Below are 106,110 nucleotides of genomic sequence, written 5' to 3' on the forward strand. Positions count from 1 at the left end.
AGTAGTGGCTGCTGACACCTCAGGCAGTCCACAGTCCCAAATCTGCAAAACAAAGATGATAATTATTGTGGTATGCAACAGACAAATACTTAAGGCCATTGAGATTTTCTCTCTCTGAATATGAAATCTGATTTCTACAATACCTCGTTCAATTTTGGAGGGGCTGAAGCTCAGAATCTGAGCCTATTTTATTTGTTTCCATTTTGGTGATTTCACTGTCATCTCAAACTTAGCCTGAAGCCTGGAGATCTGTAATAAAAATCCAGATTGGTATGTAATATTATAAATCACATTGATCTGTAATTGCCTTCTATTTTTCTACTTGAAAACAGAAAGAAAACTTTATTTGTACCTGTATTGTTGGTTACAACTTGTTTCAAAGAGCCTGGTTACTTCTGTCTGTCTTTCTGTTAGAAGCTTATCATTAAAAATGATGACGAAACATAACAGGCTCAGGATCAGAATTCAAGAGCAGCCGCACAGGTTACTGATGATTTAAATCAGAAAAACAGGGGAATTTTGTAGAAAATAGATGCAGAATTTCAGCAAGAAAAAGAAGCAACTCTGACATAGGTTTGCAATGATAGCTAAAAATAACAACATTTTTGTGGTCAAATGCATGTTTAGTTAATTAGATCATCTGATTCACGGAATATTAGTTTGAATAAATACAGGGCTCCAGGGCGCTCCGGAGCTCATTCCCTTTTGTCCTCAGGGAAGTACCCACATGGTGTAATCCCAGAGAAGACAGCAGCTTTGCCTGGGTCCCCGGGGCATAGAGCTCATCCCTTGGCACGCATGAGTGCACGAAGTCCCTTACTGGCTACCATCCTGAGAATCTGCTAATTCAATTTCTCAGCGTCTTCCAACTTGTTCTCTCTGATCTTCTAAGTCCTGAGAGTTCAGGCAGTTAATGTGTTCTCTGCTAGAGGTGATTATTATATTAATCAGTCATGCTCCAAAGCTTTATATGGAATAGACTGAAGCATTCAACAGCAAAAAATTACAATGCCACCTCCTAGAATTATGTCAAAGTGACCCCACAAATAAAATCTTTGCTGAAGTTGCTCACCACAGAAAAAGTGATTCTCCCTCTGGCCACAGGGAGCCACACAGCCACCATTATGAGCACAGTGAAGAAAGCAAGGGAGAGGGCAATATCTGTAGCCTCTGAATTCAGTGCCAGGAATTACAGGGGCTGCTCTCTCCTTGAGGTGACTTTATGAGTTGCACCTGGGCTCCCCTTAGCTGTTTTCTCACCAGCTCCTGCTGAGAGTCTTGCATTTTTAGCCAGGCATATAGAATGCATATGTAGCAAACTACTTGTACCTACTTGCACACAGAGTGATTAGTGCAGACTGTCATCATAATTTCTGAGTGCCTTTTTGACTGCATTTTTAAGGTCACTTTGCAAGATGGAGGAGGACCATTAATCTGTGAAGCCTTAAGCAACAATAGCAGTTGCTTGACCCCAGAGAATAATCCAGGTTTTGTGTAATCACCCCAAGTATTGAACAAGTATTGTTCACTCTTGAACATTTAATTCACTCAGTACAGTACACCAGTAGCATCAAGAAGGCCTAATCATACATCTAAGAATATTCTGTTATTAACATAAAAGTCTGGAAGCAGTCAGCTTCGTAGTGCTTTCTGGGCAAGACCATCACATTAAACTCATTCAGCACTATTAGCTTCTCTCTCAAGACCTCTAACTGGCTCTTAGAAACAGAACTTGCACTGCACTTTCCCATTTTCTCCTTCAATGTGTTTTCACCAAATCTCTGTTTGGTAAGCCAGGGGATACAAGAAGATCTCATGTATTACATCTTCAAGTGAGGGAAGAAAAAACTTAAATGAAACAGCAACTTTGGTAGAGAGGCATCCAGGGAAAAACTGATTCAGGTCCAGCAAGGGATCAGTTTCCCTTGTTTTCTCTTCAGCATATGCTTATCTTTTCTGTTCACTAGACATAATATGTACACCAGAAAAGTAGAAACAAACCTCTTTGGGGATTTTAATTCTAGCTAGGCATCTAAATAGATGGTCTTTCTTTTACTGGGATACTTAACACTCATAGTCATGCAATCTCATTTATCAGTGTCTAAACACATGTCTAGATTTTGCCTAACAGTTTAAATATTGAGATAGTTTGGACTAGAAGGTCTGCTGCATTGATTCTCACTGTGCTGGATTACAGAAGGAGTGGTGATAGCACCATGGACCTGCCTGGTGTCACATCACAAGTTAATTGTTGATCTAGAAATTGAGCCTACTAATGCTAAATTTCAGTCTGTTGTCCCATCTACTGCTTCTCTCAAATCAAAGTATAGCTGCTTGAAGGTGCAGATTTGGTCTGTATAACTTATGTCTCAGTGCAAACATAGCCTCAACTCCAAACATCCCCAGCTTTGTCTGAAAGCTGATACTTCCTAAATAAAAATCTCCCTCTGTTTCTCTGTTTTATATATGTAGTGGAGATAAAGTGTATAGAGCAAGGACTATTCCTCAGAGGTCTTTAAAGACACTCTTTGACCAAATGATATTTGTCATTTCCTTTGCCACTCTGCAAGGCTCCTCAGAGGGCTGAACTATTAATTTCTGCTGTGGAAGCAAAGCCACCATTTCACTTCCCTCAAGCTAAACAGCGTATGATGGACAATTCAGGATTAATTTGACAGTAATGGAGATGACAACTATTACTGTGAGGTATTTCTGCTATGAGCACTCTCATCCCATCCTCATTTCACTCCCCCACTCACAGGTTTTGGTGTTACAAGGAATCTCTGAACAGCAGACAACCCCATACACAATGCATACGCATATACACTGCTGCCTAGGCAGGGCAGCAACTTTGGACTTGACGGCCTCCGTGGATACAAGAGCCCTAAAACCCCACAGAACTGCAGCTGTAGCTTGGAGATAGAAAACAGTCAGCACAGGGCTACAAAGTGCCTAACACGCAAAGTGAATTCCACAGGAAGTGGCAATTCCTTCTAAGCAGGAGATGGGCATAGAATTATAGACTAATTTTGGTTGGAAGGGATTTTTGGAGATCATGTGGTCCAATACCTTGCTCAAATCACAGGGCATCTAAAGCTGCTTCCATCAGAAAACAGGAAAAGTTTTCATTTTCCTTCTGGCTCTTTTTCCACTAATAATGCCCGTTTTACAAACTGGCAGTGAAAGGATGCGTTCTTTATACATAGCTAGGAAAAACAGTACAGGTTAAACTTAAAATATGCACAATTCCTTTCTTTCTAACACTGGTATCAATGCAGAATGAACAGCATTGAGGCCAATATAGTCATAAAACCAGACAGTACTGGCTAAAATCTCTAGACAGTATAAAAGAAGCGGATCCTCTCCCTATCTACAGTGATTTGATGTATTAATACACACACAATAATTTAGGTCTTGTAACCCTGAGAATGAGGGCAAAGTCCTGAAATAATGAACAGCCTAGGGTGAAGAAAACACATCTGCAGTCTCTTTATACCCCACTCAAAACAGCCTCACTTCCCTTTGTCTTCTCTTCCTCTTTCTAAAATGAAAGGTTGTGATTTCAACCTACCTTGCGTGATCTTGGCTCCCACCATGCCAGATACCCCTACCCAGCAGAGACTCTGCTGTATTCCACCCACTGTCCTGCTCCCCCTCCCTCCTACACCCACACCCACCGACCCCACAAACCCTAGCACGGAGCTGCCCTAGGCTCACTGACAGTTTCTCAGACATGGTGTCTCCTCAGTCCCAACCTGCTGTAAGTAATAACTTTGCGACCTTCCTGTGGAGAGCCAAGCTGGTGTTGGAGCTGGCCACTGAGGAAACCCAGACTTGTCAAAAATGCCACCATGTGTGAGGACAGGCATTATAAGCAAGAGAGAGGCAGGTAAGAGGGTTGGGGAGAACAGAGCTCAGCCCAGTCTACTCCTAACTCATTGCCCTGATAGTCTCCCATTAGCTCAGAAAACATTCATATTAATATTTTTACAAACAACATGGACAGGTTCCTATCCAGCTGATGAAAGAAATTTCCTTAACTTTTAATATCTTAACAGCTGAATTTGTAAAATCAGAACTTAATGCTGTACTAAGGTATTAACACAAAGTCTCAGCTCTATTCAGGTCAATAGGTGCCTCATTTCCAACTTCACTCTGAACAGCTTACGTTAGAAACTAGCCCTATATCACAGTGGCTATAATAAAAAGACATCACCTATAAAATTTAGTTTAAATATGATACTTGAAAAGCTTCAGGAAATGATGATTTCAGGGGTCTTCTGTAAAGGTGACTTCTACAAGGATAACAGGATCCCCTGCTTGATCTAACAAGCAACATAATTGCTACTTCCACATACCAATTTTTTCAGTACACTACAACCAGAATGCAGTCATTTAGCTCCAGTTTTGAGTAAGTCCTTCCTTTAAACAAGGACGGTAGGAATGTCAGTTATCCACATGCTGCTGTTAAAAATGGTGAGGCGTGTTTTTACTGAAAACCTCCCTTTCGGTTTTCCTGTGTGGCCACGGGCAAGTCAGGCACAGCAGTTGTGTGTCACTTCTGTTTCTCAAGAATGAAATGAGCTCTGCTACCAACTTCACAGTAGACAGGTAGTGATCAAGATTTTGATATTTTGATGGGTTGCAGCATAGAAGAGCAAGTTGCTTTCATTATTAATATTCTCATACATTTATCTTGCAGTAGTTTATTGCACAAGCAAAGAAATATTTTTCAAAGAAATGTAGAAGATAAATCCTCTCAAGCTGTTCTATGAGCAATAAAGCCAACGAATGCTGGATTCCTACAGATCTGAGTTCTTTGTCTCCTAAACTCTGCTGCACGTTCCCCTGAAATGCCCCACTGGGCATAGACAGCACATGCTGCAGTAACTGCACGGCCATCCACAGGCTGGCCAGCTGATCGGGTTATATATAAAGTGCCTGTATTCTGCCTACTTTTTTCTCATGTGTGTCATTAAGTTGGGGAGTCTGCCTTCCATGTAGCTATCAATTTTTCAGTAAAAAACCCTCTTAGGATCACATTTGAGACTCCTACATGAATTAAATGCAGCTGAGTATGGCCAATAGGCCTGAAAGCTGTGGGGCAGGGTAACGACAGTTGAATCAACCACAAAAATCGCCTCTCCTTAGGAAACTGGAGATGTTTCTCCCATCTCTAATCTGTTGGATGGAAATGCAACATCAGGACTCCCAGACAACATTCTGGTTTATGGAAATAAAATGCAATACAATGCTCTAAAGGCATTTTCATGTTTTAAAGATAATTTCCCTATGTTGTCATGAGAGGGCTGAATCCTTTTTCATGTCCTAGATAGGTACTTAATAATCTCATATCTTAATATAATAAATCTAGATTAAAAAACCTTTTAGTTGTGGGATAATCCAACATTCCTGTAGCATATTTTATTGCAAATTGCTAATATGAGGGAGTGGGTGGAGAACATAATTTTGTTTATATCTTTCATAATGAAAAGTGTCACATATGGATAAACTATATTTTTAGAATACCTTGAAAATATAAAGTATTGACCCTAACTTTAGAGGTGTCCTTTGTCACAATTGAATCTAGCTTTTTGGTCTTAAGATCAGTATTCCATTTAAGCCACAGGCTGACAAAAAAGGTGTAGGTAAAAGTACAAGCAGCAGTCTGTTCTTTGGCATGGCTAACTGCAGACAGTCCAAATAGTTATTTTAATACATCTTACTCTTTAGGAGAATTACAGTGTAGTGCATTTGTGCCTACAATGTTAGCATTGACAGGAAGGTCATAAGTTAAGTTCAGAGTTTTTTCTGAGTATGCTTTTTACCTAAGCTAACAGGGAGACCCAGGAAGGCCTACAGCTTTATGTGTGCCCAAAGGGAGTAGTGTTACTGGGAAAGTGCAGTAATGATGTTAGTTACCTCAATTAATGCCAGTCAGTGTACCAGTGTTTTTTATGGAGGTTGTGATAGGTTAGTGTGTCCAGTTGGATGTCACCAATGACTCACCTCAGAAACAAAGGAGCAAGGATACATTTTAAATGGATGTTAGACTTATCATGAACTTTTGAGGGTATAAACCACTATAATTTCTTATTTCTCTTACATTAATGTGTCTATTAGAAATTGCTTTTCAATTACTTCCTTATGTGTACAGCTTGGACATACCCTGCAGCACACTTCCTGGAAGATTCATGCTTCCTTTGCTGCTACATATTGTGTCAAAAAAAATCTAAAAATGGATTCTTAACTTCCTATAGATCACTGCAACTACACAGATATGACTCAGGCAAGATTGTAGGAAGAAACAGTATCTTTTATTATTCAGTCTAGTAAAATACATTTCTTTTCCCAATAGGTCTTTCTTAATGTCTTTAATGGAAAAAACATACCATATAGTTATTATATAACCCCTAATTAATGAGAACTGGCTCTGAATTCTTCTGCTTAAGATGTTCTGGCCTGCACTGCTTTAAACCAACAGCTTTAATTCAGTAACTCTCAATTCATTTGCTCTGTGCTTCTCCGTGGTACAGAACACTGAATTCTGCACAGTGCCTGTGAAATCAATTAATCAATCAATCAATCAATCAATCAATCAATCCATCCTGCCACCTTTGGGCTCACACAGAGAGCTTAGTCAGCTCTGTGAAAGGTTTTATTTTAAAAATGAAAAATTCAGACAAAGATTGCTGCTTTAGCTGTCTGATTCAATTACTTGTAAAAAATAGCAATGTCCTCTAATATTCATTGATTGAATTGTACTGGTGTATTGAAGTGATAATTGAAGTAAAATAACGTGTAAATTTGAGTGAAAATAACGTATCAGTGTCTAGAAGATCTGAGGACATAGTTTGTGGTTGCATGGCACATGCAACAAGGAGAGAGGAAGACTAGAAAAATACCACAAGGTGCAGGATCCCAGTTTAAACCTCACTAGAAATGGGAGCTGTTAGTCCTGTGTTTCTGAGGTGAAAGTCCTATTTGTCACATCCACCAGGAAACACTGACCTGCTACCTAGCCTCTGTAGTTCCACTTTAGACAGAATCACAGAAGCTGGTGTTTGTCTGATCCCTCCACATGATAATTCAGCATATTGTCCTGGCAAAAAAGAGCTACTTTTGGTTTGTGTGGGACATAAGGTTTTTGCCAGTGTTACTCAGTGCAGAACACAAAAGCACAGGGAGGCCAAGTCAGTTAGTAGGCCAAAGGGGCATGGCTTCCCAGTCTCTTCCAATGCCAGTCTAGTGGACTGACCACAAGGCTTCATGTGTGCTTTAAAATATTGAAATGGCCTCCAACATTGCAGTGTTGAAATCAATAGCATTCTGATGAATTGGGCTCTACATTTTCTTCTCCTTCCACATTTTTAATCTCTTTGCTGGTATGCTGAATGTGTTTTGAGATTTCAGACAAATTTGGAACATTTTTAATTTTAATTAGTAGACATCAGAGGACATGACTCCTTTTATAACCACCAGAAGGGTTGAATAATTGAGGTCTCAGTAGTCAAGGTCAAAATGTGTTGCTTAATGTACATCTTACAGTTATCTAATACTGACTTTATAACACCACCGATGTTAAACTACAAAAATCTTCAGAACCCAAAGATCTGTTTTTTCTCTATGAACAACTGAAACAATATATGCCTTTTAAATTGAAAATTATTAATGACATAGTGGCATAACACTGCATGTAGCAGCAGTGCATCTGCTCATGTTTATATCTGTTCACATGAGCAATAATACTTAGGATAAAGCTGCTTCTGTGTTTAATACAGGATCTGCTATGTCATGTGAGGTTCAGTGTCTGCAACACAAGCACAATTACGTAATGATGCTTCACCTACCGTGTCTGTGCATTAGTCAACAAGGATGAGGCGCATTCGCTTGTAGGGATCAGTGTTCCTGTTAACACACTGCATCAGAGATAGGAACAGACACCCCCATGAAAATGGGTCCAAGGAGCAGGTGACCTGGTTTTCTTAAGAAATTGTTCTCATTCTCCCTAAAAGTAAGAACAAGTTCATCTCTGTTTGGTTATGCTAATCTGTTTTCAAAGCTTGATACAAGTTGTCAGAGCAGGCTATTCTACCATTAATATAACTCTTAACTCAGGGTGTTACTTCTGCAGTAATAGTAGGGGAGAAAAGAGAGAAATTAGTCTACAAGCAGAGCTGCAGAGCAGCACCAGTTCAAGGTACTGCTTACACCACCACCACGAGTGCATTTGGAAACTTATGAGGAACAGTGGAAGCCATGTCTCAGTGCAAAGTAAGTGGGCTTGCACATACTTGAGCCGGTTTAACTAAACCACTGTAAGCTTCGACATAAATATTTCTACAGAGCTGCTTCCTATATCTTACATTCAAATTAACTGCTTCAGTCAAGTAATTATTTTTCTTCAGTGTTCTGGAAAGAAAGAAGCTAGAAGTAAGGTGCATATATCAGAAAAGCATAAAAGGCAGGAAGCGACACATTGTAATACAAATAGTATGGGTCCCTGGGCAAGGAACAGTGCAAGAGGACAGGGTAGAGCATTTAATTGTTGCTGAAGGGGCAACCAACCCCCATGAAGGTGAATAGTGAGTACTTATCCCACAACCTCATCTTCAGTGGGTGGTTTGGTGTTTTGTTTTGTTTTGTTTTTTTTTTTTTTTTTTCTTTCCTCAAACCTTTATCTCCTCCTCTAGCTCTGTGTTTTGTAACCTCACAGATCAGTGCAGTGAGATCTGACAAGCATTATTAGTCAGCCCTCTGCTGCCTGAGTTCTTGGCCTGATGTGTTAATGCAAATTGAGATCGGGGCCCATTCAAATCAATATGCCATGCTCTGAATGAAACACCTGACTGCAAACCTCCCATCTACAACTTTTTAATGTAGTGGTCACCACTAGCAGTGAAACTGCAAGGTGCAGTAGTAAGCTCTTCATCTGCCACAGATAAATCTGATAAGGACCAGGAATTAAGCCCTCAGTGCCCTGGGGAACCTGGGGGAGCCAGCGCTGCAGATAGCAGAGGCCCTGCTATGAACAGGCACCTTCAGAGGCTGCTTTTCACTGACCGCACACATCACTAGAGACTGACTGCAGATTGTGTTTTAAACGTTACCCAGTGATGTAGACTTGTCTTGGTTTGAGAGATTGTGTTTGAGCAGTATGCTTCCACAGGGCATCTCACCCAAATTAGGCAATCAAATTAGGCAAAAGGTGTCCCAGCCTCAGGCATTTACTTTGAAATTCATTCCCTCTCTGACACATCTTTTGTTGAGAAAGAGCATTACACAATACAAACCAGGAATTAAACCTCAACACATTTGCTAGCCCTAACATTTGTTCTATAAATAACTAATGCTAGTCCTAGATTCCTAATGACTTAAAATAAAAACATAAAAATTAATATTTTATAGTTTTATAAAGCTGGAAGAAAAGACTTTCCAGTACAGCGCAAAAACATAATGCATCCCTCACATCATGTCTACTCTTCACTTTAAGCAGCCGTAAATGCTACTCTTCTTAATTTTGCCACACATACACTTACTGCCTTTTCTTTCCACTTTTATGCAAATGTTAAAGCAGACTACAATCTCTAAATATTTTTTTTCTTGTGGGTATTTGACATGGCTGAATAGAAGTACCTTCCTACCTCCTTACTTTGTGTTTTATGGTGCAGTCCTGAGATAAGTAAGTGAACTTTCTTCTCATGTGAGGCTTAAGTGTGAGCCATTACTTAGCTAAAAATCCAGAGAGAACGTTGTCAGCAGAGTTCTTCCCCAGCTCTGGGATGACACATGGGCAGGGAGAAAGTAAGGCTAATGAGAGCAGCTTCTCGCTGGCTGCTTAGCCAAAACGTTGATTATAAAATCTCTCAGTCACTGTTTGAGCACAAGCTCAAGGTCCCACTGCTACTGGTCTGAGCAATTCCTGTTTGGGCCAGAACAGCAAGCGGTACAGATGCTAAACCAATGTCACACAAGCCTGGGACTTCCTAGTAAATCTGGTTGATAGTCAGTTTAGCAAATACCTATCTAATATCTACCACTGATCGGGTAAATATAACAAAATTAGTAACCTGCTACATCACCAGAGAAAACTAGTAACAGTAACCAGTTTGAAAGATCTTTGAAAATGACAAACATGTCCAGTCCAAAAATCTCAGCAGAGATGTAATAATCCTCTGATTTATACATATCTTTTTGGAGGGGATGAAGGACTAACATTTCAGTACTGGAAACTTACACCGATGATGCAAGTTGGAGGAAAGATACTCAGTGTCCTGAAGGACTGAGGTAGCAGAGCCTCCGCAGAACCACAGCAGGCAAGGTAATACTGTCATTCTGCACTGTTCAGGTCATAAGGTATTGAGCAATCCAGGCGCAGCTGGTGGCTACGAGCTGTTCTTTCAGAAATGTTCTCCAGCATTCAAATGAAAATTAGAAACAGCAGAAATAGAAATTCTCTCTAGCTGCAGCAGATAAAATCCTTCCAGAAGTTACATTTGGGAAATGTTTAGCAGAGACATCATCTTAAAGGAACTGTGGACTTTCCCAAAAGTCAAGACTCTCCTACAGGCTGGACTGTGCAATTATGTTTGTGGCAACCCTATGTTTGGAGTACAAAGAACAGGCAGTGGCCAGCAAGCAGCCCACAGCCTTGTGCACAGCCAAAACCATAATTTTATCCTTCATGATAAAATTCAGTTTCTCCAAGTGCTCTTAAGCTTCTTGTTTTGAACCTAAAACAGGATCCTGGGCATGAAATATCAATCTAAATGCTAAATCACCCATTTTTTTAGTATTATGGGGATTCACTTGACTGAGGAAAGAGCAGCATAATTCAAATCAGACCCAGTTTAGGTTTTGCTGACATGAATGCCACATTCTGCTATAGGAAAAATCCTGGTCTATGTCTTATCTGAAAAGGTACTATCTACAAAAGATTAAATTATCAACATTATAAATGCCTATAGGATACCAGGATTCACCTTACTTTCCTAGCTAAGATTAATCACCAGAAAATATTTTGTCCACACCAATGCTTGTACTGCAAATTATTCAACCAGCTCATGTATCACAATGGGGGTGCACTTCATTATCTTTTCAACCCCCTGGAAAAATGTACTGGAATACCAGCATGCACCAGTTTTTTGAATGACATGCCCAAAGAGATGGTGCCCTCTTGAGATCCAGTCATCCTAAAAACACACATAACTTTGGTCATGTAGGGATAAAAGCAAATTAAGTGTGAAAAAGGAAAAATTTTGTAAAGACAGGAGAAATAGTCACACTTTTCTGAACCTAGCCCTGAAGACACTCAAGGCAGGTATTAAGCTGAGAAACTGCTGGTGCTGGACTTACCCCCTTAACCCATCGTATATTTTCCAGGGTAGGCTGCATTTGCAGAGAAACCCCAGGTGGCAGAAGCAAGCTAGCTTTCTATCCAAATCCTTTTCTGAATGAGATTTAACGATCCTTTAAAAGCTACGAGTTCCCTTTTCTGTCTCTCAAGATGTACAAAGTTGTTTTGACTTGCCCACTGATACGTTTTTGTCCTCCTCCAACTTTTCAGAAATGCAAATGTCTTCCTGGTAAAAAGGAGAGACCATCTTTGATGTTTGATTTAATTACTCACAATTAGGGCACAAGGCAGCAGCAAAGAGAGTAAGCAAACCTCAGTGTGGAGCCTTTCCATACAGAGAACATGTATTTTGCATAAGCCAACTCCTACTCCTTATGGAAGCACCTATCCAAGACTCCTGCATGCACCTTATTGCTTGCTCATTAATTTAGTCTTAAGTAACATTATAGCAATGGGTCTGGAATAACTGAAACCCAACTTCATCTTTGGCATGTATTGACAGTGATTTAAGAACATAAGGCCCCATTTCAAAGAAATGTGGGGTTTTTTTGTTTTTTTTTTTTTCTGTTTTAAAAATTGAAATACCACGGTCTTTCTAGGAAGAAAGTCTCTACTAGCTTGCATCCTGATTCTGGAAGGTATGGGTGATAAATAAGGCTTTTTGGATTCAAAACATTTAATCCCTTCAAAAAAGTACAATGCTTTAAAATTAAATAATTTTAAATTGTTTTTATAAAGAAACATAATTAAAAGTCAGTGCAAGCCCAAGTACAATAGGGTATATTACGAAGAGCCAGAAATGGATGCTCAGTTGTAGCTTATTCAGTTGTCGAGTTTAGGCACAGGAGCCTTATTGCTCAAGTTTGTTCTAGTTTACTTTCAGGCTGTAGCCCATGAGGCTGTGATGTGGTGCCGCTGTGGGGCATTCTCTGATCAAGTGCCAGGTACAGAATGATGCCACTGACCGATTTACAAATTGGGAATCTCTTACTCCTTACAACTATCAACCATTTTTAAAGAATCCCCGTACCAATTATTAGGCCTTGCATAGAGGACACAGCCAGCATAAAGATGAACCAAAAACCAAATTGTATTTGATACAAAAGGGTCAGTACATGGGTGAGCGCTGGGGGTACAAACAAGTCAGATTATACATAACTGACATCAATCCCACTGACCTCAACAACGACACCACACCACCAACAAGGGGTGGAATAAATGGTGAAATGCAGTCTCCCATAGAAGGGATGGGAGACAACCGAGTCAACAAGCCAAATACATAAGACCAAGGAAGCCACATCCTGAATCTCTACACAGCCCGCATTTACAAAAGCCAGACCTGACTGGAGCCCAGTCCCAGGAAGGTGGGAGGTCCTTCCCCAACAGGAACCTCTGCAAAGTGCATCCACCTCAGACAGACACTGCCCCTTCCTGCAAGGGGTCCCAGCTTTTATCCCTAAGTGGGACACCTGACCCTTGTTTACTTAATGCCGACACCTGGGGCTCATTTACCTCATGGCTCTCCCTGCCAGGCCGGCCGCACCCTGGAGGGAAGCCTAAAGGCAAACTCACCCCCCCTTTGTGAAGGGCTGTGGGAATCACCCATATGTCAACCTTAATTTGGGGCTTGGGGTTGAAACCCCAGCATTTCAATCCCTGATGAAGTTAAAACATTAAACTTATATCCTTTTTGTCAGATTATGACATAGAGGAAGATGGATCAGTTGAAGAGCTGCAGTCTTCTACAGCTCTTTCTTTGTTGTTACTTCTTTTGTCTTTTAACAGTTTTAGTCTTCTTAACCTTCAATAGCAGATGATGCAGCAATTAGAAGTATAATTGACTGTTGTCAAAATGTATTTTCTTTCTCTCCTGACTTGCAAACATCAAGGTATTAAAAACCCCCCAAACATCATACTAGATTTCCTAGGTGGGTGCCACACTTGTACATTACCTTGTCATTGTAACACATACTTTTAATATCAAGTGAGGTTATTGCCATAACCTGGAGACTTCCACACAGTGCTGCAAAGTGAAGAACTTCTTGTTCCTGCAGTTTTGTTCACTTAGCTATGGCTCTGGCCTATCTTTCTATGCAGTTTATTTCTGACTCATCTTCTGAGCTTACAAAATACAGGATAAAAATAGATTATTGTTCTATCTAAATTCCTATAATCCTTGTGCTCATTAAAAATAAAGTCATGTAACTTAGTTCTTAGTCAGGATTGCACTAATTAGTGCAACTGGCACTTCTAACCTTGTGATATCTACCCTTAATACACTCAGGTTTGCTGTGCTGCCTGCATTACCATACACAGCATATATAATACCTCCTTACACAGCATATATAATACCTCCTTACGCAGTGTATGTAATACCTCCTTACACAACAAAGTGCTGGAGAGATATGTGCAAACCAGAATATAAAGGTCAGGAGCTTTTTGCATAGCAGTATGTATTTTTTCTGCTTTCTCATGCTTTGGCTTAACTGAGTATTTGGATTATTTTCATATAATAAATTAAGGGCCACAAATAAAAATGTAAAACCAGCTTTTCATAGATTCTTTAGGGAAACAGAGCTGTTCCCCAAAGAGCTCCTGACCAGTGGCTCTGGTTCAAGGTAGCAGCATGTTGGTTTCTATAAACAACTGCTTAGGTCTCAAAGATTTCAGGGAGATACCAGCAGAAGCTTATTAAACGTAACTGAGTATTTTTTGGTATTTTTTTTTAAAGACAGACAGACTAGGATGAAGGAAGTAAATTCCATTGGCTCACTTCACAGACCAGCTCTATTTTTTTAGTCTTCTTCACTATGCAATAAATTGTGTGTATTTTTGTGCAGATTTTTTTGCTGTAGCTGCTAACATATTTACTGTTTGATTTATATATGTTTCACCGGAGTCAGGAAATCACTAATGGTAAATCCATTAATAAATCTAATCCTCTCACTGTCAAGCTGTATTTAAAGAAATATTTAAATAAATGATACTGATAGGAAAATCAGTTCTCCGGATGTTATAATAAAAAGCGGAAGGAACTTAACTATGCAGGTGATGGATCTACCAGAATGAGAACAGCAATTTAAATAGTTCAGAGAAATCCTCAGTCATGGCAGACTGACAGAGGTATATAAACCCAAGAAAAGTAGAGAAAAAAAAGCTACATGAAGGATTTTTTTTCTTTAAATCCCTCATAACACAAGAGGGAAGGAAAAACCAATGCAAACCTGGAACATTTATAACGAATGAAGCTTTTTCTGAAACAAAGTGGACTTCTGAAAGAGCTTATAAATGGCCTGCAGGATTCATTAACCTCCCCAGGCTCAAAAATGTATCAGGACAACAAAACAAAACCGACAGTGAGGTGGCAAACTAAAAGGAAAACAAAATAAGGGTATAAATTTCAGTGGGCCAGGACATAAGCCAGCTTCTAATGGAAGGGTTAGGAAGAAAATTCCTATATATAGCAAGGTTATTCGATGCTTGTCCACTCCAGGGATCCTTACAATTTTCCCTGAGGCATTTGTCCTGGCTATTCTGGGTGTGAGGATAATGGCCGAGATATATCTGGGGCCTGACTCTGTGCAGTTCCTATTATCTGTGTTTACATAATAAAGGAAGGCATTTTAATAGTCACTCCGAATTATTGGGTAGTCTGAAAAATTAGTATTGTATTTGCTGCAATTTCTTGCAGAATTAGGTCTTTGTAAGCCTGAAGCAGAAAACAGAAACATTGTGCTGAAAAAAAAGAAGAATTGGCCATCTAGCTACTAATAAAATTAGAAGTTTCATAGACTTTCAGGCCCCAAACCATCACAACAATTATCTAGTCTGTTTACCGGCATAACGTAGGTCACAGCCTCCCACTGTAATTAGGCTAAACAGTACTTACTTCTATTTCAGCTCTGTAATAAAATACTTAAGACAACAGTTTTGATTTCAAGACCTGAAGGATGGAGAACCAGACACATACCCAAGTTGGGGCTTTCTCCCCTTCCTCATTCTGAATTTGGCTACATTCTGCACTGAACTGCTCCATTGTAAATATTTTCTTCCAGACTGGGGTCCATGACTGGCAGCACCTGCCAAGTACTCGTACATAAAAGAATTGTATTTTCCTTACTCTTGGATAAACTAAGCCAACTAGACTTTATTCTCTCACTTAGCTAAGTTTTTCCAGATTACCTCTGCCACTTTAATTAGCTCTGTCTGGGGTGTTTTAGGGGTTGGGTCGGTATAGCATCATTTTGTGTGTCTTGGGGTGAGGGAAGGTTTATTCAATGATTAATGCTAAAAATCAATCTTGATCTAGATCCTTCTCCCAGCACAACTGAGACTTGTGTAAGAGGCACACAATAGCTGGTGTTACAGGCAACTGTTGGAGACAGTCCTTCCATGCACGTTCTTCTGTCCGCCTAGAAAATACTTAGTTGTCTGCAAAACATACTACTGCTCTGAATGTCAGGTATCAGCTACAGCAGAAACATAAACCACACACCACACCTTATGAGCAGTACCATGGGGCAACGGCTGGAGTAACAAAACCCCTCAGCTACAACTTTAAGTGACAACGGAATCAATGTGCAGTATTGGAATAAACAGAAGTGGGAGAAAAATTATTTGCCAGAAATTAATCCAGCATTGGTTAACTGACATTGTTTCAATAAATATTACTACAGGCTTGTGGGCAATTAACAGAGCTTAGTTTTAAGACTCTGCTAGTCTCTTAAAACAATATTTATATTTTCATCATCAGTTTTGACTAAGAGACTTTCTGGAAAAACAGCCTCATCCTAATTATAGCATACGAGGTTCAGTTCTGAAGGCTCTTAAAATTCTGCTTGTCAAGTGTAGGCCCCGTAAGTCACTGGCTGTGGCATAACAGAGCAGAGCATTGCATGCAAAATGTGCCACTACTTTTACCAGCTCCCAGGCAGTATTGAGTCAAAGCAGCGGCGAAGAAAAGCCCCCAAGCTATCAATTCTGTTCTACAGATTTTAAGTTTGCCATTTTCAATGCAGGAAAATTACCATCTCATCCAGTGGAGGGAGTTTTCTTTCTTTTTCAGAAGGATGCACAACATGTAGTGCACTTAAAGATTCCGGTGCAAAAGGACACCCCTATCTACTAGGTCTAGGTTCCTCCCCTTCAAATACTTGCTGATGGGGAAGACCTGATGTGTCAGCCTAAGAGAAACACAGAGATAAGGGCACACAAGAACAAAAGCATCTTCAGGGTTTTCAAGCGTGGAGAGAGAAGGAAACCCAGCAGCTTCACCTTGGGGAACGCAGGGGTAAGCTGGGGGTTTCCCAGTGCTGCTGTACCTGCCACCTGCTCCTCAGGAAGGGAGATGTGTGCAAGGAAAAGGAACAGGCTTGCTAAGCCAGGCTTGCTGGCGGCAGGTGGGGCGTGATGGAAGTTAATCAGCACAAGTGTTTAACTGCATCTGAATCAGAAGTTTCAGTTTCCAACTTCTTGCGTGATGGAGTCTGCTGCTTCTCCCAGGGAGGAGAGCCAAGGCATGAAGGGGAATGATTCTTCCCTAAAAACCAACGAAGATTGTGTGGCAAGGGAAAGAAAGAAGTTCCAGGGTGTAGCAAGCAGATGAGTTAGCCACAGCTCAGAGCTGAGAGTGTGCAGTTCCACCAAAGACAAGACAGCCAGAAGGAGGAGTGAGCAGCCAGCCACCCCTCAGAGGTGAGGAAAACCCTGCTAAGGCACTGGGCAGCATTTATTTCAACCCAGTCACACCTAGCCTAGAAACAAGGACACTGTGGGGAAAGACTGGTTTAGAAACTTTTCTCTTCCATCTTGCCTAGCCATTTGGAGTCAATATTCAATGTACGGTCTCACTAATGCTGAAAACAGAAATCCTACTGCCCTCTGCTCCTACTTGGCATATCTGCTCAAAGGATCAAATCTGTCCTTTATTTGTAAGTATTTATTTACAGTGGGAACTCCTATACAGCCAGCAGTTGCCAGTCTCTCTTTTCAATGCCAGTGTATTCTGGGATAATTTCTTTTTGTGATAAACATCTGTTCCTTGTGGCTAGATGACCTTCCTTTTGCTTACTGTCAAACACACTCTTTACTAAGTGATTTGGACTGCTCAATGCCTTGTCCTCATAAATAAAAAATTGGTAGAATAAAATAATTTGTATTTTATTTCACAGCATTTATGAAAATATTGTACATTGTTGAACAGATCTGCAGAATTATGCTAGTTAACTGTAAATGGGAAATTTTATCTTCAAAAGCAACTTAGTATAAATCGACCTTGTGTAGTTTTTCTCCTTCAGATCCTCAAGTGAGATTACAAAACCTCAACAATATTTTGTCATACAATAATCAGCCAATCTCATCGAGTTTAGTCTTGTAGTTTTGTTTAGCAAACCCACTGTTGCTTTTTTTCAAAGCCACAGACAGGCCTTACTAAGGTTAGCTATTTACTTATTGCACAGGCCTAGAGTTTGATCTTATTTATCACTGTCGCAATGTCCACCTTCTTTGAACTTTCCCAATTTTCAAGGTAAACTTAAAAACCTGTACATCACAACCCAGTGTGCTCCTTGCCACCTTTAATGCTCAAAGATCATCTATCCATTCTTGTCAGCCTTTAATACCTGTGCAATAATTGACAACAAATCCTACAATTATTCAGCTCTACTAGATGCTAGCACTAGCTGCTCTGATTTTCCTGATGCATCACTTCTCTGACCTCACAGAGAAGTCTTAAACCAACTGTGTAACGGTACAAAAGCAGACTGACATTAGAAAGAACAACTGACCGAAGAGACCTCTTCTTTATTCCGCAGAGAGCCTAAGGACCTAAAATGTAAGTACTAATGGATTTTAGCTATATAATACTACCAAAAAAGCTTTTTTTTTTTTTTTTCAGGAGGAAATACTGTGATCTCAACAGTAAAGGAAAGGTAACTACAGTACGTAACACATCTGAGCATCTCAGGCACCTGATTTTGCCCACCCTTCAGACACCCTGTCCGTTGTGAGCCCCCTTCTTACAGCTCTGCCCATTACTCTGCAACTTCTTGTAAAGGAAGCTGCCCATTTCCAATCACCCAGAAAGGTACTTCCTCTGTATGCCCCATGGGCTAAGCGTGCTATTTTACAGTATATTTGAAGCTCATGGCAGCTCTCAGAGAGGCGGGGGAGAAGGAGGGAGAGAAACACCTGGAACTGGGACCTAACTGCAGCAACATCCATGTGCCCTGAACTAACCTGCAGCAAGCCTTTTGGTACATTTCACAGGGTGCATTTTTCTCTTCAATCAAGAAGAGATGTTTCTTTGTAAACCGGAGTGAGCACACATGACATTCATGCACCTTTTTTATTTGCTGCCTCAGATGAAATTAGTGTTATTTAAAAATGCAGAGCATCCTTTCAGAAAACCCGTGATAGTTACCAGAAGAGGAGAAATACAAGATAGAGTCCTGAGAGATAAAAATTTATTTATATCTGATCAGCATGTCATGATATGGTCACAACTCATACAGCTGACATTCTCATAGCCAAAAGAGGGATGTTTTTTCTTTTAAAAATACATTTTTCTTTCCAGCAGGAAGGATTTTTTAAAACAAACATTTCATACTAGGCAAGAATTAAAAACAATGGCTTTTTCAATATGACAACACAGCTGGTAAGCACTGGATCCCCCACCAGTGTCTCAATATTCAGATTTCAAGTTTTCCCTCCCACTTTCTCCCTCCCCCTCCCCGTTCCCCCCACCCCTCACAGAAGAACACTGCACAGGAAAAACAAGACAAAACCCAGAAGGGAAACAAAGAGGTAGATGCAACTACAACCATGGCGCTGTTTTGGAAATTGTGCAAGATGTCTTACTATGCTCCACGGAATTCCTTTTTTCACTGTTTGATGTTGCAGTATTACGCACCAGCAGTTGATGGGAAAGGCGTCACAGAGCTGAGCGCTACCGTTAGCAAGAGATGCCAGGGCCACAGAATGAACGGTGCTGCTCCACTCGGTATTGCTTTGCCTAGCTGAAGTTGCTTGAAAACAGACCACTCTGTTAAAAAATAAATGTATCTCCAAAATGATTACAGCCTTGCTCACAAAAAGGTTGGATTCACATCTTTCTAGGACGGTGGCGATCCAGCGTCGATGGGGGACCAGGTTCTGCTCTTGGTGTGCCCTCAACTCTCAGAAATGTGAAGGGGACTCATTGCTATGCAGTGGCCTGCGGAGAAACTCTGCAGCCTGAGCGCCAGCAGAGTTTCCAGCGAGTGCAGGAGTGAGGGAGGGCTGCAGAAGCTGCTTTCCTCTCTCCTCCCTACTGCTCCACTCCTCCCCTTACCACTTCTGGCATAGAAGCGTTTGTCTCTGTGCCCTTCCTGGCACAGAGCGTCCACAGAACGCTCTAATCAACAACCTTACCTACCACAAATTATACTGCAGCTGTATAGCGAACCAAAGTGTTACTTTGTTATTTGCTGTGGTTTTGGTCAGCACAACAGAGAGTGTGTATCTGTTAGATATAAGCACAATAAATACAACCAAACAAATTCATCTATTAAGGATCAGAAGCACATGAAATAATCTTGGAAAAAAATCAACTTTATTTTTGCCACACAAAAAAAAAAAAGGGAAAAGACACCTAAATAATCTCTGTAGAGAAGTGCTGCTTCTGGTATCTGTCTACATTTCTGAAAGACATCTTGGCTGCTGGAAATATTTGATAAAAAAATCCAATTAAATAAATTCAGTAAAATAATTCCAAACATGAACAGACCCTTGCAAAATCATCAAGAGTCTCTACAGGTTTCTGCATCCATTTTATCACACAAAACAAAAATGCAGGTAACACAGGAGGGAAGGAGAAATTGGAGGTGAAAATAATGGGTATTAAGAAAACTAATTTTTATCATACAAAATGAACACCAATGTAGAGTAATTTTAAGGAAATAACTCACTTTAATAGGACAGCTCTTCAGTGAATAATTACTTCATTATCCAATGATAAAATAAAAAGGGTTAACTTTAAAATGCATAGAATCCTTTTAAAGACTTCTTTTGCATCACAGCCAGGTAGTCTACAGTTTTTACAGTGAAAAAATAAAGCTGCTGAGAAGTGTTCATAATGTATGCAGACATTTTAAACCACAGTACGGTTTCAATTTTGCTCTTCCAATTGTTCTATTTTTAAAAAAAGTGTAAAAACTATCAAATATGCAATTTTGCAAAATAACCCTTTATTTCATATGGCTCCATTATTTCCAAACAATACAGTACCCCAGATGTATAATTATTTTGCGTGATTGTATTAAATCACCACAAAATCTCCAGCTGACTATCAAGAGAATGCATCCAACCCTGGTCTCATGATTTGGAAATCCCAGTTTTAAGTACCTTTGGTCCCAAAAATTTTATGTCAAGGCAAAGCGGAGCAGTTGAATCCTGTCACACACAGTGATCGGTATCTGTATTATCTTCTACAAACAGGTGAAAAAAGTTAACAGCACTTTATGGCAGTGTCAGACAAAAAAAAAAAGTTACATCATTTGCAAAACAAGTGAATAATGAACAGTACCCACAGTGATCATTGTAGTTGTACTGCAATTAGACGCATCTTATTTTTGATGCTGGGGATGGAGGAGGGAGAATGAAGCTTTTAATTTTCCAGTGAAATCTTGCTTTTCAAAATTTGGTGAGAGCAAGTTAAAAAAAAAATCCCTCCTGCAAGGGACATCATAGTTGCAATCCTTGGCAGAACCGTACGCAGAGTCCAAGAGACCCCGTAAGGAAGGGGCCCTCACCAGCAGGCACTGAAGGAAATGCTGCTCATTGCGAACTGGCCGATACGCTTCATGTCATGACACTCGAAGAGCAGTAACGCCAAGCCATTGGGACTTACAGCGTTTCAATTGTAACAACTTTTTAATGAACAATTAAACATAGAAACATACAGATGTTTTGTGTGCAACCCTGGCAGAGAACCATCTTTATTTGCAGAACACTCCAATCACTGTGTTCTCACTTCTATGCGCAACAGCTTTGAGTGACGTGTTTTTTCTGTGAATTTTTCATTCTTTATCACTTTATACATTCTGCCATTATACTTCTCCTAATATAAATTCAAAGTGATAGCAATAAACCATTTTGTGATTAACATGATTCCATTAACATCCTTTTCTATCAAACGCATTTTGAACTCTTCAGAAGAGGAAGCCCACGGATGGCGCAGCAACATGCCAACTAGGTCTGTAACGCTGCCCAACTGCCAGAAGGTAGAATCCAACCACAACCGACAGGAACTGACGTGTTACACACTAGCCTGCTAAGCTCCAGTCTTGACCAGCATGGTATTTTTAGCTCAGAATTTCCTATCTATTGTATCCATTTTATGTTCTTCACTTAATAGAAAAACTTGTCTAATTTATTCTTTCACGAAGCAGCATCCAAGTTCATGCTGGCAGGGTACTTCAGAGTTTCCTAACAACGGTTTCATTCCACTGTCATCTACAGCAACTCAGCCGTAAGATGACACACCGTCAGGCTCTCTTCACATTTTCCAGTGCAGGCAGAAAAGAAGCCTAAGACCTAATACTATTTACTCACCTGACCGAAACAACAATCAGTGCTTGAAAACAAATGTCTCGCAATAGTAAGAACTACAGAGGAACAAACTGAAAATGAACAGGACCAGATAAATCAAATGATTATCTGAAACATTATTGCGCATTACTGATTTCTTTAGGCAGCATGTGAACACTCACTATTGACTGCAATCCACTGGAAAAAAGCCCAAACACCTACATTTGAAAAAACAATAGGCTCTTACGTGGAGTTCACAGGGTCTATCTATAAAGAACAATCTCCTGATGCGAGTTACTGCTGTGCAATCTGCTTATATAAACTTCCCTTTTTATATCATTCCAGTCTGTCCTAGCTCAAACTAAAACCAGCTCTACTATGGGCATCTCTGTGGTTCTGATCAAACCACGTGCTGGAGGACAGAAATAAGTAACTTGCCATGTGCATTTTGCAGTCTGGAGAGTCCACTGACACCCACCTGCAGCAGACATAACCACTTACACGGTAACGGCGCGGTGCTCACCCCCAACACCCTCCTGTAAAATGGCAGATTAAATACATTCATTCTATCAGCTGTACTTTAGCAAGAGCAGCAGGAAAAAAAAGTACTCCTAAGACTGCCTCCCCTTCAGGGCATACCTCCTTTTAAATGGATCTTACGTTACACCAGAATTCAGGTGTGTGACTGGGTGCAGAGAGATGGGATTTAGAAACAGCATCTTGCCTAAAACATGAAGCTGCAGGCAAACGGCGTCTTTTGCCTCCCAGCTGCAGTGGTTCTTTTAAGTCCATGAAGGGACTCGTAGCTCCGGGGAACCTCCTACAGTCTACCACTTTGCAGCCCTCCCCACTGAGCTCCCTTAGGATAACACTGATGCTTCTGGGGAGGGTAGGGGGGGCATCTTTGAGAAGGTATTTTTCCATTAAGTTGGGGAAACTGGTATTGCCTCCTATTTTGGTAGGCTCTTAGCTCCTGCCCTAAGGGAACACTGGCTGGGTTTTGTATTCTGCACACCACCCACTGTGATTCATGTAGCAGGAGAGGGAAGAGAGAAGGGGGATCAATATTGATAACTCAGAGCCAAAACTACGGAGGGCTTACTTTGTTCTCAGTAAAATTACTCTGTAAGAGGCAGTATGCCAACATCTGAAGTTCTGGCTATCGTGCTTGTATTTAGAGAGATTAGTTTTATTTTAGGAACAGCTCTCTCAAATCTGCATATAATCACATAAACACAATGCCAACTAGACCATACATCACTGACAGCCTTTCAAAAGTATCCTACATTACACATCTGAAAGTGCCCTCTGTTACAGTTAGCCTTTAAATTTAACCCATCCTTCTTCCAGTAACATTTCAGCATGAGTGAGCTAATTAATACTGCCCTCCATGTAGTTAATTCAGAGTATTTACCATACTTTTTTTTTCAGCAGCAGTATCTTCATATCAATTTATTATAGCAATTATACCTATTCTTTCTTTTTAAGAAACTAGCTTTTCTTCTATTATTCCTTAGCAAAAAGATGGTTGGCATTACATTATTTAAACTCTCCCACAAGTATATTTAGCACTGTTGCAACTAGCGGGGGAGAAAAAGGCCTCTATAGCTCAAAGGTCACCTTGGTTGGACTGCAGTATACAAAATACAAAGGTAGCTAAAAAATCACCAGCAGCACCAGCAGACCTTCAGAAACAGTTAGAATTGCTCTGGCTTCCAACGCATGACAAATAAAGCTTTCCCCCATTCCCTAAGTTTTATGTATTTCCTTCACTGTATTTTCACCCTTAAAAGTGCATTCTGAAAATGATAATGATCATTGAGATGCATTCTGAACAAAACAGGAAAACAAACCAAGTGACTTTATATTTTCCAAGTTTCCTCAGAATACGAGATACTGGTAGCACATGGGATTCAGAGAGCTGATGGTGAGCCCACAGCAGGGATGGGCTGATTCATCACACGTGGATAGCTCCTACTCACACAATGATGCTGCAATGCTTTTTTGAGGACTGAGTCCTCACAAAACACACCTGACACTGGATCTTATTTGGGTCTTGGGTTTAGATCAATGTGTCTAATACAACAACTGCTGACTGCGTAGCTGCAAAGATACCACCACCAGCTCTGTCGAGTATCTTTGACTCCAGCACAATGAGTTGCAATAAAGTACAAGTTGTGCAAATAAGGAACCTCTACCACACCAATGCTGTACAGACTACTGAAGAGACAAGTTGCTGAGTTTTCTGAGCTAACTACAATGCCAAGAAATACTTGTGGTGACAGAGCTTTCTTGTCACAGACATTCTTCTACGGTGGTTGTACGATTGCACCTTTTGTCCAAATGCTGAATTTTCTTAAGTGTGGGTGAGAGTATACATTTTTAAAAATACAGACAATTCTTAAAATAATACATCATCAGGTCACTATGTTACTGATCTTCACTTTTAGCGGAGTTTAAAATTTCCCCAAAGAGAGGTAAGAGTCCATCCAGTATTTTCCTTTACTCTTGAATATTCACATTTGCACATCAACATGATACTCATTTGCAAGAGCCTGGATTCCCACTGTGTCCTCAGGTCCCAGCCATTTTTAAAATAGGCAATGATAAAAATACTGAAAGATGCAGTACCACATACCGCCTGACAAAAATGCAAGTGATTGTATGCCGACTAGCCACAGGTTACTGAGGGTCATCTCTCGAGAAACAGCTTTTGTTTGACCCTGTAGTGGAGGAAAAGCTCCTAAAAGAGAAAAGAAAACACATTTAATGCTTCTGCAGCAGGAACGATAGCCTTAATTCACGATTCCTTATCATCACTGTTTGTTCCAGCACCAGTGCCCACAAATGATTAATTTGTTACTCCTGTATTATGTCGTTAAACTTTCAAAAGATACTCTGGCATTATCAGTTATCTTCAATTAAAAACCAAAACCAACCAACCTTAACTACTGAGTACAACTTTCACTCCATTTGGACATAAACTTTAAGCATTCGTTAAAGCAGCCATCCTCACTGTATTCAACCTTTGCAGAGAGATCTGACTATCAACTAAGTTTCCTGTATTATTTTTATTTGAAGCTTTATGACCAAATTGAATGGATTCCACATTAAACTCTACAGCTGCTGGGTAATGATTTTGTATACTGCAAAGAAGCAACACACATACATTCTCGAGGTTCCTCTTGAAAATATACACATACACATTTTTTTTGTTTTAAACAACAGTTTCCATGTGTTGTTTGAACATTCACTGGCCAGTCTGTCATGTAGACTAAGGAAACATTGTAATTTGCCATGTACTTCTCCAGAAAGATTTTACTGAAATGCCTATTTAGATGAGAAAGATTGACAGGAGATAAAGCCAACACAATTAAAAGATTACTTTTTCCCTATTTTCACATTTCTTGACTTACAACACTAAATTAAATGTGTCTGAATACATCAGAGCTTTATGATCATAAGCAAATTGTTTGCATGTATTTACATGAGCATATTAAATAATCTGCGTTACATTTTACTGAGATGCATAAAGCCTAGATGATATGAACCACTTTTGTTGTTGTTAATCCTGAGCATTGGATATAAAAACTCTGAATGTACCAGAGAAGATGATGTACTTGCTGCTGCATTGTGGAGTCTCAACTACTCATAGAACAAGAGATGAATGATTCAAAGAGTAAGATATAGCAGTGTCGATCTTTAATCTTAGAAACCACACAATTTGAGCAATTAGATATCATCAGCAGCTTCTCTCTGCTTCACATTTGCAATCACCAGAGGAATTGTAATCAAGCACTGAAGACAAAGCTTTTCTTCCTGTATGAATGCTCTTAAATTAAAAATAAAAAAAAATAATAAAAAAAAAATCATCCTCTCCCTGACAGGTATTTTCACACATGGGCAGGTTTGCCACACCATTTACTCCCCAGTAATTTTCACTGTTCAGTTTCTATTTGACCACTCTATGCCTCTATGCTACAGTTGTTCTTCCATGGCCCATTTCTTTTTCTGTACCAACACTGACCTTTGGTTTAAATAACTTTCCTTTTTCCTCGCTACAGATAGCAACTGTCTCTTTCCCCTCTCCCAAGCCAACCTGTGTCTTGGAAAGAAAACGATCCTTCATTTTCCTAGCTGAGACAAGCCAAGCACTTTTAATTGTCCTTCACAGAAATGACTCCTTCTTCCCCTTAATCATCTTAGCACCTATTATCTGTTCCTCTTGCCCACTCAATTCATATTTCTTGAACAGGGATGATGGACCTGTACGCAGAATTTCCAGGTGAGGTTTCAGATTTGGCACAAGGAAGAGTATTCCTATAGCACTGGTGAAAACCCTCTCCTGTTGCCCTGTAGGGTGACATGGCTGACTTTTTTAGTTACAACACACCAGTTGGCTTATGATCAGAGCAAATGACGAGCATGAAGACTTCAGTACACAGTTACTCGTTTCCAACTGATAAGCTCCTAGCTTACAGGTTTTTTTAAAATTAGTCTCCAAGTGCTCCTGTCCTGCTAAATGTAATCTCATTTGTGTTACTACAGCATTCAAGGTTATCCTGCTGAAGACTTCAAAGAAATCATGAACTTGTTCAAGCTTTCCACTAGCTGCTAAAATAAGAGTCTTTGTGTTGCTTATATGTACAGATATTAACTGTAAACAGTTTTAATTTTATAAATGAAATGTGTAAAATGCACCCATAAGAAAGGATGGGACAGTTTAGTTTCCAAGTTTTAGAGAGACGCTTTGTTTAATTTTAAGAGGTCTAACGTTACAGGTTTTTCCCAGATCAATTAAAGTTCTTAACACTTTGGAATACAGGAGAAGGGAAAAAGGAGTTTTAGGCTTTGTTTCTTCCTCTTCCCAAATAAAAATAAGCCAAAAGAATGTATTCTTACTGATGATATTGTCAATGCAAACTTTTAAAGTTTCACATAGCATCAAGTATTACTCCAGCTTTATGAAGTAAGCTTTATGAACTAAGTTCCTAAGCAGTGGTTGGTTTTTTTCCAAAAACAAACCTAAACAAACCAAATGCTGAAACAGCCCCAAGTCTTCAAAACACACCAACTTGAGACAATGTAACGCATCAATACAAAGCTGGCTCTTGAGCAGCTTTAGGGGGGAAGGATTCCCTTCACATTAGGTCTCTGGACTTTTCCAGGGGCTTTCCCACAACTGCAGCAGCGCTTTTCCAGTAAGACGACAAAAGTAATTCAAGCAAGCTCTCAACTGGCATAAATGGTAGTAACTTTCAATTAGGCTACTTCATGCCTAATAAGGTCCTATGTCATAGCATTTGTATTTAAAACATCTTATTAATTCATACTGATTAGACTGGCAAATTATAACCAATTATCCTATTTTGGAAGCACATTTCAATGAATAAATCTGATTATATTCATTACACACTGAAATTCTCGTCTAGTTAGATTTTTGGGTATGACTTATTTTAATGGTATTTGTGAAATAATGTCTCAGCAACAAGAATTCTTTACCTCCTATTGGCTACACTTGTAGTTTTAAACAGATTCACAAAATTATTTGTCTAATAAAGTCCAATATATGCATCTGGATGTGACTTACATAGCAGGGTCTGTCTTTTGCCATCGGTGATGGCTGAGCGACAGCAGTATTTCATGAAACAAAATACAACTCTGGGTTGTTAAAGAATCCTATTAATCTTTTTTAAGCACTACAATTGATAAATTAAGCACTCAAAATCGAATGAAAGCAGTGTTTGCAATAAATCATCTAACAAAAGTACTGTCTTTGTTTAACATAGTCACTCTGCAATGTAAAACTCAGTTGATTCAAGAGACTGAATGTTCTCCCCCCCTCAACAACTGTGATGCTTGCTAATGAAGAGATTATTTTTCTTCAGAGACAAGTTGCATCATTTCATCTGGAGTCTTCCAACTCGGTCTATGTTTGATAAACTTCCTTTCCTGTACGTCAGAATAAAACTCTATTTTTTCCTCTCTGGATTTTCTTTTTCTCTTCTATTAATTCCTCTGTTTTATATTCTGAACACACACACACACCTCCCTCCTGGAGGATGGATGACATACTTCAGTATCAACTGGATGGAAAAAAAAAGAGCCTTGAAGAAACACTTCTCCAGCTGTAGTTTCAAAGCTATATCCTATCTACCTGATCAGAGCTATATCAGTATCTACCTGATATTTTAAATCATGTTTGCCATTATCCCTTCAGTAACATTATTAATGTCCTAAATTTAATTAGATTCCTCTTATCCATTGACACTGAAAGCATATTATGACAGTTGTGATCCTCAGTACCTCGCAGCAAGGGGGCCAGTACTGACAGCACAGGGCTCCAGATCAAGATTCCATAGACTTTATGCTATGTCATTCTTACAGATCCTTCCAGTCACAGTATCTTTCTGTGTAGCCTAACAGGAAACAGAAGAGGACTATGGTTTTGGATTAGACCCGCAGGCTACTTAGATCAGTTTTCTCTAACAGTACAAGCGCCAGAGGAACATGCTAAATAGCTGAACCAGGCAGATAAAATAACCTGCTTCACATCAGACTCCCATCCAGAGTCTTTCTTAATCTCTTTTAGTCAAGAACTTGCTCATTTTAAATTCCGAAGATTTTATTTCCCCTCCAAACTTCACATAAGCTCTGAATACTTCTACTATGCATGTAAATGTTTACTACCTCTTTTCATCTCGCCAAATTATTCCACTCAATGAAACCCCATGGCAGCAAGTTTCACAGCTGAACTATATGTTATTGCAGAAAAAAAGAGGATTTCCTTAGATATGTTTTGAATGTGCCAGCTGCCAAACGCCACCCTATTCTAATGTTACCCAGGCAATTTATTTTTCCTAGATCCTTTTTTAATAAAACTTTTTGCCACATAAAATGTAGTAATAATTGTATCTACTGTATTCATGTGAAGAATATATATGAGTTCTTAAACCATTCTGAGATCCTTGAAAGACACTAAGAAAGCACAATTCTCTTTGCTAGGCGTCATCCTACCGGTTTCATAGAAATGTGTCAAGAGATCCTCCTTTTCAATGAATCGTTGATATAGCCAGTGTGTAAGAGCTTCAGGCTCTGCAGGTACATCTTTAACTGGAAAAATCCTACCAAAAAAAGAAACATAAATTAAACCTAGGAAATGCATTCCGTATGAGAAGAACAGAACTCTTCCCTTCTACCCCAGTCCACCCCAAAACAGATTTATAGCAAACTCTTGTTCTCTAACTGCATGGTTCATTCTCTCTGATTCACAGATCACATAGGTATTAAGGATACAAAACTGGAACATTCCAGGTTACCAGCCGGACACACACAGAAGACATCGGCATTATTAGCTTTTATCAAATGCTGTACTACTAAGTTGCTGGGGTCTTTTTAAATAGAATACCACCACACTATATTACTATCCTTTAAAAAAAACACAAACCAAGAAGCAATTAAGTTTATGTACTGAAACAGAAATAGAAGACTGAGAAGGTTCGTCCACAGTTTTGAAGAAACAGTCCTTCAACCAGCAGAAGCCTCATAATGACATCACTAATTACCAGTAGCAATTCTGTGTCCCAGAAAACAAGCTCTCCGTGCTTTTCAAAGGATGCCGGCATCTTTGTTTGAAATTTCTAAGGCAGGTTTTACACTGAAAACTGACCATGTAAGTAAGTGCACTCAAATACTGCTCTTATATTTTAAAAACCCCGATGGTTTGGTACTTCTACACTGAATACTAGGTCTACTTAGAAAATCAGATCCGCAGGGCAGAGTTCACTCAGATACATACCTACAGAAACCCCCAAATAACCCACCATACCTCACTGGATTTTCTTCAGAATAGAATTTCAAGTCTTACAGGAATTGTGAAATCTCCTCAGTAGACCCTAAGTGCCTTTTGATATACACAAGAACTTATATATCCACTACCTTTCACTAGGAGGCCAATGCAGAAGATATTTGTGTAACAGGCTACACTAAAAAACTCATATTCTGAAATGGAAGACCTTTACTGCAGGTTTCTTTTTCCAGGTGAGCTCCCATTTACGCTGTTATCTATGCCATGCTTCTATTTTCATTAGTGGATTTTTAATTTAATTTTTCAACACAGTCTTGATTATACTGAAAAAATTTGAAGTAACACCACAATCATGTGGGTAGTGTCTGAACATATATAGGAATGTCAGACTACAGAATTAAGATACTTCTGAAGAATGCTCCTTCATTCTGTTGAAAAAACATGCTGCTACTGTTTTCAACATCTTTGCTTGCTTTGTTGCCAAGTCATTTATACCCCCTCCTTTCAATTTGATGCATGCAAAAAGCAGCTGTAGAGTGGAAAAGCAGCAAAGCATTGCCCTAATGAGTGAATTACAAGTAATGGTGCTTCAGTATAGAGAGATAACTTCCATATCATAGAGTCATAGAATATCTCAAATTGGAAGGGACCCACAAGGATCATTAAGTCCAACTCCCAGTTTACGCTCTTATATGGACAACTTGAACTCACAGCAGATTCACTGTTGCTAAAGACATCTGCCCACAGTTAGGGCCAAGAGGTACATGAGGAAGAGAGAACTGAAGATGAGCAGTTTTATCTACCAAGTATGGCATTAACATGAACTCTGATATTTTTGTAGCCTTCGTAGCAATTCTACCTACATCTTTCTTACACTGCAGAGTTCTATGTGCTCTAGTAAAGACAGTCTCAGTAACCAGAAATTAGCAACTGTTATCTTAGTTAAAATACAGTTTGAAGAAAAGTCTTTGGCCAAAGACAAATATTATGAAATAGATGGTGGTGCAGTAAATAGCTCAAGTCCTCAGTGTGCATATTAAGAACAATGACAAAGACATGTAATAACTATTTTATCTTGAAGCCCAGATGTTGTAAAGCAGATTAAAATTAAACCACGTACAGGCAAGTAAAAACCACACCTACAGAAAAAGGACCATTTTTGATGACAGTATAACAGTAACACAGACTTACTCTCTATCCCCAAACAAAACCGAGCTGTCAAGCACTATTTTTACTCTCTTTTGCCTATCTGCTGTGAAGAGATAAAAAGACTCAGCAACTGAATATTGTGTTTCACAGTATATTTTTGAAGGACAGATGCTTGCTTACACAGGTTTGAAGATGGTTCAGAACTAACAGAATGCATGTGTGGGCTCAGGACAGAAGTTTAGTATTACCTGGCTTCACACGCAGTTTCCACTGTAAACTGAAGATATTCTTCACCTCCACCTTCACTTCTCAGTTACCTGATGGGTAACAACTCTACAGCTCAATAAGCTACTTGAGCCTGGTATTTTTTCCAAGAATGTACCTTCTCATCTGAAAACATTATCACAAGATCTTACAAGATACTCATTAGAAACAATTTATAAGCTGGCACTTTAATGGAGTAGCAAAGTACCATAAGTGATACCAATATTATGAGAGACTAATGGAACACAGACCACCACTTTCCTGCTTGAATCCATCCAGGCTCTTGGATGAACCATTTCAGTACCAGAATACATCACGCTCTGAATATAAACTCTGCTTCTTAAAGTTTAAGAAGCAATCACTATTACACTCAGTTTGAATTAATATTAATGCAGAGTAGAAAACAACTGGTTTTCCAATAATGCTGCACTGGCTGTCACAATTTAGCAACGGTAAGTGCTCATGTATTTAGAAGCATTTTCAAACATATTTTTAGATTATCCAGAGTTATTTTTACAAGCAGAGCATTCTTACTAATGACTGAGCTGAATTAGAGATGAAATGTTTAAAAAAATCCTTAAACTCTGGAAACAAGCTATTCCTGTACTAGATAAGGTGAAGCTAAACCCCCCTGTATATATACTAAACGTACTGCCAATATCATCATTCTCTGCCCATCAGATGGCTCAGCTGGCAACTGTGTTTTAAAAGAATACCCTCTTTAAGGAGACTGGGTTCAGGAAAGGTAACTGAGAAAGTCTACTGTTAAAAAACTCCCTCCATAGATGATCCAAAACAATAGTGGAAAGCCATTGCTCTGACTGGAGCAGGGTCATCCCCACCCATCAGCTGCGAGGTCTGCCAGCTCTAGTGTTAAAAGATACAGGAAATAGTTTCTTCAATGAGATATGTAAATGGTTGTCAATGTGGTCACAGCATGAGTATCATTTTGGTTCTACCCCACCTTTGGGTACCCAGCATCAAGAACACCCCTAAAAGCAGTTTGCTGGTCTCCTCAGGACAATAAAAGGTTACCACCACATAGAACTGTCCTTAAAAGGAAAAAGGTCAACATATAATATGTGAAGCTTCCAGATTATCTTGGGCACTCGAATCTTTCTAGCTTTTGGACAAAACCTCACATTGCACGACAACAAGAGCATCTTTGTTCCTGGTGTGGCAAACAAGGAATTTAATAGCACTGGATAAGATAAGTTGACCAGAAAATTCAAGTGGAATGGAAATGCCTCCTTTCATTTCTCATCTGGGGAACAGCTGCTTTGCTATCATCAGAGGGAAGTGGGGAAGAGGATAAACTTCAGTAAAACAGTGCCACCACAGGCTGCACCCTGAGAAGTTAGAAATAGTGGTGGAAGTAAAGACATACTCTGCTGGGTGTCCGCAAAACTGTCTCAGTAATGAAGCATTATCTTCTAGGTGGAGGTGATGACAACCATAGCTGACTGAGGGACAGAAACTTTCTTAAACCACTACACAAATGTACATCTGCCCTGGTTTCACCTAGGATTGAGTTAATTTTTCTTCTTAGTAGTTAGAATAGTGCTATGTTTTGGATTCAGTATGGGATTTGGTATGAGAAGAACGCTGATAGTACACTGATGTTTTCAGTTGTTGCCAGGACATCAAGGACTTTTTAACTTCTCATGTCCTGCCTGTGCACAGGTACACCAGAAGCTGGAAGGGAGCAGAGCCAGAGCAACAAACCCAAACTGGTCAGTGGAATATTCCATATCATACAACATCATGCTCAGTGTAGAGATGAGGGTTGGCTGGGAAGCTCCCTCTCTCACTTCTGGGATTGTGGCTTCAGGATTCTCTTCTCTGGAATTGCTAGCTGGGAACAGGCTGGGCATTGGTCAGAGGGTGATGAGCAATCGCATTGTGCATTACTCATTTGTATTTTCTATTATTACTATTATTGTTGTTATTATTATTTTATTTCAATTATTACATTGGTTTTATGTCAAACTACAAGTCTTCTTACCGTTATCCCTTCAACGCTGTCCCCATCCCCTGGGGAGGGGAGGGTGAGCGAGCAGCAATGTGGTGTTTGGCTGCTGGCCGGGTTTAAACCATGACAGTATCTATGTTCCAAACCAGAATATATTAGCATAAATGACAGTCCACGAAAGCAGAAAGAATTTTTTAAAAAGGAGATATAACTGCCAAATACATGTATGCTGGCATACATAAGAAAACATGGAGACTTACCTACTGATAGGCCATTTCTCAGAAGATACCAAATAATTTTCAGAAATATGGCACTTTCAGAAACATTTAATCTCTTTTAAATTGTCCTTATTGGAGAAACAACCTCTGATTCTAAAGTTCATAGATCCCACACCTTTAAGTACTAATTGCCTTTCATCATCTGTCCTACGCTGAATTCTTTACTACCCCCTACTCTTTCTAAATCATAATATAAAACTCAGCATGATGGGAGGTTGTTGGTAGATCTCAGGCATGACCAAAAATAAGTTACTTGCATAAAAAAGCATATTAAATTATATTGCCAAACTGGATGCCCTTCACAGACATTTCTGCAAAACTTATTCAGCAACCACAATGAATTCCATCTTATTTATAGCTAGGAGTCTCATTTATTTCAATAAATCTCTATCAATGTAGACACAAAACAAGAACTTCCTCAGTAGCTGAAAGCTTGTTTCAGCAACAGCACAGTACAAAAACTGGTACAAGAAAAGAAAGGTGACACAGTACTCATCTGCATTATGGCACAAAGACAGCTGAGTTAGCTGGAAATAGCGTGGTACTTTCATGCAGCATAAATGCAGCCATCCTCTGCGGCAGAGGTGGCTACGGCTGCTCTGACTTCGGGGCCTCAACATCACAATCACTATCACACAGGGCAAACACGGGATATGGTCATACAAGGGCAGGACCTAGTGGGAAGCTAACACAAAAAAAAAATCCACCTCCACACCATTCTTGATCAAGGGGAAGCTAAGCATCAGACAAGCTTCATACCCAGGTTTTTTTCAGTTTTTAAGTTTTGGGTTTTGACAACAGAACTGCAGCACATGTGAAACCTGACTATTAGAGAAACTTGTGAGACCAGCTGGGAAACACCAAGTCAGTTAGACTATAGAAGTGACTGTGTAAGAAGAAAAGAAATAATCCCAAAACTCAACTCACCATGGCGAAAATAGTGGGAGCTGAGAATAGTAGCCAGTATGAGGTCTTGCTACACAGACGCCAAACCACCCAGCTTACCTCTGCTGAGTGTCAGTGAATCTGGATTTATGGTCAATGCACATCACAAAATGACCCAAGCACAAAGCTAAACTGTTCTGAGAAGAGGAAACAAAGCTTTTCAACAGATTCACACGTCTCATAGTCATGCCTCTAGTCAGAGATGCTTTGCAACTTCCAGCCCTTTTTTTCTTTTGGTGCTTACTGCTCTAACAGATGGGTTGAAATTTCCCCCCCAAATCCTATCACAGTTTTGACCTGGAAGTAGTCCATATTTTCCTTTAAGTATTATGTTGCAGAGAGAAAACCCTGTTTTTCCAGAACTTTCCAATGAGTTTTGAGTCGTCTGCTAGGTCAAAAAATTATTCCATAGTTAGAAGGGTAAGTTCTCACACCTTTGTGTTTTGAAGAATCTGAAACTTCATTAATTGTCCTTTTTTCTAGGGAATTTTATTTTGACATCTGAGGAAAATCAGGCCACAGCATAGCCTAATTCTGAGCTTCTGAAAAATGTCATTTTTACCGAAATTTGAAGTTTGAAAAGCAAGGCTCAACTCACTATCAAAATTGAGCTTTCAGACAAAAAAAAGATTAATGGATTAGACTGTTCCTTCTCTGCCATTTCCATCAGCTAGAAAAGCATCTAAAAATGAAAACATAAGGCTGCTTGATATGTCCTCCACACTCCTCTGTTGCTCCTAAGTAGGATGAAAAAGAAATAATCCTGCAGTAAAGGAACAGGCTATGAGAAAAAACACTGGATTTGAAAGACCGTAAGGCAGAAAAAGACAGGTTGTGACCAAGTGAAACAGCAGAAAGGACTGACTGAGTGACCAGAACAAAAGAGGCTCTGCAATCTCCTCTGCTCCAGTTCCAGTAGGACAGAAAACGTTGCTTTTTTCCCCACTGCTGTCATACTTCAATTCCTCACTCTGGACTACTCTAAAAAAACATGTTTAAATCCTGATTCTCTTTTCATACAGTAGAGATGGCATCTAGTCAAAACGATTCTTTAATTTCCCAAAGGGACTTTTTAATTTTTTTTTTTTTTTTGCTATAACTCAGTTGAAAGAAATGATAGATTAGAAACTATCACGCTAAAGCACACACTCACCCAGAACTTACTCCAGTAATTTAAAAATTACCTCTAAAATTTATTTCAAATATAATCTCCCAAGATATTCCAAATTACAAACAATGTGAAAAATTTTGTTTCACTAAATGAAGGAAAAGGGGGGAATAACAACAATCCAGACATACTCAATATATGTTGCATTTCAGAGCACTTAATGTCAAATGCAGAAAAATAGAAACACCTGTGATGTTTTCCATGTTTGGAAGACATTTCTGACACTTCCATCTTTTTTAAAGATGAAGTCCATTTTAACTTGGGTTTTCCTTTACTAACTGAGTTTGTTTCAAAAGAGACAGCTCAGGGCTCAACATAGCACGGCCCTTTTCAAACCTCAGTCACTGATTTAATCCTCGCCTACACCATTAAGGACAAAGAGTAGTTAATGCCCAATTTTTATCAACATTAAGAATTACTGAGGAATCGCCTCAAATTTGTGACCTGCAGAACAAGTGCTGGTGTTCCCAGCTGACAATCCCAGATACTGTAACGGCTCTGTTACAGCCATGTTTTGAACTCCATGTGGAAGATGAACTTAAAGAAGCAGTTTAGGCTTCCTGGTCAAGCCATACAGCTACACAGGTCTAGAGTATCATCCTCTGCCACGCAGCTTGATCAGCTCTCAGGGAGCAACACACACACAGAAACCTCCCAGGACACTTCTCAGCACATTAAAAGGTAGCTCTGCATTTTCAAATAGAAGTGCCAGGGACTAGAGGAAAGTTGCTGACACGGCAAGGATCAGCTAGCTGGTCACAAAGTACAGCTGTTTGTAGCGTGCACTGTTTAACCAACATAAAGGGGTTTGGTGTTTTCCCAGAACTGCTAGTGATGAAGATCTGACACAGAAATAGGCTCAAGACATCACTGTATTTTCAGACACGTGAGGACACTATCTAGGAGACACACATGCAAAGTTCCTGAGAGATAGTTTTCTACTGACTGTACCCATAAGTTCAAAAATAAGTTCTAAGAAACTAATGTCAGCCTACAGGGCTTCAATTATCTGGCTTCCCAGTCCTGGAGAAGGTTCAATGAAGTGACAGCAGAGCTGTAAGGTTTTCTTTAACATCAGAAACCCTCTGGGAAAGAGTAGTTGTTCCCTACTCTTCCCTGTCCACCACCCCCAGTTTCCCAGGTACATAATCCATCTTCAGAGGTTCTCAGTGGTACCAACAACTCTGTTCAAATCATGAATACATGATTTAAAGTTGTCAAAACCCTGAAGGTGCCCATCACATTACAGCATTCTGCTAAAAAAATAACCCTAATGAGTAAAGTCAGGTGATCTGGGAAAAAATAAAAAATAAATCAGTTGCTGTAATGCCCTGAAGGGAAATTTCTGTTTAAGCAGTAGAAAAGGATGATGCAACATGAGTAAATTCATGTACACGCGCTGTTCAGTTGCTCCCTGCTAATTCTGCCATGGATAAATATATCCTTTACGTAAAAGAGAAAAATATTTTCAAAGTCACACAAAAATATCTAAAAATAAATTTTATTGTCAAAAACACTGAAGGTGAATATTCACTGTATTCATTCCAGACTACAGCTCTAATTTCAGATACATTAAAAGGTCACAGCATATCACAGCTAGATGATAAGCTAAATCCGGATAAAAGGATACAAAAGTGCTATGACTTTTTTGGTATAGAACTATTACGGGTAGTCAAAGAGAAGAGTTGCAGAAGGACCTGACAATAGTTGCATATGAAATTAAATACCAGTAAATGCAAGGCGATGAATATTGGGGAAGGAAAAGGCACCAGCAGCTACACATACACTGCCACAGCTTCTAAGATTAGCTATTATCACTCTGGTAAGAGATCTTGAAATCTCTTGAGGAATTCAGGATGTCAGTCAACTCACAAACTAGTTATAGCAGAACCAGAAAAGGCACAGAAAAAAGGAACAAGATAATCAAGGAAAGGCTTTTGTGTAAGGAGACACCAAGTAGATGAAGACTTGTTGGGATGGGAGGGGAACAGGCACAGTTAAGGCCGGCTATCAGAAAGCTCTGTAAAATCACAGGCCACGGAGAGCATCACTGAGGAACGATTCATCCACTACTGGCAGGACACAGGAAACAGAGTGCATCCACTGAAGGCATCAGGTGGAGAACCCAACACAAGCAAAAAGGAAGTGGTCCTGGCTGCCACCCTCAAGAATTTACACATTGTCATGGGAAACTGTAGAAGTCTAAGCAGGTTAAGAATGGTATTAGACAAGTTCACGAAGGCCAGGTCCATCAGTAGCTACCGAAAGTGATCCAGATGTGATACCTGCTCAGAACACGTTACGGCCACTGCGTGTTTACGTGCAGAGGGATGGTGCATGGGCTGCCTTCCCATGCCTTTGCTGCAACTGCCCGCTGTCAGAGCCAGGGTACTTTATCTTAAACACATCTTTAAGAACTGCTACCCTGTATCCAACTAAAGCCCTTACAGTCCAGAGGACACATGGCTCAATTTGGCAGGCCATTATAAGAATTACAAGGACTGGAAAATTAGCCAAAGCTCCAGTTAAAACCAAGAGACTCAGTTCTCATTTCAGAGGTATTACAGCCAGCTCTCAGCCTTCAGACATGCCGCTGCATCAGTTTCTATTTGGGACATACTTCAAATGTTTTTACAGGGTCAGCCATAACAACTAGAGGTTATTAAAAGGGGGGGGGGGAAAAATCAAACGGAGAGGCTTGTCCCTGTCTAAACCAGTGATTAAGGCTCTCTGGAAGGAAAAAACAAACCTACACCCAACAATAAACAATTTCTAATATTTTTTCTTAGAATTTTAGTACTACAAGAACTGTAACATTCAAGTTGAATGCAAGGAAGGTTATGTCATCTTTATGCTCATTCTCAAAAATAGCTTTTGAACATATACATTTAGAAGCAGGAAGTTAATTCAACTTAAGATAACTTCTTCTCTCTTTTAAAGGAAGTATTTTTGGATATACTCTTTAGTAAAATTCTAAATACATTCAACTTGCAATTATCCCAGAGATCTGAGAGAGTCCTAAGGTGACCTGAATAAAGCACAATAGATATTACAAAATCTTACATAAATTAGGGTGTAAGGCTGTAAGTTCACCTTTGGAAAAACTTGAAGGCAGATTTCTATAAAAAGCAGGGACAGATTTAAACATGGCTGTGGAATGAAGCTCCAGTGAGCAGCCTGTATTCTGCATCACACAACCACTGACACAGCAGTGATGCTGGAGAAGGTCACTCTCAGTTAATCTGCCACCCAGGGGGATCCACACAAGAATATCTGAAAGCTTACTGTAAAAGTCTAAATCAACAAAAGGGAATTAAGACAAAATAATGTAATTTTGGAATAAAATACGATCAACTTATTTGGTATAGGAAGAGTGTTAAAATATTTCTGGAGATTTCAGAGTGGCAATTAACTGCAAACCAAAAGCAAAGTGCAATTTATCTCTCCGTTAGCTCAAGTCTCGAGACAAAGAACTGCTGAGGAGAAAAGTTTTAAGAGTATCCCATCCCAAGATGTCAATGAGATTTGCTACTATTTCCAGAGTGTTGCTCTGCTCAACTATTAAGAGGACGCTTTGAGTTAAAAAGCTGACATCTCTTTGTCAGAAAGTTAAATACAACATATAACAATCTCTCAGAAAACCTGTTATTAAGTACCATGGTGATTTTTAATTTGTTGTCATTATTAAAAAAAAAAAATCAAGTTGGGTTTACCAGCACCTTAACCTAGCCATCAAACATATTTCTCACAACTATATTCAGCCACAGGACATTAGTCAAAAACCGAAATGTGCTAAGATATGGAATGGTCACTGAACTTTTCAAAAGAAAACCATGCTATGTTTAGATAATAAGAGTTGCCCACCTGTGTGAAACACACATAAAAAAGACATTGCTACTGATTTCCCATATCCTGAAACATGATGTTACTGATTTGTGAATACTTGGTTTTTAACATTTCATTTCAATGTAAGAGTAGAAGGTTTATTTCCTACCTGTAATGTACATGTGTAACTGTTGGTTGTCGGTAGCCAAGAATCCAAGTTTGGATGTCTATAGGTTCACCTTTGGGATATGCAATGGTTGTATCTATAACCCACTGGAGGCCTTTTGATTTACTCTCTAGGAACAAAAAGAAATGTGAGATTAAAAGTAATCAGAAAGTGCATGTCACTCATTTAATAGTTATTCCATTTTTATATTATGGAGATGAGGTATGGGGCACAAATAAAATAAGACAGCCAAAAATCAAATCCAGCTTTCATTACAGAGCACGGAAATACTCTTACAAACTTCAACTAGACCAAGATTTTATTTTCAGTTATTTCTGTTGTTCTTAATATTGTAGTACACAGAATAGAACACATTCACTCACTGGGTATGAGTATAGTCACACAACATGCTGGTCCAGAAGTCAAGTACCTTCCCCCATTCACCAAAGGAAAAACTTCAAAAATAAAAATCCAAATTTCTTGGTCTGCACTTCAAGCACATTTACAACTAGGCCTTTATAAGAGCTCACAGTTGCAGCTCACTGATGAAGCAACAGCCATGCGGATCCCTCAAAGATTCTTAAAAATCCGAGTTGAAGGATAAAGAGGAAATATACCACTTTGTGTATTAAAGAAAGCAACAAGTAGAACACGGTCAGTTTTTACAATGGAGAGGAGATTGCATCCACAAGGTTCCAGAAAGACTAATACCAGTACATGTTCATACACTGCTGACCATATTCAGAAACTGGAAAAAGGATCAGAGGAGGTGAAAATATTTACTATGAAGATTATTCAGGAGTCAAATTTAAATCTGAACACAGGTTACTATCAGCAATAGCCAAGGTCAGATATCAACCTAGCTGTGACCTCTCTCTGGCACGTCTTCAATTCACAGGGTTGCAAAGAGGGAGAGCAGCAGATCTGGAAAGCAAACTAGGAAGGAGGGGCACACTGCCAAGAAGGCACTTTGAGTTTAGCTTGTGAATTTTATATCTGTTCTGTGGAAACTGGAGCTGCCTTGTATCTGAGGTCATGTTATGTTTGGGCTAGTATAGTAATATTCTTAATTAATGCTTAATATACTAGTATAGTAATATACTTACATCATACCCAGCAGTGTCTAAAAAGCATTAAAAAAGTTGACTATTAAAAACAGCCACTTGTTGGCAGAAGCATTTAAGAGGCGTTAGGTCTTAGTACAAAGTACAAGACTTCAAGCCTGCAGCTGAGACAGCTATGAAAGAAATATGATAGAGGTTGACAAAAACACTGTTGGCATGAAGAACATCCACAAGGACAGTTCACCAACTTGCTCAATACAAGAATACATATATTCAAAATGAAGCTAACAGGAGAAGTTTTGAAAGCACAGAGAAATGATTCTTCATGCAGAGGGGAATAAAACTGTGGGGAGCCCTTTGCCAAAGGATGTCAAGGATGCCAAGAGTTAGGCTCAAGAGGAAATTGGACAAGTACATAGAAATCCATTGGAGGGTTAGCTAAACAGGCAGAAACCCCACCTGGCCTGGGAAGCCTACCACACTGGAAACAGAAGCTAGGAGAGTATGTGGGAGAAATACATGTTTGCTGTTTTCAGGCTCTTCCCTCTGATATCCACTTGGGAATCATGGACAAGATGTTGGGTTAGGCAAATGCTTGGACTTGCCCAGAATTGTCACTCAAACTTTACAGAAGAGCATGAAGAAATCTGCAACACACAGTCTGAGGTGCTCTAAAAGCCACAGTTACTAACACCAACTAGTACATACATGCAAGGACTGACTTGCGAGTTTCTACCTGCATTTCATTTATTTTAATTTGCATTTGATTTAATTTGCATTTAATTTAATGAAGCATGAGAAGACAATTACAGCAACACTATCACATATATCTATGAATTACTTTAACAAGCAGCTAGTGTCTTCATGGTGTCTACTCAATAATGGAATTGTACTGCTTTGTTACAAATGCACATAGACTACCTGACAATAAGGCTAGGCAGTATTTCCTAATATTTAGGTTATGAGTTATTAATAGCATGCAATGTGCTACTCCAAAATTTGACCAAGGGCAAGCTACATGGGTCAAGCTGAAACATCCAGTGTCAACTTCTGAAAATACAGTATTTTAAAACCCTGAGAGACACATGAAATGAGAACATAAGGTCCCATTAGGGGCCCAGGCTTGCCAGCATCATGACTGAGTGCTTGTCAAGTCCCTCTTAAGAAAAGCACTAACTATGGAGTCCTGCATTTTAAAAGTAGCAATGTATTAGAGAAAAGCCAATATGAAATTAATAGTAAATCCACAGAAGTATTCATTTAGAAATGGATTTCAGAACAAAGGCATTCAATTCGTTATTTTCCCAGATGTAAAGTAAGAATGGACAAAGACAAGTAAATTGTCTGAGTAAGCAACAAAGATCATTAATTGCAATTAAAAACTGCCAGATGAATATGGCACATGATCTTATTATTTACAGTAAAATGTTTTTAAATAATTTATTAAATATTTAGCTAGTATTTCAAACTGTTCTTTCAGTGGATAATGGTTCAAACTGCATTACAGGAAGACTCCTGCAGCCCTCTTCTTGCTGATTTCCTACCTTCTGCTTTTGTGGAGCAGAGCTGCTGCATGGATTCCTCAGACCAGCTCCAAACTTACCTCCAGCCCCTTCCAGGGCAGGGTGGGAATTAAAACCTGCCTCTGACAGCCCACCAGGAACCCCAGGTTAGAGACTGGGGGAAGAAAAAAAATAATTCTGAAGGTAATGTCAGCCTCCACAGACCCTTCTTTAGAGCAAGCAGGTGTTAGTGCAGCTACCTCCACGTGCAATTACCAAGGCGTGCTATCAAATCTCAGTCACAGGCATATTTCTGCATGCTCTGGTTTAAAATAAGTCTTACATAATCATCCAAGATCTCATACTACCAAAAAAACCCAAGTCACCAAGGATTTCAGAAAATTAATTTTTAAATAAATTCTTGTCCTTTTTGGGGAGCTATACTGTATTAAGCCCTGCTCATGAGCACATTTATTTTACAGCCACAAAGCTCTAATAGAACCAGAAACTGAAAAAGAAACACAATTGCACACAACACAAAGGGGTAGGACCTCAGTATCTCCAAGGATGCTGCCTTCAGGCCTAGGCAGACCTTTGAACAAGAACTAAACCCTATTACTTTTTAAATGGAGCACACTAACAGGAACTCAGAACAGAAAGATTGCTGCATTACTCAGCTTTGGCATCTGTAGCTGAAAAAAAAGGGAGTTGCATATACCTGTTCAAGAACTCCTCTTGCCAAGTTTAGCTTGGCCAACGCAGCCATAGATGTTTCTCACAGCCAAACCCTTTTGAATTTTCTACCTACCACTAAAAGACACCGTCAATCCTTCATTTCTAGTACCTACTGAAAGATTGAGCAGCCTGGCTGCCAAAAACTTCAGCAGAAGAAGCTGCTGCAGAGACCAAATTTAGGCTGATCTCTCTGAGGACTAAGTTTTCTTCTGTGGTGTCAGTCTGCTTGCCACTTTCAGTGTAGGTGGAGGATTTTGATTTCTCAAACTGCCTCAAAATGTTAGCAGTCTGTTTTTTTTAAAATAGTACATAGATGTTCAAAACAGGTCTGCAGGCATCTGTCCTACACAGTTGCATCCAAAGCATGTAGTAATAATGTACCTTAGTATGAATGGTACATACTTGCCTTATGAGTGCTAAGACAAGACTGAACAATCACATTTATTAGCTTTCTGGCCTAGACAAAAACATCAAACTAAAATGTAAACAGTCTCCTAACTTCTTGTTTTGGATTTTTTTAAGTCACCATCAGAGACAAATCTTCATAACTATTTTTTTCCTTATTTTTGTTCTAGCTGTGGATTCAGTGATAGTAAGATGCTTCGTAATTAGTTATGAAGCAACTTACCATCAGCATCTTCAAGACACCCACTGCTTTGTCATCCTCTATAATCCTCTCACAGCAGATACTTGACTGTCTACAATTACAACTGTAGTGGGGTTCAGAGCTTCTCTTCGTCCCTCAATATTCTCCTTGGGGTTACTCTCAACCAATGCTTAAAGCTGATATGTGCAGGACTCTTCGAACCTGCCAGCAGACTATCAGTGTTTATTGCTGAGAAAAATAGCAAGTTATAAAGACAGGTTGCAGCAGGAAAACTCACTCCAGCTGAGCTCTGGATGGTGCGATACTGTTGGATTGCATCCGGAATGGAAAAGAATGCATCAGTCAGGCATGAACTTGAGGACTGCAGCTTCCACTTGAAAAAGAAAATATATACTACAATTCACTAGTATTCAGGTGTGGTTTCCTGAACACTTATGCCACTCTAAACTCAGCGAAAAGAGGCTGTTGTCTCCCCCTGCATAGCAATGCGTTCTTGTAACTTGTCACTTGATCACACGAGGACAAGTAGAGGACAACAGGACCACTGACCTTAAAATTAACTCTTTTCCCAAAGATTAGCTCTCAGACTAAACATCTTACTCATTATCCCAAGATATCTCTGTGACAAATCACTTGGAACAAAACAAGCAGCACCTTTTCCAGGATTTAAAAAAAAAGTTATTCAAGTAACATTCCTCATATAACAGTGAATCAAAAAGTTTGATTAAAAAAAAAATCAATTACGTAGTCCAGTGTCCAACTCTGCAGAAGAGAAAATTGAATTTCTCTGAGAAAAAGCATCAGAACTGAATGTACTGTGCTGCATTTGAAAACAGTGAGATAAGATTCCAAATAGGGCTCTAACCAAGTTCACAGCAACCTCTTATCAGACCAAAAATTGCTGCACAGTAAAGTAAAGCAGAATTAAAAGAAACATACTAGAGTAAGGTTAATCAAAAACAAGCTCTGGAATGCGTATCTTCAGTGAACAATTGCTCCAAACTCCTTTGAACTGCCAGATGTTTAGCACTTTGAACTAGCTCTAAAAACTCAGAAGATGATCAATTCTTATTAACTGAAGAAACACTGTACATAAAGTTATGTCAGAGACTAAGCGTTATCTTAAAAAGGTGAACAAACAGAAATTCAAAACCATAAAACAACTCCAGCCACACACACACATCAGTCCCTACAGGGTTATGGTGACAATGGCTATGCATCAAGTATTTTTATGCTGCCCAGATTTCTATTCTGCACTAAAACCTTCTCCTGGAGTGCAGGCTCTGGGAACAGCATTCTGTTTGGGGCGGCACAGCACATCTGCCCAGAGGAATACTTTCATCAGAAACCGGAATTAACTTACACCATGTTTTCAGGGACAGACACTACTTAACTACATTGCCTGTACTTTCTAGCTTCAAAAGCACTGAAGCCATCAAGTGAGAGTACTACCTTTCCCATATGTTTTTTCATCCTTCCATTTATTTAGGAATAAAATTGTACAATTTCATTAAAATTAAACAAGTGTTTCAAAAGGCAGCACAAGCAACAACTGTTTTAGTAATTTAATTCAGCATTTCCTAGCAATAAGTTAAATTTACACCAATGAACTTGAGACTTAAATATGAAAAAACGCTTGAAAAACTGTTACGAGGAAGAAATTAAGAAAATAGAGGATGCTTGCCTTGGAAAAGCAACAGATAAAGAACTGATCAGTTTAAGTACAAGAATAATCAAATAGTATTGATCATCTAGCTCAGGAGCATTTGTTCTTCCTGTCACTTTATAGAGGAAGAATCATGTAATAAACTGTGGGAAACTCATAACTAGTACAAAAATAAACTGAAAAGGGGATTAGATATTAAGGATACTAATACCATAATTAAGGCTAATGAAATTCTGGAGGGGCTACTGAACCTCACGCTCCACAACATAAACCCACCTCTACCAAAGGGATGACAGAAATCAGATTAGAGACTTTACAGAAGAAGGACAGATCATGTAGCATTTAGTTGTTGCACAATTCTTGAGCTACTATTTGAAGGTTCTAATTCCAGTGACATTTGATGTACAAAAGCAAGCTAGTGGGCTGGGGAGCAGTGGGGTGACATGATGAAACCACTGTATGCAACTTGGCTTGTACTAAATTAGGGTGCAGCACAGCGGTATATTAAGAATAAACCATCTTTTATTGTAGTTGCTTTTGTCATCTTTCACCCAGTATTATACACCATTTCAGTTGAGAAAGTAGAACGGTGTAAAATCTACAATGGTGTGAGAGCTACAAGGATAATTTAAAATTAATTGAGTACAAATCAAGTGACAGCACTAGAGAACACTGCAACTGTGTATCATGACTCATTCTAACATAACTACTCAGGAAACTCAACAGGAAGAGGACATAATTTTTGCTGGAGGAGTTACTCCTAATTTATACCCCAATTTATTCAAAATCGGGTGGGGGAAGGACATGAACTCCCATCATTATCAGTAAAGGCTGGTGGTAACAAAAAGATTGAGAGAACAATAAATAATGGAGAAGAAATCTTATAGTAAGCTGAATAATTTGGAAACCCAGGACACCAGGAACATCGTTAAATAAGACTACAGAGCACAAGAGAAGTGGTGCAGAGAGAAATTTGTCTTGGTGAACCATGAAATTCAAATGCGATGCTACTGACACATAAGCCACTTCACAATCAAAGGAGTACAGTAAGAATGTACAAAAAGTATATATGCGATCTCTATGCAAAACACTGGCAAAATCTTACACTGTATATACTACATCTTGTTCTAGCCCACAACTCAATGATGGTAACCCAAAGAGGATACAGGAAAGTTTTGATTTCACTGAGCCAGGTTTTTTCATGTGGTTAAAAAAGGGAAAGATAAAAGAGATAAAAAGTAAAGATGATCACCTACTTGTAGGTTTCCAACTTTATATTGTAACCTTATCAATTTATACAATTATATTTCATTTAACTGAACATTCTTCAAAAATTTCCTAAGTATCAAAAGTACAGTAGAAGCACTTGGAAGGCAGAAGATTAGAGGAAGAGTCTTTTATAGATCAAGAATTAACCTTTTGTACATCTCTGAAAGGGAAGTTTTACCATGCTAGAAACATTTTTGTGAGCTTAAGAGAGGACTTAAAATATCTCATCTTCATATGTATCAAATATTACTTTTTCTTAGCACATAAAATTTACTTTCACTTCTCTTTTTCAATCCTTTTATTATGTTTTCACGTCCTAAACCCACAGATTTCTTTCTTATTTTTGCCCACTTATCTTTCCTTCTGACTTTTGAGTAGGATGGACAGATATGATTCCATTGTATTTCTGAGACAATTCCTTTATTTTAGTACCCAGTTAGGTCAACTACCATCAAATGCTCATTTCTCCAGACTCTGAATCATGCCGCTTAAAAAAAAAAAACAAACCAAAAAACCCACAAAAACCAAAAAGCCAGGTTTGATGTCCAGCTTAATCTAAGAATATGAAAAGATAAAATTGGTATTTGATGAGTGCTTTTGGTCCTTCTCCAGAACTAGAAGGCCTGTAATTCACATTTGGGGAACTTCTTTTCATATCTTTTTGCTTTTGAGATGGGAATAAATAAAACAGGAACAGGCCAAACTTTTCTCCCTTAAAAAAAACCCCAACCTTTTAACAATGACTAGGGTATTCCGTTTCTCTTTTAAACCTAAAAATCTTCTAAGACAACAAGGGCTTTCTTCAGCCTTTCTTTTCTGAATGTAGCCTGAAAGGAAATACTCTGATGCATTCTACAGCTTGATTTTCAGTTTGTTTAAAATCTTCCCTCCGTTCCTGCATGAACATCATCTCCATTCATTTCCTATGTTGACAAGATTAACCTCAAAACTAAAAATCTGGAAGCACTTTCTGTATGAGTCTTCCTGCTAACCCTGAAATCTAAACTTCAGCATAGAAAAAAAACCAAAGTCTTCTGCATATGTGGCTTCGTTAGGATGAATGTTTTGTTCAAACTGCTAAACAATGATAATAATTTGGCTTTGGAAATACCAGCACCACCCATCAATAAGAGAACACCACAACCCCCCAATCCATTGTTTCTCTAATAAGTAACAGAAATCCACAACTAGATTAAGTAAGATCTAACCCTGTTCTCTGAAGGTGCGAAGAAGTTAATTTTAAAAATTGAGACTAAAAGCACCAAGTCCCATAACAACAGGCATTATTTATATCCCAGCTATACTCTCCCCTACAGCCCAGCATTCCAGAACAATAGTCTTGCAGGAACATTCTTATTCCCTCATAACTCTTTCTAACATAAGCCAAAACAATCCTTCAAATCTAGTCATCAGTGAAGTTAACAGCAGCAATCAAGGGGACAATCATAAATATCTTGTAGAGAACAGAAGAACCTGAACTCAATAGAAAATAGTTCAAGAAAGAGGGATGAAGTATACAATACTGGAAGCAAAGAAACTTTTGAAGACAGAAACAAAAATTTGACTAGTTTGCATATTCCAGAAATATTTTTACTACAGTTCCATACTACCATAAACCAGTGCAAACCATCAATCGTGCTGAAAGGAGCAGCCCACCTTCTTGCCCACTCCATGAGCTCATTCCAGTATCTGCTCTACCCATGTCTACAAGACAAACATTCATGCAACCACACTTGGACATTCAATTTGCTTTTTATCCACAAGAGTGAAGTGGTCTTTACCTTTTATCACAGCATCTCCACCTGCTGGAGTTCCATTTTCTTGTGGCGCTACAAGTGTTTTCAGAATTACTTGTGTTGCCCCAAGTCTCGGCAGGGTGACATGTTTAAGAAATGGCAAATTGTTTTTCTTGGCAAATGCCTGGCTTGTTTCTCTCCTCTTCCTAAGAAAGCCACCCTCGGGAAATAAAACAATCCATTTCCGATTACGGCTCCTGTAATATTTTTCTAGATGCTCCTTGAGTAAAACAAGCTGGTGGTCACGGTGTGCTCTTCCCTATAAGGATAAAACACTAATTAAATAAAATGAATGCTTAAAAGAGATAACATTAAGACAGATAATTATTACATTTCAATGATTCCTCTCTTTTCAGAGATACAAATAAGCCTCTATGACAAGACAAAACAATACTCCCAGAACACCCACTGGTGCCCGAGTTAATGCCACTTTACAGAAAGGCTGAAAAAAAAGCCCTTGAAATTGAAGATGAAGCTCCTGATTTGATGACTTCTCTGCAAGAGCGACATCCAGACTGTAAATAGGAACTCCACATAACAGGAGGATATATATTCTCTAGCTGTTACTGGGTCCCAAGTTGAAACTGCTATCTGAATTCTTAAAAACAATGTAGGGGCCAAGCTATGATTTGGAGGTCCATGTATCATCAGTAATTTCTGCAAGCCAAACAGTATCTTTGCTTACACGTCTTCCATGTGCCTCTCCCCACATCCCATATTAGAATAGCAGAAGTAGCCAAAGACACAGCTGGACTTCAAGACCAGGCTTTACTGCAGTTACCACAGTAGAACAACAGATTTCTCTCAAACTTGTGCTGCTTGAATACTTAGTCTCAACTGAAATCAGCACACTGATGGAAACACTTATTGTTTGAGAGGGGGAAAAAAAAAAAGTATTGGGCTGTGATGTTTGCAGGTTTTCTTTCTTTAGGAGAAACTGTTGAGTAGGAAGTAATTTTATTTGTGTGAACTTAAAGCCTACAGCAGTAAAATGAGATGCCCTAGCCAACAAGATATTGTATGACACTAGCTTCTAGTTTGGTAATTAGCTGTATAAAGGATATAGCCAGGTGATAATTAAAACTGAAGGACCAAGGGGAGTTAAAAAACCCCAAAACCAACCTTCATTCATTCCTCCTTTTTGATGTATTAGCCCAACTTTTTCACTTAAGACAGTAAGATTTGTCCTTAATTACTGGAGAAGTATCTTCAATAAAATTTTTCTTTTCCCACTTCCACACACAGCAAGAGCAAGCTACCCAATTTTTCACAGGAATTAATTTACATCAATTATCATTTGAGTGCTCCAAAGTGACTTTGCCAAATCACTCAAAAGACACAGGAGTCCAAAATTTAAGCTTCTCTCAGCAGAGGTGATTTTAATTCTCTGAAATGTCAACAAAACTGTCATAAACCTTCCACTCTTTGGTGTGTGTTTGTTTTTGTTTTTTTTTTTTTCAAGGAAGAGGGAAAGAGTGGGGTTGAGTGGAAAACAACAAGAAACAATATTTTACTGAAGACAAGATTTGTGAAAGTGTTTCTCCTAGATTTTGAAATCTCACAATTGCAATTACTTCCAACTTACCTCAAGAAAGGGAAGGAAAAAGCTCTGGCTGCTCATATTAATGCAATTAAAGAGCAACATAAAAGTCTCAGTTAGAACAGCCCTTTCCCACAGGACTCCAGAATAGCACAGTAGTTAAAAAAAACAGAAGTGAACAATAAACTTCTTGAACATTAGATATTAGAACACTCTAAAGCATAAAAAAACCTAATGAATACAACTGGTGGATAAATTGCAGTTTAGCAAATACCATGAGGTTTAAGGCTGCTGTTATACAGAAAAATCTACTGGACTAATGGGAGAGAGGGGTGTTTAAAAGCAACTGTGACTACTGGAATACTGAAGAGTCCTGAAGATAAAATACAATTAACATACTGTCCAGAAAGAAGAGCAAGTCATACAGAAGCAGAAGCAGCTCCTTATTACAACTGATTTTTGAAGACCATGGCTAGTTGATCACCACCACAGGGAACAGGCTCAGCCTTCTTTCCTTTAGAGGAAAGAAAGCAGGTAGCAGCAGGCTGCTGACAAATCATTTAGGATGCTATGCACTTTGTATCACCTATGTGGCAAGTTACTGACAGTCTTGGTTTCCAGTAAACTTTTCAGCAAACACTAGTCAACTTCTAGTAGACCTCAGCAGCATTCTGAGCAAAGCTGCCTCTGGTGCTGTTCATGAAAATGAGGCCAATGTACACTTTTAACAAATAGGATGTGTTGTACCATGATCAAATTACATTATTTCACAGGGAAAAAAAAAGAATTATTTGCTCATCCAAATATTACTAGGCCTTTCTACATTTAGGCAGAGGATCATTAGTCACTCACCTTAAGTTTTTTTGGTACACCCAACAGCTAATTAACAGCCAGGAAACATTTTAACTTCAATTGGTTTATATTTAGATTCATTATAACATAATTTTATTTGTGATGTTGCATGTCTCAGCCACTTTACAAAAATGAGAAGCCATAGTTTTTGCAGCTCACTAATGATTTGATTTTGTAACTGAAATTGCAACACCACATTCAGAAATTACAATTAACAAGCTGACAGCCATATGTACCTCAAAATTTATATCTTGTGTATTTTAACTACTGAAATAGATTTACAAAGTGTCAAGCCTTGTTCCTTTCCATATTGTCACAATACACAGTTGTAGAGACCTTTATTTTATTATCTAAATTTGCCTGAGGTTCTCTAACCATGACTCTAGTCTTAGTGAGAAATCTCACTTTAGCTGTGTGTAGCTGTGATTAAGTACTTCTTTACTTCATTCTGAGTAAATTAGCTTCCCCTTCTCTGCTAAGTGAAAATTCATTAATTCCCTCTGGCTGCCCATACATTTTAAGTCCAGATAAAAATAAGGAGAGGAAAGAAATGTGTATGCTGGATGTTGCAGTTCCCATAACTGGCAACAGGTTCGCACTTATCATTGTACTTCTAAGTTTCTACTTTTAGAGTAGAGTTTGATCAACAGCTACCAAACCACAAAAATAACCCCAAATTGTTAGAAATAATCTGAGGTTTTCAGTTCTTAACATTTAAGATGCTGAGCTCAACACACATTCTTTCCTGATGCTCAAATAATAATTAACCTTCAAGAATCAATTAATTACTATTTATGCAGCTCCACCACCACCTTAAACTGGTCTACTGACACATCATTATCAAAATGGATGGTCTTGCCTTTCCTTATCTGAAACTCCAACAGCCAGAACAGTGACCTAACCAGACTCATTGCAGAGCTTCAAGGTCACTGAGGAAAGAAGAGAGGTGTCAACAACAGGCAGTCAGAAGCGGAGAGACAAAAAGGACTGCCCATGTACTTTGCTTGTACACCTTTCATAAAAGGCTCCCATCACAATTGGGTTCCATAAACATTTGTGTCTAGGCAAAATAATAAAATAAGCTTGGAAAAAAAGCAGTTTCGGAACAAAGCTCTACTCAAATACACACATTACAGCATAGCTATTTCATCCTGAAAATCATCCAGGAGGTAATGAGTAAGTCCCATAACACCACAATGTTTGAAATATAAGGATAAATCAAAGCACTATTACATGTTTCCATTTACCTGTCTTATAAAGAAGTCCCCATGGATTAGAGACACAATGCCAAAGTTTGTATACTTGAAAATATGATCCATCAGCCACATCATCTGACGAACAACCTGAAAAGTTAAAAAAAACCCCAACAAAACCTGCAGTAAATATCAAGTGCAGAGAATTATGTATATACTGGTCACACTCTTGTCACCCTTGCAACAGCAGTAAAATATGTACAGAATGAAGTTCTTTATGGTCCAAAGTATAAAGCAGCACAGGTGCTACACTTCTCCCTTAAGTGCAGAATTAAACAGCTGCCTTTTTGTAATATACAGTTCTACACTATTAGCCACATGCCAGAGTAATTTTCTACTCTGACTTTTCACACAGATAGTGTAAGGCTTCTTGCTGACATACCACCGCAATTTTAAGCCAGTTTCAAACTAAAACTATTTTCAGTGTTTGTTAAAGTATGCAAAACAATACAGACCTGTGTTTGAAATGTCCAACTGTTTTATGTCTACCACAAAAGCATGTTTCCTCATATCTTTTTGTACTTGGCAACTTTGGGGATGAGATGACATTGGTCTCGTGCACATGCTCCAGACACGTTCACTCTATCTTTGCATAGCAGCATTCACTGAGACCTATGTACAGCCCACATGCCATTACTGATTGCTCTCATGGCAGAGCAGCCACATGCATCCCTGAGAATTTCATTAAGTCATGCTTCTTGTCTTGTCCAAGAAGCATGGTAAGAAGGCAAAAATAGAGGTTGAGCCATTAGATTCACCTTGACCTTCACTTCTTACAGGACAGTGAAGGCAGATACTATACCTGTTCAGTCCTTTAAGATTTAAAATAGAAGAATTACTCCAGAAGAGGTAAATAACAGAATGGAAAAGCTTCTTCACTCACAAGGTCCTTCCCCTCTACAGCTCCCTCATGTAGATATTGAGAGGGGTAAGAATTGGCTCTCCAAAGTCGGAAAATCCAGTGTCTCTTACATACCCTCAATCATACACAAAGCTAGCTGCCTTTACTCTTCCCTATAAGGCCACACCACAACTGATTCAAGTTCAGTGAAACAAAGTCATATAACATAGTACTCTTCCATTTATCACTATCAAAAAAGCATATGGAGAACCATGACATTTCTCTGGCAGTCAGAAGATAATTTTTTGAATCTTAAACAGGCACCTCCTGGTTGGCATCTTTCAGTTGTCCAAGACACATAATTTGAGGCAAAGAGAGAAAGAAAGCGGTCTAAGAAATGAAGATTTCCTCTAGAAAATACAATGTATTGTTCATGTATTAGTTGATTATATCTACTGCTAAAGTGTACTCTATACTTCTCTCCAAACACCAGAGGCCTGCACAGTAACTGAAATATTCAGAATCCACATCCATGCCTTCAAGAATACTAACAAAATAGTTTGATACAGTGAAAGATGGTGGCTTTTACTTGTTTTTACATCTTCATGTGTCTATGTGGAATTTGAAGAAAGCGGATCATATTTTGTACAGGAATTCTGTTTTGTAAAAGCAGCTCGATAATTTGCAATTTGCATCTAGAATTGCATGTATCAGTAAGTCTTTCTTCCAAAAAAATCTAATTATCTCTTGGAGTGCTCTGATTACCTATTCTCCCTTTAGACCACAGAAGCTATAAATGAATCTGTGAGAAAGATGACTGTCACATACCCTGCTTCTTTTACTTATCCTTAAACAACCGCAGCCGGATGCTCAGCAAAATGAAGTTTTTCCACATTTGCCAGAACATACCTGCCAAAGAACGTGTAAAATACTTTATTGCCTACAGACACATAGCTGATCTCCCAATAGAATCTGAATGTCACATTTAGAAACTAGTTATCCTTGCCTAAGAGTATATTAAGAACACCTCAACTTTTGTGGGTTTTTTACTACCAGCAAACTTTCTATCTGAACATCTGGGATAATGCAAGACCACTCACTTCTGGATGTTCTAGCTTCACTAGAAGTGGAAAAGGAAACCATGTCTGAGAGATGAGGACAGCTCTCAAAGACATGAAAGGTTTTGCTTTGGAAACAAACAGCTGTGTCTTCTCTGTGACATGCTAGTGTCCTTTCCTGCCTGCCAGTGGTATTTCTTACTAGATGCTACACATCCAAGCGAACAAAGACACACTATGTATTTGTGAGTGATAGAAGAAAAATTAGTTCCTAGATATAACTTCTCACTTGAGACTAATATTGGTGAAATGGTTTCTCATACAGCTACCCCCGGGTCTGTATTAAATAAAAGAGAGGATCTTAAAGCAAAAATTCTTCCCTGCAGAGATTCACATTCTTTCCATTTCAGTAACTCAGCCTTAGGGAGGGGAAAAGTAAAGAAAGAAAAGGTGTGCCCTAAGGACAAGAGTTTTAAAAAGCATCACTGAGAGGTGTTATTGCTATTCAAGGCACTACAATATCCCAAGTTCATGCCCATGCACGAGCCCAAAGATGACAGGTATAGGGAACCATATCCTTTGATAAAAACACCACCAGAATTCCACTGATGATAATTTAGCCTGCAGCAGTACCCATATGACTGTCAAGTGTTCACCTACTACTTTGGCATTTTGACAATTACTGTTCTATTATATCAAGCAGAAGTTAAACCAACATAATCTATTTTACTGGAGAAAATAGCACGCTTAATGATCTGCTTTCCTGAAAAGAAAGGGTTTTTCGAGGAATCAACAGTGGTCCCTAGATGTTTTGTGCCAATCCTGGAGGAGGAACTCTTGCCCAGCAATGCTAGTGCTTCTCTCCTCCCATACCAATTTTTACTGTCTTTTTATTTAAATGATGGTGGGTTTATCCCGAAAGTTGGATCATCACTCTTCAGAGTCTGAAGCCCATCTCACCACATTTTAGGTGATAGAAGGCTTCTAACTAGCATCCCTGGACTACCTCAGCTTTTTTGAGGAGGAGTGATGTGATTGTGTCAAAGATCAGTGTGACATACAAGTTATTACTAGGACAAAACATACAGGCAGTCTGCTGCAAGTAGGCTACAAAGAGGCAAGCTCCAAAGCTCAGTGATTACAAATCTACTTATAAGCCTAGGCAGCGTCAAAGAAGAAATATTTTTATGTATGAATTAATGAATACACACACACTAACACATAAAATCAAAAAGGAGTTCAAAGAACAGGACACAATTATCTTCTTTGCAATCAAAAGTCAAACTAGATTAATGGATATTCATTCTGTTCTGCTACCAAGGACAGACAGAGGACACTGCAAAATACTGGTGGTGTCTCTTCCATTTAGTATCCTCAGGAATTAAGCAATGCTTATCAGATGAGTCTCTTATCACCTGCATTTCAAGGAGGTTTAAGCAAAGACATTCAGAAGTGTTTTGAGCATAGATTCATAGTTGGTTTGGATTGAAAGAATTTTTGGATGCTGTTTCAGGTCCTTCTTGCTTCATCCTTCCTGCTTAAATAAGTTCAGAATGTAGAAAAAGATTTTACCAATTTTTTTAAAAAAAATCCAGGAGCCTCCTATTCACAGACCCACTTTCATTTCACACTACACAGATCTCATAACAAAGCAACCTGAATAGACTGACTTTCATCTTTCAAGCACTTCTAATTTAACAATGAAACCTGGGAATGGATGTCTTGGAACTTGCACTCTAACAGATGCAAGCGCTACCTTTTTTTCTCCCCTGCACCCTTGCGGGCACTGCTTTCTGCTCTAAAACAGAAAAACCAGCCACATTTATCAGTCCTAATCCAGTCAGAAAGCAGTAGTAGCAGCATTTTAACCTACTTCTCTTTGTTAAACACATAACCTTTAATGCTTATGAGACCTCAACTAAGTTACTAAATTTAACGCTTACTTTCACAAATTGGAACAATTTCTTGAACTATCTAAAAAGTATAATTAGGCCACTTCTGATTCAGCTGAAATCTTGCTTCGTGGAGCTTGCCTTATGGTAACATGTATTAGTCAAACGATACCAGTCCAGACTTTCCATTAAAATTGTAACTTTTACCTAAGTTCCACTTCCCTAATAAAGGGAAGTTCCACTTTCCTTATACACATAAGTGAATCTGAAAGACAGGAAACATCTTAATACACGTATTTTATCTTACTGCTTAGTGAGATTAAACTTGCTTAAAACAGATAGGTTACACTGTCATTTATAAAAAAGAATTTATAAAATACTAGAAAAAAATACCATCACAGTTCCTGACATGGCTCTTAGGAAACATTGTCAAGTTACAAGAACGTTTCAGTATTCTACCTGACTACAGAGAAAAATGTAGAACTTTAAATCAAACGCTTCTGACGCTTTAAATTAACGTTTTCTAAAAAGCAGCATTAAACAATAAGTGTTTACAGAGTACATCTGGTTTCAGTCTGTACTGGCTGGCAAAGCAAGCAAAAGAAATTTTGGACTGCCACAGGAGGAAGGTCTTCCTAGTTCTGCCACTCTATCACCACTGCCGAGAGTCTGCCATTGGTAAGCTGTTTGTACACCGTTCTGTGTGAAATGTAAGCAAGCCTTTCACCTTCACAAAATACTCTGAGAGATAAAGTGTTGTCTGAGTGGTAAAGCCATCCTAAAAAAAATAAAAACCATTCTTGGAAATTACTATCTTGTTACTAACAGATGAATATCAAGGTTGTGAAGGATTCCATCTTAAGTTTAAGCTGCATTTAAAGAAAACTGCCTAATTTAAATAGTTGCCTATTGTATAATGATTTCTTTTGGACAGGTAGGATTGGGGTTCTTTTCCTCCAGTGGTTTCAGTCACTCGAAGTAAAAGACAATTCTCTTCTGTTCAGAAATAAGAAGCATGCTATTTAAAAACACCTGATTCAGCAAGTTCTATCAAGGATAATCTATCCTTATCTTTCTCATTATTTTTAGCCCCTTGTACTACTCATGCTATATTTTAAGCATTTGTTGAAGCTTATACTTTTTTATTATTAGCTAAAACATTAAAGCCATACTAGGGTCTGGACATATATATTCCAAGAGCAATGACTGCAGTTATTTAAGGGAAAATATAGTGATTTTACAGATGTTTTGCTTTCCTGAAAACCTGCAAATCTAACTGTTTCCATGGTGAAGATTATTTGCCATCTCAATGCCTCCCTCCATATTTAACATCATCTGCATTCACTGAAACTTACTCTGTCTTGTCTTTTAGTTATGGAGTCAAACAGAATAAATATGGCTTAGGTTTAATATATACACTAGTATACATACATGAGTCAATAAAGTGCTATGATATTTAAAACACCTGGGACATCTATATGCAATACATATCCACAGGACTATACCCTCACCATTCTGTCTTCGTCACAAGATTGTCCTATGTATAATTTGGATGAAAGGAAGAGTGTTTACTCTGTCATTCTACTCATTGGGGTACTGTACAGAACACCATACATGTACACCTAATTTTCTCAAGTCCAAAAGAAATTAAAGCAATTAAAAGTACTTTTGAAATACAGTCTTATCTAGGCAACAGTAGACAGAAAGACATTAATCTCTGCTCAATCCTGAGTGGCATTTTCATACTTTATGAGTTTGGTTTGAGGTTTTTTTATTTTTCTTTTAACTGACTCTGCTGTCATAAGTAAGATCTCAGAAAATTTCTTTTAAAAATGTTCAATCACTGGTATACACAACCTATACTAATATACACTAAGAAGTTATGAGTTATGCAGATGTAACAAAAAGCAGTTGTTTTCCTTGTTTCTTCACTGTATGGTTGCAAAAGAAGACAACACTAAGACAGACACAGCTAACGCATTTTTTCAGTTTGATAGGTACGTCTCCCACCCTTTGTAGCCTAATTGTAAATACCCGCTTCCCCCTGATTTGCACGCAGATTTAATTTCCTGTTTAGATCCCATACTCTAGTTTCCAGCATTACACTCTCTAGACATGAATTTTCTGAATGGCAATGCAGGAAACAGTTGATATTAGTTGCATTTCTCACCAAGAAATGCTTAGGAGTTTGTGAAATAAGAGTTCAAGCAATTTTGACCTTAGCTAGCTAGCTTAGTTTGGACATGTCTTCATAGGGAAGTCACTTTCAGTTTCTGAACTCCTACCAAAATCCCACACACAACTGGCTTCTAACTTTGAGAAAAATTTCCATGATGGAATAAAGTCATAACCAAGGAGCTAGACCTGTGCTCGTTTGAGCAAAATTGGCATGAGTTGCACAAGGGCATGAGGTGAGAGGAGAAAGTCAAGTACATGATTACCTGCAAGGAGATCTGCTTCCCTCTGTTAACCTAGACTAGCTCATATGTGACCTTTTTCAAAGGCAACGTTCAAGGTCTAAAACCAGCTTCAAGCTATTGGCTGTCATATTAAACCAAATCTAAACAAAAACCTTCTTATTCATGGCCTTGAGATTATTTGGGGAATTAACACACAAACGGCAGTCATCAGGACCACACACAGATGCAAGCACATCCAAGGTAACAGGTCACGTACACAGAAGCTATCCCACTCCCCAGTTGTAGCCTACCGTGCCTTTATCCTGAAGGCACATCATCAGAGTGCAGACGTCACCTGTTGCTTGATGGTTCACCAGCACCATGGCTTCATCTTCTGATACTGCTTTAACATCATCACCCCATTCCACTACTATTAAGAAAAATAAATAAAAAGGTAAATTTTACAATGACCACATGGAAATTTTACTATCAACAAAGCAAAAAACCCAAAGACCCCACAACCAGACAATTGTAATAAAGAAACCTACATGCTACATGTCAATTTAAATTGGCACACAGCATAAGATAGGAATATTAGCAAGACCATTTTTCCAAGCAGAGGGTATCCAGCTTAGTTTTAAATTGCATGCGCAAAATAAGAACAAAATAAAAATATTCTACCAGAATATACGCACTGAGATTGATCTTTTTGTGTCATTACACCATTCTATATTTAGGGTCTCAAAATTACATAAGCTTTTGACCCAGCTTTCAACTTCAACTGTCTCACATCATTAGATTTAAAAAAAAACAAAAACCAAAAAACCAAACCACAAAAAACCCCACATTGTCAAAAATGGGTTTTTTTTGTTGTTCTTTTTAAACTTAGCAGGATTGCTTCATTTCTACACTTACTAATATTAAACCAATCCGGTAAAAGCAAAACAAAAAATCTGTAGTTGGATCATTAGGTTTAGAATGCTACATTAAACGAATTTAGTAATTCAAATCTAAACAAGTTAGCTATAGGCAAGAAAGCAGGTTCAGAAAATGCTGCTCAGATGACAGAAACTATTAGTCACTATTTTGTAGGCCAGAAACCAGATACTCCAGTGGCAAGAATGATGTCAGGAGGAAGCTACAGCTGTTATCATCCGACATTTACACTGACTACAAAACATATGCTGAGGTAAGAAAAAGCAGTTAAAATTGATAGTTCCATCATCACAAAGTAACTAAATAGAGAAAGAGAAGACTACCTCCCAAAGAAGAACACAGGATGGAAAACCAGAAAAAGTCTGTCGCAAATTAAAGACCAGACTACGTCTAATGCTGTTACTGGGGCAAAGAGACAAGCAAGTAGAGTCTGGCCCTCCTCAGTAAAAAGGGATGATCACTGCAGTGCAAGGGGAAGGGAAAGTATGAGAAAGCAGAGTAGCTCTCTGAAGTTCGAAAGGAAAAGATGCATTGGCCATGTATATAGGGTATGATTATTTTTCTGTGTTTGTTCAGTATCCTAAGTGTTTCTTACCAGCTATTATTTTCATTTCTGACATCAAAGGAAATCTTTCACCTCTACTACTGAATCTTTAGTACTGTTATTAACAGGTCACCAGGCAGTAAACAACTCTCATCACAGGACAATTAATTACTTGACTACTATCTGTCTTTTAAGCAGTGGCTTAATGATGCAAAAGCAACAGGCTACAGGCTGAAGACAAGAAGCATCCATGCATAGCTTCCCTGTCCTTTCAGAAATATAATTAGCATCACACCTTTGAAAACTGCCACTTCTATTACTTTCTAACGGTTCCCAAATTAGTACTGGATTGAGACTTGAACACAAAAAATAAAAAATGTTGCATTTGGTTACAAGTAGATAGAAACAGATTAGAGATTTGAAGGTGGGGAGAACTATTCATTCCATAATGTTCAACCTCCTTTCCTTTCCCTGGGCAACCTAAGCATGGATCCCCCCTTCTTATTTTTCTCAACATGAACTTGGAAGATCCCCTTTATCCCTCCTCCCTAATTATGTGCAAATTCCCTCCAATGTCCTCTTAAACTCCATGGAAGTTGGAAAGTGCCTGGCAATCATAACTGACAGTGCACTTTTTTTATCAAGTATTTCACCTATGGCAGTACCCCATAAGTCAAGAAACCAAGATGAGACAAGAATTGTTTTAAAGGGAAATGAATCAACCACATACTGATTTTGGAATTATTACTTCGGTGTCTTTATTAAGCAACCAATATACAATAGTCTTACTTATGTGTGGCTTTCCAAATGTAATAAAAACTAAGTAATAAATACATTAAGCATCTGCTAAATAAGGTTTCTCCCAAGTAGCCAATTATTTCCAAATAAAATTACTTATTTCTAGATCACTCAGAGAAAAAAATGGATTACTTTACTATAGATACTTCCATGGAACTTATCAATTTATACTACTAATCCTTTCTACTGCAGAGCAGTTGAAAAAGAAACTATTTTTTATCTTCAAAAAGGTTTCACAGATCTAACTTTCTGAAGTATTAAAGTTACTGAGTGAAAAATGTAAGACATGAGAATTAGCATGGAATTGAAAACAAATAAAGAGAAGAACTTATGAAGCTTCATTTGCTAGGAAAAAGTACATCTTCAGCATATTAGGTGAAGACTAATGTCTGACTTTGAAATTTTCAGATAGGCCCCAGTCAAAGAAAAACAGGAAGAAAAGCTTCTGCTATTTCCTAGAGTGTTTTACCTACTCCTGCTAAATACAATAGATGGTAAAAACACACAATCAGCTTACAATGCACTTACAAGTTTCAGCTGAGAAGTAGTAAAAGGTGGGCTCCGTTATCCCACTCCAAATGCAAGGTTAAAAAAAAAAAAAATCATTTAATGCTTTAACTGATTTACTCAATTCATTTTATCTATCAACTGGTCAGGCTAATAGCTCAGCTTCTGTGGCTCTGCTGACAGGTAGAAAGTTATTAAATCACAGTGATTCAGCTGGACATCCTCTAGTCTCTTTTCCCTCTGTCATTTCTCCTCAGGCAATCAGGCTGTCTCTTGTGCTTAATAACGCTTTATAGTCAATTGATTGACCTGATTATCAAGGAGAAAAGAATCAGTTTGTTCAAGTCCTTCACAGAGCTTTTCTGGATCAGAAACAGAACAGCAAATCACAGAAGTGTGCAGAAAAACCACTGCCATTACAACAATTTTTTTCAAGAAAAAAACCTCTCCTATCTAGAATTCAGTGGGGGGAATATATGCTTGTCTTCAATTCTGTCACCAGACTGAAATTTTCAAAAGGAGCACCTTTTGCTTTAAGAAATACTTGTGTTATTACATTCCTCCACTGCAGTTGGAAACATTCAAATCAAAACCTCAGCTGCATGGCAGCAGAACCAGGAACACTGCTTTGCTCCACTGTAACAAGACAAAAAAACAGTTCAAAGACAAATATTTGTCACTCAAGGGCCAGAAAACCAGCAAACATTCCTTCACAGCTTCCTTCTATTGCCAGGACGCATCTTATAAAGATAGCAGTTCTGTCTAGAGCCTCGCAATAGTCAGATTACTGCAAATGCAGTTTAACATAGTGAAATAACATAAAGGAAGAATAGAGCAGATCAGTTTAACATGGTAATTTGAAATCATGGTAAACTCAGTACCAAGAAAACCTGGTAATCCTGATTAGTAATAACATCTCTTACCCACAAGATTGAGATAAAAGAGTGGCTTAGCTGTAAGAGACTTCCATTGTGACTTAGTGTTGTAAGCAAAAGGCTTCTCCAGTAAATGATGAAGACAAGTTTCCTTGCAATGGCATATGCCACAGGACAAAAATATTTATCCTACTCTTGTAACAAGAAGTTCAAGATGTACACAAGTCTCTAAAACATCAAGAAAATATTTCATATTATGAGCTGCAAACTAAGCTTTTAACGGGCTAATCTTTGCAGAGCTTAAAGAAGAAAGTAAAAGCAAGAAGAGCTTTTTCCACATTTTTACTGAACTATTGCACATCTAAATGTAGCAATTGAGAGTTCTCAGAACACTTGGCTGCTTTGTAATCATGTCCTTAACATAACTGTGTGCCTGTAAGCAATGCTATGAATAAATATTCAAGCACTTCAACTGCAGTATGTCATTAAGGCTGGGCAAATGAATACTCAGCTAACAATTCAGTAGATCTATTTTACACTTTTTAATATACCTGGCAAGAATGGCAGTGTAGTATTCTGCACAATTGCCCAGCAATTATTCTGAACTACTTAATTTTGCATATTGCATTTTAAAACTTTAAAAATGTTCTGAAATTTTTGACCATTTCTTCTTGGTTACAGTTAATTGCTCCACTACAGTGTGTGCTGTAAGAATTGGCCTAAATTTTATTGGCATCTGAACAATTTAAATTCTGATGAGTACCTGGGGTTATTTCAAAATGTATTGAGTTTTAACTTCTTATTTCCCCACTGAATTGGAAAGGAAAAAAACAAAACCCACAAACAAGGTGCTTCCTGACAGAAATTTCAACAGCAATTAGGAAATGGGTAGTGAAGGAACCAGATGCAATTCTCATACTAGCATCACCCAAATCTAAAAGCTACCAATATTAATCCCACAAATAAACATGAAAAGACATGCTTGACAGCAAGGTCAGTTATTATATATGTAATCATATAATTGATTTGGATATCCACTTTATTTGCCATTTAGATTTCAGTCTACACACAATATTCAGTTTTCTCTAGACATTAGAGAACTTTTACTCCAGAACTTCCCACCCCTTAGTTTATTTTTCTGATCACTTGTAATCATTTGCATCCATGAGGCAAGACTTCAAGAAAACCTGTTCCAAGAACTTACAGGTTGTCAACACTCAGAACTGAACAGTACCACTTTTTTTCAATCGTTTGGAAATCTTCAGTAAAAAATAAATGGCATTATTAATGGACAGCTTCCTTTGCTTCCTCAAAAGCCACCCTGCTTTCTAACAGAAGGAACGTTATTAGGTATTCAATAGTGACTGTAACTCATGACAACCAGGTTTCTACGTTAAACACTCCTCATACTCAAGCATTTGTGTCTGGCAAGTTGCAACCCTGCTTTACTGTTATTCATAAATGACTCGCCAAAGCATGTTTTAGTTAGAGTAGCTCTATACAGTTGTTAAATTTATTTGTGTCTCCATTATAGATGGGATTCTTTGATAGCTGGCATTAAGAAATCCCAGAAGTGATGCCAAAGGTTAAATATTACTTAGCATGCTTAGATCGCATTAAAAAGATTAAGACATGCTAAAGGTGTTTTTTTCCTCTTAACAGAAAGGTTAAAGCATTTGTCTCTGAGTTGGTTGCCTACAGTTAAAAAAACTAAAACAAACAGTGGACTAAGCAAATTAGCATAGTGAGGTTTTTTACATTTATTAAGCGTGTATTTTAGGGTTAGAAGGTACTTAAAAACACACAAAATCAGACACACACTATTGGAAAGAGAAAAATAGCTCTTCCTATGCCATGCATTCTTTCTAAAATTCATACAGCAAAGGAAACCTTCATATATTGTCTCTAAAGTACACGAGACATGCAGCTGATCAACAAATGTACAATCCTGAAAAGGAGGCAAAGAACACATATACAACATCATATCTCATTAAACACAGCTTCACTTATCTTTCTTGTCCCATTAAACACTGTATCCTTACTAACAAAAGTACTGTAAATTTCAATGCTATTACAATATACACATCTTAAGTTTGTAAAAAAACAGTTTCAAACAAGATTTTGATCTTCTACATCTGACTTGATTCGGACTTTTATGATGATAATAAACTGACCTGCACTGACAAAGTTTTCCTCTTATTTCCAAGAAAAATGCTTATCATAGAGAAGTCAGAGAAGCAGCAGCTGGGGAAAAGAAGCCTGCAAATAAAGGGAGACTGTTCCTACAGTACGTGTTAATAAACCAAGGCTGGGTTTAAGATGTCCCAGTCACCATCTTCATTTTCTCGTGACAAATCATTTTGCACATAACTACATTTCGTTGTAGGAAAGAATGGACATTTCCTTTTGCTTTCTTCAGTCCCATTCTTCTTAGCTTCCACTCTCTCTTTCTGTAGTTTACAGACAGATCTGCTTTGTGGAGAAGAGAACTTTGGCAGTCACAGTATTTATGCCCTAAGTCAATCCACACTCTCACTTCAATTAAGTGACAGCAAGAGGTGTTAAAAACAGAAGACATTACAACAGAGATGCCCTGGCTCTTTCATCTTTCTCACCAACTCAAGAACCATGTTTTTCTTAAGTACAGCAGTTCCTTTTGGAAATAGGCCTTAGTGATGACTACTTTTGAAGACTGACTTAATTTTCCTGGAGTGCATATTCAAGACCTCATGGGTACAGTTTGCTTGAGCTCCATAATTCACTGGCACAAGAGATGATGTTTGTGGCTGAAGAGAGGGCTCCTTTTACCCATATGTGACTGAGAATCAATAAAAGCGAAACGTTAGCTCACGTTCAGTAAAGCAAACTTCTTCCACTGACTTCAGTACAGGCAATATCATTTCAAGAGCTTCTCCACAGGCAAGCATTTTATATAAGAAAACTTTTAAAGTTAACAAATTCTGTCTGGATAGACAAGCTATACTGACTACAGATATTTAAGGAATCTTTCCAATACATCTTAAGTCTTACAAGAATATACCTTACACTGGACATATCCTCCCCATTTTGCTGGAGGTCTCCTACAGCTACTTATACCACTCCCACAACACTGTTTGAATTATAGAGGCACCAAAGTCCCACAGCTCATAGTTCAGATCACCCAAACTAGAACCTCAGTCGCGTATGGTGGTTACTGCTTCTAAGGGTGGCACCAGACAGGCAACGTTCATAGCCACACAGGCAAATGTAGACTGTGAAACGTGAAGACTGTGATTGATGTCAGCTTTCATGACTATGCTGGTAATACACTGTAGCAGCCAACAAGCAACTCCACTGTCTGTTTTGCTGCTTCTATTATTAGAAAAGCAACTGCAAGACTGAAGAATGGGATGGAGAGCTGAAATCCTTTTGAAGTACCTCGAGCTCATGAGTCAGACCACTCACAGAAGGAGCAAGCTGTACAGCACATTCCTCCCCAGTGACAGATAAAATACATTAAGTATTAACTACCCAGAGGAGCATCCCCGCATTCATGAACTAATATCCTAATGCTCTAATACCTTACATACTGCAGATGTTATAATGGCCAGAAAAATAACAGGTTGTTTGAAGCCTAGAAAAAGAACCAGCAAAACAATGGGGCAGTCTCACAATTTTTTTCTCATGAAGAATAATTTTTTACATTTTTAACACACTTGGGAAATAAAACATCAGAACAACAAGTAAAGGTTATTAAGGGATACTGAAATCAAATAGTCAGGGTTGAAAGTTAAAAAACAATTCTAAGAAGTTTCAAAGTATGCACAAAAAATTACCTAGTTAGAAGCAAGTAGTCACCAAGGTCCTAAAATGACAGAAGAATCTGAACCAATGGTAAATATACTTCAGATTAACTGCTATCACTTCAGTTTATATTTAAAGCTGGTATTCAGTACCATTTTGGTGATTCTTAGTTAAACTGTGGAAAGAAACCCTGTCAATCTTTGTTCAAAAATATTTATTTCCAACATCAAATAAAGACAAAGTTTACAGCACTGTCTTTAAGATGACCATAAACCAAGAAGAGGTATATAAGCTTGAAATGAACTTTTGGCTTTTGCTGGTTAAAAGCTTCTAAAGACTCCAGGGATGACCAAAAACTGTGACATCCTAAGTGACAGAGGCAAAGAAATGTATTTCCATAAAACAAGCATCGAAGACAGTCTGAATAGAAGGATCTCAGCTAAGTTGCTACATAGAGCAAAGACAAGATTCATAGCTTACTAAGGCTGCACAATTTTATGTGGCGAGAAATCTCATTCAGCAACTACTGGGCCACAAGACCGCTTGTATGAAAAAATGTCTCCATAACTTTTGGTCCACAGATGTTTTATTGCTCCCTAGACAGATACTACGGATTTGAAAATTTGAAGGAGAAGAACCAAGACATATAAGGTTATTTTTATAAGTTTGCACTGTCTGTCATTCAACCCCAAGGTCAGAGAAAACAATGGAAACACCACAGTCAATCCCTCAAAGCAGAGGTCCAGCATTTCCCTAAATAGACCTTTCTGTCAGACAAGGCTGTGGGTCCTATATTTGTCTCTTTCTACAAGGATAATTTTTACAAGTGAGGAAGGATTCTGACCGCTCAAGCACATGACTATATACTAAATTCACAGAACACTTTTGCTTTTTTTTTTTTTTTTTTTAATGCAAGAGTCAAACTCTTGCAGTTTTACCTGTAACACTGATGTTTACTCTTAACAAGAAGGTAGCCCAACATCAAATTTGCGTAAGTTGATACTTACTCTTAGAAGTCCTATTCAGCATTCTGTATATTGAAACTACAGTATTTTAAGTATGGTTACAATGCAAAATACATCCTAAGCTCAAAGAAAACTATATCTGTAAGACTGTCTCATGAAAAACAGACTGGCTTTTTTAGAATTAAAAAGAAAAAATACTTTGAAAGCAGGGCGATTTCAGAATACAACACCTTTAAAACAATTCAAGCTCTGTAAAAAGTTAAGTACCACAGAAGAGCAGTGAGAAGAGGAAAGTGTTTTCTCTGATCAAAAAACATACCAGTGCAGCTGGGTAACTAAAAAATGCTACAAATACAGAGCTTGCTATTACTGTTACCCTTATCATCCTTTCAAGCGAAGAATGGTTGGCTGCAACTCTGTATTTTTAATAACCTGAACGCAGCAGATTACTACAGTACTTCACCCATACTCATCTGCCCCATTACCACTGCTGTGCACCTTACCAAGCAGGAATAATGCTGACAAGCAGGGTCTGACATACCAAACACTGTCAGACAGGATAACAATAAAAGTGCCATGGCATTTTTGTTTTTATTTCCCTTTAAAAACTACAGGTATCTAAAAAATTCCCATCTGTTCTGTGAGCTGGAGGACTCATTCCCTCCTGGATTCAAGTCAGAAAAAGTCAGAGGCAGGCTCTCCCTCTATATATGTATCTGAAAAGAGTGAGAAATAAAACAGGAGGCAAGTGGAAGATTCATTTAGAGCACACAAAAAAAAGGAGGGTAAGCTAGTCTGAAATTCAGTATGTAAACACTGGGACTTGAGCTTTAAGAAGGAAAGCTGTAGGAGAGAAAATCGTCGCCTCCAGCAGCACAAAGACCATCTGGAGGTCAGTCACTAGGGCTGTACCCCAGGGTTGATACTGGGACCAGTACTGTTTAAGAACCTCATTAGCAGCCTGAATGACAGGACAGAGTGCACCCTCTACAAGTTTGCAGCAAGCCTGCAGACAATGCAGAACCGGAAGGAGTGGTTGACAGGTCAGATGGTCATGCTGCCATTCAGTGGGATGTGGACAGGCTGGAGAAATGAGCCAACAGGAAACTCAGGGAGTTCAACAAGCAGACGTGCCAAGTCCCACACCTAGGCAGAGGCTTTGCAGAAAAGGCCCTGGGGTCCTGGTGGACAAGCTGACCACAAGCCAGAAATGTATCCTCATGGCAGGCAAAAAGTATCCTGGGCTGCATTAGGAAAAGCATTGCCAGCAGGTGGAGGGATGTGGTTCTTCCCCTCTGCTCAGCAGGGGTAGGCCACATCTGGAGCACTGGGTCCAGTTCCGGGCTCCCCAGTACAATATAAGACACAGACTTACTGGAGTGAGTCCAACAAAGGGCCACTAAGATGCTTAAGGGATGGGAGCATCATTCATATCAGGAGAGGCTGAGGGAGCTGGGCCTGTTCAGCCTGGAGAAGAAAACGCTCTGCAGGTGGATTCTTACCCATATGTAGGTACCTGATGGAGGTGTGGGGAGAGGAGTAAAGAATATTTAGCCAGACTCTTTCCTGCAGTATCCAGTGACAGGCTGAGAGGCAACAGGCACAAACTGAAACACTGGATATCCCACTTCAACACAAGGAAAAAAAAGAAAAAAACCCCCACATTTTTACTGCAAGAGTGGTCACACACTGTCACAGGTTGCACAAGGAGGCTTTGGAATGACCATCCTTGGAGGTATCCAAAACCTGACTGGACATGGACCTGGGAAACCTGCTATAAATGACCTTGCTTTGAGCAGAGGGTTCAACTATATGATCCGATCCTCAGAGGTCCCTTCCAACCTAAACAATTCTGTGATTCTGTAATCTACAGCCTGACACCAGGAGGAAAAACGCAGTGTTAACAGAATTCTTTCTTAATGGATACCTTCAGCTACAACAAAATTTCATCATGCAGTATGAAAAGGAGCAGCCTTTACAGTCCCAAAGCACATGTTGCAAATACAAACTGGCAAGGTTTTCTTGTCTTACTGCCGCAGAATTGCAGCAAAGATAAAAATTTGAAGGATAATTCAAATCTTAACATGGAAGAAGCAGAATATGATTCACCTAGGATCAACAGACTCAGGCAAAAAAGTGGGACCAGTACCAACACCATAAACTTGAGGCAAAAATGCATTTTAGCCTGAATAAGCAATTGTGTTCACTGCTATAAAGTCTTGAGATCTTCATCCGAAGACAGAGATCTTCGGGTCTTCATTTATATCTTTACCTGTATCTTTAGCTATATTACAAAATACTATGGCAAATTAAATTACTCTATTGAGATTGTTCTGTCTGCATGTCAAAAATGAAGCATGCAAGCAGCAACATTCAAATCGAGCTACTTTTAGTTACTCCAACACCAAGACATTCAAATTGCTACTTAACACTCAGATACAGCTACTGACACCTACTTAAACATAAAACTTAAAGTAAGAGTAGTAACCAGTAAACAAAAAAACCCAACATATAAAGTGAGGCAGGCTCAATTATTTCCCCTGCTCTCTTTAAGATATTTATTATTATTCCCATTTTGGGTGAGTTTGTCTAACACTTGAAAAACAAGAGAAAGCCACTGCAACATCATGTGAGGATCTGTGCTGGTGAAAAAAAGGGGGGGGCAAGCCAGCACAATCAGAGCTATCAGAAGAAGATGGGATGATGGGGCAGCAAGCACCAGTCAGACCAGAATGAATCCTTATGAAACTGTGGTCTGCTGCACTGGAAAACCTGCTGGGCAAGTCCGGTTGGCCCAACATGCAAAGCATAACCAACACGAGTCACCTAAGTTACCTTCGAAATTCCTATTAATTTCTTTTTAAAACAAACAAACAAACAAACTTGTTAAGCATGTTGTGGTGTTTAGTGCATAGCAAGTGTAGAATTTTGTTCTTTTTAAAATGTTAGAACATGTTAAAAATGTGTAATCCCCCACTCTTCTCCTTTTCCCTGCAAGCTTAAGTATAAAAGAGAAAGAAACCTCTTTGTTATAAAAGTTTTGTGGCCATGTGCCATAGACACTGGAGAACCCCTATTTACTCAGGGACAGGGTGACAGCTGTTTGAGTTTTAGTGGGCTTTGGATTTGTTTGGGAAAAGCAAACTAAAGAAAACATTTTCTCCCTAAGAGAACACTCTGAAAGCACACCCTCCGCCACAGTTAAAAGTAATGCATTGTAACAATAACCTGAGCTGTCACTGCAGAGTCAACCCTCTAAGCAGGAGAATCTACCCAGGGGCAGTATCAAAGACTACAATACTATTACTACAGTTTCCTTTTGAGTCACTGGCAATGGTATGCTTTACTAATTTGATCCTGTTGCTTGTCCTTCCAGATGTGAAATTCCCTGTGATGTCAAAGAGTCATTCATAAGGTACTTCACTTCCCTCAACTGTTAAGGTGGCTCAAAAAGTCCAGCTACCATATCATACAGTCTTAAAAAGCTAACAGATACAGGACAAAAGCAGATCTTTCCCAGTCAGGTTTCAGGGAAGACAATGCCCAGAGAATACACCCAGGTTCACAGTCCTAAGTAAAGGGATACTTTTCAGATTGTGTAATCAACACCAAAAACCAGTATATCCAAACCAACTGTGTGAAAAATCCCATTAGGGTAATGGTCTATGCAAAGCAAATGACTTGTGAAATAGCAGTCCAAGTTTCCTCCAGAGAAACTGCCTCTTTCAAAGCAGGGGGAATGGCTGAAACCTGCTTTGCAGCCTCAGCTTTTAACTCTGAGGATCTTGATCAAAAGAGAAACAGAAGAAATATAAGATGCAAACAAGTTGGGTCTAGTGCAAGCTGGCTAAAACAAACGAACAAACAACAACCATCGTACACGACCATAGGACTCCCAGAGTTTCCATTCAACTGTTCGGGTGCTTACGCAGAGCTGCACACTGCAACACCACAGGAATCAAACCGTCTTCTCTATACAACAGAAATACAGTCTGCACAGTGTAGTCCAGAATAATATAAATACTGGGGAAACTGGGCAAAGACTCCACTAGAAAAAAATGCACCCACAAGACAGAAGCAAGCCTTCAAATAAATAATCGAGGAAAATCTGTAATTCTGTTTTAAGAAGAAAATAAGACACTAGCAGAGTCTGATGGCTACAAAAAAAAAGAAAAGTGAATAATCTACTATCATAAATAGGTAAATAGTTGAATGTAACCCACACTAGTTTTTCTGCTTTTGCTTTCAAAGTGGACAGATTCAAGTCCTTACTGTGTCTGGACAGCACTGCATAAGACTTAAAGAACATGTTACAAAAAGTTTAAGTATATTCTGTGATAACTGTTGGACTGCCCAAAGTGAAGTCCTGTTATTTAAGAGAGAGCAAGCTCTATTACCACAAAGTTCTGCAAAAATTGCTGTTTAGCTCTTAAAAAGAGAATAAAATTAAAAAAAAAAAAAAAAAAAAGAAAAAAGTGAGGTATTTAGAAAGCCACAGTTCTAGCCATATAGAAGATTCTGCTCCTACTTAGTCTAGATTTCCAAGTCAGGCCAGTTGGAAATACAGCTTTAAAGAGCAAGTAACTGGTGACATATAGCAATGAACCTGGTCAGGAAGAGATGGCCATTTCCTCTCCTTTTAAGATTTCTGGCTTGCAAGCTTCCTGTATGATTTCAAAGAAACCAGGGCATCTAGAAACTTTTCAGATGTTTTTCCCAAAAAACACAGCTGCAGAAACAACATGACATATTCAGCAATCTTACAACAAATATCCCAAGGCTGTGGAATATCAAGTCTTTCTGGGGACAGCAGAACAACTCAACAGAATTTAGTTATTATCTACTGTGGGGATATAAGGGACTGGAGAAGCTAGCTAGCAATGAAAAGACCTGAGCTGGAAGTCTCATTTCCATTTTTAACTACAAGTTTTAAGTTACTGTATATTTTGGGACCATAAACTTTTCAGAGCGCTATACAAGAAGCTCATTCAGGTAAAAGATATGCAGAACGCAGAAAATTGGCACTGGATTGCACAAAAAGGGAGAGCAATTTCTCACAGAGGCTGATAAAGTACATTATTCTATTGCACTTTTATCGTAGCTAGCGAGATTACTAATCAAGTTATCAATTTCATGGTTTTCTGGTATCCATGAAATTCTCTGAAGTGCCTTGAGGTTTATCAAATACAGGAAACTGCAGTAGGGCTGGAAGTGGGCAAACATTACATTTTCTTTAAACAAGATGTGAAACTTGCCTAAAACTCCAAGTGAGAGTTTGCATTCATCTCTCCCTACATACCAAGCCTAATTAAATAGCAGGTTAAAAAGCCTGATCAGCCCCCAAGCACTCAGCTACTTAGCTCTAGATCTGTACCACCAGAACTGGGTGCAGATAAGGTTTACAGCCAAAAGGGTACATAGCAAGACAAGCTGCCAGAGTGACTATAGGTAGGAACTGGGACTATGCTTTTCAGAGTATGTGCTAGGTTAAAAATAAATAAATAAATAACACTGCTGAGCAAATAAACCGTTTTCCCAACGTTCAAATCTAACTGGGCTCAGAAAAACATTATTTTGTATGTATCCTTTAAATAATACATAATGGTTAAAAAAAATACCAGATCTTCATCAATTTTTCCGCCTAATGGAAGCAAACTGCATGACTTCAATCACTGGCTGAAGGTTCCAGTCAAGAAAACCAACACCACCATTACTGGAAATCAACATTCTGAATGTTTTAAGATCACCCCTATATCCCATCTCTGGTCACTACCCTCTGCTTATCTAAATCAAGTTCAGTTACCTCCCAGTTACCTCTTCATATTCTTCACGTCTTGCTGAAGTTACTACAAAACACTGTTGATGCTGTCTCGTTATACAGCTGACATTTTTCAGCCCAGCTCGTGATACAGTACAAATAATCACCACATAAAAGTAGTGCCAGATATATTTGGAAAACCCTTTATTTCTAGATTATCTCTGTTAAATGGCCTCCATGTGAAAGGCAAAAGGCCATTCTGTGCATTTATTTGTTGTCTCCCTACAGTGACCTCAGAACTGAGGAGCTTGTCTCCACTTGAAGGACACTGACCATTTAAACCACTTCAATTCAGTCAACTCTGAACAGAAAAAACAGCTACTGAGCACCTGAATGATCATAAGAACAGAAGTACATATTCAAACAGTGCATTTTGAGATTGCACAAGTAGCATAATCTAAAAATCAATCTCCTCAAGCAATAAAACTGGCTACTAATCAAACAGCTGCAGCATTTTCTCCCCCCCAAACACCTCTGCATCATACTCCAGCTCCAGTAGGTTAGCACTGCCATACACCACAAAACAGAACTAAGTCACTGGACATTTTCAAGTTGCAGTGTGGAGGGGAAAACTTAATAATGAAAGGCATGTGAAGAATCAAAAAGTAACTGGATACAGATGCAAGGAAGCAGAAGCACAAACCTCTTAAAAGAAGTCTTAACTGTTAGGTTTCAAGGACTTTATATTAAAACTTCTCACCCAGGCTACAAACAACAGTCTTCACAACAAAGAAATTATATCATGAACAAGAACTGTAAAAACATTTCCCCTTGGACTTTTTAGATACTATGTTCATTTTTTTTTTTTCACATAATGGATTTTATAAAGGCCAGGAGGAAAGCAATGTTCAGTTACCACAAATTTAATCAAAATAACGTAATCATAAAACAGTAAAAAGCTAATGATGCAGATTGACATAACAGCAAATTCCTATATTCAGTTTTATGTTTCTGTTTATGCAAGTCCCATTATTAAAACAAGAGGCCATAGTAAGTTTGAAAAACTTGCTGGGAAGTGTATGACAATCATCCTAGCTGGGAGCTTAAACTAGTACTTTTGCTGTTATGATGGATGCAACAAATGATTAAAGCCAACAAAGCATCTTACATACTTAATTTACGCCAGGTTATCCTATACCAGTTCAACGACTCTTAAAGAGTTGCGTGTGGCCACATTTCAGGTTGCCAGCAAGCAGAAGTCCATCATCATAAGATCAGAAGCAACGCCTTTAATGGCGCTCTCAAGCTGTCACAGATGAAGTAATTCACAGGAAAACACAGCCTCTCTCATTAGATTCTTCTAGCTGATGTACCTCAAAGGTACCTCAAAGCAGCAGCAGAAAGTTTACTGTTCCGAATTTTAAAAAAAGTTTTGCTCTCTGGCATCTGTTACTATTACAGAACAAATAATCCTCTTACACCTGCTGACAACTGCAAAAAATACCTTGGATTTGTGGCTGACAGTCTTGGGAGTTTCAGTAGTACTCTTTACTGACACAAAATGGTCAGACTCAATAGAACGAAATTTATTCAAAACATTCTGAATGGCTGGCTTCATCCTCAGTGCACAAACTAATATTCAATGCACCTTTCAATGAAATACCCAGGTCCCAATGCTGCAATGACAGTAATTGAGGCTTCTCTTCCTCTCTCTTCTCCCTCCTCAAATTAGAAAAAAGTCCACACTGCAGATCAAAAAATTTTTCTATACATTGGGAACAAATGGTAAAAATGACAGCAGACAAATACTGGGGGAACAAAAAAGAAAAAGAGCAGACTTCAGAATACTTTAATTAAAACCAGTATTTCACTGCAGAGCAGTTTCTCTGGAGAGCACTGGTAAAGGGGTTGAACAACAGAGTTGAAAGAGACTGTGGAAATCGACTTCTCCATTTCAAATACAGCAAGTGTGTCACAAGTGCAAGAAGATATTACAAATCTCAAAATTCCACTTTACAATTAAATGATTAATATGAATACTCCTAAATCTGTGGGTAACAATAGGCACTGTCAAGTATTTTACATGCACCTTGTCACTATCTGTGGCACCAAGTGCCTTGGCTTACTCATGAAGCACTTGCCAAAAGTGTTACAAATTACTCTTTCCTCAGACAACAAGATAACTAGGCAAAAATGAATTTATTCAGGCTGCAAAAGTCTAGCAGTCCCACACAGTAAGAGCTTTGGTCAATATACTTCAAACATCAAATTCTACCTATCCAACTAAGTCCTTGTGCTTTGCTGAAAGAAACCCTGCCTCAAAGCAAACTCAGCGACTGACCATACACTGAGATTTACCACATTGTTTTTGCAAAGTATCAGGAAAGGGTGGTAATGGGACTGGGAAAGGAAGGAGCAGGCCACCTGCCATGGTTCTTGCTTCACCACAGCAGCCACCTAAATAACCCTTAGCCTTCTACAGTGACACACAGCAACGCCACTTGTGGTTATGTGAACTCAGCTCTGCATTTTAGCTTTTAAAGTTCAGTAGGCTGTTAAAACATTTGCAAAGAATTTAAGCAATAAAGGGGGGAAAAAAAGAAAGTTTTGTTTTAGTATTTTCTCCTCCTGAAATAAATGGAGAGACAGAAGTGCTTCTCCAGCCTGTAAAAATTTTGTCAAACTCCAGAAGCCCAAGATAAGCATCAAACAATCTTTAAACTCATCTAAGACAATACTTACCTGGGCAAAGGTCTTGCTGATGCAAATAGAAAAGTCTCAAAAAAAAAAATAAAAAAATCTATGTTTTCATGTAATCCACTACATGCAAGTGGCTTAACAAACATTTATATTAACCATACCTGCAACTGAAAGCATCTTTACATATGTAAACTGAACTTCATGGATATTTCATGTTATATTAGCATATACACAGGTTACAGTTATATTTATTTCCAAGTAAAGCTGTTGCTAGGAGGAACAACTGAATTTTATGCCAGAGGCAAGCACAGGAAATAAAAATGGATATGAAAGAAGAATGCATTTGGAAAGGAAATTGGCAATTACCAGAGCTGGAGTTTTGCCAGGCCATCTATATATATTTATGCATACCAAAATAGACCAGGTTCAGGTACAAAACTCAAGAGGCCACCTTTCTAATGTAAAGCCTTCACACGTGCTGCACAGTGGTACAAAACTGTTCTTGACAGACTCTCATGCTGCTTACCACCCACACCATTGCTCTCTCCCAGGTCTCCCTAAGTACACTCAAATACACCTTGAGCCTCATGTTTCTCCATGTCCCTGGGTCAGATTCATAACTGACTTCTTTGGCTCTGCCCTGCCTATAGTAATCTGAGCATCACAGCTCAGCATCACTGAGAGTTTCAGTCAGGTTGATGCCCTTCTAGTTGTCCTTTTAGGAGGCTATGCCAACTCCTGTTTTACATACAGAGTAGAAAGTTTTAAAAACACAATACTTTAGGTTCTTTTATCACCTTATCCTTTTTCCTAATATTAAAACTAAACAGTTATCTGCCTACACCTTTTGGATCTAAAAGGCTATGATAAGCAATGTGGACTAAACACCATCTAAAGGAAAGGATGCTGCTTCATACACTGTCTGCCACTGACAGATTAACACCTTGCTCCAGAAGCAGCAGAAGTAACAAAGTCTGGTTTCCCAAAACCTTGTTGTTTAACCTCCTTCTCCTCAACGGGCTGGACCAGATATACCAGCACTATGGCAAACCCAAACCCATTGATGCACGGGTTGGATATGCAGCATATGTCAAATAAGACACAATGGCCAAATCTGCCTGCACTACCCTGAGCTGAGGCACTAACTTGAGTCTCTCCTCCGCTCAGCTGCCAATTTTCACAAAACTCATGAGAACACCATTATGTCTGAAATCTGAACCATCTGGTCAATTGCAGACAGATTTGCAAGGAGGCAAATCAGAAGTGTGGGAGGGGCAAAGGAAAGAATAGCTGTTAAACAAGTAGCTTAGTCCCATCAGGAAACTATGCTTAAAACAGCGTCACATTTATCTACATAGATTATAAAATACCCAAGTCACCAAATTACATTAAAATAGTGTTCAATGGCCACCCTAAACACCACACTAAAACATAACTGGTGCTTAAATTAACCAAAACCACATATTCTTAATATTACTGGTTTTTTTCCCCAGTTCTGGCAAGAAAACACAGACACTACAGAATTTCACAGAAACTGCACGTTTGTAAGTTTGGGATGCTACAAAACTGAACTACAAAATTAAACTAAATTAAGAAACCTCAGACAAAATCCCTCCTTTTGGTCACCAAAAACCACATCCACAAGCACTTGTGCCATTGTCCTAATGATTCGACTTTCCAGAACCCACGTCCTCTCAAACAGCAGCAGTGCTGGCCCTTGCTCTTAGAACGACACTTCTATTTTTAGTTCTACATAAGTGAGAAGCAGTAATAAAGCTATTAATCTTTCCTCTCCCCCTTTACTTAAATTACGAAACTGAGGTGAATCTCTAAACTAGTTTAAACTGTTAGACTACTTAAGCAGGCACAACTCCTTTTAGAATTGTTTTCTGATTATGTTGTATGACTCAAAAGAAACAACAAACACCATTGGCACTATTCTGTAAAGTAAATATTTGTGAAGAGACATAATGAAACTATTTAAGAAAAAACAAACAAACAAAAACCCCAGGCACTGATGTCTTACTAAATCTTCAAGACTTTGATTTTCTACCTTCCAATGACACCAAGAGTCCCCTTCTTCTTTACACAGAGGCAGGGAGATTGCATCTCTTCTACTCTATTCTGCCCAGGAAACAGAATCACCATTGTCCAATTCAGTTCTGATTCAAGTTCAGCTGTGAATGAAATTGTTCTGATTTGATTTCAGCTTGTACTAATGAAACTGTTGACCCTTTCAGAGCCCCTTCTTAACTCTTCAATAGCTTTAAAACAACTGAGACAAAACCATCACAGTATGAAGCTAAAACACTGGTACTTTTAATATTATTCTCCATCTTGTTCTTTACATATTTTATAACAGAATGTACAGTTGTGCATTGAGCCAAAACTTTCCCTTAACTCTGCACCATGATACTAATATCTTTCCTAAACTGCTACTTTACTTAAATGTTTTTCACTTTGGACTGTTGAACTCTGATCAACTTCTGCATTTTGTTGGCTATTCATACAGTTTAAATACTTTTGAAGTTCTTTACAATTGTCTCTGTAGCTGACAAACTCAAACAGTACACATACAAGACTTCAGAGAAACCCCACTGCTAAGCTTTCATCAAAATGAACACTGGTCTTTTTACTCCTTTATTAATCAGTTTTCAGTTTATGATAACCCTTTGTTCTCACCCTACACTTAGTTTTCTTCTCTAAAGCAACTTTGTAGAAGGCACTTTTCCAGTCTAAACAACAGTAAGCAGTTAACAAAATAGTAAGAAAAGGTGAAGTCTACTTCAGTGACATTTTAGTCACACACTAGAGCCCTATTCTGCACAGGACTACTCTCCTGAATTGGGGCTACTAAGTAGTAGTTCAACAAATACATTAAAGCTGCTGGTACTGTCACCAAAAGATGCAGTTCCTTCCTCTTTCCCTTTGCTATTTGTACCCACCTTCTTTCACCACACCAGCAAAATGAACTGGGTTAGGGGTTGTGTTTTGTAAGTCACCCAGAAAAAAAAAAAAAAAAAAGGGAGTAGTTTTAGTGTGGATCAGGGCTACAATCCAGATCACCACACAATCATTAAAGTATTTGGCCAATAAAACTGAAGCAGCAGTGGTAGGACAAGTCTGAAAGGCTCAGACTGGCTTTCTTCAGAGGCACTCCCTGCTTGAAATGCTTGTGGGGGGAAGCGGAAAAAAAAAAAAAAGAAAAAAATACAGCCTCACATGCAGAATCCCTCACTGATCTCATGGAACATTTTTAGGAATGCAAACGTATTAGCCTTATTTATTTCAGTAAGTGCATATACAAATGGCTGGACTATTATCTCAACTGTGGTGCCTGCAACAGCAGTGCAATTACATGCCTACGCAATCCCGCATTTGACATGTCATCTTAAGCATTAGAGTTTATATTCCACTGTAATAAACACAAGTAGATTACATATCTTGGAGCTGTATTTTGGCTCAGTTCACACTGGAAAGCTACACCACTAAGCTTATATTCCATAAAGGATTTACTACCTACCCTGTCTAATTAAGGTTGCACAACTCTTCCACTTTTAAGATCCTGTTTTCAGCGGCTTAAAATCTTGCCAAAGTAACCTTTGGCAAGACTTCTTTGTTCCTCACGCACACCCAACAGAGAAAGGGAAAGTGATATATTCTGTTCATCTCTGAGTTTCATTCTAAAAAAGTAACTTCCCAGCAAAAAATGACAGAGAAAATAGGTTTTATCCACATTAAACATTCTATTTCTTCTCCAGTTTTCTTGAAAAGCTCTACAATTCCTATGCTTCAGAATGGTTACATTAAATGAGGATGAGAAACTGCATCTATGACATGTTCCAATACAGATGCAATCACACTATCGAAGTGGAAAAAAATTCCTACTTCATACACTCTGCAAAGAATTTGTGGACAAAGAATTTAACTCCCTAAGATTTTGGTTCTCAAGATCAGGGTTGGACAAAAGCTTTCCTGTAATTATTTCACATGGTTCCTAAAAGCCTACCATCAAGAAAAAGAACAAAAAAAAGGTACAGAGAACAGGGACACATCTCTCAGGCATTCTTAGTCATATCCTTTCAGGCACTCAACCAGCAATGAAGGGAGAAGTAAGTTGACTAGTGTGAATAGATACACTAAAAACAAGCCCAGGAGAACTAGGATGGATGAAAACACATCCTAAGAAGAACAAACTCAGTCATAAGCAGGAATAGAACCCAGAATTCCCCAAACTTTGTCCTCCTTTGGCCATTAGCACATAAGCTAAAATCAGAGGCATCCCACAGCCATTTCTGGATTTAAAATTAAATAATCACACCTCTCTGTATAGGTAATCCTCAGTAATTTCATCTTTACTATCCTTAGGCAGATGTGACAGATTTGGTATGCTTCCAACAGTATTTGTATTATCCAGAGTAGGTGAAACCAGAGCAGAGACTAACCCACTCAAAAAAAAAAAAAAAGAAAAATTGTAAATAGCAACAAACAGCAAAAATATCACTAGCAAAAAACTAACAGTGTGTGCTTTTACTCTAAGTTTTGTGCCAAAAGGCAGTAGCTTCCTAAAAATAAAATTCAGAGAGCATCTCAATACCTAATCTTTTGGAATGATCCTTTATAGTTAAATGATAAAATAGAAAAATGAAAGATAAGCTTTTCTGCTTTTGACACTTTGCTGACACTGGATGAACTACAAAGTAGTATTGGTACTGTAACTCATGTTCCAAAAAGGAGAGAAGGGAATTTCCTGGTGTGCTTTTACATATTACTAAAATAGGACAAGGGTCACTGTATAGCACTCTTTACAAACAGACACATCACTTGCACAAAGAAGTTGACAGTAAGTTCACTGTACTGCTTACCTCCTCTTACTCAAAGGCACAATGAGCCCTTGCTCAGGCTGCAGTAGAATCTGCTCCAATGTCCCCAACTCATTCAACTCTGACCTTTTCTTATCAAGACAGCTCACAAATTACACACAGCAAAATAACTTCAAAGATCCCTGCTTGATCTCAGCATAACCTACACATAAATCATACACGTCAGAGAAAGCTGCATTTAAACCAAGGATTATCTAGAAACTCAACACATAACCATAGCATAAACTACAAGTTTTGGTGTGGTGTGTTGCTATCCAAACCTATTGAGTCACATCAGGTACCTTTGCACATTCAAAGAAAATACAAAATGAGAACAATTTTGCTTCTCCATTTCACACACTGCCTGATCTCAGAACACAAGTAGTTTCCTCTACACCCCTCCCTGCCAAGTCCTCAGAGTAGTAACCAATCCCCAAAACAAAATATTGCCAATTAAACATCATATTGTAGGAACAGAAGAGGGTAGGAAACAATAGCAGGGTTAGAGGCATAGATAGGTCTCCTGAAATAACACCTCCTGCCTTACTTGGGGCAAAAAATTTACTTTATCTCATCTGCTGTTCTCCAGCTTCTGCCACACTTCCTGCCCGAGGAGAGGGGCCAACTTGTCATGAGAGGCAGTGCAGACAGCCTACACTGCAGACAGTGTACCAAGGAAGTGTTGTCACAGCAGCTCCACCTGTATCTTTTACAGTTCTGGAAGACAAAAATATTCACATTCTTAATAGATTAGAGGAGTTGAGGCTGTGACTGATAAAACAGACACAAAGAAGATTTTGAATTAGAGAAAAAAAAAATGCGTGTCCGGTGAAAAAATTATAGAGTGGTGACTATTTAATCATACATACAAATCAGCCAATAAATTTTAAATCATTTGAGGGAAAAGGAAGACACAACTAAAAATCCAAATCTCAATTTTATTCTACTTGGCTCAATAACAAGAAGGAGGAAAGGGAAATTCTCCTTGCTTGACAAAATTTGACAATTCTAACAGACACTTCTTAAATGTCACCTTCCCAGCTGACAGAGTACAGTAACAGGCAATACCATAGGATTAGTTCACTTTTTATTAAGCACTGCATCATTGTATCAGTAAGCATAGTCACACCACTAAGATTTTTTTGTGTGTGGTACCAAGGGTGTATTACCCTTCCTTTCATCAGCTCACAGCCCAGCAACCTGTCCAACATTATTGCAAGCCTGTGTATGTCGGCAAGGGGCTGAAACAGAAGGTTTTGTCAAGTTGTCCCGTTTACTGCTGGGGTATAGAATACTCCAAGCACAACTCTCAAGGAAACCCATTCCCAATACACACACAACCCTGCTGACCACATGCAACCCTTCTCTCCCAGGGTGCTCTGACAGGCAGAAGAGCGCTGATGGTTGCTGTGGACATAGGACACTGACCCTGCCCGCCAGCTCCTCCTTGTCCCCAGCCAGAGTTACAGGCTGAGTGGACACGCACCACCACTCCCTGCAGTGACACTGAGCTGTGCAGAGCATAAGGTGAGCATCACGAGTATCAGGGCTGCATTGCTAACCGATTACTCTGCTGTCCCACAGACTTCTAATTGCAATATGGCAACATCACTATCACAGGCTAATGCTAACTTCTGCATTTAGACAGCAGAAGACAACAAAACCGTTTGCCTAAGCGTATTTACGCAAAGCAAGCTTCTTCTCTAGCAGTCCTAATTTTAGCAATTTGATTAGATACAGGGATATTAAACTTTAGTCTGCAACAAGCTACTTGCCCAAAGAAGTTCAAATCTAGAAGATGACTGCTTTAAAACTAGTTTTGTAGGTGAGCAGGAGGTCATCAGAAATTCACTACCACAGATATGCTCCATCTCCCTCCCATTACATCTACTGCACAACTTAGTGGTTTCTGGTTTACTTGTATATTAAATAACAAATTGTAGTATAGGGAGAAAAAGGTACTTGCCAACAAAGGATCAAGCACTCTCGAGTTTGCTTTTTTTAGAACGCATCTTCCAACAAATGCAGGAAATATTAAGTGTTATTCAAAGGTGCCTTTCAAATCACACTAATATGCAAATTCCAAGTGTCCTAACTGAACAGCTCCTACAATGAGAGCAATACATTTATATAAAAAGCCTTAGAAAAAGAAAAAGGCTTGGAAGAGTTAAGGCCTTTCTGAAACCATATAAAAATAAAATAACATTTCTAGACTATCTGAACATTCTTCATAAAAAGATAAAAAGACACTCAGTTTTGCTTTTCATAAGAAACACTATAGAGTTCAAGAGAACAACATAGATATTTATCATACTCTGCCCTTCAAAAATCAAAGGCAACCAATTATACCCAAGTTCTCTCTCATACTTGCATCTTAAGAAGAAAAAGATTAGGGAAAGAAGTGACCTTTGAAATTTCTCTTTCCATTCCTTCCTTTATTTTTCTTGTCCAGTTATACGCTATCTCTTTACATAACATCAAGTACCTCTGCAAACAGAAACACCTACATTTATCAAAAAGCACAGATTATAACTGCTGATATAGACACAGATCATGTAACCTCTGTGACAAATCCTCTAGGAACCTAGCACAAAACCACAGGTTTATGCGGGGGTGGAGAGAAGGGCAGACCTAGTTCATGAGTTTTCCTCAGCTCTTTCAGCTTTTTTCAATAAAATATACCAACAGTTACGCAAGAGCGGCAAAGCCCAGAAGGAAAACCTAGCACTCACCATACTGTCGTCATCTGGTGTTGAGCTCTCTCCTACACAAACTTACAGGGGGGGAAAAAAAGTTTGCCCTGAATCTACTTTGCAAGATGAGTTTAAGTCCCTAATTTCAAATGGTTTCTGTCACTTTTCACTTAACAGGACTCAAGCTCAGAAGTGGAAAAATTAAATAAATTAAAAAACTGAAACACACCTTCAACACAACCGAAGCAGAACGCTACCTCCAACTAAAAGACAAGTAAACTTATTTAGCTAGTTACCCTCTCAATCAAGAAGGAAAAAAAGAATCTCACCAACTGCTCTGCTACTCAAAAGAAAAAAAAAATCCTTAATTTTCTCAGTGAACCCATACACACCTACCACCTTGTATTTACTTTTGCAAAGATGGAACATATTGAAGTCAGTCTTTGACTTAGTTTTTGGAATTGAAAACAGAAGAATTCCGGAGCAGTATCTCTTTCAGATGCACGCAAGTCTTAGACACCAACTCTAATGAAGTAGTGTTTCAGTTCTGAATTTGTCATGTTGTACTCTATAAGAAGAGGGGACCTAGCGACAGTCTTTTGTAAATCTATCAATCTGAAAACAGACACATAAATTACTCTGGCTACATACATCAAAGCCAGAAAGACACTTTCCAGGTTTGTTCTGCATGTGGTGGTGAGCACTGATGAGCGTAAAGAAAGAATAGACAAACAAACAAGCTATTCCTGCTATTTTATAGCTTTCAGTATAAAACATGTTAATGTCTTCGTACCAAATAAAATATATTTAAACTGAGACTTTGTACAAGCATTTGCTTAAAATCCTCCCCAAAACAAAAGCCATGCTTTATAGTGAAAAGCAAAAAGAAGGGCCTCCTTACCCATACATCATCCCAGAAAACACTTCTGTGTAGCTGTTTGCAAATGATACTTCAAACAAACATACTAAGACATATCAAGACTGTAAAACAAGTGATTTCAAATTGTCAAGATACATCAGCAACACCAATCAACAGATGCTTCAGGAAGACTCTGATATGCAGATCATGCTAAGACCACTTTCCAAGCAATAGGCAAAAGAAACCACACAGTTCTGCAGTCAGCAGCAAAACCGTCCCAAGAAAACTGTATTGTCATGGGACAATGGCTTGAATTTTAACCAGCACGTTCAGTATACACAGCAAATCCCCAGGGTCATATGCTGTATGACTTTAACATTACTATTATGCCCATAAACTTTCCCATTTCCAATTAATAATACACATGACACCTTGAAAGTCAATCCTTCCTTGCAGAAGGCCTTTAGGCTTTAAGGCATAAAGCAGACTTAAAAATATACCTGCCACTGCAAATACTATGTGGACTTCTTTTAATCAGCAAATACAAACACATAAAAAGATTTTTTGAAACAGCATATCTGGAAAGCTTGAGCCGTACCAGGCAAGGCAATTTTGAAGCAGTGCAACGTTGCGACAGTTCTAGCCCGATAGACCAGAATCTAGCTTGCTGCTGCCACCATCTCCTTAAGAAGAACTGGAAGCTCACCTAGAATATCCACAGAAACTTTGTGCATCTCGGAAAGGCACACGACAGGGTACCAAAAGGCACATTGTCACAGAGGCTTCAGCTCTTGTAGCCTAACAAAAAGAGCGCTCCATCTGGGTCAACACTGACTCTCTGACTAATCAGGAGTCTGACCAGACTCCAGAGCTGTGTGCTGACATTCCTTTTTTTTTTTTTTCCTTGTTTACATGGACAAGACCTGCGGATGCAGCCTGGGCAGAAGAGAGGGAAAGAATTTTAGGACTGTTCATATTTTGTACTCAGTAGATTAATTTCCTCCCCTTTCTAAGGTCTAAGCACATACAAAGAATCGATGGCTGTTTTCTTGCACGAAGTGCAGTAGCCAGGATGAAAATCTGTGTGTTCAAGGACAAGACTAGAGCCTTCCTGAATATTTCAGCTCAGTCCATCACCTTGATGAGCCTGTGAATACTAGCAACCAAAAATAAGTTCAATAATAACTGCAAAGCAAGCATGCAGAGGGGAAAAACCCTACAGATTCTGTAATTAGCTCTGCTAACAATAAATGAAGAGCCATACAGTAGAGAAACATTGCGTATCCCTATTTGTATGAAAGAGGTTCCCGCTGTTTCCCTCCGTTCTGAAGCAGCACAAAAGACAGTCGCTCTCGCAAGGAATAGAAGACCTACTCTTCTGACATCAGCCTCATGTCGAACTTCTTAGCCTTGTGTCCTGACAGCTTTAAGTGGAGATGATTCAGAGATGCATAGACTTAATAAAGAAAAGTTTGGCTCTAGCAGCTACATGCACAGTACAAATCCACCCTCTTTTGATCAGATGTATCTTCTTCACGTAGCGCTAAAACAAAGCGATCATGATACTTAGGAAAAATCCTATTTCCGTTTATACTAAGAGAAAATACGGATTGAGAAACTCTTATTTAACACGTAGGTTTGTACCTATAATTTAAAAGAATGTTTCAGTACATTCAGCATCTCAATCAAGAGAAACAAAGCACCTGTACAAGAAACCTGAAAAACATCCCACATATCCACTATATTTACATATTCCCCTAAACATCCCCATTCTAAAGCATCTTTAATACTTATTTACATCTTTATACGTGTACATTTTGAATTAATAAGACATTCTTACCTGTATATCCTGCCCACCAGCCCCAGGAAGCCACCATAGCTAAAAGCCACTTAAATAACACTCCTTCGATATACCAGAAGCTTTTACTATCCAACACTCGGAGAGGCTGCAGCATAATTAAATACAAGACGTAGGACGGAATAGCAACCAGGTTATTGGCGACCATAAAAGCGAACCTGAGGAGTGCTTTCAGACAGGTATAGCCCACCCGCTGGGCCTGCTCTAGAGTCACGGCCATTCTCTTCAGAGCGGAGGGCGCGGGACCGTCCTACGGGGAGAGGAAAAACAAGGCACAGGTAGCGCTCCCCGAGCGGGGCGCGGCGCGGCGAGGCCAGGCAAGGCTGCCCGCCGGCCCCGGCCCCGGCCCCAGCCCGCTCCCGCCGTTAGTGGCGGGGCAAGGGGCTACCGCCGCTCCAGGGGGGCACGAAGGAAGCGGCGCGGCACCGCAGCGGGGGCCGCCTCCCCGCGCCTCTCCTTGGCGGGCTCCGGGGGACCCTCGCCCGCCCGCAGCTCCCCTGAGGGGAACACGCGCGCGGTCCCAGCCGGCCTCCATCCCCGCCCCCCCGAAAAAAAAAAGGTCGCGGGCACTAAGGCGGCTGCCGGCGGCCTCTCCCCCCGCCCCGGAGCGGCTGACAGGAGCCGGGGCCCGCGGGCGGCGCTGAGGGGAGCGGGCGGCGGCGGGCCTGGCCGCGGGACCCACCTCCGGCAGGGCGGCGGAGCGGCGGCGGAAGCGGCAGCGGGGCTGGGGGAGCTGGGCCCGGCGGTGGCGGCAGTCCCGGCTGGCGGCGGCTCATGGACCCGGAGGTGGCTGGCCCGGCCGCGGCAGCGCTACTCGCCCTGCGGCTCCCTGCGGAGAGAGGGGGGCGGGCGGCGTGAGCGCGGGGGCCGGCGGGCGGGGAGGCGGGAGCGCCGGGCCGGGCGGGCAGGCGCAGAGCGCGGGTTCACCTCGGTTCTCCTGCGCCGGCGGCTGGGCCGGGCCGGGCCGGGCCGGGCCTCGCACCCCTTCCTTCCCTCCCCTCCTCTCCCCTTCCCCGCCTGCTCGGCCCGGCCCGGCCCGGCCCGGCGCCCCGCGGGCGGGACCGCGCCGAGCCCCGGCCCCGCAAGGACAGGCGGGAGCCGCGAGCGGGGGAAGGACCCTGCACCTGTTGGGGGCGAGGGTCCGTACCTCAGCACCGCCGCCTCTATCCCCGCCGCAGGCAGCGCGGGCCGCCCGGGGTTCATGCCGGCCGCTGGGGCCGCGCTCCCGCCCCCGCCGGCTGCGTGTCCGCCGTGACCGCCCGCTCGCCGCCGAGAAGCGGGGCTGGCGCTGCAGCGAGCGCCGCCCCCCGCCGGAGAGCGCGGGCGGCTGCGCCCCCCGGCCCCTCGCACACACACACACACACACGCCGGCAGCGGGGAGCGGAGCGGGCCCCGCCGCCCCCGGGAGCGCCGCCCGAAGAGCCCCGCGGGCCGCCCCGGCGCCGCGGAGAGGGCAGAAGCGGGGCAGCCCCTGCGGCGGCACCCGCAGCTTCTGCTGCCGTGCCGGAGGCCGGCGGGGCCGGAGCGGGACGGGCAGGGAGCAGCGCGCCCCGACCCCGCGCCCCCCTCCCCGTGGCGACCTGCTGCTTCAATGGCCCTTGGCCGCCGTTTTCATTACAGCCGGGTAAGCGGGGAAGGTGCCAGAGGGGACACCGGGCGCAGGTCCCCTCGGCACCACCAGAAAGACCCTCCCGGCCCGGACAGCAACAACGCATTTTGTTTCGTCGCTGTAGTCCTAAATCCCTTTCGCATACTTCTTACAGATTAAATTCTCAAGCTTTTCCTTCTCCCTCATCCCTCGCCTGCAGCCACAAACCCCCTATTCTGCTGCCAGAACCCCCCCCCCCCGTGCAAGGTCTTCGACAGACAGTGGCACTTGACCCCGCCCCAGAAGCAGCCAAGGGGGGAGACTTCACAACCCCCTCCAGACAACCTGCACCCCCACAAAACCGCTCCAGGGGAAGGAAATTTTGCCTCTGGGTAACTGCATCAGCCCTTACGGTGACACAGGACTGTTGCCTCTTGTCCGCGCACTGTGTGTGTGTCAAACCCAAGCCCGCTCCTGTCTCCCCTCTGTAAGCCCTGTACAGGCTGTGGAAGAGCACTCCCAGACCTCCTTCAGCCCCCTCCGGCCTGACCGGGCCCCCTTCCATCTGCTTAGTTCAACTACTACAATACCTACACTGAGCAGAATGGCTTGTGCAAGTGATTTTAACTCTGTTTGGGTGCTCAAGAAATAGAAGCAGATGAAAAAAAACAACCAACTACCCCTTAAGGAGACATGCTCGGATGTCTTTTGTGCAGAAGGAAAAAAAAAAAAAAAAAAAGGAAATTTTGCAAGTTATAATACTTAGCCTGGAAAACGTATCTCTTTCACATACAAACCAATGCCATGTGTAAACCTAGTCCCCTGTTTCCTAGACAATGAGGCTTCAGAGATGACTGTACCATCAACAAAATTAAATCCCAACCTCCATTCCAGGAAGAAAACAAAGTTGTTATTGCAGATAAATTTCATTTTAGAATTTAAAAATGTAGACAACCAAATAATTCCATCATGTTCTATTTGAACAAAACAAAATTGCTGACCTTCTTGACAAGAAGGACACATCTTGCATAAGTGTTTCCATGTTTGGATGTGTTTCTGTCTATGTTATTTTTATTACTAGGTTAAATCTTGACAGTTGCACCCAGTAATCATTTTGAAGTCAGCTTGAGCTGTTCTGAAGTGTTACCAGCTTCAGTAAGACTTGGGTTTTGGTTTGTTGTTTTTTTTCTCCTTCTGTATCTCATGCAAACAACTCTGAGCATACACTTGAACTTATTCTGAGCAAAATTTTGCTCAAAAATCCTCGGATAGAAAAAGGTCAATTTTTAGGTCATAATTAATTAAAGTTTCCTTCTAATTTTTACATCCGAACAGCAAAATGAAGGCTTGTTTAATATTATTCCAAGATGAAAAACATGAATTATAATTCATTTTTACAAAATTTGGTATCTTTTAATAATTTTATTCACACACTGCAATTTGGAATAATCTCAAATCTGATGCGTGAAAATGAGGGACTGCAGAAATTATGTTAGACAACTAATGAATTAGGCAATTTATACTGCAGAAAGGAATTGCACATGGGGAAGCAGGCGTAAAAACATTCTTTGTCAGAGTGACTGCCTTAAAGCTTAGGAAGCTGTGGTTTAGCATTTTGCTGAACGAGCTAGTAGCAAAGACCCAGCCCTATTCCTCATTTCCTGGTCTTCACATGGCCAACTCAAGTCCTAGGAAACGTGCGAAACCAAATACCCCTTACAGATCTCGAGACGCCTGCTCTCTGTCATCCAGCCTGAGCCTCAGAAGAATCCTTTCTAGTATAAAGTAACATATATGTGCCATTACTGCAAATGAAAAGAAAGAAACAACTAAGCAGCAGAAATTTTTTTCATCCGGTCAAGAACTGTTCACTCTGAAGCTCAGAAGTTCCACAACTGGTTTTTGGTTTGGGTTTGGTTTGTTTTTTTTTTTTAATTCTGATTTCTGAAAGAAGTTCCTCATAATCTCTGAGCTTCATGATGTTTTGTTTGTCAAACAAACAAAAAGTGACAATCATTTGTCATTTTACTATTATAAATGCAAAAAAGGCAAAAGATTCATACAAGCAACTCTCAATTTGTGAGCTTTTTAACTATTTCTCTGAAGTTCGCATATTTTTTGACTGAATACGCCCCTGTAACTATGTCTTTTCAGCCTCACTGAAATACCAAACGGGATGTCACCACTGATCATTTTAAAAATACATTTTAATGTGCTCAGTAACTGGTAGATACAGATACTAACATTGGTAGTATTAGGTGATTAACTGATGTCAAGGATTGCTGGAGCAGATAATTAAATACTGGAGTTATCTCCCACTCACCTCCAAAAACTGCAGAACAAAACCACAAAAAAATAAAGTTGGACTTATTCCTGCCTATAAGAAGGAAAAACATGTTATTACTGAGGTGGAGATATTGCACAATAATAAACACATCTGTTACATTTGGTTACTTTAAAAAGTTAGGCTAAACAGAATATAGGTTACTGCAAGGGAGCTACACAGTCTGGAAGATTCTTAATTCACACCGGCTGGATTTGATCACTGTATCTGTCTGCAAGATTCAAATCAGGTTTTAGTCATAAAATTCTTGAGAGACTTTTGAAGAAGATAACATTTTTTTGTCTCCGGGTACATTTCAAGAACTAATTAGCCACTGTTATTCTCATATGCTACTGTTCAATGGCACATATTTGCATTCCAACTTTGCCACAGCATTATAGCTGCCTGCAAGTGTGGCTGCGAGGAGGGAATGCACTGCAGACATTCAAGTTAGTCCACGAATCACAGAGGCATGGATAACCATAATGAAATCCAGGTTCGAAGCTGTAAACAGCAAACCAACTAAAAGAAACAGCAAGTTTTGGAATGCTTTTGAACCTCTGTCTGGGTCAAAGATTGGGAAATAAAAAGCTGCTCATTTGTCCCAACCAGATTCAATCAACTCTCCCTGCTTGCTTGCTTCATAGCAAACTGAAGTCACAGATGCCATATAGTGTGAGAAAAAAGGGTTAGGAGAATGCACTTGTGTGCTGATGACACTAAAACCAAAATTGCCTTTAAAAATCATAAAGGCGTGTCATATAGAGAGCAAAGACAAGAAAACTGCCTGAGAAATTTCAGAAGTTCTACAAAGCCAAAACCAACTACTGTTTCCAACCTCTTGGAAAGAGTAGCTTGCTACTTGCGAAACTGTATAAAATTTTATTTTAAAAAATCATGACAGAAAAGATGAAAGTAGACAAAACTGCCATTAGGAACTGCAAAGATGGGAGCACATGCAGAGCACAGACTGCTGGAAGATACATAACGTGAAATAGGGCATATTATACTCAAGGGAGCATAAATCCAGAAAGCATCTAAAGTGAATTAAATAGCACTGGATTTGGAAAAATAACAGTTTAAAGAAGCACCAAGAACAACTTAACAACTCTGTTTTCTACAGGTTGCAATAAAAAAAAAAAAAAAAAAAAAAGAAGGGAAAAAAACTAGTAAGGGAAAAAATGAGGTTGTGGGCCCTTTAAAAAAAAAAAAAAAGATATAATTAAATTTTAACCTCCAATTCTGAACTGCTTTACAGTGTCAAAATACCCTGATGTGGAGGATTTTTGAATTGTTGTCTTTAGAATGTTAAACATTTTGTTCTTTTTCATAACAGTTAAACCTTCCAAAATATTCTGTAACAATAGATTCTATTAAGTGTTCTGTAAGAGAGGCAAAATCACCTCCGTTCTCCAAGTACACTCTTAAATTTAAAGGACAGTATCAGTCACTCCATCTCTACCAGCTGTGCCTCAGGAAGAACAGAGGAAACAGGCTTGTTGAAGTCCCTTGATCTTCAGTGGCAAGCTGTTCTTACATCTTTTCTCTTACTCATGCAACAGTAGACCACACTTTTTAAAAGCTCTACTTTCAGTAATCTTTTAGATACATTAGTTCTTTTTGAAGACTTGCATCCATTTATCAGACGCAAGATGCAAAACCCCAGGCCATTTTCCTTTTCTGATTTTTCTCCAGGAAGTAAATGTTAGCAGACTATTTGACCTTTTGGTTTTACTTGCATCTTAATTCTTTTAAGGACACTTAAGGATAACATAAAGGAGGTATTAAAATAGTAGTAAATTGTGGCATTGACTTCTAAGATTTGTTAAATTGCTGTATTTATGTAAAAAGGCTTCAACTGGCATGACACAGGGCTTAGCTCCCTAACAAGCTCCCTTCCCTTGCCCTCAACTTCAGATCCCACATACAGTATCCCTCACCAAGATCAGCCAGCTGCAGATAAGTCAGCCTTGCCAGTTCCTACAGTTCTAGAAAACAGTTATCATTTTTGTTCACTTTCTTTAATATTTTGAGTTCTTGGATGAGGGCCTAAATTTTTTCACATTAAAAACTATAGGCCTTAGAGAAAATGACACAAGTGTGACCAAAAATTTCAGCCTCATGATACATGCACACTCTTTTTTTCCCCTCCTTTACTAGCCTGAGTTGACATCAGATTTCAGACAGTGTTAATTCTAACTTGAGTTAGTTTAGGGCCATTTTTTTCCTGGGAGAAAGTGGCAAAGAAGATTTCCTGGCTTTAAACAAACAATCTATATAAACACACAACCAAATAAACCGAAGAAGCCAAAAAGTTATTGCTAGGGTAAGAGAGACTAAACAAACAAAAGGTATTTCTTCTGAGTAAATAAAAATAGCATTGAAGTAGCAGTGTCATATTGTTTGACCCCAAATCTGTTGTTTTATTTTGTTTTTTTAATCAGGAATCATTAAATATTATGCAAGTTGGATTGTTACGTAGTTCTTTGAGTTAATATTTCATTGCAAAATTTTTGCAAGCCTAAATGAGAGCAAATAAACATTTTATAACCAGGTGTTATTGCATTTATTATTTTGCTCTAAGGAATTTTATATAGTTAGACACTGAGAGAAGAACAAACTCTGGCTCCAGTGAGGAAACATCCTCTCACATTCCACTCCAGTGCAATCTTGAAATTCTGTCCAACAAAGTAAAAATTAAAATTTGACACACAGCTTCTGGGGAGAGCAAGCTGAGCCATAGCCAAGGAGGCCATATGACACAGAAGACACAGCTACGCTAAATCAGTACAAGTACACATTATCAAGTGTGCTACCAGGGAAAAGACCACTTGCATCTAATGCTGGGGCTGGCTATGGTCCCATCACTCTGTCTAGTAAGTCCTGCAGCAAAATGGATCTTTATTACAGTGGGAAATCTCAAGGACGCATGTACTGCACTCTCCCTGCTCTGCACTTCAGATTGAGCTCATCTGTTGGATTACTGCTGCTCAATTTAATTGGCTAACATAGTTGGGCACTCTCTACGGGAGTGTATTTTTGTCCCATTTGATAGCTAATTCTTATTTATCAGGTGTTTTCCAATGGTTTTCTGAGGCCAAGGCAGTATCAAAATAGATTTTCTGGGTAAGAACACATAAAAAGTGATAGTTCGTAAACTTTTTCAGGTGGAGATTATGTTCTAAAATTTAGAAATACTCTGTAATTTATGATTTGTCAAGAGTTTGTTTTTAACTATTTTTGGACACATTTATTTCCTTTGTAGCTCACAAAAGCAGTGTGATAACCAGTGTCTGTACTACTTTCACCACGAAGAATCTAAAGAGACTTAAAGTATAAGTTATGGAGAGGGACCAGGCCATATGATGCTTCAGTCAAGGCTATTCTGATCTCCCAAAAGAATTTGGGTAGATTAATGTCTGCATGTACTTACTCTTTTACAGCATAGCAAAACCAAATAAGTAATTTTTGAGCTGGGTAAGAACAGCACACTCATCTTTGTTCATGATGTTCACCATGTGTAAGAAAGTCAAAAAACAGAATACATCACCAGCTATCTGCAAATTTTTTAATTTTCCACTTAGGCAGAGCTTGTTAGTCTTTATGACAATGCCACTCTTGGATTTTCCATTTCAACCCGTTTTACATAAAAAGTATACATCATCCTTATAATTTTTTCTGTTGCTTTTGGTATAGCATATCAGGAATATAAGCCCTCTTGTACCAATCACCTGTTCTGTAACTCATATGCAGATCTGGTAAGATTACTCGCAAAGTATTTCAGAGTTGTCCAAATCAGTATCACCTTCAAAACCAGAAAGGTTCGCTCTCAAAAAAAGTTAGGTTTGAAACAGCTAAACCACTCAAAAGATATTTCAATCTTGTTAAAGATGCAGAAGTTAACTTGAAGTTCCCTTTTCTGGCTACAATTATCATAAGGGTATAAGATAAGCAAGAATTAACCATAGAGAGACAATGCCTTGAGTCTCACATTTGTGACTTTTGTTTGTTTCAACAAAATACACATTTTGATGTGACTCTCAACATTGCAGTAACCTAATATAAACATCTCCCAACAGGAAAAAAACCTTCTTACTATTACAATGCCATTTCATACCATACTAATTTTCCCATACCAACACCTGTAACTGTGAGATGAATAATTCAGATGTTTTGAGGTGCTTAATTTCTCATTAAAACTAAACTGAAGACTTCAACAGAGACCACGTATTAAAGATGGAGAACAGATACACTGCAATGCAACCAGATGGTCAGCGAGCAATGCTTTCATTTGTTACTGCAATGTGTTTCTGCCATACCGTGTGTGTCAATCAATGGTCAGCTTAAGTGGAGCACAACAAAGCTGGGTTCTCATCTCAGTTACACGGGTGGTTTTTGCCCATTGACACTACTGTCACCAATGTAAGTTTGAGCTGAGGGTTTGGTTTGTGTGGAGCTTTTTGGGGTGGGTTGTTTGGGTTTTTTTTTTGAAAGGAACTCCAGAGTTACTCCGCCTACTTACTGAATCTTTAACCTCTCTGTTAGCTTGGTTATGAAATCTTTTATCCATGACAAATTGATTTAGTTCAATCACATCTACAGAATCATATTACTTCAGGCAATTATGAGATGCTGATTATATATAAGCTTGCACTTCTCAAGATTTTTATAAGCCCATAAAGTTTGCATATGGAAGCATGGTACAAAGATGAAGCCAACCTGTCTTTAGGCAGATGGGACTCTTCACATTTTCTAGCTATCACACCATTTTGTGATTAGCCATTTTAAAAAAAGAATGTAGTAAAAACAGTGACGTGACTACACCGAATTAATCTCTAATATTTTTCTCCATCTGTACTGGCAAATTAAGCACTACACTGCAAAGTCCTGATCATAAAGATCACATGCTGTGAGGTCAGTCATTAGATGAAGCTCCTATTTTCTTCAAACTCATTCAAGTTCATTTCAAGTCAAAATTTACCAGACTGACTTAGGTTTTGGTGAACTCTTATCAACATCCAGTCAATCAATGTTTGTGGATCAAACCGCAAATTCAACAGAACTAAATAAATACTTATCACTGTTATTTTCACACTTAAATCCCTAGTGAATACCTTGTTATACAATTAAAGCGGTATTCAGACTACTTTATCCTTCTTATGTTTGATGGATTCTATATCATTACAAGCTAAAATTAATATTGATGTTTCAGAAGAGTGGGTTTTTTTCTAGTTGAAAAAGAAAGTAGAGTCCAACAGTGACAGCTGCCTTTGTGGGGGAGTCTATTTGTCCATGTGCTGAATTCCAGCAACTTCAAACAGCACTATGCAAAGTGCAAAGATCCATCTCATTTGAGCTGACTGAAGAACTGGGGACAAACTAAACAGGTCTGATCCAAGGACTACTGAGCATTTCTAGGAAGCAGGTATTGTAAAATAAATACCATCACTGAAATTTGATCAGGACTGAGATCTATTAAAAAAAATGGTTCATTTTCCCTCCCCCACTTTAGCACAGCATGCAACCTCCTTGTCTTAACATGCCATATGCAGCTTTGCAACTCTTCTGCTTAGCTTCCTCAAGACTATGTTTAACTTGGTTACTGAAAGAAGGTAATGATGAATATGTCCATACTGCAAGCTACTTATGTAGATTTTGCACAAGCTGAAGCTGATTGAAGAAATAGCACAACACTGGAAAATCCAAAAGGAGAAGTCACATCATAATTTGCATTTAAGCTACATTCACCCACATCCTCTGCAGTCTCACTACCTGTTTGTTTCATGGCTGAAAAACAAAACTGCTGTCTCTCATCTGAATGCAAAATACTGTTGTGTCCAGTGTTAACAGCAATTAATCATTTCCTTGGGAAAAGTTCAGCTAAAGCTACTGTTGGCATTGGTTAATCAGTAATCATCAATTAGATAACAATATTAGTTAGGCATTAAAAGGTAGCTGCCTTTTTTTTCTTCTTCTCTCCAGGGTTAAAGAAGTAGGAGAAGGTTGAATTCCTTATACATCTTACTTGTAGTTTCATGTTAAGTTTATCATCCTAAGCCTGGGACCGTCCCACCATGCATCGGAGGGAGAGAAAAACAGGAGGTTGCATTACAACTGCCATGTCACATGACTGGCATCAATGAGAAGGCCCCTTCCCGTCCTCCCCACAGCAAATCCAAGCTAGGCCAATTTATTCTGATTTATACTAGCCAGCAGCAAAGACTTAAGGAACAGTCATCATCAGTCGAAGAGAAATTTTAATCTAAACAGATGAAAGTAATGCTTTTATATACTTCTTACCACAGACATTCAAGACCAGTTTCTCTAAGTTTGTGCCACAGAGTCAAGTGCTGCCCAAAAGCTCTGCCAGTTGGCATGTGCCATAAGTGTTGGAAACTGTTCTTCCTAAAATACCACAACTGTTTATCATTAGTGCTATTGATGCATTTCAACTTAATAAAATGTTATAAAAGCCATTACACCATTGTTAACTGTGGCTAAGAAAAGCAATCCTAATGGCGTGGAAGAATGCAGCCAGACCACAAGGAATTACATAGCTTGATTTGCTCAGCCTAAATCTCATAACAAAAAGGCAGAGGAAAACAAAACTAAGGTTTCAAAATGATCGAGACATAACTGTAATGCTACTTTTGCTTAGATTTATTAATCTTCTGTCTTTGGGAAAAATTATTAAACACCGCAAAAACACATCAGAAACTCCCTTTACTACACAGAATTGATGCAAGGGGAAAAGAAAAAAACATTTCAAACATCTGCGAAACTATTATCCCTTTTTCCCTCCATAATAGTCTGCCCTCAATAGTGCTGGTTTCATTGAGCTCTGTTGGACACACATACACTCTTGTTAGTCCCACACGGTCCAGGCTGTAGCTGATCCAACCTATCAGTGTTTTATGCCCAGTGCCTCACACTGTGTCTCAAATGCAACAGTTTCACTATGGTCTCAGCTTTCATCTTTTAGCACTCTATAGCCCTAGGGGGTTCAAGTGGAAGCTGGAGCCAGAAGAGTCCAGAGCAGGAGGCAGCAGAAAAGCACCACCTGGTCTGATGGCATATTTGAGTAGCATATAGTACTTGCAGCATACTTACCCCAGGACACTCATCACGTAATTCACATGGGCATGCATCCCCAGCTTTGAGGGTTAAAAAGAAATGGTAGTTAAATGAAGTTGTGAAATTGATAAATGAAGTCTGGTTATTGGCATAACTCAGGTCTTTCTGCTTGCTTCCACTAATAATTGTCAGACAGCAGTGAAAGCCACTATATTTAGATTGGGGGGGGGGGGGGGGGGGGAGGGGAGGAGAAGAGGAAACAGGCTGATGTGTTGAGGTTCTGAAAAATTATCAAACAAGATGTGCCTTGTGTTAATGCTGAGTGGTAAAGTGATACATCACAGCAAATTCAGTATCAGAGAACCATAACTCCTTATCACACTAAGCTGTGAGAACTTTGTACTGACTTAATTGAGGTCAAAATTTAATTGCATGTCTTCTAGATAACATTTCTAAATGGCACCATCTGTCTAAAGAGAATACATTTATTTAAACCTTCTACGCCAAAAATTTACAGAGAAGCAGAAAGTTCCAGTCAGAGAAAGAATAGGAAAAAAGTAAGTAAAAAAAGTTATCTTGTCATAAAAGGCGTCTTGACTGGCAAACTGCAAGGAAGGATCAAACCAGTAATATGCTGGAGAAATAGATAAATACAACAGAGTGTAGGCTTAGGTATTTTACCTACTGTTCAATGTTCCTTTCTCTGTACTTGGGAGGCAAGAATCCCCTAGAATACACAAGACCAGCCTAGCATCCTCTTTTCTACTGTTAATACTCAGTGATGACTGGCGTTAGACCCTTACTAAAGCAAAACTACTGAAGACAAACACAAAAATAAAATCCAGCAGTTGAAGAATAAGTATTTGATTTGTTACAGCTTCTTAGTAAGGATCCTTGATCTTAAGTCGTGATTCTTGAGCTTGGTGGTACTTTAATTCCAGACTATCTTGGTGCTTGAGATTACCAGCTGACAGCCTCGGAGGGAGCAGCCCTAGCTAGGACAATATCTTGGACATTGGAATCTGCAGGAGCATTTACCATGCCCAGCTATAAACTGTTTCTTTTCCTGAAGGCAGGGAGGAGTGGAAGCAGAGGCTTGACACCTAGTCCCACATCAGCTGTTGCTGTCTCAAACTGGGGTGGAGGCCAGTAATTTGGAGTATGCAAATTATATTGCACATTCCACTCCCTACAACACACGGTCTTATTGTGGTAACTCCTGTCTCCAAGTGGAGGTAGTATAGGAGTTGTTACATACCTTAAATATTGATCATCTCACCCCTAAGGAAGGGGTACACATTAAAAAACAAAACAAACAGAAACAAAGCCCCGAACAACCAACCCAAAACAACAGCAGCCATTAGATGAGACCACAAAAACATTCCCTGGGCTCCACTCTCATAAATGGCAGAGGCAGTATCTTGGACTGCAAGCAAGCGTAAGTTATGCATGTCCCAATCTATATCAGAAAGGCTCACATTCCAGGTGAGGAAATGCACTTAGATCTCTGCTATTCATTATGCTTCCAACCACCTTAATGCTTGCTCCTGAGCACTAAATTCTCCCAGTGAAATGCGAGCAAGGAAGAGAACAGCCCAACACAGCCTGGTCAGGCAGAGGCTGTTGCTCACTGTAAAGCAGCAAGGGTGATCCCTACTGTTATCCCACTACACGCACATTATTTACTAGCTCCCCCTGCTCTTCCTTCTCTCTCAGATTAATTCCTAAGTTTTTGCAAAGATAACTTAAGGGAATGACAAAAAGAATCACTACGTACGTTTGGAAGGACTGGGTGCAAACACTGTGGTACAGGATGAACTGTTAGAAGCTATGGATTATGCCTTGAGGACATGGATGTAAAGGTGGAAGTTAGAAGCTGGATGAAGACACAATTAAGCAGAAATCCACTTGTGAATTTGAAGAATGAAGGCAATAGATTGCAGTGAAAAAAGTTAATCAAGTGTTTACATAGGATTGCTCAAATGTACTACATAATGCACTCTGGAGAAGCCTAAACCACTGCACGAAGTCAGGAAGATTTGCAAATCACTACTCTAACCAACACACCCAGAAGCAGTCATTCTTCACCAGTATTTACCAGGGGCCTTAGAAAACATCAGGACATGACTTTATGATCAAAACAAAAAAATAAAAACACTGACTTGCAACTTGAGTCTTGCAATCCTGTTGTCCAGGATCAACAGCTGCCAAAACCTCCCACTGTCTCTGGTCATTGTCTTTAAAAACAGAGGACAAATGAAACACCCTCACGAAATACAATGAATTAATATTCTGTGCCAATAGGAAAGTGTTGAGTGTCACAGAAAGCCCCATATATTTGCAATTTTATTTGAAAGACTGTTATTTTTCAACTGTTAGTACGGCTTTTCAGTAGAATCTCAACTTCTTTCTAGGTCTCTGTGCCCTTGTTCACAGAGCTCTTCATCCTATGATGCTATGCTGCTGGAATCCTACCAAGCCTGTAACAGCTGATCTGGTTTACACTGAATTTTAGTTGAACTGTTATAAAAATCCTGCAGGGTTTCTATAAAGGTTGTCACAATGTACACAAATGTATGTTCACTTATATCCTTTCATCATGCAAGATAAACAATATTAATTACTGATTAAAACCAGTTCATATGAGCCTAGGTATTATATATATGCCAAAGACTACTTTTATATAATCTGATCATACTAGTCAGTGACTTCATTATGCAGGGAAACATGAGCTAGAATACTCAGATTTTTCAGTCCAGTCTACAGTTTCACACGTAGAGCCATTTGCATGCATTCAGTTCCAGGCTTAAGTCGACTCCTAAGTACATCTGTTGTCTGCAAACAGTTCAGAGCTGCCTACACAAATGCAAAAATCAAATTAGAATTTGTGATACGATGTTATTGTCATTAAAAGAAAAAAGAACCACAAAACCAAGCACAGGAACACGTAAATTCCAGCTATTGCTACCTGCTACATTAAAAAGGATGCTTATAAATAAGATTCTAGTTTTAGCAATCATAAGTACTAATTCTCTTACATTAGATTCGATCAGCAGGTACACTTAATTAGTCTTTAATCAGTAGTTTCATTACTGAACATATGCTATTTGAGTGTATTTATTAAATGCACTGTTGACATCTCTCCCCCCGAAACTCAAATATCTCAGAAGATCCTCTTCAAATTCTCTTACAGAATTCAGCTTTAATCTCTGCTATCACAGATATACATATGTATAAATGTGCCCAGTTTCTCTTACCTTCCACCCCACTTCAGAGTAGCAGTTGCCTACACGCGCACAAATACTTCAAAGACTTAAGTTTCTGAAGGTACAAAGTTTTCATGCATCTCCAATATACTTTAAGTGGACTGCCCACTCAGCTGTAGCTCTTTCTACTCCTAGGTGGTCAAAATAATTTCAGAAACAATTTAAATAACTGCATTATTAATCACAAGTAGCATTCTTTGCAATGACTAGATTCTTTGCCATTGCCTGGATAACAAAGGTAAATATTTCACTGTATCAGGTCGTTCATCCTGCCAGGCTTGTAATTGAAGTGGCCTGGAAGTTTTAATATTTTAGAGTGGCACAAATGAGTCATGGTCTCAACTGCCTCTGCTAGGCATGAATTATGTACCTTGTTTTAACCTAAGTCCAATACAGAACTATAGAAGAGATCCTGTGCCCTCTGTCAACCCTACTACAGTGTTAATAGGATTTGTCCTACATTGAAGGAAACTTTTGTCTAAATTCTGTTTAGAAATTCGATTCCTGGGTATGGCTTGTGAATCTGTCTAGACTGTTGAGTAACCAAATCACTGGCAAACAGTTATGTCTCAGGCAGCACAGCTGTACATTGCTGCCCTCTTGCTGGATGAGGCCTTTCCATCTCTGTCCTGTAATTTCAGCCACAAATTTTTTTATTACTAACACCACAACTAGTACTAGGAATGGGTACAAATGAATCAGTGCTCAAACAGCTGAACTGCTGTGACTTAACCCAGACTGCATAGCTTCTTAAGAAAACTGGTAAGTCTTTCCTTGAAGGTAAATGACAAAATAAGTTATATGCCCAGTGTGATGGTTTGACTCTGGCTAAATGCCAGGTATCCACCAAGTCGCTCTATCACTTCCCCCCCGCCTTCCCTTTGTTTTCTCAACAGGGTAAAGAGGGGAAAGAAGATAAACTAACCCTTGTGGGTGAAACAAAAGCAGTTTAATATAAGCAAAGCGAAGCAAAAGTCCACGCGCGGAAGCAAAAGCAAACAGATTTATTCTCTACTTCCCATGAAGAGGCGATGTCGGGCCTTCTCAGGAGCAGGGCTCCAATACGCGTAGTGGTTGCCTTGGAGGACCAAGGGTGACCCCAGCCCCTTCCTCCTTTCTCCCAGCTTTATACTGAGCAGACGTCATATGGTCTGGAATATCCCTTTGGTCAGTTCGGGTCAGCTGTCCTGGCTGTGTCCCCTCCCAAGATCTTGCCCACCCCGTCCCTCTGGGGGAAATATCAGAAAGAGCCTTGGTGCTGTGTAAGCACTGCTCAGCAGCAGCCACAACACCAGGGTGCTATCAACACCCTGCCAGATCCCAGCATAAACCACAGCACCGTGACGGCTGCTATCGGGGAAAACCGATTCCAGTTCAGCCAGACCCAATACACCCAGTGACCTCAGTTTTTCAAAACTTTAGTTTACTGAATATGTAACTTTATTAGTTGTAATAATTTCTAGGAGCACAATCAGAGGGTGTTGATTTTTTTCCTTTCTAAAAGGCAGAGATGAGGAAATAAGGCAGGGGATAATTACAGTGCTATATTTTGAATTGCTAACTTGCAATCAACTTTTGACAACTTGCAAGCCTCACACAAGTGCTCCCCACCTCCCGCCTGTACTTCTTTTTCTACAGGTTTGAGTGGAAGATACTTGGCTTGTAAAACTTCTATTAAGTTACTATTTTGCTGTTCCTTTACTCTTCAAACGGCCAAATATATCAGGCACAGCCCAGCAAGACTGGGCATTTGAAGGCTAAATCAGGGCTAATTGAATTGTCTAAGAATATTGTTGGAAGGATAGATTTTACTGAACGTTTGGGTCTTAGGTTTGGGTTGGGTTTTTTTTAAACACACTTCCTGGAGTCAAGTACTAAAAATAAAAATGAGGAATAAGATTATGCAAAACATGATTTATGGCTATCATGATTGTGAAGGAGCAGCTGAAAATAAAAGCTCAAGAGATTGTAAGTGGCACTTCTTAAATTTATTCAGATTGCATAGCAGAGTAAGAGATGGCCAGTGCCAATGTCTCCCTGGGCTGCCTTGGAGCTGCTGGAAGCAGTCTAAAATTTACAGCAGGAAGAGATCCTTAAGCTCCCAGCAGCTTTTCATGTCAAAGAATATTCTCATCTCTGCCAACAGAAGATAAGTGATCAGACATAGGTGAGAACTCATGAATCAGAAAAGCTACATTACATCACAGAAAAACAGTGGCTGATTTTGGCAGTGGATGATTAGCCTGTAAATGCTGTTTTAGCCATGATGGTAAGGGCAGTGCCCAGAAAGCACAAAGCCCAAGAGAAGCAGAAAGGCACATTTCAGGTGATTAGGCAGGCACTGCAGAGGGCTCTCCCATCTGTATTGTCACAGCAACAGCTCACTATGTTTATACTACAGAATGGACTTCATTGAAAACAAATTTTAAGTTACCATACCCCTCTTGGTAATCTGTTTTCTGGTGAGGTAGTGTTTATATATATACATAAATATATTCAGTGAATCATCAACATTCCCATCTGCCAATTTAGTACACTCGTATCATTAAAGAACAGACCTGAACATGAGTACCCGATCTGCAATGCTTTTTTGTTGAGAAAAGTTTTAATTTATAAAAAGAGGGAGAAAGAGATTGATTATGAGCATGGTATTTTAAAAGAGTTTTTCACAAAAGCGTTATTGCCAGGCCAAGTTCTACACTGGTTTTATTATCTTGCCAAGTTGAACTACAGTATATATTGCAACACACAAGTCATGGGTTGGGACCTCCCTTTTCCTATACAAAAGAAAAAAGAAAATCCATCCACAAAACACCACCACAGTATTTTGTATTTCCATAGGACCAATTTCTAAAACTCTGAAGAGCAAAGCATAAGGAATTAGAGGTTTTAGGTTTTTGTGGGAAAACCAACACACAATAACTAGGTGCTTTTCTTAAGGTCAGGCTCAAATATCAGGAAGACAACTAAACTTAGAGCCTTTAAACTATCCTTATATTTCACCTGTATTGTCCCACTCCCCCCAAAAATAAAGATCAGAAGTATATTTTTGTTCTTAATCTAGTATACACATGCTAACAGAAATACAAATCTCTCTAGGGGATTCATCATGTGGGTTGTACTACCCAGATACACTCAGAATTAATCCTCTCAGAAATTCCTATCCAACTCACAAAGACTTCATCCACACTAACACACAAACCCTTACAACAGGCAAAACAAGGAAAGGTTTTGCATCCCTCTCACAGACACAAAAGGCTGTCAGGTCCATCTCCTCCTCTGCAAGGATGACAATCTCTTCCTCTGTAAGAACTGCGTTATTAGTTCTTTACTGGTGATAGAGACAGACACAAAGAAAATAAACCATCAGAGTTTGTACACTGCAGACAGGATCAGTTCACACTGCTTAAGAAAAAACGTATCAGAGTGATGGCTTCCTTAAATGAGTTACAACAGCATAATTAATTACAATGGCTAGTTCTTCCCTCATGAAATGAGGGAAAGAGACCATCTGAAGATGTCGTCAGACAACATTTTTTATGAATTATTACGAACAACTCCTGGAATTTCCTATCTGTCTGAAGTGGGTGACGAGCTACAAGGTCTCCATCCATATTGTTTTTCCACTTCACTCAGTGGACAATGATCTAGTTTGAACATTATAATTTGCAGAGATAAATTCCTGCAAATACATACCCATGAAACTAGTGCCAGTGGATATAAGATTAATTGATAAAAGCCTGGCTGTAGCCAAAATTTCAGAGTGTTCATGGAGGAATAACACCAGTATAACTGAAAAATAATTTGAAACCAGAATCTTGACATCCACACGCTTTAGGATTTTGTGAAAACAAGGTGAGTCAGAGGGCTGTCATTGCTCACAACTGTTAGCTACTGTCCATTTGCATTGCTGGCAAATCAGGATGTATTCAAGCACACCTTACCCACGCCTGAGCAAAGACTAACAACTCACTGAGGCTTGGCCTCATCCACTGATCCACAAGAGCAACTCTTCTGCTGTCTCCCTCGTATGCGGTGACTCACAGCAGATGGGAAGGCCAGACAGCTGGCTGGTAACTGCTGCAGTGATCTCTGCCCCCTCAAACCAGTCATGCAGAAATGCCACAGTTCAGATGCGTGCACACAGATTGTTCCCTCCAGGCTTGTGTTAAATACAGAAATATACCACAGGTGCGTGGTCAGTCAGTCCAACTATTATTTCTAGGATTCACCATAAGCCTTCCCCAGTACCTTCCTTGTACTGGCTCTGTTGATCAAGTTGCTGCGCAGTCAGCCAAGACAAACCTGATGATTCTGCTGAAAAAACACCCTAGCTAAATGAAACTGTTTTAACTGGATAAACTCGTGATCTGACACAAAGAGCAAAGACAGAGGCAGGAATAAGCAGCCAAGAGCCCCTTTCAGCAACACCACAGACTTAGACTGTGTTAAATGAAGCATGAAACCGTACCCTGAAGATTCACCCACCATCTTTGGCACAGTCCATTCATCCACATACCATTCAATTTATCACAGTCTGTTCAGTTCAACTACTACGCATTGTTTTTATCCTGTAGTTAGAAGCTGTGTGTTAACCGTGGACAGCTATTAATTTAAAATTAACAGCATTCCTAAATTTAGTACTTCTAGTAAGCAGGGAAGGGATCTTTAAGAGGGACTGCGAGCAACTCCCATACTTTAACAGTTGAGCAAAGGTATTTTAATTCAGTCAACCCACATAAGTCTTCATTTTATCTTCTCTGGAGCTTTGTAGTCACCACTGATATGTATAAAATACTCCAAACAACTGCTTTTATTAATCAGAGCTTCAAAAAACTTGAAAACCATAAACTCAAATCTAAGGGAATGTGAATGTAAGACTGTGAATTAGCTATGGCATAAGTTTTATTTCTACAGAATAGAAGAGCTGCAGTATCTCCTTGATTGCTGTACTGGGTCACTGATTCAGCAGTGACAAAAAGAAAAATTACCTTTTCACTACAGTTAGGTGTCCAGTAGACTAGAGTTTAAGACATTGACACAGGTTCTTTCTAGACTGAAACAGATTTTTCTCTCACAATTCACTGAATATTCTTCTTACCTTGTCTAAGATCACAGAATGGTTTGGGTTGGAAGGGACCTTAATGATCATCTAGACTTTCTACTCAAAACCCTGTCCAACCTGGCCTTGAACACTCCCAGGGAGGAAGCCTCCATGGCATCTCTGGACAATCTCTTCCAGTGTCTCACCACCCTCACAGTGAAGAATTTCTTCCTTGCATCTAATTTAAATCTACCCTCTTTCAGTTTAAAACTGCTACCCCTTGGCCTATCACTACACCCCCCAATAAAGAGTACCTTCCCATCTTTCCTGTAGGCCCCCTTTAAGTACTGGAAGGCTGCTATAAGGTCTCCCCAGAGCCTTCTCTTCTCCAGACTGAACAACCCCAACTCTCTCAGCCTGTCCTCATAAGGGAGGTGCTCCAGCCCCCTGATCATCCCCATGTCCCTCCTCTGGACTTGCTCGAGCAGGTCTGTGTCCCCCTCATTTTAGGGGCCCCAGAGCTGGACACAGCACTGCAGGTGGGGTCTCATGAGAGCAGAGGGGGAGAATCCTGTCCCTCAAGCTGCCAGCCACACTTCTCTTGATGCAGTCCAGGGCTGCAAGTGCACATTGCTGAGTCATATTCGGTTTTCCATCCACCAATATGCCCAAGTCCTCCACAGGGCTGCTCTCAATCCACTCCTTGCCCAGCCTGTATCTGTGCTTGGGATTGCCCTGACCCATGTGCAGGACCTTGCACTTGGCCTTGCTGAACTTCATGAGGTTTGCAGGGTCCCACCTCTCCAGCCTGTCCAGGTCCCTCTGGATGGCACATCCCTTCCCTCCAGCCTGTCAACCGAACCACACAGCTTGATGTCGTCAGCAAACTTGCTGAGGGTGCGCTCAATCCCACTGTCCATGTCACCAACAAAGGTGTTAAACAGCAGCAGTACCAACACTGACCCCCGAGGAACACCACTAGTCACTGCTCTCCACTTGGAGAGCCATTGACCACAACTCTTCGAGTGTGACCACCTAGCCAATTCCTTATCCACCAAGTGCTCCATCTGTCAAATCCACGTCTCTCCAATTTAGAGACAAGGATGTCAGGTGGGACAGTGTCAAAGGCTTTGCACAAGTCCAGGTAGATGACTTCAGTTGCTCTTCCCTTATCCACTGATGTTGTAATCCTGTTATAGAAGGCCACCAAATTCATCAGGGATAATTTGTCCTTAGTAAAGCCATGTTCGCTGTCACCAACTATCTCCTTATTTTCTAAGTGCCCTAGTATAGTTTTGAGGATCCATCCATGACCTTGCTGGGCACAGAATGACACTGAGTGGCCTGTAGTTCCCCAGGTCATCTTTATTTCAGTTTTTGAAAAGGGGGTTATGTGACTCCTTTTCCAGTCAGTGGGAACTTGGATCAGGAGGTTGAGGCTAATTGAAAACTGCATTAACATGGAGCCAAACTATCCTTAATTTCAATAGCATTGCTTTGATGTGAGCAAGCAAGAGGTAGATAAAAAACTTTATCCTAAAAGCAAATGAGAACACCAAGAAGATACTTCCTATTTCTTAGCACTATTCTGACAATCAGCAGAGTAGAGAAATTTCTGAAGTTCGCAGAAAAACAACTGAGATGACTGCTCACTGAAATAGATGTAATCCATGATTTCCATAGTGAGTTTGAGCAGCTGCTGTTTGT

General features: G+C 39.5%; 1 protein-coding gene across 2 annotated transcripts; it reads right to left on the bottom strand.

The window, feature by feature from the left end:
- Window positions 1-19,924: 19,924 nt before the first annotated feature.
- Window positions 19,925-86,466, bottom strand: LPGAT1 (lysophosphatidylglycerol acyltransferase 1). Of its 2 annotated transcripts, XM_074897165.1 has the most exons (9): window positions 86,256-86,466; window positions 85,791-85,937; window positions 85,091-85,358; window positions 58,282-58,400; window positions 51,775-51,870; window positions 48,121-48,394; window positions 39,500-39,626; window positions 28,940-29,046; window positions 19,925-24,665 (listed from the first exon to the last, which is right to left on the bottom strand). In XM_074897165.1, the coding sequence occupies exons 3-9, from the start codon at window positions 85,326-85,328 to the stop codon at window positions 24,514-24,516; spliced, it is 1,113 nt and encodes a 370-aa protein (XP_074753266.1). In that variant the 5' UTR covers window positions 85,329-85,358; window positions 85,791-85,937; window positions 86,256-86,466; the 3' UTR covers window positions 19,925-24,513. The 2 variants fall into 2 exon arrangements, with proteins under 2 accessions (XP_074753266.1, XP_074753267.1); XM_074897166.1 differs by lacking the exon at window positions 51,775-51,870.
- Window positions 86,467-106,110: the final 19,644 nt, after the last annotated feature.

Source organism: Athene noctua, chromosome 1 (genome assembly GCF_965140245.1).
Source record: "Athene noctua chromosome 1, bAthNoc1.hap1.1, whole genome shotgun sequence".
Classification (NCBI taxonomy): Eukaryota; Metazoa; Chordata; class Aves; order Strigiformes; family Strigidae; genus Athene; species Athene noctua.

What these genes read in the sequence shown, in the direction of transcription:
- LPGAT1 (XM_074897165.1), bottom strand. Translation starts at nt 85,328, where the DNA reads ATGGCCGTGACTCTAGAGCAGGCCCAGCGGGTGGGCTATACCTGTCTG. An exon ending in TGGAGATGCTGTGATAAAAG is followed by an intron (nt 39,627 to 48,120) that starts GTAAAGACCACT and finishes TTTTGTTCCTAG; the next exon opens with AGAGTAAATCAAAAGGCCTC. An exon ending in GACACATTTCTATGAAACCG is followed by an intron (nt 24,666 to 28,939) that starts GTAGGATGACGC and finishes TTTCTCTTTTAG; the next exon opens with GAGCTTTTCCTCCACTACAG.